Below are 144,179 nucleotides of genomic sequence, written 5' to 3'. Positions count from 1 at the left end.
TTTGATAATGCCTGGGTTTAACAACCAGCTTGTTAAATTTCTGAATATTTAGCAATCAGCTCTTTTGAACCAGTATAAAGAAGCTCTAATATGCCACTAAATTAGGTTTGCCACAGCTTTAAATGCAGGTCTTAAGGTTATTATTTAATTTATAATTTCTATATTATAAATATTGATTTAGAATATGTATACTACAATGCAAATAATTCTCATCCCAATCTATGGAAATGAGAATTTTCTATGTCAATGCATTGGGATTTTCATTAAAAATTCTGATCACATCACAGGATTTTTTTTTTTTTGTCTGTAACTCTATGGGTGCATACCCAATCAATTTCTGTAATACAAACTAAGTCTCTAAAACTTAAACAAAAAGTTTGTGTACTAGGATAAGCCATATTATTACCTAATTCTTCCAGTCTTTACTAAAAAACGTCTGAGCTCCCACTAGAGTTTTTGCTACCTCCCTTTACTGCTTTATTTGCATTTCTTTAGTTCTCTTAATACATTTGTGTCTTCTCATGTCTGTATAGATCCATTAGTGCTGTTTGACAGAGTCCTTCATATCATTATTATATAATCTGATCTTCATCCCCCTCATTTGAATGTACACAATTCTGCAATATTTGTGTTTCTTTTATTGTTTTTACTGGTTTTCTTTGTTACCACATTTTCCCTATTTGATAGGGCCAAAATTATGTAGTTATTAAAATGACATCAGACTAAATTATTTTTACTTCACATGGCTTTGTCTGTTTCTGTTGGCATATTGTCATGCTAATAACAAATGTAACCAAGCAAGCAGGCAGCATCATTATAGGAAAAATGTACTATAATAAAGGAAGTGTGACTCTCCATAGAATATATACTACTAGCAGCTCATCCAAACTTAGATGGGGAAGTACAATTAGTTTAGTGAAGCTTAAGAGTAGGCATCTAGTGGACAGTAAACAAACAAGAATAAGATTCAAAAGATAAATCAGGGCTGTATGAAATAGAATCCAGTTGGCTGGGAAATTATAGGACTCTTCCTGGAAGATTGAGCTACCCAAATGAGGTAGGATATCATGAATTTATAGCAGGCCAGGTAAATGCAAATATCTCCAGCAGTGCTTACCTTCCATCAGAGTTCTATGGGCATTATTGCCACCTGGAGTAGCTCTGGTTAAGCATTTTGCTATCTGAAGACAATGACAGCACATACAGACAAAAGGCATGATAATACTGCCATGTGGTGGCACATGCAATTAAGCTGATTAGGAAAGAAAATGAAGATAGGGTGTAACTACTGGGAAAACTAGAGTGGTAAAGAGACTCATGGTCTCCAAGGGATCAAAGGAAATGTATGATAGAAGTAACAGGGAGGTAGCCAGGAAAATAGGAGGTTGCAGCCAGAAAGAATCTCTAAACTTACTATTATGGAAACAGACTTCTGTGATGACAAGTTTTAAAGTATAGCTTTGGCAGAAGTGGAAAACTAAAATACGTAGGTATAAAGGTTCCTGGAGTTAGCAAATTCAGAAATCTGATGAGCTAGATTGTTCAACAGAGTACTGACACTAGATTACAGTCATCCACTACGATCTAGAAGTTCCTTGTAAATGAGAGTGACTGGGAGTTTGAGTAGATAAAAGCAACTCTTGTGAACAGAGAGTTCAGTCCAATTTCATAAGCCTCCACAGAACAAGGAGTTTTACATGAGGATAAAGAAGTAATAGTTGAGGAGCAGCAGTGGGAGAAAGCAAGGATAAATCCTCCCTTGTTACTTTGAAATAGATCCACTGGAAAGTAATGTCTTTAGTGGAAACTCAAGTTTCCCAAAAGTGGAAACAGCATTCAGGAAATGGATTATGATAAAAGCGAGCTTGCTTACTCTGAAACAGGGATTCCAGAGAACAAAGTAGGAAGATTTGGAAAGAAAGGAGCTGTTGGAGAATGAGTTTGGGTTGAAAAACATACAAAGCAGCATGGGGATTACTACATAGGAAAGAGGGTATGACAAGATATATCTACATCTGGGTCAATAACGAAGAAAAACAGGTATTCTAGAGTTACTTGGCTGCAAGCTTTCCAAATAATTGATCCTGGGAGTCCATTGTTAGGTATGTGATTGGTGGCTAGATCTTTGAAAGCTTAGGGGAGTTCGCTAGATGCTTAGACAGTCAGCGGCAGAGGAACTAGCGTTAGAGCCTTGCCTCTAGAATCTGGAAGGGCTAGTAAAAATTGTTGTGATCTATTTATTCATGTATTATTTTTACGTTTTGGTCATCCATTGTTATTTAAATATTTTTTGAAATTTTAGTGTATTTACAACTGGTTGTTTCAACTATTTATGAAGGACTAGGAAGGATTATACATATGTTACATTATGTGGACATACATTTTAATTAATCATCTCTTTACTTTTCATAATGAAGTTACTTCCTACTTTTTGCAATTATGAAATACACAAGTATTATTACACATAAATATTTATGTATATCTCGCATCATTGATTATGTTCTTAAGATAAATTCTTTTAATTAAGAATACTTGGTAAAATAATATAATTGAATTGTTTGTAACACACAGGCCATGCTTGAGATGAACAATACCCCATTTACCCTGATATGATTATTATGCATTGTATGCTTGTATCAAAATATCTTATGTACCCCATAAATATATACATCTGCTATGTACCTACAAATCTTTTTTAAGTATATGAACATTATTAAGACTCCAAATTAATTTTCTGAGTTTTTCTCATTTTTGAGTAATAGTTTCTTTTGAGGAGATCTTCCTCAAATACTGGATTTTATAACTTTAAATAATCTTTGATAATTTGAAACCTTAAAAAATATATTTTATTTACTTTATATTTATTTATTAATGACATTTATCATATTCTCATATTTATCTGACATATGAGATTTGCTTGTTTGGGTTCTGTGTCCCATTGTTTTTAGATGCTCATATTTTGTGTGTATATGTGAATTAATAAGAGATCATTACATATTTTGTTAAACTACTGTCAAGTATCTGGCATATAATTTTTCAGTTGATTGGCTTTTACATCATGTTATGTTATTTTAATTTATAGTTTTGATTATACGTGTATGCACATGCCATGCACATAGACATTTATCACATGCATATATACATGTATATATTTTTTAATTTGGCATGAGCTATTTTCAAGTCTTATTTCCTGAACTATTATACAAATCACATGTACTACATTTTACTTAGACTAAATTTTATGTTATAATTATTTTAAATAAAATGTTAAAATGTTTAAAAGTTTTATTATTTCTAGTAAGTGGTGGTCTTAGTTATAGCTGTCAATTAATCATTTTCTTTTGAAAGAAATGACTAAAATCCCTAATTAGTTATTCACAAATTTTGCGATGCCCTTTGCATGATTTCATTCTGGAAAAAAAATCAGGCTACTAATTTTTTTCTTTAAATAAAAATGGTATGTATATATTATACATTTATATATTCTTATTTGAAAATGAAATTTTGTGGGAAACAAGAATACATGAGAATGGGATTTACAGATTTTTTTATACCCAGTTTATCTCACAAGTCAGCTATTACAATAGAGAAAAGTAATCATGATGGTCTTATTTTCTGAACTATTAGGAGAATTACAAGCCTAATCTTGCAGTGACACTTATTTGACTTTTTTTTTCAATATTATACTACTATCTAGAACTAAAAGTGAAAAATCAAACCTGGATATCTTTTTCTGGTTCAAAGATAGAAAATTCGAGGGTGCTAAAATTGCCCTGAATGTTGTTTTTATTTAAGCACTCAATGAATAGGAGAAGTAATAAAGTTATTGGTAGTTTATATAAATTGTGGATTATTTTTAGTATTACCTTTTTAAATAAAATTCAAGAATATAAATAGGTTATATAGTCTCTATAAAGTGTTTAACAAAAATCTATTGTCTAATTGTAAATATCAACCAAGATTTTTAAAATAAATACTATCAAATAGTCAATAAGCTTACAGGTACAAGTGATATGAAAGAAATTATCATTTTCTGTTGGCATTTCAGTTACCTTAGTTCACAAGAAAAACAACCTACATAAATTGTTAATATTTTAAAATGTAAAGCATCAAGCAGATAGGTTACAACATTTAGGAGCAAGAGCAAATGTGTTCACTGGCATTTTAGCTATAAATAGTTTGCTTCAGTATATTTTTTCCTTATTTTACAGAATCTGAAATGCTTGAATCTTATTAAAGACTAAAAGTCTGAGTCTTACTAAAACAATCATGAAATATTAATAATTTTATTTAGTTAATTAAATTATTAATACCCTGATGATCATAAGGATAATTAGGTTAATATAAAAACAATTAGGTAAGTTCTTTTGAAGGGCACACTTTAGGAATATCTATTTGAGACCAGAATGGACATTTTAAATGATGAATATCATTCACTGGTTGGCCTATAACTGAAGCCATCATTGAACCTACAGGTATTGGATTTTATACTGATTTATACTAATTTTACTCTACACTATTTCTTTACTGTATTATCTCCCCCCAAAGATTATTTTTTCATCAGAATGAAGGAGAACTGTAAGTAATATGATCTATTTTGTTAAAAAAAATTTCTCTATTTTTCTCTTAAGAACTATGTATCTCAAATGTTACTTTTCTATGACATCTTCTAGGCAGGTTAAGCCCTTTTGCCATCCTTCATATCTCTTCATGTTATCTTATCTACACAAATATGTATTTTCATAAAAATTTACAAGACCTTTCTTAACCTTTAATGCTAGGACTGTATTTTATTTATTCTCATAGCACTAACGATGTGATTGAAAAATAACACTCACCCAAGTAAATGCATAGGCATCCTTGCATTCCTTCCTCTCTTTCTTCCTCTTCCATTATTCTTTTCTAAAACTATACAACTTATTTCTACAGCATAAATAATTTGATCTCTTTGTGAAAAAATATTCTTTTTAAAATTATCTTTGTGATTATATGTTGGCTTGTATATATTCCATTCCAAGTCCTCATACATTATCCTCAAATCTCTGTCACCATTTCCCCCATCCTCACAGTTCACTCATAAATCTTTTTATTTCACTAATGCAGGGGAACAAAAGAAGCAACAGAAGAAATTTTCTGGTAGCTTTGAGCAAAATAACTAAAGAATTCTTCCTTTACTGCAAAGAATCTGTTTATTCTACTCTCCTGATTAAGATCAACATCTACACATGTGCCAGAGATCCCATTCATCCTGGCCTACTGAAAAATAGATATTATTCAAGCAGCTCATTCCTCTCAAGAAATATCAGATGATCTGTCTTTTGGGGAGAATTATTCTGATTGGCATACAGATATTTTTAAAATGTCTTATATATTAAACTATACTTTTTTGATCCCATTTTCCTTTGAGTTATTGCCCTATTGTTCTGCTGTCTTATCGGCAAAACAACTCACTCAAAAAGCAATCTATACTACCCATCTTCAGTTGTACTATGGTAGGCATAATTCTAAGAAAACCCCTAGAAGTTCCCTGTCCTCTTGATGTACAAAACCTCTATAATCCCTGGGACCACAAATAGGATGAATTTATTTCTGTGATTAGGTTTTGTTATGTGGCACCATTAATCTTAAAATAGATCATCCAGGTAAATGCATTTATTTCCAGCTCTTCACAGAAGAGGAAGTCATAAATTCAAGTATAAGAGATTTTACATTAGGGAGGTTTTCCATTGCTGGCTTTGAAAAATGGACAAAACCACATGCTAGGGAAAATGGGTTGCCTGCAGAAGGTGAGAGTATTTCCCAACTGACAGCCAGCAAGGAAACAGGGACCGCCCATAACCACTAGGAAGTGAATCTTGCCACAGCCATGTGAGCTTAAAAGAAGACCACAAGCTCCACATGAGAACACAGACTTGCTGACAGACTTGCTGTGCCAGACTTCTGACCTAGACTCTGAGCTAATAAATAGGTGTTGTTTTTTAACCACTAAGTTTATGGTAGTTTATTTCACAGAAATAGAAAATTAATACACTTCCCATTCTCCACTGACCCATTCCAAATAGTATTTAGCAACACTATTCCAACAAAGCAGGTCATCAGTGATCTCCATATTGATAAATTTGATGGACAATATTTGATCCTATTTATCCAGACCATCAGCAGTATCTCACCATGTTGCCCACTTCCTTCTTCTCCAGTAAGTCTCTGTGGTATGCCATTCTTTCAGATTCCTCTTATCTCAACTGGCCTTTTTCTTGCTCCACCACACTCTCTTAACTTGGTTTCTGAGACACTACTTCCTTCCTCTAGCCTTTTCTCCTACTTTTCTTTTAACCTGCCAGAATCCCTGGTGGACTGAACAAAGGGTGGCGAAAGCAGGAATAAAAGACAAAGACAAGAGAGTATATTTGAAAGAAGGGGCAAGGGAGCACCTTGCCTCTAGTGGACAAGGGCCCTGAGCTTTACACAGACCTCTATATTTATTACACAAAAGAGATAGCGAGAAAGGGGGGTGACTGCCAGGTAATTGTCAATCGCTGTTTGGTTCACATCAGGCTTGCAAGACTGCAGTAGGCGCTGGATTTCTCAGTAAATAACTTCAAGGAGCCGGGAGCCGGGGAGTGAGGCCCTCAGCAAACCTTGTGGTGGCAAGCACAGTGTGATTTGCTCACATGCTGCATTCATGATCAACAGTTTGCTGTTTGATCATATAGCCTCCAGTAGAATGCTGAGTTGCTCACGATCTCACGGACCTTTGGCTCCCTGAATTTTCTGATGCTCCTTTTAATCTCCTTTGCTGGTTTTCCCCTCATCTTTTCTGTCTCTCAAATCGAATGCCTCAGGCTTGTCTTTCTGCTCCCACCCCTGGCTCATCTTATCGAGTCTCATGGCTTTAAGTACCAACTACATGTTAATAACTCCAAAGTTTATATTTAGTCTGCTCTTTTGAAATCCAGACTCACAATATCGAATTACCTACTTGATGTCTCCTCTGGTATGCTTAAAAAGCAAATCAAGTGTACCACATTCATAGCTGAAATCCCGATTCTTCCCTGCCAAAACCCAATTATTCACAGTCTTCCTCATCCAATGAAAGCCAGGTTCATCCTTCTAGGAACCTAAATTCCAAATATTAGAAGTTTGGCTTAATTTCACTCATACAACCTCCCACATATTTGATCATTTGGTAAGTTCCCTAAGAGCTTACATTCAAAATATAACCAGAATCTGTTTTTCAGTACCTCCACCACTAACCACCTGGTCCAATCCATGAGAGCCTCTTTCATGGAAGATCTTACTGCTTCAGGTCTTTCCACCACCACCACCACCACCACCATCCACCACCACCACCAGGTAATTAGGAATAAATGCTTTTTTAAAGTACTAAACAAAAAACAGGTTTCATAACTTATGACAAAACCCTCCAATGGCTTCCCATTTCACTCAGATTTGAAGTATTTAAAATGGCCTCCAAAGTTCTTGATGATCTGGCCCACAGTTGCCTCTCTGATTCTGTCTTACTGTTTTTTCCTTGGTTCACTCCATGTTGGAAGGAGAACAACTATAACTGCTTCCAAAAGTGGTGTGTTTCAAATTAGATTATATATATATAGGCCTTAAATTCCATAATAATCATAATTATTATTATTCCATAATAATCCAAATCTTAATTTATTGAACAATGATTTTTTAATAAGGTGTTATGCTTGACAATGAATGAGAAGAGGGCAAAACAATAACAACTGCAAAACAAATGCAATGATCTACATATTGCTATCCAAAATAATACTCAATACCTAATAGAGGAATTTTCTAATTTGTTCTGTAATTTTCTTATAAACTAAAAATAAGACCTAAAGACTTGACTGGACTCATAAGCATTTTTGGCAAGAATACTCTAACTAGGTGGTGTTGTATACTTATTTTGTACCATAATAAGAAGTATATAATGCCTGGAAATGTTATCATCAGCAAAACTAAGATTTATTACTCAGAAAATATGTTGTCTGCCAGATCTCTTGCTTGTTCCATGCCAAATGAACAACGGTCAGAAAAAAGTGAAAAGGTTTTTATTCTTTGAAAAAGTTTTTAGTCATAACTGATTAAGCAATTATCACAACTTGTTCTTGATCCACTGCTGAACCACAAGAGAAAAATAAAAATTTATTACTCTCTCAGGTATAATCGTTATTCAAATGACCATTTATATTAGTTTAAAAGATTTGGGCAACAAAATGGTTGCTTAAATGTAATCAAAACAGGAAATTATGTGACTGAATCACATCATTCAATTTTTTTTTTTTTTTTTTTTAACTGAGTCTCGCTCTGTCACCCAGTCTGAAGTGCAGTGGCGTGATATTGGCTCACTGCAAACTGCTTCCTGGGTTCACACCATTCTTCTGCCTTAGCCTCCCAAGTAGCTGGGACTACAGGTGCCTGCCATCACACCTGGCTTATTTTTTGTATTTTTTTTTAGTAGAGATGGGGTTTCACTATATTGGCCAGGATGGTCTCCATCTCCTGACTTCATGACCCACCGCCTTGGCCTCCCAAAGTGCTGGGATTACAGGCATGAGCCACTGTGGCCGACTCAAATTTTTTAAATGATATTTCCAGAGGCAATATATTTATAGAGTGTTTTTTTTGTTTTGCTTTGTTTTTTTGCATATAATTTAATGCATGTTGTTTTGTCTCTGGCTGAGGTATAGAGCTTCCTGTTAATCATAGTCATGCAGACATTTTCCCTTGTTTTTAATACATACCTAAAAATTCAAAGAAACATATATGATTAATTTTGTTTATTTATCTTGCTTACAAACATACAAATATAACAACTCTGGAAAATATATATAAAAATGAAAAAAAAATCTGATAGAATAATAACTTGAATAATGGAAAATTTTAAAATATTAGGCCCTATATGACTAGTAATTAATGAAAACAGAATGTCTCAAATAAAGCAAAATGTAATATAATTGTATCACCTAATATATACCTATACCTGAGTGTTTTTTTCCAATTTCAATATTAATAAAGCATTAATAAATAAATCAGAATTCGGAGAATGAGTAAATTGTACTTTGATTTACTAGTGATTAAATGAGTATTCTGTTTGAATACCTTCATCATTGACTACTAATTAATTTTACAGAACTTGACACAGGGATCAACTATTTTTGCCAATAAACCTACAAAATAATATTAACTAAACTTGCTATTTTCTGTATTTAATCATTGGATTGAATAGATAATATTCAAATTGGAATTAGTCTTATGATAAGGTTGTGGTAAAGAAATCATGTATCTGTTTTTAATTTCAAACTGTTGTATTGTCTTTCCCCCACATCTTCACCCCATCTCCACATTCAAAGTATAAAAATGGTAAACATAAGGAAACTTGTTTAACTGTCTTAGAAATAAAATAATCACAAGTTAATCAAAATTTTGATTTTTTTTTTCTCTTTTTTTGAGACAGAGTCTTGCTCTGTCACCCAGGCTGAAGTGCAGGAGTGCAGTGGCGTGATCTCAGCTCACCGCAACCTTCATCTCCCGGGTTCAAGTGATTCTTCTGGCTCAGCCTCCAGCGTAGCTGGGATTACAGGGATGCGCCACCACACACAGCTAATTTCTATATTTTTAGTAGAGACGGGGTTTCACCATTTTGGCTAGACAGGTCTTGAACTCCTGACCTCAAGTGATCCACCCGCCTCAGGCTCCCAAAGTGCTGGGATTACAGGCATGAGCCACTGTGCCCGGCAACAAATTAATCAAAATTTGAAGTACCATTTAAACCTAGTATGTTAACAACCTTAAAATTCTTGTGAAATTGTACTAAAACCATAAATTCTCAGGCTGCTACGGGTATTATAAATTATGCACAGGTATATAACCAAATATTTTAAAAGATACATAGTTCTTACATCTTGATTCAGTTATTTCCGACTTCATATTAAGGACAATTTTTAAAACAGCAAAAGTTTGAATATGGGAGATACTGATTGCGAGTCATCGAAATAGCATAAATATGGAAACTAAATTTCCAATATTAGATATATGATCAATAAAGTTATTTGTTGTCCCAGAACGATATTGAAATTGAACTTTTTTTCATATGCTTGTAGGCAACATGTATGTCTTCTTTTGCGAAGTGTTTGTTGAAGTATTTTGCCAACTTTATTTTTTGTTTTGTTTTTTGTTTTTTCGAGACAGAGTCTAGCTCCCTCGCCCAGGCTGGAGTGCAGTTGCAGTGGCACGATCTCGGCTCACTGCAAGCTCCGCCTCCCAGGTTCATGCCATTCTCCTGCCTCAGCCTCCTTACTCGCTGGGACTACAGGTGCCCGCCACCACTCCCGGCTAATTTTTTGTATTTTTAGTAGAGACGGAGTTTCACCATGTTAGCCAGGATGGTCTTGATCTTCTGACCTCATGATCCACTCACCTTGGCCTCCCAAAGTGCTATGATTACAGGTGTGAGGCACCGCGCCCGGCCTCATGTATTTTGCCCACTTTTTAATGCATTGTTTTTTTCTTGTAAATTTAAGTTTCTTATGGATGCTAGAAATTAGACCTTTGTCAGATGCATAGTTTGCAAAACTTCTCTCCCATTCTGTAGGATGCCTGTTTACTCAGTTGCTAGTTTCTTTTGCTGTGCAGAAGCTCTTAAAATTAGTTAGAACTCATTTGCCAATTTGTGCTTTTGTTGTGATTTGTCATGAAAACTTTGCCTGTATACCTGTATATGAGAAATAGTACAGTGTTTTTATTTGTTAGTTTTGTTTTGAAGACATGTCAGTAGATAACTCTCTAAGTCAGTTGTTTCATAATGTTCTATTTATTTTGGCTAGAATTATTGCCCATATTGATTTTGTTTATTGTCCATAGGAAAACAGACACAAATTTTGTTTCTTAGGTTTTCTAGTTAATTGGGTAATACAAATACTTATTATTCATTACATACTAGATGGTACTGTTGCTCCTCCTTTGGTTATTCATTAAAGATAGTCATTTTATTTAAATGAGTCTTTTATTTAAGAGTATTGCATCTTTTTGCTAAACTATCTCACCATACAATATGAGGAAAAGCTTTATTCATATGCCATGATTTAATAAATTCATCTGGATAACTTTATTCAGTTTTAGAACTTACGGTAACCAACTGAGGCATGGGCTAATTACAAAAGACCAAGATTATCTGACTATAGATTGAAATTGGTAAGACTGAGCATCAGGGAAATAAAGTGTTCTCATGTCAAAGACATAAATGATTAGCTCCCAACAACCCAGGAGCCAGTGTAAATTGATATGACCGAACAAGCCCCGTGCATTTTAATAGCTTTATGGAGTGCCCTGGTGGTGGAGTCTCCCAATTGTTCCTTATGGTTTTATAAAGAAATCAGAAAACTACTCTCATTAAAAAAAAAAAAAAAAATGATGGAATGAAAAGATTTGAAAAGACTGGGCAAATGGACATTTCAAGAAAAAGAAAAGTATATTCTTAGCTCTTAAGCAAATTTTTCTAGTGTTTCTTCTCTATCTGGAAGTTTAGAATGAGTGAGATATTATGGTCAAAACTTATGATGAAGAAGACTAAGCAATGTGAATAGTATGGAAGGGGAGGAGATAGAACTTTAAGTTATCACCTCATGGGCTTCTGTACCAGAAGGAGGAGGCATGTTGTCCTGGGAGGTAGGGTTCCTGGAAAGACTTACTTTAGCTTAACTACCATAAATAATAACATTTAGAATACTACTACTAACTTGATAAATTAGAAATTTGAGGTTTCAGGAAAAGAGAGCTGTCTGCCAATGTTATATCATAACAGTCAATTAATGCTAACAAACACATTTTTCATGATCATTAAAAGTCCTACTAGGTCAATAATAAACGTACTTACAAAATACAGTGTAATATGGAAACAGATTAGTGACTGTTTATGTCCTTAGATTTAATAAACACATGAAATAAAATGAGAATTTTTTTTTTTTTTTTTTTTTTTTTGAGACAGAATCTCGCTTTGTCTCCCAGTCTGGAGTGCAATGGCATGTTCCCAGTTCACTGCAACCTCTGCCTCCTGGGTTCAAGCAATTCTTCTGCCTTGGCCTCCCAAGTAGCTGGGATTACACACGCATGTCACCATACCCTGCGAATTTTTGTATTTTTAGTAGAGACAGGGTTTCACCATGTTGATCAGGTTGGTCTCAAACCCCCAACCTGAGGTGATCCACCACCTCCCAAAGTGCTGGGATTACAGGTTTGAGCCACCATGCCCAGCCAAAATGAGAATTTTTACAAAAATATTAATTTTTATCCTTTTAGCAGCAATAATAGGCACAAAAATGAATATCTATATACCACTACCTTTACTTAGAAACTTCACAAAATGATACACTAAATGACACAGTTTCACTAAAGAATTCCTCTACAGAAATTTTTGTTTTTCCATTGGCCAATGTCAGAAATGGGTTCCTAGTTGAGAACTAGTTCAAGACTTTAACCTTTGTTCAATAGGGATAAAATTTCATTTATACACAATAATTAGTCCTAGAAATCTGCTGTACAACATTGTCCCTATATACGATATGGTATTGTACATATAAACTTTGTTGAGCTGGTAGATCTCATGTTAAGTGATCTTACCACCACCACCATAGCAACAATGATAACAAAAAGACCTTATCCATACCTCAGCTCGAGGGATTCCTAATTTTATGTCTACTAAATATACCTTTCTTTGCATTTCCACAGCTACTGTTTTTACTTCAACGACACATCATACTTCACCCAAAAAATTTCAACCACCAACTACCTATTCTTCTACTTCAAGTTATATTTCAGTTCTGTCAAAACTGCTAATCATGGCAATACTAATCACTCAAAAGCAGAATTCTTACAATTTCTTTCATAAATCATAAACATTCAATGATTCTCTATTTCATAACAAATTAAGTAAAATTTGTTTTTTTGTGGTACTACAGAATTTGTTACAATAATATCCAAACCTTTCTTCTAACCTTATCTGACACGTGGCCCCAACATAGCTTATTCTGTAATACATTCAATATCTTCCAATATCTCTTTCCTTTCTCCATGTTTCACTTCCCCATCTTTACTTATAGATCACTTGCACATCCCAACATATCTTAAAATCACTGTGACTTCCTTCAAGATGCCTTTTGCCCAAAGGCAAGTGATAGCTTCAGAATTTGAATATGTGTTTCACTTTTTTCTAACTACTTGCAATTTTCTTAGATTTCTAACTAGTTGTGCTTTTATCTTACCTTCCGCTCTAGAGTACATTCTTAAAGCAAGGTCGGTGTCTTATCCTAAGCCCATGCAGAACATACTGCCTTGCATAATTTTAAGAAATTTTTAAAATTAAATGACTAAGTCTTCATTTGACTCAGAAAATGATTAGAATATGGACACAGGATACCCACAGGTTGATAAAAATGTGACTTACTATATTCATATCTTAGTAAGTATATTAATTATTTACTACTATTAGTAAAATACTCCCATAATTTTTAGAACTATTAAATGTTGTGATTAAACACAGGTTTAAAATCTAACATTCTGTGGTAGAAGATACCAAATGACTATTAAAAGCCTGTAATTTGGACTTACACTTTCTGAGTTTAAAACTTAACTACAAAACCAGAAAAATCAAAACATTGAAGATATAACACTAAACAAAACAGAGAACCACCCTTTGCTCATGGAGATTACATTCCACTGAAGAATACAGACAATTTAAGTTAATAAAAAAACAAGATAATTTCAGATATAATAAGTGATATAAAGTAGAAATTAGAAAAATACATATCATAAAATGAACTGAAAGGCAAAAATATATGTTTGCTTTGTTGTAGTCTATTTTAATTAATGCTTTTTCAGAATAATTAGTATATGTTAATTATATTTAACCTAATGCCTGTATAATACAAACCTCAATAAGATAGTTGTGCTTACATGTTGATGAAAATTTGATAGCCAAATTGGAATAGCAGGTAGTACAATTTTAGTATGCCATTCGGTTGAGTGATTGCAAAGTTAAAAATTATCTCCTTGCAATTATGGAATATGAGTCTGGAGAGTACAGTGAAACAACATACTGAAGGTCATTCATGTAATATTCTGGCGGCCCATACAACTCATTACTTTTCATGCATCGTTAGTGAAAACTTGGCAATATGCTGTATGCTTTCTAATATAGAAGAATAAAAACTGTGGAGAGGGAAATGATTCAAGAGATCATTAGTGAACACCTCCAAGCTGAGTCAAGTTTCAATTCCACTTCTTTGGGGAAAAAATATTATTACAAGTCAATATGTGGTTGGAAATAATGTAATATAAGTTAATAAACCATAATCTGTGCTTTTAAAACCAACTGTAAAGCTTGCTTGTGGTTTAAGTTTTCTTCAGAAGAAAACTTCAAAATAAATATTCACTGAAAAACTGTAATGATTACAAACGGTGGCTTTTGCTTCTAGTAAATTTATTGATATTATTGTATAAAGCAACATGATGGTAATTTACCCCCAAACATTTTAACCAATTTACATTTATAAATGAGGGATGAAATGTCACTCAATAAAACCAATGAAGATGTCAGCAACTCACAATCCAGGTCTGATTTCCAACACAGTGACCATTTCATTGCAAGGGTATTGTATTCTCAAGGGAAACAGATTAGTTTTTAATTATCTATAAAACACATAAAATGATTTTAATTTGAGCTTCTATGTCAAAGAAAAATGCAAAAAGAAATTTAACTTTAAATCATGGCCACTATATTCCTGTATTGTTTCCACAAAACATACTATTTCCATGAACAAACACTGAAAACACAGCACACTGAGGGCTGAAAACACAGCACACTGAGGGAAACACAAACCAGATTTTACACAGTTCTGTATATAGTTTTAATTATCATTTGGCAGTAGTCTAAAATTTAATATAAATTATATATAATATATACATATGTATATACATGTACACACACAGACACACATATATAAACTTCAATGCCATCTCATCTCTTATCCAACATTGCCTTCTAAAAAGAGTTGACAGCAATAACTTTCTTGAATTGCTCCTAATCAATTTGAAACTTTTATCTCTCGTTCTTACTTTTCAGAGACAGTGATATATTTTTTAATGAAACTTTATAGCTTTCTGTTTCTCATTTCTGTGTTTTTCTGACCTTCATATTTCTTAAACTGACCCTTTTTTATAAGATGTATAGACACTGAGTTGTTGATCAAGATGTTTAAAAGCACATTTAAGAAATTCTCAGTGCTAAACTTTACATGTAGCAAATACCTTTTAGGCACCCAAAGCTGTATCATTGTATCAAGATATTAGGATGCGTCTTCTAGGATTATCCTGTTGGTTTCACTGTTGCCCCTTAAGTTATGGATACAACTCATTCTAACAGATTACACAATGATAACAGAGCTTTATGAAGATTAATTGATGTAATTTTTCAATATCTGTATATAATAAATTTAATTATCCATTTATTCATATATTTATTCATTCATTCCAATTTTAACCAATCATCTATTATCTTTCATATAGATATTTGCATATTACCTACCTATGTACTTGATAATGAAGAAGGCACTACATATTTCCGTCCTCCAAGTGTTTGCTCTATCTTAGAAATCTAGTTCTATGAAACTGTCTTCTAAGTCATGCCTACTATACATCTCCTGTCTTTGCTCATGTATTTTCCCAAGCCTCTTCCAATTGATTTCTTCATTCTTTAAACTATGAAGTATTGTTTTCTTATTGCTGGCCTCATCCTGCATAAAGTGTTCCTTATTTGATAAGGAAGGCTTCTTTTGTCTTTCCAGTTATATTACAAACCCATGGAGGACCTATCTCTTTCTTTTTTATATCTCAAACAGTACTACAGAACAGTAGTGGTATGATAGGCTGAATAATGGCTCCCTAAGATGTCCACACTTTAAACTCCAGAATCTGTGACTGTTACCCTATGTGACAATAATAATATTGCAGATGTGATTAAGTTAAAGATTTTGAGATGAGGAGATTATTCTGGATTATTTGCATGGGCCATAAGTATAATCACAAAGAGCAAATATTGTAAGAGGTAGGTAGATTTCACAACAGTAGAGAAACCAACATGACCTCAGAAACGGAGAATGGAGTGATGTAGCCAGGAGTCAAGGAAGTATAGAATCCCCTAAAAGTTGAAGAGTCAAGGAGCAGATTCTCCCTTGGAGTCTCAGAAAACACAGCCTTGTTCTAAGTGCCATACATTCTATTTTAAATTTCTAGGCTCCAGAACTGAAAGAGAATAAATTTGTGCTATTGTAAGTCTTACATTTTATGGTAATTTGTTATGGTGGCAACAGTAAACAAACGCAACTGGGTGTATCATAGCCATTTAATGGTTACTAATTTAGTCTTTGGACTTTTATCCTTAAGAGGGACTTTTGGTAACTACTATTCCATGACTCTGGAAATAATGATAAATTCTTCACTATCTACCTATTTATTTTGAAATAAAAGGAATATGGCCTACTTAGTTAAAAGGTTTAATAATATACTTTGTATTAAAAAGGATATTTTTCTTAAATTATTTCCCAATTGTCCTAATTGATTGTATTTATTTTGTCAATAACCTGTTTATTACTAAAAGTCAGTGTTTAATATCATGTATATAAAAAGGAGAATAATAGTCTATATTTTACTATTCTTGCAGTCCATTCCTCATTTTTTTTCTTTTTCTTTTCTTTTTTTTTTTTTTTTTTTTTTTTTTGAGACAGAGTCTCACTCTGTCTCGCAGGCTGGAGTGCGGTGGCACAATGTCTGCTCACTGCAAGCTCTGCCTCCTGGGTTCACGCCATTCTCCTGCCTCAACCTCCTGAGTAGCTGGGACTACAGGTGCCCGCCACCATGCCCAGCTAATTTTTTGTATTTTTTAGTAGAGATAGGGTTTCACCGTGTTAGCCAGGATGGTCTCCATCTCCTGACCTCGTAATCCGCCTGCCTCAGCCTCCCAAAGTGCTGGGATTACAGGCGTGAGCCACCGCACCCAGCCCATTCCTCATTCTTTAATGTTTACTTTTCTTTCCTATTTTACATGGAGGCACAGATTAACACAGGACTTTTCTATCTATAAAACTCATTTTCGTATAGTGATGACTTTAGTTCGTATTTTAGAAAATATATATTTTATCTTTTCTGAAAACTAGAACAATTTGCATGTGAGTGATTTTTTAGTAAGAACATAAGAGAAGAATGACTAAACCTAAATAAAATATTTTGGGGAAACTGTACATCCCAGATATCACTTTATTATCTTGGTAGTCAGCTATAGGTATACACAGAAAGAAAATTAATCACACATGACAGGTCTTCTCACTAGTTTGATAATTGTGGGCCTCACTGCACTATGTTTATAAAAAACAGAGGTTCTTATGATGTTTTATTCAGAATCTATTATGGACTGAATTGTATCCCCCAAAATTCATATGTTAAAGCTCTAATATCCAGTACCTCAGAATGTGACTGTATTTGGAGATAGGGTCTAAAAGGTAATTAAGAAGAGAAATGATTAAATTAAAATTAGGCCATGAGGATGCACCCTAATCCAATATGACTCCTTTTCTTATAAGCAAAGGGACAGAGGCAGCAGGAGAGTGGCTATCTTCATGTCAGGGAGGGAGGCTTCGAGGTAAATCAACCCTGTTGGCACCTTGATCCTGGACTTTCAGCCTCTAGAACTGTGAGGAAATAAATTTTCATTGTTTAAGCTACCTAGTCTGTAGTTCTTTGTTATGGCAGCCTGAGCAGACTAATACTTGATCTTAAAATATTTTATGTGAAAACCCAGCAGTGATAGATTTCATCAATATATATGTAGTCATTTTCTTGATTCTCTAAATATTCACAGTTTATGTAGCCAAGATATCAGAAAATTTTAATTATTATTATTATCCTTTTTTTTTTTTTTTTTTTTTTTGAGACGGAGTCTTGCTCTGTCGCCCGGGCTGGAGTGCAGTGACCGGATCTCAGCTCACTGCAAGCTCCGCCTCCCGGGTTTACGCCATTCTCCTGCCTCAACCTCCCGAGTAGCTGGGACTACAGGCGCCCGCCACCTCTCCCGGCTGGTTTTTTCTATTTTTTAGTAGAGACGGAGTTTCACCATGTTAGCCAAGATGGTCTCGATTTCCTGACCTCGTGATCCACCCATCTCAGCTTCCCAAAGTGCTGGGATTACAGGCTTGAGCCACCTCGCCTGGCCCAAATTTTAATTATTAAGATTTGTTAAAAGTGTTTCAGATGCTTATGTGCACATATCTTAAAAAGTCACAAATGTACACTGAAATGGTAGAAAAGTCATTCACCTTTAGTCAGTATGAAAATGCTAACTCTGCAAAAGTTGGCAGAATATGGCTACGTGATATCATATGAAAAGATATACAAGAATATTTTTAGTTACTCATGGGGAGAAAAAAGTATGCTTTGAAATTTAGAGGTAACTTTTTCCAGTTGGGGACTGTGGTAATTAGAATTCTAAATTTTCCCCAACGCCCTAACACTTCTGTGTGAAAGCTTTGCATAATCCTCAAGACAGTGAACATGGTGGATTTCACTCCCATGATTAAGTTATATGGCACTGGTTGCAGAAATGTAAAAGAGATTTGAAAAAGGAAACAAATTTGATATGCCATGTCTGGTTTGAAGTTGAAGAAAGCCAGGTGAAAAAAACCTGAGAGTGGCCTTTAGGAACACTCTAGAAGCAAAACTCTAGGTATCCCATTATAACTGCAAGGAATGGGATCCTGCTAACTACCCGAATGAGCTTAGAAGCAGATTCTTTCCCAGCTCCTTCAGAGGAGAGCTCAGGCCTGATTGACAACTTGAGTTCAGTCTTATAATATCCTGAGCAGCATGAACCTAGACACATCTTGGTGTACTTTTGGCATAAAAAGCCATTCATTAATACATGAGCATTGTTTTTAGCTGATACATTTGTGGGACATGGAATTCAGCAATAGAAAACAAGCATATGGATTATAACGGAGTCCTTTATTCAGGCTTCTATAGATTTAAAATTAATTCCAAAGTTATAAAAGCAGCTAACATTTTTATGTCTTATATATTTTAATATTTGTAGTTAATGTTTTTTTTAAAATTATTTGAAGTATCACATTATTCTATAATAACAAACTTTTAAGACTTATTAAATGATCAGATTATATGTTTGAAGGTATAAAAAAACTGGATAATGTACAACTCACCAAGGAACAACTCTCTAAATTACCCATAACCATTCATAATTCACTTTGTTAGTAATAAGCCAATTATTACTACTATTTAATAAGTGGGATCATGTGCATAGAAAATATGTGACCATAAAATAGAATTTATAGAGTAAAAGAGTGTTAACATACATGCAATGCTAATGAATATGTAATATAAACAGAACAAAAGCACTGTTCAACCAAATGGGCTGAATACAAAGGGAAGATAGTTTCATCGAAATTAGAGTACTTTAGAAAAAGGTGGAGCAAGATGACAAAACGGTACTCCCCAGCAATCATCCCCTGACAGGAACATCAATTTGAACAATTATTCATGCACAAATCTATCTTCACAAGGGCTGAGGAGACCAGCTGAGAGATGAAAGTACCTGAATATAGCATAATAATTTTTTAAAATGCATTGAAGAGAGTAGAAAGAACAGTTTTACATTACCCACATTACCCTTTACACCACTTTCAAGCAGCACAGTGTGGAAAGAAATAAAGGAAAGAGAAAAGTTAGCATAGGATTTTCCCTTGGAATCTAACATTGGGTCTGCCACAGTAAAACCCAGCATCAGGTGGATCCCCATGGCCTCTGACTCCAGGTTGATACCAGTGGACTGAGCCAGATGTGCCCCAATGCCATACAGGAACCCACAGTTCCTACAAAATGGGCTCCATCTATAGTTTTCATCACCACAGCCAACTATGAGAGACTTGGGTACCTGTAAAACCACAGCAGTATGCAGTACTCAGCAGTGGTAGGCTTCAAGAGCACCTTAGTATTAAATCAGTCTCAGTGGTCATAAGATTCCAGCCCTGGCCCATGCAAGCCATGGTGGTCCTCAGCTTAGGGCATTCCATAGCATTGAAAAGGCCACAGTGGTCCTTGGTATAGGGATCACACCAGATGATCTGCTCAGAATCTCTGAACAGGTTTACTGTTGAAGGGCATTCTCAGACAAAGACAGATGCAAGACTTTAATAAATACCTACTTCTTCAAATCAGTAGACATCAAAGAATGTTTATAAGGATCAAAAACAATTGAGGAGACATGATATAAACAGGGAGATAAAATAAAGTGCTAGGGGTTGACTCCAAAGGGATGCAGATGTATGAATGGTCTGACAAAGAAGCCAAAATAACTGTTTAAAGGACATTCAATGTATTTCAAGTAAATACAGATAAATAATTCGAAGCAATGTGAAACAATAAAAGTTAATGTCCAGAATTAGAAATTTAACAGAGAGACTGAAATAGTAATAGTAATATTTTTAAAAAAGTTAAACGAATTCTGGAATTGAAATAATATCTGTCAACCTTTCAAATCTGCAGAAAATGTAAATGTCCAGATCAAGGAATGTCAAAGGTCTTCAATCAGGTTAAATTCAAATAATACTAGCCTAAGCCATATTATAATCAAATTATCAAAAATAAAAGACAGAAAAAGAAATTCTGAAGGGAGCCCAAGAAAAGAAGCAAATAGCATATAAGAGAGTTTTAATACACCTAGCATCAGACTCTCAGAAGAAACATTACAGGCCAGAAAACAGTGGGATAAAATATTAAAAGTGCTCAAAGAATGAGAACATGTCCTTTGCAGGGACATGGATGAAGCTGAAGCAGCTATCCTTAGCAAATGAACACAGGAACAGAAAATCAAATACCGTATATTCTCACTAATAAGTGGAAGCTAAGTGATGAGAATACATGGACACATAGAGGGGAACAACACACACTGGGGCCTTTCGGAGGGTGGAGGATGGGAGGAGGTAGAAGATCAGGAAAAATAACTAATGGGCACTAGGCTTAATACCTGGGTGATGAAATAATCTGTACAACAAATCCCCATGGCATGAGTTTATCTGTGTAACAAACCTGCACTTGTACCTCTGAACTTAAAAGTTAAAAAAAAAGAAGAGAACTACCAAGCAAGCATACCGTACCTAGCAAATCTGCACTTGAGAAATGAAGAGGCAGGGCATGGTGGCTCATGCCTTTAATCCCAGCAATTTGAGAGGCTGAGATAGACAGATAGCTTGAGTCCAGGAGTTTGAGACCAGACTGGATGACATGGAGAAACCTCATCTCTATAAAAAACAAAGTAAAATAAAAGATTAGTCAGGCATGGTGGTACACATCTGTAGTCCCAGCTATTTGGGAGACTGAGATGGGAGGATTGCTTAAGCCCAGAAGGCAGAGGCTGCAATGAGCCATGATCTCATCACAGCACTCCAGTCTGAGCAACAGAGCCAAACTCACTCTGTCAAAAAAAAAAAAAAAAAAAAAAAGAATGGAAAAAAAAGAAATGAGGAAGAGATAAAGAAGATAAACAAAAGCTGAGGGATTTTATCACCACCAGACTTGTCCTATAATAAATGCCAAACAAAGTTCTTCAAGCTGAAGAAATAGCTTACTCACTAATGAGTAAGACAAAAATATCTGAAAGTATAAAACTAGTTGGAAAAAGTAAGTACATAGAACAATTTAGAATACTCTAATACTGTAAATGGTAGTGTGTAAATCACTTGTAACTTTAACATAAATGATATTAAAAGACAAAACTAAAAATAATAACTACAGTAATTTGTTAAGAGATATACAATATAGAAAGATTACAGTGATAACATTAAAAATTTTAAATGTTAGGTGGACAGTTGAGCAAATGCATAGAGATTTTCTTTTTTTTTTTTTTGAGGCAGAGTCTCACTCTGTCGCCCAGGCTGTAGTGCAGTGGTGCGATCTCGGCTCACTGCAAACTCCACCTCCCAGGTTCACGCCATTCTCCTGCCTCAGCCTCCTGAGTAGCCGGGACTACAGGCGCCCACCACCACGCCCGGCTAATTTTTTATATTTTTAGTAGAGACGGGGTTTCACCATGTTAGCCAGGATGGTCTCGATCTCCTGACCTTGTGATCCACCCACCTCGGCCTCCCAAAGTGCTGGGATTACAGGCTTGAGCCACCGCGCCCAGCAGAGCATAGAGATTTTCATTGTGGCAATCAAAGTTAAGCTATTTTCAGCTTAAAATAATCCATTTTAACTATAAGATGTTTATTGTAAGCATCATAGTAACCACAAAGCAAAACCTATGGTAGATTTAAAAAATAAATAAAACACAAGAAATTAAAACATACCATGAAAGAAAAATCACTTAACCACAAATAGAGACAATCAGAAAGAAAAAAAGAAAAGAACAATGGATCTACACAGCAAATAGAAAACAATTAACAAAATTACAGTCATAAGTCCTAACCTATCAGTCATAACCATGAATTTAAATGATGTAAATTCTCTTATCAAAAGATATATAATGGCTAAATGGATAGACAATCAAAACCAACTATCTGCTGCCTACAAGAGACTCACTTCACCTGCATGAACACACAAAGACTGAAAGTAAAGAGATATTTTTAAAAAAGAACTACTCCAGGGAAATAAAAAGCAAAAGAAAACAAAAATAGTTTTACATACGTTAGATAAAATAGTCTTTAAGAAAAAACTCTGAAAAGAGACATAGAAACTCATTATATAATGACAAATGGGCCTATTCAGCAATTCTAAACATATACACACCCAACAGAGTATACCCGAAATATCTGAAGCAAATATTATTAGCTTTAAAGGGAGAAATAGGCTCCAATACAACAGTAGTTGAGGATTTCGATGCCCCGCTCTCCAGCTTTAGACAAATCAGCTAGATGGAAAATTAACAAAGAAACATGGGATTTAAACTGCACATTAGAACAAATACATGTAACAGACATTTACAGAACACTGCATTCAACAGCTCCAGAATACACATTATTGTAAATAATACATGGAATCTCTGGGATAGATAATATTTTAGGCCATAAAACAAGTCTTAACAAATTTTAAAATTGTGAAGGCATATTAAATTATCTTTTCTCACCACAATGTTACAAAACTAGAAATAAACAGGAAGAACATTGGAACATCTACAAACAAATGAAAATTAAGCAATGTACTTCTGAACAAATGGACCAATATAGAAATTAAAAGAGAAATTTAAAAATTTATTGAGATAAGTAATAATGGAAACAAAATATACCAAAACCTGTGGAATACAGCAAAAAGTGTTTTAAAAGGAAAGTTTGTAGCAATAAATGCTACATCAAAAAAGAAGAAAAATCTCAAATGAATAATATAATGTTGCACCTAAAGTAACTAAACAGAAACAAACTAAGCCTAAAATTAGTAGAAAGAAGGAAGTAAAAAAGATCAGAGAGAAAATAAATGAAACAGTGACTAGAAAAACAGAATAGATCAAGAAAATAGAGTTGTTTTATTAATGAGATGAAATGAACAAACCTTTACCTAGACTAAGAAATGCAGAGAGAAGACTCAAATAAGATTTCAGATATAAAGGAGTCATTATACCTGATATCACAGAAATACAAAGAATCATAAGATATTATTGTGAACAATCATATGCCAAAAATTGTGTAACTTAGAAGAAATGGATAAATTCCTTGATATATACAAACTACCAAAATTGAATCATGAAGAAAGAGAATATCTGAACAGTCCAATAATTAGTAAGGAGATGGGATCAGTAATAAAATGTCTCCCATCTAAGAAAATCGCAGAACCTGATGACTTAACTCTTCCAAAAAACTGAAGAGGAAGCAAACTTAAAAACAAAAGGCCATAATTACCATAATATCAAAACCAGACAAAGATATAGCAAAAACAAAATGATAATTCACTATCCTTGTTGAATATAAATGCAAAAATCCTCAACAAAATGCTAGAAAACTGAATTCAACAGCACATTAAAAAGATTATTCACCCAGTTCAAGTGAGATTCATCCCAGGGATCCAAGGAAGGCTCAACATACCCAAATAAAAATCATGACATATCATATTAAGAGAATGAAGGACAAAACCATATGATCAGTTCAACAGATACAGAGAAGCATTTGACAAAATTCAACATCCTTTCATGATAAAAACTAAACAAATTATGTTTAGAAGTAATATATCTCAACATAATAAAGACCATGTATGGCAAAACCACAACTAACATTCACAGTCAACTGGAAAAAAAATGGAAAGCTCTCATATAAAATCTGGAATAAGACAAGGATGCTCACTCTTGCCATTTCTATTCAACATAGTTTTGGAAGTCTTAGCTAGAGCATTCAGGCAAGAGAAAGAAATAAAAGGCATCCAAACAGGAAAGGGAGAAGTTAAATTATTCCTGTTGGCAAATGACATTGTGTTACATTTATACAACTCTAAATATAAAATGCCACTGAAAAACAAAATTGTTCGAACTAATAAACAAATTCAATAAAGATGTAAAATACAAAATTAACATGCAAAAATCTGCAGTGTTTCTGTATATTAACAGAAAACTATCAGTAGCTACAAAAAAGCAAACAAAAAAAAACTTAGTAATAAAGTTAAACAAGCGGGTGAAAAATCTTTACACTGAAAACTATATAGCATTTATGTAAGAAATTGAAAAGGACACAAATAAATAAAATAGTCATCCATGTTAATGGAGTAGAACTAATATTGTTAAAATATCTATATTGCCCAAAGCAATCTGCAGATTCAGTGCAATTTCCATCAAAATAGCAGACGCATTTTTCACAAAAATAGTAAAAAAAATCCTAAAACTTATATGGAACCACAAAAGACTCTGAATTGCCAAAGCAATCTTGAGCAGCATCACATTACTTGACTTTAAAACATACTATAAAGTTATAGTACAGTCAACAACACATTAAATTCAATAGAACATGAAAAATATTATTCACTATGATCTAGTAAGATTCATCCCAGGGCTGCAAGGATGGCTCAAAACAGCATGGTAGTGACATAAAAAGACACATAGACCAATGAAACTGAATAGAAATCCCATAAATTCATGTTTACATAGCCGATTATTTTCTCAAAAAGGTGCCAAGAACACACAATGAGGAAAGAATAGTCTCTTCAATAAATGGCTCTGGAAAATTGGATCTCCGTAGGCAGAAGAATGAAGTTAGACCCTTATCTGATACCATAAACAAAATCAACTCAAAATGAATTTAAAATTTAAATATAAGACCTGAATCTACGAAACTACTAGAAGAAATCATAGGTGCAATGCTCCATGACATTGGTACGGGTAATATTTTTTTGGATCTGACCTTAAAAGCAGAGAAAACAAAAGCAAAAATAGAAAAATGAAATTATATCAAACAAAAATGTTTAGCACAGGAAGGAAGACAATCAATAGAGTAGATATAATATCTACAGAATGGGAGAAAATATCTGCAAACTATATATCATATAAGGGGAACATCCTAAATATATTATAAACTCGACGACTGAATACCAGGAAAACAAATAATAAAAATGGGCAAAAGACCTGAATGGACATTTCTAAAACAAAGCTACACAAATGGCCAACAGATATATGAGAAATGTTCAACATGCCTAAACATCAAGGAAATGCAAATCAAAACCAAATGATGTGATGAAGTATCACCTCATTATTGTTAGAATGGTTATTATTAAAAACTTATAAAATGAGTATTAGGAAAGGATATGGAGAAAAGAGACACTTGCACACTGTTGGTGGAAATGTAAATTAGTACAGCCACAATGGAAAACAGTATAGAAGTTCCTCAAAAAATTAAAACTAGAACTACCATATGATCTAGCAATACCTCTATAGGGTATAAATCCAAAGGATCTAAAATCAGTAGGTAAAGAGACATCTACTCTCCAGTGTTTATTTCAGCACTATTTAAAATAGCCAAGATTTGGAATCAATTTATGTGTCTATCAACAGATGAGTGAATAAAGAAAATGTGGTAACACATGGAATACAATTCAGCCATAAAAAGAAGGCAATTCGGTCATTTGTAACAATATGGATGAACCTGAATGACAAGTGAAATAAGCCAGGCACAGAAACACAAATCTCACATGATCTCACTTATGTGTAGAATCTAAAAATGTTGATCTCATACAAACAGATAGTAGAATGGTGTTTACCGGAGGCTGCAGAAGTTATACTGGACAGGGTCCAGGGAGAGAAGTTGGTCAAAGGGTACTAAATTGCAGTAAGATAGGAGAAAGAAATTCAAGAGATCTGTTATAAAGCATAATGACTATAGTATATGAAGATACACTGAAGAATGCAAATGTTAACTGTTCTCACAAGAAAAATAATAATTATGTGAGGTGATATATATGTTAATTCGCTAGATTTAATCATTCTACAATGTATATGTCCCATAAGACATCTTTTTTTACATGTGAAATACATAGAATTTTATCTATATTAAATAAATATATTTCAAAACCAAACACTTGTGGAACAAATTAAGAAAAAGAAATTGTTGGAGAAATAAATTTTGAACAATGTTGTAAATGTGCATGAAAGATTTTTCCCCTTAAGATCTTATTTCTGGCCAGGCGCGGTGGCTCAAGCCTGTAATCCCAGCACTTTGGGAGGCCGAGACGAGCGGATCACGAGGTCAGGAGATCCAGACCATCCTGGCTAACACGGTGAAACCCCGTCTCTACTAAAAATACAAAAAAACTAGCCGGGCGAGGGGCGGGCGCCTGTAGTCCCAGCTACTTGGGAGGCTGAGGCAGGAGAATGGCGTAAACCCGGGAGGCGGAGCTTGCAGTGAGCTGAGATCTGGCCACTGCACTCCAGTCCGGGCGACAGAGCGAGACTCCACCACAAAAAAAAAAAAAAAAAAAGATCTTATTTCTGGCTATTTCCAATACTCACGAACTTATTCAATACTAATTAGGAAAAGAAATTAGAATGGCAATTGATAGACAGACCCTAAATTCTGGGTTATTTTAACAAATATTCTATTTTTTAAGGAGAAATTTCAAAGATAAATCACGTCCAATATGTAGAAAGCATGTTCTTTGTATCAACAAAGGAGAGCTAAGCTTACAGCACAGGTTAGTGATGAGTGAAAATTAAGAAAATTGATCAAAATAAGCTAAGGGTTCACCTGATAAGGAAGGTGAAAAATGATTATTAAACCACTTAAAACTATTGACAGTCTCTAAATTGCCATTTTAGTAGATTTTTCATGGCTGATTTCATAGTCTAGGCTTTATCTCAGTTCAACTTTAAGAGCCTTATCCACAATAGGTAACTAGCTATATGGCCTTAGCCAAATTGCTGTACCTATATGTGCTTCAGTTGATTCATCTGTAAAATATTACTCAGTTTACCGCGACAAAAACTGGCTCCCAAGGTGCGGTGAGGGTTTGGTAAGCTAATAGTTGTAAAGCACTTAGAACAGCATCTGGCACAACAAAAGCATTACATAAGCATGTGCTGTCATAATCTTTAAAATACTGGGCAAAAAGAATCCTTTGATTCATGCATGAATGCCTTAACAAATGCATCAACCAGTATTTTGATTATTGATTAGGTGTTAGGCACCATATAAGATTCTGAGGATGAAGCAGGACCAGATATAGTCCATGTAGTCAGAGTTTACAGTCTAACGTGGATTAGAGACACAACTAACAACGAAATGTCAATGTCATGTGAGAGCACAGTGCAATATATAAAATGGATATAGTGATAATACCTACTTCTGAAACTGGCATGAAGTTTCAATATAATTCCTGAAAATACTTTAGTACAGTAATTAGCATAGAGTAAGGACATAGTAAAAGTTAGCTCTTACTCTTGTGTTGTAGTCTTTTCTATTTGTTTCTTTTCATGCTTGTTTTTTTGACTAGCTCATGAGATTCCCTCCAGAAAAAAAATCTTATCCTCAATGAACATTTAACATTTTTTGAACAATATATGCTTGATATTCTTAATACTAAATATATGAAGATTAATAATACGAGGTTCTTGCTCTCAAGAGACAAACTTGAGTACCTTAAGTTACAACATAATATGATAAACAGTTACAGTGCTATAAGCAATAAACTCTAGAAATGTAGAGAATGGGGTAACTTTCCCCGAGGAAACAAGAGGTTTCAAAGGACTTATTACCTCATCTGGATCTTAAAATGAAGGCAGTGTTTTTACAGCTAATGAGTGTATTGAATGAACCATGTAATGAAAGAATATGATTAATCTAGAGGTTTCACAAAAGGTAATAGAAAGGAAAAATAATAAACAGGAGGGCAGACTTGTGGGTTGACCCCACATGGGGAACCAAGCTCTGGAGTAAGTTGGGAAACCAAGCCCTGGAGTAAGTTGTACTTCAAGGTAAAAATTTTAGTTGTGTACAGAGAGCAATGTGAAGCACTGGAGTAATGTCCTTGACCTTACTTGCTTTTTGCATCCCCTTTTTGCTTAAGTATCTGTGGATTATAATCTTCATATATTAAGCTTTGTTTTAAAGAAGAGAACTCTGAAGGATCATGGTTGGTTCAAGCGTCATATACCCTGATGCCTGGAACTGATTTTAATCCCCAGTATTGTGCTTTAGAAACACTACGAGCTCTATAAACATTTGTGGAGCTAAATTGAAAGCATGCGCTTAATCTGAAACAGTTTCTCACTGAACTCACATAAAAATTTTCTTTGGTAGAACAGTCTGGACTTGAATATATTTAAACCTGTGTTCTCACAATAGACTTCTCTTATCTCACAACTTGCTAAGAAGGTCAAACCTTTTACTGTCACAAGAAAGATTGATTTGTGATCTGGAAAAACTGGGAGCTAATTTTCTCCATGGCAAATGAGCACCTCCCATCAGAAATTGTGCTTATTGCAGTAAAGTATTAGTGATTAAAAAAATTTTGGTCTCTTTCTATTAATTTTATTATCATAGAAAAAAGAAATTGAGTATCCAGTTGTTGAAGCTGCAAGAGTTAGGATATGTTATCATCAGTTTCTATTTATATTCTGGGAGCCAAAATTACAATTGGTTGCTCATCAATCATCAAACCAGAAAAATAGGAGACTGGAAAATTAAGATTCTAAATTTAAAAAGTGGAGTTTTCCTCTCCATTACAACTATCCTAAGAATTTTTCCGAATATGTTTTCTCAATCATCTATAAGTGAGTTTATTATTCAGTCTTGCATGATCACACTGTATTTGTAATCTATTATTTGGCCTATATGGGTCTGAATTTTGTAATGGGTGTGCCTTAGCATACAGTAATTAAATTATGATTAAGTCTATTTAGATGAGTATCTCCCAGTGTTTATGTCCAATTTTGAAAGCATTAACAGTATTAGTCATAGTTCATGTTAAGCACACCAAATTGCCTAATGAAGTATCTCTATTAATATAGAAAAATTGAAAACTGTAATTTAGTAAAATTAATCCTGGCAAAATACATAAATCAAGTAATAATGTCTCCAAATGGAGACTACTACTTTTGGCACTATAAATGTTTTTTTTCCCTAGAGTTATATGTTTCAGGTACCATTGCACATTTCTATTTTCCATTATCTAAATTACCATAGACTAAATTCAAATCCCTAATGCACTGAGTTCATTCATCCACATGTTTGGGATGGGCAGGAGAGAAGCAAAGGTCCAGTTCCTGAAACTTTCTATTTAATTGGAGAGTATCTCATTGTCTATTTTCTAAATTAATGGGTTCTCTCTTTTTTTTTTTTTTTTGCCATTATCTATAAAGTATGGAGGCAAAACATACTTTTTCTTTGCACATAATTCATATTTAACTGGGAGATTTTATAATTGTCACAAGAGGTGTCCTTTTATACCCAATAAGCCATGACAATTTAAAAACATTTTTTAAAAGATATAGGTAGTGTATATTTATGTATAAACAGAGTTTATTATTTTTAAATGTGTTAGCATTTAGCAATAGAATCCCCTAATAAAAAATGTGCTTTTCATTAATATTATCCTCTTCCTTTCCAATGCAATTGTGCCTGATCATGTCCATTTAGAGCTACAGCCTTTATTACATTTAATTTTCACCAGTCCCCAGTGAAATGAAATAGAGGCATTCATTGTCTCTTTTTTCTCTGATTGGCGAGGAAAAACACTATTTTATACTGTTATTTATAATTCATGTTGTCAAGTGGCCAGATACTCAAGCTAAACAATATTTTTAAAATATATACTTTATACTTACAAGAGAATAAACTGTGAAGGAGATCAGGGAAAATGAAGATCATTTTTCAACTCTAAAGGAAATAAAACTGGAGCTTATGTCACATTCTCCAAATGATAATAGACTGATGTCCAGTCATTTGTCTCCTCAGGGCTACTTTCAAGACTTTTGTAGAAAAAAAATGTTTCTCTAGACTTAAGCACTTTTTAAAATTTATGTTCACCTATTTCCTTGATAACCAAATTTAATTGTACTGTATTAACAGAGTTTTTCACAGCTTTTTCAGGCATTGGTATTTTGTTACATACAAGTAAGAAATGGAAGAGTTTCATTTAAAAAATATATACATAATGGCAGCTTGAATTTTAGTAGAAGCTTTTCAGAATAATACAACCAACAGTACATATAAACTGTGAAAGAAAAATTATTAATTTACTTACAATGAATACCACATAAAGAATGTCTTTATTCTAATTAAAATGATGACATAAGATGAACAGTTCCTAAAGAACTGAAATTATCCTAACAGAACCTTATTCCCTATCTGGAAAAGTGTATACTAATATTTACATAAAATACTTCAATTAAAATCCTGCATTTGTCAGCTCTGATTTTAAACCTCTCAAACGTGGAGTACTGGCTTTTCAAGAATCCAACAAGAAAAAAAGATGCTGTATATTTTATTACAGAGTATTTTGTTTGTTTGTTTAGCTCAAAATTAGTTACTATCATCTAGCAGGCACAGTTGCCATGAAATAAGCTCTGCTTTCATCATCCTCAAAAGCAATCTCATAGAAGTAGGTCATATTTAAGGACATGTCGATGGCTCAGAAACTGCAGGCAAAATAGCTTTGCCCTGAGTTTTGATGAGGATCTCACCCTAGTGGAAATTATAGGCTGTTACATTACCAGAGAAACAGGTGCCCCAGATACTTCAATTCCCTTCCAGTTCCCACTGTGGAAAGAGGAGAGGAAGTAGAAGGTTAAACGGGCACACAAAAGCAGAACTGATCGGTAATAACGGCTCACTTTTTTCTCATGAGAGAATTACTCATTCCACTGCTGTTTCTTAGTATATTTGGAGTTTGATAACAGGTTTTTACCATCTTTTATGCTGCAGTGAGCTTATATCTTTATCTCTTAAAATATATACTTTTTAAAATTTGTAGTAGTTTTAGGAAATAATGCATAGTTATGTTTCTATAATATGCTAACACTCCCCTGTTAATGTTTCTCACATGCCTCTTTCATTTTCCTAAATCCTGGGCAAAATCCCCAGAAGGAAATGTCAATTGCTTATACTGTTTCCTCTTTAGTAATTTTCCAATACTGAGAATCTCAATAAACTGATGAAAAAAAAATATTTTCTCAAAAGTATAGCATAACATTTGGAATAGTCAGTAAAAATGCCATGTTTTCTAGAAATTTAAGTTTCTATTTTTCATTGTCTTTCAAAAGTAATTATCACTAGATTTATAATTAAGTTTTGTGAAAAAATGCCCAAAGTGTCCCAAAATGAAAAATAGAAAAAATCTACTCCTCCAAGGAGAAGGAAAATAAAGAGGTAAAGGAGGGGTATTTTACTATTTTACATATTAGGAACAGCTGAAATATTTTTAAACCACTATTCTTATTCTTCACAGATTTTATGCACAGCACACACCAGTTTAAAGGAGAAGAATTGGAAGTTTCAGAGAGAAAAGGAGTAGTACAAGGTAACTGTCTCTAAGAATTCCCTTAAGGTCACAATAAAAGAAACATGCATATCTTTTAGGTCTTTTAGAATTATTTTAGGCCAACAACCATGGAAACTTTAGATGAGAAATAGAAAGACAAAACAGAAGTGTCCTTGTCCTGAAATAACGGCTCCCAAGGAAAGAAGATGGTGGAACATATTGATCACATACACACCCTATTTCTTCTAATTTTCATTGTCTCAGGGAGGAAATGACTTGAGTGGATTCAAGGGTAGACATCAGAGAGTATCACAGACCTAAAACAACTAGAGGATGTGCAACTGTATAGCTATTCTTTGTCCTAAGGTGGACAAGGTTCTTTGCTGCATCAGTGGGAGTGAACAGATCATTCTGAAAAAGCTTGTATAGAGTAACATTATCTTGAAGTTTTTTGCAGGGGGTTTCAGACTCAGGGGCCCTCTACAGTCTCTCTTACTTTACTCTTACTCTTCAAGTAGTACTTGGGAGTACCTTATCTGAAGATGCTCTTTAAAGGTTAGGAGGTGCCAAGGTTAGGAGTTAGCTCTTTGGGTCTGACTTTTGTGTGAACTTTTAATGTAAGAGGATAAAAAAAAATGTGGGGTTAATTGATTGAGGAGTTAGTGCTACGTATTCTTTTAAAACGACTGTAAGTCATATCTATAGCTATACTTATACACACACAGACATACACATATATTTGATGTCTCTTTAGTAACCTATGATATAGGTACATTATTATTATTCTTATTTCACAGGTGAAGAAAAAGAAGTGTAGAGACATTAAATAAGTTTTTCAAGGGGTTACAACTGTAGGTAGCTGAGCCAAGATGCAAATCCAGACTGGATCCCACTGTAGCATTCTTGGACACTATGCTACAGGAAGGATAATACCCCTATGTTAAAGACAATTAATAAATTATTGCTATACAATCAAGCAATTTTCCAGGAATTTGGGATTTCCTTGTTGCCCATCCCATATCAATGAGGTAAGAAACTTGAGTTAAATTTGGTATAAGTGCATAAACAAGGAAAAGAGTTTATGCATATTACATAGTTTCTATCTTTGCTGTATTTCTTAAAACCTAAAACTCAAAGAAGCAATTTATATAAATTTAAATTTTCTTGTTTTTAGTTAAATTCTGATTGTATTAATATTTTCCAGTGAGTCCTAACACCAAAATATGACCTATGCAAAAAACAGGGTTTGCTTTTGTCAAGCAAATTTTGGGAACTGGTAAGAACTCCATTCACCTCTTGGAGCTCCTCTGGGCATCTCAAATCTTAAAGGCTCTATGAAATCCTGCAGTGGGGTTTAGTGTTGTTCACTTCATCATTTCCCAGACTTCTTTGAGCAAGTGTTTTTGGTTGTCTGTGTAGTTGTTGTTTCTTAGATACACCTATTCAATTTTTGTATAGCTACTTGTTCAGTGGAACACTCCACAGTAAATTCTGGATTGCTAAAATTAATGTGGGAAATGAGGACAGCCATTTTACTCCTCTCGCATTCTACAGAGAGTTGGAATCTCACAGGTTTTCTCACTGGATGAAAGCACATGCAGTCTCTGGAATTGAGCAGAGTTTCCATGGTAAATTATTTCTTTCAAGCCTCTTTAAAGAAGGTATTTGGCATCTCCTTTGTTGACATTAAACAATATCACTTTCCAATTTCTATGCAACAGCAGTTTACTGTTGTCAGTTTAGAGTTATTTTGCATTATAAATGTTTCTCTGGTTCCTGTTCACTTTTAATAGAGAATTTTAGTCTTTATTAAACATACTTGTGTAATGTGTTTTAATTATAACATTCAATTTAATTTTGTTGGCTTCAAATTATACTGAAAAGGCAAGAAAAGAACTTTGCATTTTTATGTTTCCTTTTAGTTGGTTGGCTGATTGGTTCAGTATCAGTTGATACTTTAGCCAGATAGAATTAATACTAATAAGTTCTTTCTGTTGTCAAACAGTTGTTACAATGATGGCTTAACTACTAATGGCAGATTTTCTAACATCAAATACAGACTCATTATACTTTGTACCATTAACAAATGCTTGTCGATATCAAATTATCTTAGATTTCTGTGAAGATGTAGTGCTTAATCATTATTCTGATATTTCAGACAAGCAGATTATTTTTAAAATTGGCAGTGGTATCAAATAGCAAGTTCATTATCTTAGAAAAAATAATTGTATCAGCCCTATAGAAGGTCATTTGTTAACTTTCTGTCTACAGACATAAACATTTGTAAGATCCCAAACCAGGGAATCAAGATTTTTAGTTTTAATATGTGGCCTATAAATCCCACTAAGTAACTCCATCGCATCCTTTTTTCTTTCTTATTCTTAACTTCATTGGAGGTTCTGAACTCTTCAGGTTCTTGTAATAATTAGTTTGGTTCTTCTATTAAGAGTTAGTGGTCTTATCTCACAGTACAGGAACTAAATCTCATGTCTTGTATTATCAAGAGAGTTTGGGAAGGGGATGAAAAGTGTGAACAATGTAAATGGACAACCATTATTTCAAAGTGATATTTTTTCTTCACTATTAAAAAAATGAAGGTTAGAAGTAAAGCAGTTGAACATATCAATTTTTATATGCTTTTCTAAGATATTCATTCCAATAGCATTTCCTTTCTTGTATAGTATTGTGGTTAAAAGTGTGGCTACACAGATGGCTATGAAGATGCCAGAAGTGAATGAGACTTCCACTTGAGAATACTTGTGTTTGAGGGATTAACACAAGGCAAAGGAATAATGGAAGAGTTAATGTTTTGTCCTCTTAGGAAAGCAAATAGATGACCAATTATTATAAATACTTCAAGGCAAGGGATGTATGGCCAGTGTAGATTCCTTAAGAAGTCTATTACAGTTCCTCAATGAATTTTGGATAATAGATTAATAAAGTTTAGGACTTAGAACTAGGATAACTTAAAAAAAATATTTGTAGGGTAGCTATCTATGGGATGGAAAAAAAAGAGTGAGTTTTGTTCTGGATCATTTTTGTTCCAATCTAAAGTGCTAACATAACCAGTTTTTCTGCCAATGTAAAACATATATTTTATTCTCCTTCTGCTCCTTTAGTTGTAATTACTTCCTTCTCCCATCAAGTTTAATAATGAAAACAGTATTACTTTTGGAGACAGACAGACCAAATATTTTCTTAGACTTCAGTATTGGGCTCTAAGCAGAGCATTAAGACAGACAAAATTGAGGTTTGTAAGCTTCTGTTTGACTCTCATTTCCCATCCTAATGCACTTCTCTGCTTCCTTTTCCCCAGTCACCTCTTATGTAGACTTTCCCTCATCATACCAGAATTAAGAAACTCAATCTCTGTTTCAAGAGCCTCCCTAACCTAAAGCAAGGGAAAATGGTGTGTTTTTAGTACACTTGAGACCATGGGCTCAGCTCATTACTGCCACGACAACCTCTCCTGCAAATACGTTTCCCACCACCAGCAGACAAAATCATAAGTATTTCTAACTGGGTGAATTAAATTCATCTTTTAAAAGTAAATTATCACAGAGTTCTATATCATAAGAGACTAGCAGAACAGTTCTTGATCCAGTTGCTCTCTGCTCTGTGTTTCCAGAATAAAAAAAAAAAAAAAATTGCCTGTTTCAGCTTTCTTACTGAGTATATTCACTCATCCAATCCCTTCCATTCTTTCCAGGTGGAGATTCTTTCTATGTGGACTCTTCTCTTGTGGGCATATCTGGACATCAAGTGTCCCCAATATTTTCATAAAATTCATTTATTTCTTCTTTTTCCATCCTATTGAAAATATCACGGGAGATTGTAAGAATAAAATACTTTGGCAGTTTTGGTCTTGTGAGAAAGCACCTCAGGTTTACAGGTTATAGGTTCTGGCATTTATAAAAACCATATTCCAAGTTAACAAGAGATAATAAGTAAAGTTCCCATTACAGAACTCTCACCATTGAGTCTGCCACCTAGATTTGCCCATGCTGGGATCTCAGTAGAGACCATGATGACCAAACCATACATTTTATTTTCAAATCTTACTTTATTAAATTTTGTTTATCTTTTTTTTTTTTTTTTTTTTCTTTTTTTGAGCGGAGTCTCGCTCTGTGTCGCCCAGGCTGGAGTGCAGTGGCGCGATCTCGGCTCACTGCAAGCTCCGCCTCCTGGGTTCACGCCATTCTCCTGCCTCAGCCTCCCGAGTGGCTGGGACTACAGGCATCTGCCAATATGCCTGGCTGTTTTGTATTTTTAGTAGAGACAGGGTTTCACCGTGTTAGCCAGGAGGGTCTCGATCTACTGACCTCATGATCCGCCCACCTCGGCCTCCCAAAGTGCTGAGATTACAGGTGTGAACCAAATTTTGCTTATCTTTATATCCACACCCAATTTAATACAGTGAAAGGTTTTTTTCTATTGTTTTTAACACTTCCTTTATCTCTAACACCCCTAAATATTCTTCTGGAGCCTGCTCAAATATCACCCTCTCAATGTGGCATTATACTACCAATCTCAGCATTCTTTGTCTATTTATTCCTCCTCTGTTTTCCAGAAGACTCTATTCATACTTCCAGTGTTGAATTTGCAATGAATAGGATTCATCAGCTTACATGACTGCCTTTCACATAGTAGTCCCTAAATGAATATGCTTTATGTGATTACAGGAATAGATGAATAAATGGTTAGCTGGTGATATGGTTTGGCTCTGTGTCCCCTCACAAATCTCATCTTGAATTGTACTCCCATAATTTCCACATGTTGTGGGAGAGAACTGATGGGAAATAATTGAATCGTGGGGTTGGTTTCCCCCATACTGTTCTCATGGTAATGAATACGTCTCACGAGATCTGATGGTTTTATCAGGGGTTTCTGCTTTTGCATCTTTCTCATTCTCTCTTTGGCTGCTACCATCCATGTATGACAGGACTTGCTCCTCCTTGCCTTCTGCCATGATTGTAAGGCTTCTCAGCCACGTGGAACTGTAAGTCCAGTTAAACCTCTTTCTTTCGTAAATTGCCCAGTCTTGGGTACGTCTTTATCAGCAGTGTGAAAACAGACTAATACAGTAAATTGTTATCAGTAGAGTGGAGCATTGCTGAAAATATACCCAAAAATGTGGAAGCAACTTTGGAACTGGGTAAGAGGCAGAGGTTGGAACAGCTTAGAGGGCTCAGAAGAAGACAGAAAAATGTGGGAAAGCTTGGAACTTCCTAGAGACTTGTTGAATGGCTTTGCCCAAAATACTGGTAGTGATATGGACAATAAGGTCCAGACTGAGATGTTCTCAGAGAGAGATGAGGAACTTTTTGAAACTGGAGCAAAGATGACTCTTGTTATGTTTTAGCAAAGAGATTGGTGGCATTTTGCCCCTGCCCTAGAAATTTGTGAAACTTTGACCTTGAGAGAGATGATTTAGGGTATCTGGCAGAATTAATTTCTAAGCAACAAAACATTCAAGAGGTGACTCGGGTGCTGTTAAAAGCATTCAGTTTTAAAAGGAAAACAGAGCATAAAAGTGTGAAAAATTTGCAGCCTGACAATGCATTAGAAAAGAAAATCCCATTTTCTGAGGAGAAATTCAAGCTGGCTGCAGAAATTTGCGTAAGTGACGAGGAGCGAAGTTAATCCCTAAGTCAATTAGGAAACTGTCTCCAGGGCATGTCAGCAGTCTTCATGGCAGCCCCTCCCATCACAGGTCCAGAGGCCTAGGAAAAAAAAAAAGTGGTTTTGAAGGCTGGGCCCAGGGTCCCTGAGCTATGTGGAGCCTAGGGACTTGATGCCATGTGCCCCAGAGGTTCCAGCCATGGCTGTAAGGGACCAACGCAGAGCTTGGGTCTTGGCTTCAGGTGGTGCAAGCCCCAAGTCTTGGCAGCTTCCACATGGTGTTGGGCCTGTGGGTACACAAAAGTCAAGAATTGAGGTTTGGGAACCCCCATCTAGATTTCAGAAGATGTATGGAAATGCCTGGATGCCCAGGCAAAAGTTTGCTACAAGAGCAGGGCTCTCATGCTATGGCAGTGTGGAAAGGAAATGTGGGGTCAGAGCCCCCACACAGAGTCCCTACTGGCACACTGCCTGGTGGAGCTATGAGAAAAGGGCCACCATTCACCAGACTCCAGAATGGCAGATCCACTGACAGCTTGCACCATGCACCTAGAAAAGCCACAGACATTTAATGTCAGCCTGTGAAAGCAGCCAGGAGGGAGGCTCTACCCTGCAAAGACACAGGGGTGGAGCCACCCAAGATCATGGGAACCCACCTCTTGCATCAGCATGACCTGGATATGAGACATGGAGTCAAAGGAGGTCATTTTGGAGCTTTAAGATTTGACTGCCCCACTGGATTTTGGACTTGCATGAACCTTGTTGTCCCTTTGTTTTGGCCAATGTCTCCCATTTGGAACAGTTGTATTTACCCAATGCCTGTATCCCCATTGTATCTAGGAAATAACTAGCTTGCTTTGGTTTTACAGGCTCATATGTGAAAGGGACTTGCCTTGTCTCAGATGAGACTTTGGACTGTGGACTTTTGAGTTAATGCTAAAATTAGTTAAGACTTTGGAGGACTGTGGGGAAGGCATGATTTGTTTTGAAATGTGAGAACATGAGATTTGGCAGGTACTAGGGGTGGAATGATAGGGTTTGGCTCTGTGTCTCCACTCAAGTCTCATCTTGAAATGTACTCCCATAATTCCCACATGTTATGGGAGGGATCTGGTAGGAGATAATTGAATCATGGGGGAGGTTTACCCCATACTGTTCACATGGTAGTAAGTCTCACGAGATCTGATGGTTTTTCCACCGGTTTCCACTTTTGCATCTTCCTCACTCTCTCTTTGCCTGCTGCCATCCATGTAAGATGGGACTTGCTCCTTCTTGCCTTCCACCATGATTGTGAGGCTTCTCCAGCCACATGGAGCTGTATGTCCAATTAAACCTCTTTCTTTTGTAAATTGCTCAGTCATAGATATGCCTTTATCAACAGTGTGAAAACAAACTAATACAACTTGGCAAGGATCTTCTTTTTCAACTGGATGTAAACTCATTCTGGATTTAGAATCAGTCCTTCACTGAGGAAATGAAGGTAACTCTAACCAGTAGGCATTTTCTAGATTAAAGTAGGTTTGCTCAGTACTGAGTCTTTTGACCAGAAAGTTCAATTTCAGTCCAATTTCATTCATTATCTCCTTCTATTATGTTTTTAATATCTCTTGGCCACATGATATATGCAGTAATTATATGCAAATGACTGGGAACAAAGATCAAAGTGTGTGTCTCTAGCAAAGACTATTCATTTATTGAGAACATGGTGCCAGGTTGCTTATAACTGTGCTGATTACCTGCTTATGCTTTTAACAAAAGTTCCACAAAACATTCTCATGTGTCTTCCTAAAGTCTGTCATTTGGCTTTGTAATTTTTTAGAATTTATTTTTTCAAGAATAGAATGTATACACTCTGGACACCCATGACACTGTTATCTGTGCACTGGTAAGAGATATGTGTTTCAGGGAAGCAAAACTTTTCAGATTGTATTTCTGAGGATTGTTTCAAATTTTTTATTCAAGAGCAATAGAAAAAAATTTCTGATATTTGATAGTGCTTAAATATTCACGTCTTCTCACTCTTAGATGAGTTGATCAACTCAGAAAATTTTATTAGATATTTTGTTTATTTTTCATGTTTCCAAAGGAATATATAATGGGGAAAATATTTTCCCTCCCACTCAAGCAGTTCTTTGGGATAAGAGGCAGACAACTTTCTAATAAATATCCCCATCTAGTGGTACAGTTAGAAATATATTGAAGACATAGTTCTATAAGAAAACATTGCTACAAATTCATTTTTCATGTTATGTATTAAAAGTAATGGCAATAACCGTTACCAATTTGCACCAACCTAATGTTTACACATCTGTGTGTGTGTATTCACTAAAGTATCTAGTTAGGAAGTCAAATTCGACCTCCCATATGATAACAATATTTTTGCTAAATTTTGTAAAAATGGTTATACCAAAAACTTAAACATTATTTACTAAATTTGAGACATTTTATTCACTAACTTAACTGATATTTAGCTTATTCATGACCAGCCCCTTGTATATAGCATACATATCAATACCAAAAATAAAGAAGCAAAATCGATGAACTTTTCACATTTTCAATTTGGGTCAGTTGAGAAAATATTTGACATCACATTTTCTTTTTAAGTTGTGTAATTTGAGAAAATATTTGACAATGGCTTTTCACTGTCTAGAGTAGGTGCAGAAAAATATGTTAAAGGTTTAAGACATTGTTTCTTCCTTGCCTTTCTGTTCCTGTAAACCAGAATTCAGGTTCATAACACAGAACTTCAGATAGTCATATTGATGGAACCATGAAATATAAGAAAAATAAACACCTGCCACTTCTCAATGTTTGCCTCTATGAAGCTAAAGTGATATCAGACGTTGGCATATAAACAGATATAAGATTTTTTTAGCTGATTTTTGCTCATGTGGGTGTGTAAAAAGATGTTGTAAGATATATTACGACAAATACACCACCTCATGTCAGGTCTGTTGCTAAGTAACTGACTATCCCAAAACTTAGTAGCTTAAAACAATAGTCATATAATTATAACTCATGATTTTATGAGTGAGAATTTGGACAGAGCTCAGCTGGGATTTCTTTTGTTCCATGTGGCAGTGATTGCAAAAACTCAGTGAGATTCAGCTGATCTGGAGGGTATATTTGTGAAGATGGCTGGAAGGTGAGCTCAGTTGGGAGTGTTGACTGGGATATTTACATGTGGCTTCACCAGCATGGGTGTCTCAGTATACCTGGACTTCTTACGTAGTGGATTAGAGATGTAGCAGCAAATGTTCCAATGAACAAGAAGAAAGCTACATTAATTTAAATGACCTAACTTTGGAATTCACATAGTATCGTTACAGTCACATTCTCACGCACAAGTCCACCTAGAGTTACTCAAGTAAAGACCTGTTTACTTAAAAATAAAGTATCAGAAAATTTGCAACCTTATTTTTTAAGCCACCAGGCATCTAAAGGGAATAGTTACTAAGAATATCCCATATGCAGAAGAGACAAAGAAGTTCTGATAACTGTTTTCAGTTATCTGAAGGGTTATCAATGAAATTAAGATGTGTGTAGTCCATATACAATAGTCAACTCTTACCTACAGTTTTTCTTTCTGAAGTTTCAGTTACCCATGGTCAACCATGGTCTGAAAATATGAAATGGAAAATTCCAGAAATAAACAATTCATTTCCTTTAAAGTATGTGCCATTCTGAGTGTAGTCATTGAATCTCACATAGTCCCGTTTCATCTTTCCAGCTATGTCAGTCGTCTCTTTGTACAGTATGTCGTTAGTCACTGAATAACTGACTAAGTTATCAGATCAAAAATACCTAGCCTAAATAGGATTCAGTACTATCTGTGGTTTCAGGTATCCACTGAGAGTCTTGGAATGTATTTCCTCAAGAAAATTGATACAAGGACTAATAAGTAAAATGATAGAGAAAAACGTTTTGGTTTAACATAAGAAAGAATAATTTTCTGATAGTTAAATCTCCATTAAAGTAATAGGCTGCCTTGTGAGGCAGTGAACAATCAGTGTATAAGCAGGAGTCTTAACTGTTATAGATGTGATACCTACATCAAATGAAAGGTTAGACTAAGCAGACCTTAAGGTACCAATACTGCAGCTGTATTTAAAGAGATTAACCTATTCCTTCATGACTATTTGGGTTTAGAGGACAGATGAGATATTTAAAGTAAAAGTTATGTAATTTATAACATGACAAAACACTCAGCTGCTTTCCATATTGCCTTCATGTTGTTACACAATAGCTAGTGCACTTTTAGAGTGCATTAGTAACATGATTCAGTTTAGGAAATATGGAAATGTCTAAAGCAGTGTGTTTTAAATCCTCACTGTGGGGAATTTTAAAACAGACAGTGATTCTCTATCTCCATCCGCAGAGATTTTGATATACTTAACCTGGAGGGGGTCTGAGCATGCGTACTTTTTAAAGAACGCCAGGTGATTTAAATGTATACTTGGGCTTGAGGACTCATAGCTACAGCATAAGTCTCTGGACTCATAGATAAACCTGTGCAGCAAGGTCCCCTAGAAGGGCAGGGAAAGTAAGTAGCTGTAACCTGAAACAACATGGTGTTCCAAGAACCAGAAGAAAATTTTAGTAGTTTTTTATTATTATTATTGCTATGCCAATATTTAGATCTGTCTAAAACTTCCTAAAGAGGCTGAATAACTTTTACCTTGCCTTTTCAGAGGAATTAAGGAAAGAGTAAACATTTGTAGCTCACACATGAGCTACATGTGTTCCACATAGAGCGGAAGTTCTTGTTTAATATCAGTTTCAAGTGGCAGATTTGTCTTTCTTATTAAATCCAGTTAGACTGTGACCAAATTGAGGACAGGGACCATATCTCAATTATTTTGGAGACTCCAGTGCCTAACACCCTGGCCTACATTGTAAGACTTCAAAAATTAATTGTTTGTCAAGGAGAACAACTATACACAATAGCAATTTAATAATATATTTTAAGAACATGTAATAAGAGGTCACATTATAGAGGCTCCTTGGAATGAAACAGATATTTATGAACAGCAATGTTTCCAGAAACATGTATATACTTAGGCCATTTACATTTGAACTTCAGCAACTTTTTTAAAATATTAATCTCCATGTGATCTCTTAGATAGTCCTTGAACTAATGGTTTTCGCTGAAATTTAAAAATAAAACAAATAATCTAAAAATTTTCAGGGAGCCCAAAGCTATGATTTTTAGTATATTTTCAATTCAGTTGTTCATGTGTTATTCAATATGAAATCATTTCAGATTTAACTGAAGGGTAAAATTAAATTTACCATTTAAAACTAGTCAGCTGGAAAATTTCAGATCTCTCAGGAACCATGTCACATCTCAATTTCTGGACTGACTTGAGTGAAGATTCAGAGCTTACTGTGAATGCTGATGTGAAAACTAGTATTATTTTTCAGTTTTGTTTCGAGGCCTTAAACTGCTATCTATGCCACTGAAGTGAATCATTAGTTCCAAGCATCAGAGCAAAGTTCAACCAAAATATCTTAGGGTTTAGTCATGGTAAGTCATCACAGTATGATATGCTAACACTTAAAAACTGGGATTTCCAAAAAAAAAAAAAAAAAAAAAAAAAAAAAAAAAAAGTTTGACAGTCCTTGAAATTTCCTCATAACTTTTAAGTAGGAATTATTCTGCACTGTAGTCTATAAGAAATTGGTAGACTGCTGTGCCAAATTCATCTTGTAGATCACTATACATAGCTAGCAAATTACTTGACAATTTTACTTTCTAGTTCTGAAAACAAACAAAAAAGTTTATATAAAATGGCTGAATTTATTTTGTATTTCTGTAAGTAGCTTATTTTACCTTTGAAATGTGTTTTATTGACTACAAGGATTTTATGCTTAGTTCTCACATGAATAATATCATAATCCAAAATCAAAACCAGAAAAGCAGGAGAAAATATGTGCATGTGGATAAACTACAACAAATATCTATCATTTTTTGTTTCTAAACAAAATGTACTTAACATTGAGTGTTACCTACATAAGGATGGGTATAGTAACATTACTCATCATTGGATTCCCAGCATTTAGCGCAGGGCATACATAAAGTAGGAATGTAAGACTTTTTTTTTAAAGCTAAAATGAATTAATGAATCAATGAAAGTTCTCTTTCTAGTAAATTGCACGATTTTTTGGTAGGATTAATTGTTATTGTTAGAGCAAAATTAATTCTTGATATACATAATGCTTTTCTGAATAAAAATAATATTTTTAATAATTTAATAATTATTTTAAATTAACTAATTAGTTAACATTTAATTATTGATATATATTTGAATACCAATATGCTTATTTGTATATCATATTTTTTCTATTTCTATAAAATATCTTCTTTTTACTGTAAATGTCAATTTAGAATTGTGAAATTGAAGCAGATAACTAGATACTGCAAGATGTGATATCAACTAAAATGACAGCGATATTAATCTAACAAAAAAAGAATGTCTCAAATATCTTTATTCCTCTTAAGCTCATTTTTTAAAAAAGTAATGCACATTAGATTCACATAATAAATGATGAGAACAACCTTCCATTTTTCTTCTTCATATAATCAACAACAGTTCTAGTCATTTTTTATTAGGGTAAATAGAAGAACAATAATCTTAATTCTGAGAAGGGAATTTGGTTTTAATTTATCATCCCTTACCCAGTTTAACACTCTCCCTTTATTCTCTCCCAGGAAAACTTACTTTTTCTCTGTCTTATGTTTCCTATCATCATTTCCTCTTTGAGCTTTTCTCTCTATTTCTGTTCCTGGGCTATTTTATAACAGAACAGAATGAGTTAAAAATATTAGCTTCCACTTATTAAGTTTCATTTGAGCTTTATGACAGCCTCATGAAGTAAAGATAATACTTTAGCGTGATTAAGTAACAAAGTGAACATTAGTCAGTAATTTGCATAGTTGAGATTTGTAAACAGTTGTGTCAGACCCCAAACCTCTGTACCATGCCACCTATCTGACAGATATGCTTGGGTTTAATAGCAGTTTCCTTCCATTCTGTAATTAAAGAATTATTAATTTGGGTAACCTACTAGCATTAGAAAAGCAATATACTACCACTTATTTTAAAACAAGTAGTGTATTCGAATCTTAGGAAATATACATATTTTTCAAAGACAACTGTTTTGACCTAAATAACTTCATTACTTTGGACTAAAAGCTGTGGAAGGGGGTCAATCTGTGATTCCAAGTGGGAGGCTAATTTTGGACTTCAGATCCACGATGACAATGAGAAAACCTAAAGTTGGATTGCTCCATGGTGATCTTCATTCGAAGGCCTGTTGTCCTCCCCTCCGTGCAGCATTACAACGTGGTTGATAGGGGTAAGGAGAACTATCTCGAACTCAGAAAGTTAAATTTTCCTCTTTGAAAAGCCTAGTAGTTCTATGATAATTCTATTATGAATGTCAGCTGCATGAACCCAACTCTACTTTGCAAATAAAAATGAATGATTTTTTAATATATTAATACAAATTGACATTTCCAGGAATGAAACTATTGTATAATAAGGAAATTTAGCTTTTATTTTTTTTCTGGAGCTTTAAGACATGCTCACCATTTAAAAAAATCATGGCATTGATCAAAAACACTTATGATATTATATTTTAGTTGGCCAAAAAAAAAAAAAATCCTGTATTAGTTTACAATTTTTAACTGTTACATTATTGGCAATTCTATATTTAGGTATAGACATCTAATTACTTTGTTATGTTTTCTAGTGTATTTGTTCCCAAGTATTTACATGTGTTGAAATATAGAACTTTTTTATCATCTAGTACATTTCTTTTTGTCTTTTATATTACCAATGGGACATTATCTGGATTTATAAATTATATTTGTAGATGAGTTATATTACTTATGAATTTCAGCTTAGGATATTTGTTATGAAAAGGAATTGGATCTGAGAGGAATGAAAATTTCTGCAGCCCACACTCTCTTTAATGTGGAAACTTTTCTTCTAAAAAAGTTTGAGCTGAAGAGACAGATATTTAGAAGATGGCCGACAATTTAACTTGCCACTACACAGGAACTCAGGAGTATCTACAATGTCCTAGATACCTATTTCTTCTACGACGTTTCTAGGAGTGTAGGAGGGCATAATGTTCCTACAAATCAACATTTTTGTACAAAAGCATTTGCCATATGACCCAAAATATATCCTCTTTCCATAACAATTTATATAATTTATCTGTTTTTTAAAATGTATTTCTACCTTCATCTGAAGAATAAAGATGACTGTGAAAGCAGCCATTGATCAGAAAACAGCTGGAGGACATATTCCCTAGGTATGAAGCTTCTTCATTGACTAGTCAATGTAGACTAAAGAAAAATATCTCACTAGAAGATTTACACAAATCAGTAGCATCTGCTGATTTATGGCTTAATTGCATTTCTAATTAATCTACAAAACACATTTGCAAATCATCTCGTATAAACACTCTTAATGTCGTGGAGTTCACTACTGTGTCAGAGAAGTAAGAAGAGTGTTAATTGATGTGTCCAGTCATCATCAAGGCTATCTTTCTACTCTCATGTACCAAGAAGTGAGAACAGAAAATGAAAACAGCAGAGGTCAATGGGATCTTCCTGTTCTCTCTCTCCTTCTGTTTTTTCTTTTTTTCTCTCTCTGTCTCTTTCCCCTTCTTTCTTTCTTTCGTATTTCTCTAATTCTAAGCAGATGGCTAGGATACATCAATAACAGAACAAATACTATAAGCTGGGTGCGGTGGCTAACATCTGTAATCTCAGCATTTTGGGAGACCTGGGCAGGCAGGGAGCTCTAGACCAGCCTTGGTAACATAGTGAAAACCTGTCTCTACTAAAAATATAAAAATTAGCCTGGCATGGTAGTGCATGCCTGTAGTCCCAGCCATTTGGGAGGTGGAGGTTGCAGTGAGCCAAGATCACACCACTACACTCCAGCCTGGGCAACAGAGTGATACACCATCTCAAAATAATAATAATAATAATAATAATAATAATAATAATAATAAATAAGATAAGTGCTACAAATATCCTAAAGCCTAACAGTCTAAAGCGATCAATAAAGACCTCGGTATAAATCTATAAAAATATTTAGATTAAAAATATAGCAACAAACTTGGTTGAATTTAGCATTTTAAGTAAGGCTTGAAATGAAAACTAGAGCCAGGAGCAGTGGCTCACGCCTGTAATCCCAGAACTTTGGGAGGCCGAGGCGAGCGGATCACGAGTTCAGGAGATCGAGACCATCCTGGCTAACACGGTGAAACCCCGTCTCTACTAAAAAGACAAAAAAGAATTAGGCGGGCGTGGTGATGCGCACCTGTAGTCTCAGCTACTGGGAGGCTGAGGCAGGAGAATGGCGTGAACCCGGGAGGTGGAGCTTGCAGTGAGCCGAGATGCACCACTGCACTCCAGTCTGGGCGACAAAGCAAGACTCTGTCTCAAAAAAAAAAAAAAAAAAAAAAAAAAAAAAAAGAAAGAAAACTAGAGGTATGTCAGCAGACACTGGTAAAGTGAAGAATATGAAGAAAGATATCAAATATATGTTGTTGTTTATAGTTCTTAAAAATCTTTAAATTGAGGCTTAATTTAAATGTAGTGCTCATTAATTATTATGCATAGATTAGTTTTTATGTAAAATCTAAATTAGCTTTAGATTTTACATAAATCTATATTTATGTAAGTAAATAAATCTAGATTTTACACTCAATCATTCTTGTAAGTAGTCCAGCCTTCAAGGTGAGGGCCATAGAGAATGTACAGTTACTGATTGTTACTGGCACAAAGTTTGCAGGACAGAAGAAATACTGATACTTATTTTGCATTCAGTAAAAAATAGAACCATTTCTTGGATTAATAAACTACTGAGACTTTTTTTTCTGGCTTTTAAAAATATTCTCTTTGGGCAGGGCGCAGTGGCTCATGCTTGTAATCCCAGCACTTTGGGAGGCCAAGGTGGGTGGTTCACAGGGACAGGAGTTCAAGACCAGCCTGACCAACATGGTGGTGTAATACAAAACTGGGTGTGGTGGCACGAGCCTGTAGTCCCAGTTACTCAGGAGGCTGAGGCAGGAGAATTGCTTGAACCCAGGAGGCAAGGTTGCAGTGACCGAGATCATGCCACTGTACTCTGGCCTGGGCAACAGAGAAAGACTCTCTCAAGAAAAAAAAAAAAAAAAAAAAGTCTCTTTCATTTGCCTCAAATTTAAAATATAAAAAAAAAAAAATAATGGGAAGTGTTCCCTTACACCAAACCAGTCAAACAATTCTAACATTTCTCATATTTTTGTCAAACCCATTTCAAACAATTAAAGTTCAGAGTTTTGTTCTGAACTTTCTCCAATTTCGTTGATGTCTGGCCTCCAAAAATTGTATAAATATTAGAATTCTGGATATACCAAGTGTCAGTCCTCTTTTATCTTGACTCCCATAAATGATTTTCTAAAATCTTACTTACCATATTAGTAAATTGAGTAAAAATTTTTCATTTCCATAAATTGTTATTAGTAGGCCGTCGTCAACTTAGAGAACATGTTCAGGGAAGTGAGACTGGGTCTGATATTTTAGACAGTTATTTTTTCTGATATGAATTATTGAGTACAAAACATTCTTATTAAAGTTACAGCCAGTATCAACTGACCTGGTTTTAAGGGTGATAGAAATTCAGAATGCCATTGGAAAATATAGAAGTGATCAGAAATAAAGAAAGGGAAATAAGTTAACCTTATTGCACTATTTGTGATATTTAGGTGCCCACACTTCACAGTACTAATCTAATTTGTTATTTAGTACACTCTGCAACCAGTTTTTTTTTTTAATGTGATGACATAAATCTACATTTCAACCCAACCAATGTTTCACTCTGACAAAAAGAAATAAGAAAAAAAAATTCAGCAAGCTGATTTTTCCAAATATATTTGATAATTCTTAATGTTTTAAAATGAAAATAAAAATAATATATTGTAGAGTGTGATTAAGAAAATTGATTTATTTTTATTCTCTGATGATACGACTTGTTATTTATTACATAAACCCATGAAGCCGCTTTAGAGTATGCCTGTACATTCAAAAAGACTGAAATAAAGTGGAAACATTTCCAATTTAAAAAACTGAAAGAAAAATCAGTTTCATTTCAATACCTTTAAGATTGACAATTGGTATTCAGACATGTCATCAGCATGAAACTGAGTCAAGACATTTATTCAACAACTTGAAAATTTAGCATGATCAATATAATTTATACATTTTTATTGTATATGTTTGATCTTTATTGTCAAAGTTTAAATGAGCTTATTACAAATTATTACATGAAAAAAATTAGGTGGATTGAAGAGGAAGCCCATACTTGATTAATATATCAAATTATTTTCTTAATTTATTTTTCCACAGGCTGAAGGTCACTAATACCCATTAATTCAGTTTTGCTTTCTGAATCCTCTTTTTTTTTTTTTTTAATCATTCCTTATCATTCTGAGGTATTAAAATCTCAATGTTCCAGTCCTGCAACCACTCCAACTCTGATATCACTTCCCTACAAATTTACAAATAAAAGAGTTCTTTCTCAGTTAAGTTATGTGCAGAAAATTAGAGTTTTCTTGCTAAGACTCTTAAAGTATAAAAGCAAAGTGACCCAGCATATGTGCATTTACTAAAAACTACATAAAGAGTGTTAATTGAAAAATATGAATGCCTTCCCCTGAGAGACTCTACTGTACTAGTCAAGACACTCTGTTCTGATACCCTACTGAATGCCTTATTAATATGCTTTACAAACATTGTATAATTGAAACCTCATCAGTACCTTGTAAGACTGAATATTATCATCACAATTATACAGATGAGAAAAATTAAGCTTACAGAGTTTAAATAATTTGCTCAAGATATACAAGTAGACTGTTCTAGAGAATGTTTACAGCACTATCCAGAGGAAGAAATGAGTGAAACCCAAGACAGGGCTTCTGCCTTTCAGGATGTACCATTACCTAAATAATGCCATAGATAGCATTGCTTTAGGTTAAATAATCTCATTATTTTCCCCTCTTTCTAGATATGAAATGTTTCATCATTCTCATAATTTGACTATAGTCCAATTATAAATGAGTAAAGTTGGACATTTGTCTCAATATTTTCTTTTTTTTCTTTTTTTTTTTTAATTCCTTTTTCTTTTTTGAGATGGAGTCTCGCACTGTCACCTGGGCTGGAGTGCGATGACTTGATCTCGACTCACTGCAACCTCTGCCTCCTGGGTTCAAGCAATTCTCCTGCCTCAGCCTCCAGAGTAGCTGGGATTACAGGTGCCCACCACCATGCTCAGTTAATTTTTTGTATTTTTAGTAGAGATGGGGTTTCATTGCATTGGCCAGGCTGGTCTCAAACTCCTGACTTTGTGATCCACCTGCCTCGCCCTCCCAAAGTGTTGGGATTACAGGCGTGAGCCACCATGCTTGGCCAATATCTTTTTATATTACACTTCTGTTTACACATTATTATATATTTTCATCACTTAAATAAACATACAGCTTAAGACCCTCTCTACCCTTTTATTCTTTGAATTCTACCTGTGCATGGTTATTAGCCATGTTGTTTTGGCTTCCATTTCCTTACTCTGTAAGTTCCGGTACTTGTTAACTGTCATTTCACTAATTCAGGTAAGGGTGATTAAAATTAAAATTCTTATTTATTTAAGGTGGGTGACTACTGACATCAGATGCCAGTTCTTCTCAGAAAGATTAAAGTTACCAGTGAATAGGCAACTTTTGAATAGAAAATGAAGGGAAGAGAGCCAAGACTTGTCAGAGTCCCCAAGGGAAGAAGCTGGAGGAGGAAAGAAAAGGAAAGTAGCAAAAGTCTGTCAGAAATTGACCCTGAAGAACTTGGTGCCTCATGGGAAGGGTAGGTGGAAAGGCTTCTCTCCTCCTCCTCACCCCTCTGACAATTTACTGACCACCAAACTGTTGCAGAGTGCCTCTGCCCCCCAACTCAGGGCAATACAATTGGTGGTGGTTTGGGAACTTCCCAGGGACAGAGAACCAGGTGACCATGCAGAAAAGCCTACACTCCCAGCAGACATGAACCAAGATGCTGGGTTCCATATAGGTTGTGCTCCTGTGGTGAGACACTGCCCTACCTGGGGATTCCTTCCTCGTACACCACCAGACACTCCCCCAGACTCACTCTGGTTTTGGCAAGTACTGAGAGTATACACTGGCCAAAAGTGTTTTTTTGTGCTTTTTGTGAAGGTTCCACCCCTGCTGAAAGTGAGCCTGTGCTGCTCAGGCTTTCATGCAGAGCAGGGCCTAACTGTTCTCCCTACACAGACTGGCAGTGCCCCAGCAATAGAGGACAGACAAGTCTTTAGCCTGACTGCTCTGGTCTCCAGGAACAGGCTTTGCCCCAAACCCACTTTAGTGGCAGTCATCAGGGAGCCTGCCATGGCCCACAGCCACACTATGGCCCGGAATCAAAAGAGAAAGTCTTTATGAACTTAGAGTCCTGTGCCTTGCAACAAGGACCTGGTAGGGGAACAGATCACATCCCTGCCAGTTCAAGAAGAGGAGTTGTTGCACTTCCCACCCCTATCCTGGGGACCTCAATGCACTCCAACACAATCTGTTCCTGCCACCTCCCTGTCAGGGTGGTGCTTCTACTTGACATCAGCCTACCTGAGGGAGAGCCCACTCGTACTGTCAAGTATCATCTGCGGGACTGCAGCCTGAACTTCACCATCACATAAAAAAACCTGCTAATAGAAGGACTTAGTGCTAGTCCTTGAGATAATCTTCCTGAGACCTTTGCACCCTCAACTCTGTAGGTAACCCTCAGCGCTTACCTCCATTGCATCACTACAACCAGAAGAATATGAGAAAGCCACCTCTCAGAACTTATCCACTGCCTAGGAACCCATCTAGAACTGTGGCTCCCTGAAAGCACCCAGAAATGAAGCCAAAGGATGATACATAACAAAAATCACAGTCATACCCTCAAGGGGAAAAAAAAAACTAATTAAAAAAAGTAAAAGTCTCATCCAAACAATAGCAATTTCAAAAATAAGAAGTGACAATTCCCTCAGATGAGAAAGAATGAGTATAAGAACTCTGACAGTACAAAAAGCCAGCATGCTTTGCCTCCTCCAAAGGACCACACTAGCTCTCTACCAATGGATCCTAACCAGATTGAAATGGCTAAAAGGACAAACAAAAAATTGAAATATGAATTTTAAGGAAATTCAATGAGATGCAAGGAAAAGTTGAAATCAAATACAAAGAAATCAGAAAAAAAAATAGGATATAAAAGATGAGATAGTTATACTAAGAAAAAAATCGATCTGCTGAAATTGAAAATTCTGCTAAAAAAATTTCAAAATACAGCTGGAAGCTTTCAGAGTGAACTACACCAAACAAAAGAAAAAATTTCAGAGCTTGAAGACCAGCCTTTTGAATTAACCCAGCCAGATAAAAATGAAGAAAAAAGAATTTAAAGAAAATAAACACAGCCCTCATGAAATATGGGATTATGTAAAGTGATCAAACCTACAGCTTATTTGCATTCCTGAGAGAAAAGAAGAAAAAGTAAGCAAGTTGGAAAACATATCTGTGGGAATAATTCAGGAAATTTTTCATAATCTTGTAGGAGAGGTTCACCTCCAGCTTAAAGAAATTCAGGGAACACTTGTGAAATACTATACAAGATGACCATCCCCAAGGCGTAGAGTCATCAGATTATGCAAGGTCAACATGAACGAAAAAAAGTTAAAGGGAACTACACAGGTCATTGAGGTAGAAAACTAACACAGAAACTTGGTACTGAAATTGGACTCGACCAAATGGACCCAATAGACATCTAGAGAACACTCCATCCAATAACCACAGAATATACATTCTTCTTATCTGAGCACAGACATTCTCTAAAGTTAACCACATGGTCATAAAACAAGTCTCAATCAATTTAAAACAAATTGAAATCATATCAAGCATCTTCTCAGCCCACAATGAAATGAAACTAGAAAACAAAACTATGTAAGAACATGCAAACTAAACAACTTGCTCCTGAATGACTTTGGGGTAAACAGCAAAATAAAGGCAGATTTAAAAAATAAAATAAAATAAAAATAAAGACACAACATACCAAAACCTCTGGGATGCAGCAAAAGCAGTGTTAAAAGGAAACTTGATAGTACTAAATGCCTATATCAAAATGATAGGAAGATCTCAAGTTAACAACAACATTCTCCCTAAGAACTAGGAGAAGACAAGGACATCCACTCAGCCACGCCTACTCAACATACTATTAGAAGTCTTATGCAGAGCAACTAGGCAAAAGAAAGAAAGAAAAGGCACCCAAATAGGAAAACAGAAAGGCAAATTATCTCTGGTGGCTGATGACATGATCCTGGAAACCCTAAGATAACTAGAAAACCCTGAAGAGTCCTCTAAAAGCCTCCTAGAGGTGAAAACCAACTGCAATGTTTCAAGATACAAATCAATGTACAAAAATCAATAGCCTTTCTATACACAAGTAACCTTCAAACTGAGAATCAAATCAAGAACTCAATCCCATTTACAGTAGCCACACACACACAAATAAAATATCTAAGAGTATATTTAACCAAGGAGGTGCAAGATATCTACAAGGACGACTACAAAACACTGATGAAAGAAATTAGAAATGAAACAAACAAATGGAAAAACAGCCCATGCTATAGATTGGAAGAATAAACATTAAAATGATGATATTGTCCAAAGTAATCTACAGATTCAATGCAATTTCTATCAAATTAACAATGTCACTTTTCACAGAATTAGAAGAAAAAATTCTAAAATTCACATGGAATCAAAAAGGAACCCAAATAGCTTTAAAAACAAACTAATTAACAAACAAAAACATCATAAGCAAAAATAACAAAACTAGTGGCAGTGGTATCACATTACCTGACTATACTGTTAGGTATACCTGCTGACTATATGTTACCTATAGTTATACTACAAGGCTACAGTAACCCAAACAGCAGGGTACTGGTACAAAAATAGACACATACATCAATGGTACAGAAAAACCAGAAATAAAGTCACACATCTGCAACCAACTGATTTTCAATAAAGCTGACACAAATAAGCAATGGCGAAAAGACATACTATTCAGTAAATGATGTTGTGAAAACCGGCGAGCAATTTGCAGGAAAATGAAACTGAACCCCTTCCTCTCACCATATATAAAAATTATAAACAAACTCAAAATGGATTAAAGACTTAAATGTAAAACCTCAAACAATAAAAATCCCAGAAGGAAACCTAGGAAAAACTCTTTTTGACATTGGCCAAGATAAATAATTTATGACTAAGACCTCAAAAGCCATTACAACAAACACACAAAAAATTGACAAACAGGACCAAAGTGTTTCCGCACAGCGAAAGAAACATCAACAGAGTAAACAGACAATCTACAGAATGGGAGAAACCATTTGCAATCTATGTATCTGATGAAGGACTAATATCCAGAATCCACATGTAACTTAGAAAGAAAAAAAAAACCCATTAAAAAGCGAGCAAAAAACATGAATAGGCACTTCTCAAAATAAGACATACAAGCAGCCAACAAACAGATGGAAAGGTGCTCATCATCACTAATCATCAGAGAAATGTAAATTAAAACCACAAAGAGATATCATCTCATACCCTTCACAGTGGTGCTGAGGATGGAGCAAAAGGGAACATTTGGTAGAAATGTAAACTAGTTCAGCGTGTACAGCAAGTAGTACAGTATTTCTCAAAGAACTAAACAAACAAACCAACCTACTATTTGACCCAGCAATTCTACTACTAGGTATCTACCTGGAGGAAAAATGAATCATTTCACCAAAAAGACACCAGCACTCTCATGATATTGCAGCACGATTTGCAATAACAAAGTCATGGAATCAACCTAAGTGCCCATCAAAAGTGGACTGAATAAAGAAAATGTGGTCCATACATATTCTGGAATACAGCATAACTATAAAAAAAGAACACAATCATGTTATTTTTGCAGCAACATGGATGCAGGGGAGGCCATTATCCAAAGTTAATTTTTGCAGAAACAGAATATCAAATACTGAGCGTCCTCACTTGTAAATGGGAACTAAACAACGGGTACCCATGGATATAAAGACGGAAAACATCAGCATTCCCTCCAAAAGCGGGGAGGAAGACAGGAGGGCAAGGTTTGAAAAACTACCAGTTGGGTATGATGTTTCCTATTTGTGTGATGAGGTCAGTAGAAGCCCAGACCCCAGTATTATGTAATATATCCGTTTAACAAACCTGAACACGCGTCCCTGAATCTAAAGTATTACAAAAATAAAATACAGTATTTTTTTAAAAAAATAAAACTATCTTATTCTAAACCCCTGATCATTTCTTCTGAAAATATATCTGTTTTTTAATTAAAGTCATAAGATGTAATAGCGAATATGAAATAGAACCAAAATTATTATGAAAACTTATAGTTTGTACTGTGGAGAGAGTCAAGGAAGGTGACCAAGGAAAATGTGCGGCACAGCGGCTGTGCTGTTTAAGAGTTGGAAGAGAAGAGAGGCCACTGGTGAAAACAGAGTTGTCTCAGTGAGAGCTATAGCAAGACCCAAGCTCTGTCTCTGGGAAAGAGGTACTTGGCTCCTTCTGGGCTCTTGAATCTACGACAACAAATAGTGGGGGCATCCAATAAAGGCATTTACCTGCTTACTACTATTTGCCTACATTGTAAGGTAACCCCGAATGTATCACAATATAATAAAGTCAGATTCAACAGTAAAGTACATATCTTAATTTCTGAAACAGTGTAAAACTTTGCAGTACTTCTAACCAACCAAGTAAATCATGAAACATAAATTATGGATCTTTCAGCTTTTGCTTCACTGTAAAACTCCTGCATTGATGGAAACTGGAAGCAAAGCTAACCTAAGAGTGCCATCTAGTGGAATGATCTAGCATGACCACAACAGGTTGTTCGCTCTCCCTAGATTTTTCTTAAAATGATGAAAATAAATTGGAAGGAGTCAGCCATCCAGAAATGGGATACTGTAGCTATACTCGGCAATTGAAGAAAGAAGTTTAAGCCTAGAAGTAAAGGTGGGAGGGAATGCTAATCATTGTCTCCTTTCTCCCCCACAGAAAAACTCACTATCCAGCCCAGAGGCAGAGAAGGGTGTGGAGGAGACCAAGTGTGTGTCTCAGAAGAGTTGTATATACTGCGCTGACACAGGGTGAGAAGGACCATCCCACTGTGCTCATATTCCAGGGTAGGAGGGTTCTCTCATGGTGATGACTCCTGTGAAGGAGAAGATGTGACAAAGAAAGAACTAGGAGTTGAGGGGGGCTGGGAGGAGTGCAGCTTTCCCTCAAAGAATTTGATAGTGGTATAGATATGACTGCAATAATGAAAACTTTGAAATGGCAGCTCTGGAATGTACAAGAGACAAGAGGGCCTGATTGGAGCTTAAACATCTAATAATTGCCCTGGGGCAAGGGTTGGAGGGAAGACCCTGAAACAATAATGTTCAGAATCCCATGTGTACACCAAGCACTCCTGAATGGGGCAGGATTTTGGTAACCCCCAGGTATGTATACCACCAAATATGTAGGTAACTGCAACTTGGGATCTTATTTAAATAAGTGCCTGTATTAGTTAAATAAGTTAAATGCATCAAAAAATGAGTGTGAGGCTTTTGTCAAACTCTCTCGTTACCTAAACTTGATCCAGATAGCTAAAAACAGAAGTTCTCTCTTGCTACTTTATAGACTTCATAAAGAAATACAGTCCAAACTTTAATGAATACAGGGATCCCTATAAAATACTTATTAGAAATGTGGTTTTGCAAGTTCCATTTGTGAGATTTGAGGGTTGATCTGAGGTAGAACTCAGGGATTTGAATTTTAAAAAGCATTCTTACTCTGCTTCAGGTTGTATGTAAACACAATTGCAGAAATGCTTTCTGCTAAGCCAAAGGTAAATTGTCACTGCCAATTGCTACTTCACAGAAAGTAAAAATTATGCTGAGAGGAAAGCAAGGAAGTATGGGATTTTGTGCTGCTGTTGTTACCTGGCTACTCCAGAGAACCATAAGATGATAACCAACTCATCTTGGTTTGCCTGGGATTGTCCTGGTTTATCAATGAAATTCCTGTATCCTGGAACACCCTTGAGCCCCAAGCAAACTAGAACAGTTGGTCACCTACTGAAGAAACCTCCTTCAAAAAAGGTTTGCACAGTTGTAGCTACCAGAAGAAAGTTCAGCAAAGATCCAGAAGTCCTTCTAAAATGATCTAGATTGAGAATACCAGCTGCTGGGGAATCATTATTAGGCATTACATCAAGAGCAGGCATCAAAAATCCAACAGGAGAAGCTACCTTTGCTAACAATAGGGAAGACACAGAATTCAGAATTCTCATTGATTGGAGTCATCACAAGAATAGATTAGATTAGATTAGATTAGATTAGATTAGATGGTTTTTCCTGCTAGCAATCACTTTTTTTTTTTTTAACTTTAGCAGTCTTTTATATCCAAAATGAGTACATCAGTGGACAAAAAAGATATAGAAACAAAATGAATTTGGCATAACTCATTACCAGAAAAGCAATGTTCATGTTGAATAATGGGAAACTGAATTTGTGTGAATTTGTGTGACATCATCCAAAGCCTCCAATTTCACCAGTGCCACTCATTTACATCTGAGTTACACAGTTGGAAGTTTTTCACTTTAACTCTTCCAAAATAAAAGTAAATAAAAATATTCTATTAAGAAACCTTGTAAGTTTTGAAACCCAAAAGCTCAAGCCAGTTCTACAGACCTTGAACTTTCAACCTAGCACTAAAATTGTCAGTAATGGTTTGGATAGAATATAGGCTTACACAGAAACAAATATGGTTGAATTTTTCCAGACACAGAAAATAAAGTTACCAATGTTATAAAATATCTAAGTTATATCTACTTGGAGATACTGTGCTTGATATCAGTGGTGTCAATTTCATTAGGAGAAATCTGATTATCTTTCTGGAACTGAAAATTGGGAATGGCCCAGCTGGATTTCCTTTTGAAGACACAAGGTTTCTTGAAATGAGCTATCTAAAAGTAAGATATTCCTTTCTTGCACCAGTGAAGACTGAATGAGCTTGAACAGGTGTAGCATAAATAACCACTTGATCACCCAAATGCATGAGCCTCTCTTCTTTCTGGATACACAGCCAAGCCAAATCATGTTTTCTTGCCTCCTTTTTACTTATGTGTGGCCATGTACTAAATTCTAGACAAAAGAAAGGAAGCAGAAATGATATGTACTACTACCAAGATTGGATTATGACAACCTACTACACATTCTCCTCAACGTATGTTTCACTTCAAGTCTGCCAAGATGGTGGCTTACAGGGTATTGAAATCTGCTGAAGACAAAAGAACCTGCATTCACCTGGGAGCCCGAATGACTGTTCAGAAGGTAGTTGGTCCAGTTGATCACCTGATTGGTTTATGTGGGGAAAAATATATTGAGCAAGAGCTTATATGGTTTCAGGAGTATTGCTAAAGAAGTTAGCCTACTTTCATCAATTTAAACAAAAGCCGAAGACAGGCTGCCTTATGAAGGTGTTGTTTCTAGGGCTTGCTGTGAAAGAAAATATCCAGGTAATGAGCATTCGTGAGGGCAGGTGATGCCTTTTACTGTGTGCTCGGGCCATGTCAATGCACAAGACAGACATACTTTCCCTAAGGCAGCCTATTTCCCAGCAGAGAGTTTCTTAAGTGTCAAAAAATATTGCAGTAGACAAGCAAGATTTATTTTTAATTTATTGCTGCTAAAAGTAATAAACATTAAGGTCTCATTTTAAAAATATAAATAAATGGAATTACAGGTGAAAGGAATGCATCATGCTGCTACTTAACATTTCTTTTATTTCCCCAAATGGAAATTATGGTTAAGCCTAAGTTTTAAGTTATAAGTCATTTGAGACGCTTCTGAATGCTGTCTCCATATTTGTCTCCATATTCAAAGAACTATGTATTTCTCCAAGGACTCATAAAGCGGAGAGTGCTCAAATGTGCCAACAGTCTAAGAAAAGGAAACCCCTTAAGTGAAGGAAATGTTGCTAATAAGTGGAAAGGTTACATTTTATTGAGTATACATATTTATGGTCATAGTGTTAAGTTACGCTTCAAGCAGCATTACCAAGATTAAAGTTATAATTAAATCCCCATTTTACAAAGATGTCAGTTAGTTTTTTCAGTGATTTTATGATTTAATTAATGACTAGGACAACTTATTTCAAGCATGAGTAGTTCTAATAGTAAAATACAGTTTAGATTACTAACTTGATGTTCCAGAGGGACTGCTTCCTTGTGAAAGGGTAATTCCCTGTAAGACTTCCTTATGTTCAAACCTGTTCTCTCTTCATGCAGTGTATTTTATGACTCAGTTTTGTGGTTTCCACATACAGCTATCCTAATAGCAGCTGCTTCCCAACCTCCCCCCACCCCAAACACACACACACACATACACACACACACACACACACACACACAGACACGTTTTTGTCTTACAGATTTAGTTCTTTACTTATGGTGAAACTGTTAGAATAGAGGCAGAATGCTACATGAATCTACAAAGATATACCTCTTCCAATGAACATAGTAATTACTTTTTCATAATTTCACAAAATGACCAAGGCTAAACAAGCAAGACATATGCAATGAACAGAGGAAAAAAGAGGCAAGTCCTAAAACACACGTAAAAAGCTTTGTTTACCTTGAGCTCTGGCCTTTTCTCACCACTTAAGGAAATTTGTTTCAGTGGAGGAGTTGTGAGAGTACTTGTCACATGCAGATATCAGCCTTTTCCTACCATCAAGGAAAGAAAAAGAAAGGAAACTGATGAACCTGATGAATAATAATTTAGGGTGGCAGAAGTAGAAGGGAGTCAGAGATTCATCCAATGCATTTTTATAATCTAATATTGGACAAAACTAAATACATGTAGAGTATCACAAGATGCCTTAACGGAGTCTATATCGGGCATACAAAGACTGGTTGATTAAAGCTCTTAAAAACAGACATCTGGTGACTCTATGATTGGTGGTAGTGCGTGTGTGTGTGTGTGTGTGTGTGTAGAGAGAGAGAGAGAGAGAGAGAATGAGAGAGAGACAAGGAGAGAGAAAGAGAAAGAACAGAGGGAGAGTGCACACACATACAACAGCTCTGTGGCTTGGATGGTCTTGGCACTTGGAGGATATACAAAGTATGAACCTATAAGAACCCTCTACCAAATTGGGAAACAAGACTCATGCAATGAAACAATAAAATAACACAAGAAAATAAGATGTGATTCAATGCCAAAACAACATGTTATTGGGGAGAAAAATAAAAAAAACGAGAGAGAGCACTGTCCTGTGATATAAAATTTGAAGTTGTTAGTCAGCTCTGCAGTAGCTAGTTCTTTGACACTGATAAATTTCCTTAAATTTTCTAAGGTATTGAACTACATGATCTCCAAAATTCCTAATTTCCTTAGATTATCTAATGTATTTTTTTTTTTTTTTTTTTGAGACGGAGTCTCGCTCTGTTGCCCGGGCTGGAGTGCAGTGGCTGGTTCTCAGCTCACTGCAAGCTCCGCCTCCCGGGTTTATGCCATTCTCCTGCCTCAGCCTCCGAGTAGCTGGGACTACAGGCGCCCACCACCTCGCCCGGCTAGTTTTTTGTATTTTTTAGTAGAGACGGGGTTTCACCGTGTTAGCCAGGATGGTCTCGATCTCCTGACCTCGTGATCCGCCCGTCTCGGCCTCCCAAAGTGCTGGGATTACAGGCTTGAGCCACCGCGCCCGGCCTTATCTAAGGTATTGAACTACATGATCTCTGAAATTCCTTACACCTGTAAATTCTAAGACTTTAATTTTAAAGATAATCAGACTAGGAAGTGAATAAATGTGTCCTCAGAGGGAATAGGACATGAAATGAGCCTCAAAGCAAAAACAGGTTTCAAAAAGTGTTCAAGAAGGACAAAGTAGGCATCCAAATATGAAATGAAAAAAAAAAAAACACAAAATATGTATCTGATATGGTGAATGATGTGGCACGTCTACTTTTCCAGGACAAGGTATTGGAGTAGAACACATAATCCATGTCAGAGGCAGTCGCCACATATCAGGAGATCCTGGCAGGTTTTGAAAACCAGGGTGAGAACTTGACCATCACATTTGAAAGGAAACAGGAAGAACATAATTGGAAAATACAGAGAAAGAACCAAGTGTTGAGGAAGAAGTTGAGGTAATGAAATGAAGCAGAATTAATAGAGAACCAAAATGATACCACAATGGGCTGGGGATATTGTTGAAAAGAATAGCCAATCAAATAGTAGACTTTGACTCAAAATATAAATATGTCAAATGAGACAGAGACATACTGGTTCAAAGCTATTCCCAAGTCAAAAGAAAATGGAAATTTAAAGCCATGCCATGCTTGCTTACTTCATAAACAAAGAGAAGGCTATTGTAATCAGCAGCACGTTTGCTTTCTCCATCCCGTGTCCACATGGAAGCAGCCATTGACACAACCACTGTTATTGCCAATAGAAGGGAGAAACATAAAACAAAATAAAATAATAATTACATGTAGTTTCTAAATGTTTGCAATTTATGTATTCAAAACTAGATATATTTTTATAATAAAAATTAATTTTAAAAGGTGAGTGTTTAACATAGGCACTGATTAAAACAATGATGTATATGAGGCAATGCTAGCCATATCATTATGGGTGAGATGTTTTGTGCTATAGTCAATAATCTGATTTTTTAAAACTTTAAATTTCCCATAGCTTCAGGCAGAAAAGGAGAACTTTGTGTGTATCAGTGGAAGAAAGACAGGGAGGTTCTTGCCATTACACTGCAGAAATTGACAAAATTTGGCCTACTCAGAGGCAGTTAAGTAAAGAACATCATGATTACTTGTAGTTTGTGGAAACAAAAATAAAACTCACCATGCTATAAAAGAAACAAAATTAATCTGACATAGAGGAGCAAGGAGAATTTAACACTCCCTGTATGTGAAAAACTGCTAAGCCAAAATTGATTAGCAGCCATTGTTTTCTGTAGACAGGAAGTAAGAATTAACTTAAATTGTAGCTTGCTTTTAAGTTAAATATAAGGAAGTGTTTATTTACTACATAAATTATTTCCAAATACAGGAAAGAAATACAAAACGTGAGAAAATTATGGAATGAGTTTTCATAGTCATACTGAGAAATGGAAAAGTAGGAAGTGAGTTCTCTCTCTGAGATGTGAATCTGTCAAATGTAAAACATTGGAAGAAAAGCACTTAGAGATTTGGATGAGAAATATTAAATCAGAAGCCTCCATAAGGAAGAGTGACAAAGTAGAAAGAATTATAAAGGAATATTAAATACATCATTATATTAAAAATACTTCCCCCTAAGAAATTAAATGTTTCATGTTTATTTTATATATTCATTATAAAAATTTTAAACAATGCAGCAAAGAATAACAGTTTTTAAATTAAATGTAACAAAATTTTAGTTAAGTCACAAACAAATGACACAAACTACCACAATCCAGAAATGACTATTTTTATCATTAGGTAAATATCATTACAAAAAAAAATATATATATATATATATTATTGACATAATAGATACAATCTTTTTTTACTCTTAGTGAGGTATAATCAACATAAAACAAACTGCATATATTTAAAATGTACAATGTGGTGAATTTGAGACATGTATAAACCCACGAAACCATCACCACAGTCAATATATTGATACATGAGAAAAGTTTTGGGGGTAATAGACATCATTATTTTGATTGTGTATTTAACAGACATTAAATCTATTTTTAATAAACATTAATTAATCATTCTAAAAATCCTACAAGTGTGGTGTTATTTTATCCACACTTAAGAAAACTAAGGTCTAGTTGGGTTAAGTAAACTGATTAATGTCACACAACTAGTATCAATCTGAACTTGAACCTGGCACTCTGGAATATAAATAAGCAAATATAATGTCTGTAGGTATATACTTATAGAAATGGTACAGAGATTACAAAATAAATTCTTATAAACAATAACAAAATAAAAGGAAATTGTGTTTCTAATTTGGTTTATTTAGCAACCCTTAAGGGCTTAAAGGCTAAGATATTACTTAACTCTAATGTAAGTAATTAAGGCATGTAAGATATTGGCTGGGCATACTGCCATCTTCTGGGAAGCTCTCTGTGAAGGTGAGTTTAACTGTGAGATGGGGACAGTACATCTTAGGTGAGTAACTGTGAGGTGGGGATCTAATTCATAGGGAGAAATTTAAGTGTAAGTCAATGATTTAAATCACTTAAAATTTTGTCTACCCACCCTCGCCAACCCAGGGAAAATTTAGCAAGGTCTGGAGATATGTTGGTTGTGACAACTTGGGGACATTTCTGGCACCAAGTGCCAGAAGTAGGGATCTTACTAAACATCCTACAATGCACAGGACAGACCCCTACAAAAAAAGAATTATTAGGCCCCAAATGCCAATGGTAGCACCGTTGAGCAGGTCCTGAATGAGGAGAAGCCATGAGTCAGCCAAAGCCATGGACACAACAAAAGAGAGTAGGGACACTTAGCCTGTAGCGCACTAACAGTAAAAGCCAAAACACACAGTAGTTTAGCTGACTGTCCACAGTGGCAGAGGTCTTGTACGTAACAATGGAAGCCCACTTTTGAGAAGAAAACAGGGGTCATCCAAAGAGAATCAAGTCTCTAGAACTATCCTGAACCTTGACTCATATTGAAGTTCTCCCCAAAACCTGCTGAGACAGGTTCCTTTCCCTTACTGATGAACCTGAAAACTCCTCTTACCTGTTATACAATAAGTATGCCTCTTTGTATATTTTTGTATGCTGAAATATCCTAAAAGAACCTCCAAGTTTAATTATTTATGTATTATAGTCTTATGCTCTTTAGTATTTAATATACATTTAAATACTAATAAAATATTTTACCCAAATCATTTATTCATTTCTCAGAGTATATTCAAGTTGGTTCCCATATATATTGTTGTTTTCCTGTACATGGTAAAATTAAACTTCTAGTACTGGCATTGATCCTTAAACAGGATATTCAAGAGCTATTGAGTTAAAATCATTAAGATTATTTAATATGAAGACAGAGACAGGTTACTCTCAACTACCTGCATTTAAATATTACCAATGACTGAAATTACAAGTCATTTAATAAAACTCTTTATAATCAAAAAATATTAATATTGTCTTAATTAGAAAATATACATAGTATATAGATAATTTTAATGTAATTTTTAAGAAAGGTTCATACTTTCAATATAGTCTCAATTTTTTGTCTTCAATGAAATTTTATGATTTTGATAGATTAAATGATTAAATAATCCCAATTCTCTCTTTGAGATAGCATGTCAAATTCTTCTGTATCTGTTTATAATCATTTATTATAGTGTAATTGTTTCAAATATACCTGAAATTATAATTTAGCATAATATCATTTGAAGTTACAATTTATTAGTAAATATAACAAAGCCTGATATAGAATGAATTCTCACTTATAATCTAACACTTATTAAATGTATGAGCATGAGCAAATTATATAATCTCCATTAATCTAAAGATGTATTTTCTATAAAATATGGATAATAGAGCCTATGTTATAGCAGTTGTTAAAAAATTAAGATAATGCACATAAAGCATGTTATAAGATTATGGACAAATGTCATCAATTATTATTGTTGTTGATACTTCTAATATCATGACATCAGAAAAATACGTTTTTTAAGTGAAAAGTTCATTCAGTTAAATGACAACAGCTGCAAAGAATACAAGTAATTTATTATGTTTTTGTAATTCTATAGATTATCTTAAATTTGAATCATCACATAAATTAGGTAAGAAAATTCTAAAGTTGAAAGTAAGTGACCTAGTTTTAAATATGATCCCTTTTACTTACTGGAAGCTTACAAAATAAAAGACCAGCAAGAACTAATTCTGACAATGCTTCTTTTTAGACTGAGAGCAGGAAAGAACTTGAGCCACAAAAGTACAATTTTTAATGATAGTAGAAGTCAAATTCAATTTCCATATGACAGATAAAGATTAAAAGGTGGTTGTCTCTAAAAGTTAAAATGTGCAAAATATAGTGTTTATTAAGGCAATTGCTCCAAACACTGTGACAAATGTATAAAGCACTGACACTGATTACTACACTCAAGTCAGAGAATAAATCCCAGTTGCTACAAAGAGAAGACAATGAAAAACACGAATTGTCATAGCAATGACGGCCCATGGGCTGAGCTGGACTTGCCATTTTTGAAAAATAAGTGAAAATCTGAGTGATATTAAGGTGCCAGCAGGGACCCAGGGACCATAGATGGAGCTCTAAAACTATCCAATAGAAATGTTAGGGGCAGGGGTTTAGGGAGAGATCTATGTGAGTTTAAAATTGAGAGTTAAAGAATAGAAAGAAATAAGGCCGGGCACGGTGGCTCCCGCCTGTAATCCCAGCACTTTGGGAGGCCGAGGCGGGCAGATCACGAGGTCAGGAGACGGAGACCATCCTGGCTAACACGGTGAAACCCCGTTTCTACTAAAAATACAAAAAAATTAGCCGGGCATGGTGGCGGGCCCCTGTAATCCCAGCTACTCCGGAGGCTGAGGAAGGAGAATGGCGTGAACCTGGGAGGCGGGGCTTGCAGTGAGCAGAGATCGCGCCACTGAACTCCATCCTGGCAGGCAGCCTGGGTGACTCCGTCTCGGAAAAACAAAAAACAAAACAAACAAACAAAAAAGAAGTAAAGAGGACTTGTCATTTATGTATGACTCCATTGCTTTTGTAGGATTCCTCTTTTTGTGACCTATAGAAACACACACACAAATTAAAAAGAATTTTGTATGATTTTAGTCACAGAAAAACTGTGGCAAAGTGAGTCATTAAATTACTTTCATTTGGTGAGACAGAAAGAAATTCCAGCTATTAAGTTTTTGTACTGTTATTCCAGTGTGCTACAGCTAAGTGACTTTTTTTTTTTTTTTTTTTTTTTTTTTTGCAAGAGCTCAGTTTCTTCTTAGTGGGAGAAAATTGTTCAGTGTATTCAAAGTAATTGTCAGGCAATTATGTTATTTAAAATCTTTCAGAAGGTGCTTTCCTGAACAATTTAACAATTTAGGAACAAAAATCTAATTTCAAACTCCAGATTAAATTGTTAAAGTTCTAAAATATTCCAATCAGATCTGGAAGGATAGTCTTATTCTTTTTATTTTCAATAGAGATATTTTAAGGAAGGTATATTCTGCACAGTGATCTCCCTATATTCTAAAATAAATTGACGCGACACTTGTCAAGTTAGGGTCAAGCTGAAACCCCAGAGCCTCTTCGTATTTCTGTATTTAAAGATGCAACAATGTAAGAACATGTGTTATAAATGTAACTGACTACCCAGAGGGAAAGTACCTTGAATATTTTCAATGAGAAAAAAACTATTTTTCTTTTTCTTTTTATCTAGTACTTGTTTTTAACTTGTACTTCATAGAATAATCATTTCAACCATTCAAGTATTTTTTAGCTACTCAAGATTCATGACCTTTAATATTTTATATTCTAGTCAAGGATGGAAAAAACACAAACAGAATGGAAAATAAAAACACTTTTTAAACAATATGCTGAAATACACTTAACTACCAAGTGTAATACCAACTGTGAAGATGGAGCAATTAAGTCTTCCTAGTGGAAGAAATGGTGTCTTAGAAAAGATTCATTTGATCTTGATCTGGTTTTTTTTTTTTTTTTTTTTTTTTTTATACTTTAAGTTCTAGGGTACATGTGCATAACGTGCAGGTTTGTTACATATGTATACTTATGCCATGTTGGTGTGCTGCACCCATCAACTCGTCAGCACCCATCAATTCATCATTTATATCATGTATAACTCCCCAATGCAATCCCTCCCTCCTCCCCCCTCCCCCCTCCCCATGATAGGCCCCAGTGCGTGATGTTACCCTTCCCGAGTCCAAGTGATCTCATTGTTCAGTTCCCACCTATGAGTGAGAACATGCGGTGTTTGGTTTTCTGTTCTTGTGATAGTTTGCTAAGAATGATGGTTTCCAGCTGCATCCATGTCCCTACAAAGGACGCAAACTCATCCTTTTTTATGGCTGCATAGTATTCCATGGTGTATATGTGCCACATTTTCTTAATCCAGTCTGTCACAGATGGACATTTGGGTTGATTCCAAGTCTTTGCTATTGTGAATAGTGCCACAATAAACATACGTGTGCATGTGTCTTTGTAGTAGAATAATTTATAATCCTTTGGGTATATACCCAGTAGTGGGATGGCTGGGTCATATGGTACATCTAGTTCTAGATCCTTGAGGAATTGCCATACTGTTTTCCATAATGGTTGAACTAGTTTACAATCCCACCAACAGTGTAAAAGTGTTCCCTATTTCTCCACATCCTCTCCAACACCTGTTGTTTCCTGACTTCTTAATGATTGCCATTCTAACTGGTGTGAGATGGTATCTCATTGTGGTTTTGATTTGCATTTCTCTGATGGCGAGTGACGATGAGCATTTTTTCATGTGTCTGTTGGCTGTATGAATATCTTCTTTTGAGAAATGTCTGTTCATATCCTTTCCCCACTTTTTGATGGGGTTGTTTGTTTTTTTCTCGTATATTTGTTTGAGTTCTTTGTAGATTCTGGATATTAGCCCTTTGTCAGATGAGTAGGTTGCAAAAATTTTCTCCCATTCTGTAGGTTGCCTGTTCACTCTGATGGTAGTTTCTTTTGCTGTGCAAAAGCTCTTTAGTTTAATTAGATCCCATTTGTCAATTTTTGCTTTTGCTGCCGTTGCTTTTGGTGTTTTAGACATGAAGTCCTTGCCCATGCCTATGTCCTGAATGGTACTACCTAGATTTTCTTCTAGGGTTTTTATGGTATTAGGTCTAACATTTAAGTCTCTAATCCATCTTGAATTAATCTTCGTATAAGGGGTAAGGAAAGGATCCAGTTTCAGCTTTCTACTTATGGCTAGCCAATTTTCCCAGCATCATTTATTAAATAGGGAATCCTTTCCCCATTTCTTGTTTCTCTCAGGTTTGTCAAAGATCAGATGGCTGTAGATGTGCGGTATTATTTCTGAGGACTCTGTTCTGTTCCATTGGTCTATAGCTCTGTTTTGGTACCAGTACCATGCTGTTTTGGTTACTGTAGCCTTGTAGTATAGTTTGAAGTCAGGTAGCGTGACGCCTCCAGCTTTGTCCTTTTGACTTAGGATTGTCTTGGCAATGCGGGCTCTTTTTTGGTTCCATATGAACTTTAAAGCAGTTTTTTCCAATTCTGTGAAGAAACTCATTGGTAGCTTGATGGGGATGGCATTGAATCTATAAATAACCTTGGGCAGTATGGCCATTTTCACGATATTGATTCTTCCTATCCATGAGCATGGTATGTTCTTCCATTTGTTTGTGTCCTCTTTGATTTCACTGAGCAGTGGTTTGTAGTTCTCCTTGAAGAGGTCCTTTACATCCCTTGTAAGCTGGATTCCTAGGTATTTTATTCTCTTTGAAGCAATTGTGAATGGAAGTTCATTCCTGATTTGGCTCTCTGCTTCTCTGTTACTGGTGTATAAGAATGCTTGTGATTTTTGCACATTAATTTTGTATCCTGAGACTTTGCTGAAGTTGCTTATCAGCTTAAGGAGATTTTGGGCTGAGACGATGGGGTTTTCTAAATATACAATCATGTCATCTGCAAACAGGGACAATTTGACTTCTTCTTTTCCTAACTGGATACCCTTGATTTCTTTCTCTTGCCTGATTGCCCTAGCCAGAACTTCCAACACTATGTTGAATAGGAGTGGTGAGAGAGGGCATTCCTGTCTTGTGCCAGTTTTCAAAGGGAATTTTTCCAGCTTTTGCCCATTCAGTATGATATTACCTGTGGGTTTGTCATAAATGGCTCTTATTATTTTGAGATACGTTCCATCAATACCGAATTTATTGAGCGTTTTTAGCATGAAGGGCTGTTGAATTTTGTCAAAAGCCTTTTCTGCATCTATTGAGACAATCATGTGGTTCTTGTCTTTGGTTCTGTTTATATGCTGGATTACGTTTATTGATTTGCGAATGTTGAACCAGCCTTGCATCCCAGGGATGAAGCCCACTTGATCATGGTGGATAAGCTTTTTGATGTGCTGCTGAATCCGGTTTGCCAGTATTTTATTGAGAATTTTTGCATCAATGTTCATCAGGGATATTGGTCTAAAATTCTCTTTTTTTCTTGTGTCTCTGCCAGGCTTTGGTATCAGGATGATGTTGGCCTCATAAAATGAGTTAGGGAGGATTCCCTCTTTTTCTATTGATTGGAATAGTTTCAGAAGGAATGGTACCAGCTCCTCCTTGTACCTCTGGTAGAATTCAGCTGTGAATCCATCTGGTCCTGGACTTTTTTTGGTTGGTAGGCTATTAATTGTTGCCTCAATTTCAGAGCCTGCTATTGGTCTATTGAGGGATTCAACTTCTTCCTGGTTTAGCCTTGGGAGAGTGTAAGTGTCCAGGAAATTATCCATTTCTTCTAGATTTTCTAGTTGATTTGCGTAGAGGCGTTTATAGTATTCTCTGATGGTAGTTTGTATTTCTGTGGGGTCGGTGGTGATATCCCCTTTATCATTTTTTATTGCATCTATTTGATTCCTCTCTCTTTTCTTCTTTATTAGCCTTGCTAGCGGTCTGTCAATTTTGTTGATCTTTTCAAAAAACCAACTCCTGGATTCATTGATTTTTTGGAGGGTTTTTTGTGTCTCTATCTCCTTCAGTTCGGCTCTGATCTTAGTTATTTCTTGCCTTCTGCTAGCTTTTGAATGTGTTTGCTCTTGCCACTCTAGTTCTTTTAACTGTGATGTTAGAGTGTCAATTTTAGATCTTTCCTGCTTTCTCTTGTGGGCATTTAGTGCTATAAATTTCCCTCTACACACTGCTTTAAATGTGTCCCAGAGATTCTGGTATGTTGTATCTTTGTTCTCATTGGTTTCAAAGAACATCTTTATTTCCGCTTTCATTTCGTTATGTACCCAGTAGTCATTCAGGAGCAGGTTGTTCAGTTTCCATGTAGTTGAGCGGTTTTGATTGAGTTTCTTAGTCCTGAGTTCTAGTTTGATTGCACTGTGTTCTGAGAGACAGTTTGTTATAATTTCTGTTCTTTTACATTTGCTGAGGAGTGCTTTACTTCCAATTATGTGGTCAATTTTGGAATAAGTGCGATGTGGTGCTGAGAAGAATGTATATTCTGTTGATTTGGGGTGGAGAGTTCTATAGATGTCTATTAGGTCCACTTGGTGCAGAGATGAGTTCAATTCCTGGATATCCTTGTTAACTTTCTGTCTCGTTGATCTGTCTAATGTTGACAGCGGAGTGTTGAAGTCTCCCATTATTATTGTATGGGAGTCTAAGTCTCTTTGTAAGTCCCTAAGGACTTGCTTTATGAATCTGGGTGCTCCTGTATTGGGTGCATATATATTTAGGAGAGTTAGCTCTTCCTGTTGAATTGATCCCTTTACCATTATGTAATGGCCTTCTTTGTCTCTTTTGATCTTTGATGGTTTAAAGTCTGTTTTATCAGAGACAAGGATTGCAACCCCTGCTTTTTTGTGTTCTCCATTTGCTTGGTAGATCTTCCTCCATCCCTTTATTTTGAGCCTATGTATGTCTCTGCATGTGAGATGGGTCTCCTGAATACAGCAGACTGATGGGTCTTGACTCTTTATCCAGTTTGCCAGTCTGTGTCTTTTAATTGGAGCATTTAGTCCATTAACATTTAAGGTTAATATTGTTATGTGTGAACTTGATCCTGCCATTAGATATTAACTGGTTATTTTGCTCGTTAGTTGATGCAGTTTCTTCCTAGCCTCGATGGTCTTTACATTTTGGCATGTTTTTGCAATGGCTGGTACCGGTTGTTCCTTTCCATGTTTAGGGCTTCCTTCAGGGTCTCTTGTAAGGCAGGCCTGGTGGTGACAAAATCTCTAAGCATTTGCTTATCTGTAAAGGATTTTATTTCTCCTTCACTTATGAAACTTAGTTTGGCTGGATATGAAATTCTGGGTTGAAAATTCTTTTCTTTAAGAATGTTGAATATTGGCCCCCACTCTCTTCTGGCTTGTAGAGTTTCTGCCGAGAGATCTGCTGTTAGTCTGATGGGCTTCCCTTTGTGGGTAACCCGACCTTTCTCTCTGGCTGCCCTTAAGATTTTTTCCTTCATTTCAACTTTGGTGAATCTGGCAATTATGTGTCTTGGAGTTGCTCTTCTGGAGGAGTATCTTTGTGGCATTCTCTGTATTTCCTGAATTTGAATGTTGGCCTGCCCTACTAGGTTGGGGAAGTTCTCCTGGATGATTTCCTGAAGAGTGTTTTCCAACTTGGTTCCATTTTCCCCCTCACTTTCAGGCACCCCAATCAGGCGTAGATTTGGTCTTTTTACGTAATCCCATACTTCTTGCAGGCTTTGCTCATTTCTTTTTCTTCTTTTTTCTTTTGGTTTCTCTTCTCACTTCATTTCATTCATTTGATCTTCAATCGCTGATACTCTTTCTTCCAGTTGATCGAGTCGGTTACTGAAGCTTGTGCATTTGTCACGTATTTCTCGTGTCATGGTTTTCATCTCTGTCATTTCGTTTATGATCTTCTCTGCGTTAATTAGTCTAGCTGTCAATTCTTCCACTCTTTTTTCAAGATTTTTAGTTTCTTTGCGCTGGGTACGTAATTCCTCCTTTAGCTCTGATAAGTTTGATGGACTGAAGCCTTCTTCTCTCCTCTCGTCCAAGTCATTCTCTGACCAGCTTTGATCCGTTGCTGGCGATGGGCTGCGCTCCTTTGCAGGGGGAGATGCGCTCTTATTTTTTGAATTTCCAGCTTTTCTGCCCTGCTTCTTCCCCATCTTTGTGGTTTTTTCTGTCTCTGGTCTTTGATGGTGGTGACGTACTGATGCGGTTTTGGTATAGGTGTCCTTCCTGTTTGATAATTTTCCTTCTGACAGTCAGAAGGACTGTCTGTTGGTCTGTTGGAGATTGCTTGAGGTCCACTCCAGACCCTGTTTGCCTGGGTATCAGCAGCAGAGGTTGCCGAAGATAGAATATTGCTGAACAGCGAGTGTACCTGTCTGATTCTTCCTTTGGAAGTTTCCTCTCAGGGGTGTACTCCACCCTGTGAGGTGTGGGGTGTCAGACTGCCCCTAGTGGGGGATTTCTCCCAGCTAGGCTACTCAGGGGTCAGGGACACACCTGAGCAGGCAGTCTGTCCGTTCTCAGATCTCAACCTCCGCGTTGGGAGATCCACGGCTCTCCCCAAAGCTGTCAGACAGAGTCGTTCGCGTCTGCACCGGCTCCTGCTACTTCCCCTGTTGGTCTTCAGCTGTGCGCTGTCCCCAGAGGTGGAGACTACAGAGATAGGCAGGCTTCCTTGAGCTGCTGTGAGCTCCACCCAGTTCGAGCTTCCCAGCGGCTTTGTTTACCTACTTAAGCCTCAGCAATGGCGGGCGCCCCTCCCCCAGCCTCGCTGCTGCCTTGCGGATAGATCGCGGCAGACTGCTGTGTTAGCAGTGAGGGAGGCTTCGTGGGCGTGGGACCCTCCCGGCCAGGTGTGGGATATATTCTGGTGTGCCTGTATGCTTACAGCGCAGTATTGGGGTGGGAGTTACCCGATTTCCCAGGTGTTGTGTGTCTCAGTTCCCCTGGCTAGGAAAACGGATCCCCTTCCCCCTTGCGCTTCCAGGTGAGGCGATGCCTCGCCCTGCTTCAGCTCTCGCTGGTCAGGCTGCAGCAGCTGACCAGCACCGATTGTCCGGCACTCCCTAGTGAGATGACCCCAGTACCTCAGTTGAAAATGCAGAAATCACCGGTCTTCTGTGTCGCTCGCGCCGGGAGTTGGAGACTGGAGCTGTTCCTATTCGGCCATCTTGCTCTGCCCCTCGATCTGGTTTTAAAAACTTGTCATTCCCACTTACAAGTAGAAGGTGAACAATGAGAACACATGGACACAGGGAGGGGAACAACACACACTGGTGCCTGTTGGCAGGGAAGGAGGGGCCGGGGAGAGCATCAGGAAAAACAGCTAATGCGTTCTGAACATAATACCCAGGTGATGGGTTAACAGGTGCAGCAAACCACCATGGCACACATTTACCTATGTAACAAACCTGTTCATCCTGCACATGTGCCCCACAATTTACAATTTTTTTAAAAGGCGGGAGAAACATATTTAATGCAGTGAAGCTAGTTTAATTCATGGGTTCATGCCAAAACACTTTTTGATTTCTTTCCTTCAGTCAAGCATTGTTCTTGTCATGGAGATAAAACTATGAACAAAATAAAGTCCCAGTTTTAAATAAGTTATATTCTGTTGGTGAAAAACAAGGACCTAAGAAATAAATAGGGAATGTGTTAGGTAGTGAAAAGTGCCACAAAATGACATGAAGTAAAATCAAACAGGTAACAGGATAAAGCATATCATGGGGAGGACTGCTATTTAGGCAGAGAGGTCAAGGAAAGCCTTTCAAACTGGCATTTGAGAAGATGCCTAAAGTAAGCGAGATCAACTCATGTGAAGATAGTATATGCGGGAAGTGCATTCAAGAAAGAGAAGGGCAAGGGTAAAGACCCTAAGGTAGGATCCTGTTTGGACATGTTTGAGGAACAGGTAGTACAAAATAACAAAAACAATATCTAAGTTTACTTTTGGCTGCACAGTGGTTAGGGTAGGCTGGAGGTAAGGATAGTAAAGTACATTTCAGATAGGTTGCATATCATCTCCTAATTTTACTGACAAAAGGAGTATGATCTTTGTTTAGAAAGAAAACTAGTGGCAATATAATCAATCTCACTGGTTATAGAATATTCAGTGGAGTACCTCAGTGAGCATACTCTAGAGACAGAATGCCTACATTAAACTTCAAAAGGCACCATGCGATCTTGGACAAATTTACCTCACTTGTATGCCAACATTTTCTCTCTATAACATCACTGTAATGAGGTATCTGCAGGATTGTTGTGCATGTAAAGGCTTGATATGAAACCTGACATCTGTTAGATAAGCAAAACAGAAGAAGAAATTCTCCATTATCTTACCACAAAATGCTGAAATGGGAGAGTTCCCTTATCCCCTTCTCAGGGCATGTGACATGGGTGTGGCGCTCTTCTTCAGTGCCCCACTGCTCAAACCCATAAGGGAAGCATGCAGACGGGCAGGTCCTGGGGAGCATTTTGGGCTCCCACCCCACGGCAGCATCTAGGATTGAGTATTTATAGCTCTCGAAGCCCTAGTGGGCGTGTGTTACAATGTACTGTTTCAGTTTTGCCATCTTCAGGTGACTTGTGTTAATCGGCTCAGATAGACCCTCTGCCTTATCACAAGGACACAGGGCTGTCTGTATCGTGGGTTCTTGCCCTAGTGTACCAGAAACATTGGATCAGACGTGGGTTTGGAGGATGAGCGCAAGGTTTCATGGCATGGTGGAGGTAGCTCTTAGCCAGATGGATGGGGAGCCAGAAGGGGGATGGAATGGGAAGGCGGTCTTCCCTGGAGTCGGGGCCACCCAGCACCCAGACTCCCCTCCAACGGCATCTGGCCAAAGTTTCCTTGGCATCCACGTCATTGCACCATCTCTGGCCTGCCACTGTCTGCTGGTGTCTGTCAGTGTCTTCTTCTGCTCCTACTGATATCCAGCCAGCTGGGTCTGTGCCCTGGGTTTTTATGAGCATAGGGTGGGGGTGGGTGGGGTGTGTTGGGCCCAAAGGCAACTTTTGGGGCACGAAAACAGAAATGCCTGTCCTCATTTAAATCCATGGACATAGGCCCGAGGGTGGAGCTCTCACCAGGTACCCCACCCTTCTCTACCCAGCACTTCCCTGCCTTCCTTCCGCATCAGTGCCAAATGCCGGATGAATTTCAAGAACATGAGAAAGTAGAGGGTATCAAATGCCACAAAATGAGAAGATGCCTAAAGTATCTTCTTTAAAGAATAATTAAAGTTGGTCTTTAGGACTGACAGAGTTAATAAACACAAGAGTAACAGAAAACAGGTTGCAGGTGTTGAAACCACATATTTGAGAAACACAGAAGTATTTAAGAGGTAAGAATGGCAGAAAGTTGGTGGTGTGATTTTCATTTAATCTTTTCCCTGGATACGTGAGGTAAGAGGGGAAGGCACTTGAGAGACAAAGAGGTAAATTGGGAAGGTGGAAGGCATAAAAAGTTGCAAGAGGCAGACCAGAAAGGAGTCAGGTTTATAAATGAGTAATGGAAAATTGTGTAAGCACAAGAAAATGCTGACATTCTCCTACATTAAGACCTATCTCAGCCCACCATCTCATCTAGAAGTTCTAGACATCCATTTCTAAGATGTCTTAAAAATAATGCAATCTTTTACTGATTATTTCTTGCAGAAGACACAAAATGAAATTAAATCACATGCTACATGTCAAAAACTACTTTTTAAGTTACTGCTTCCTTTCCAAAAGTTTTATGCTCTTCATGTACTCTCAAATCTACCCTATCTCAGCACACATTCTTAGGTCACACTGAATCTACATTTTACCTCTCCTCTCACTGGAATTTTCCCCTCTTTATGATTCACATGTTGACGTAGAGCTATCAAGTCATTCTCCAGGGTTCTTTTATTTCTGTCCACCACTCAATATAGCAAAGGAAGAAATTCTTCCATCAGACCCACCCTCCACAGACAGCAGAGGAGGTAAATAATATAAGTGTTTATAATTTAAAACTATTGCCTCTCTCAGAAAGAAAAGTCATATCAGAAGATTGCATAGAGGCAATATCTTTGGAGGAAACAGAATACAAATGCACTATAATTAAAATACTGTTTTTAGGTTTATCTTATACCATTCATGAGTACTTCAGATTATGAGATTATGTTTCTTTGGCCTGTTTAGTATTAAACATACAATTAATACCTTAACCTCCCTTTTAAAATTGATTCTTAGAAACTAAGCAAACACAAATGATAACTTACAGTGATAGCATTTTGATTTTAGATTTTTGGTGACATTTACTTTGCAGGCCATTGAAGACATTTATCTGAGTTTCACCTTAATCTATTAGACTGGAATGCCACAAAGGGGTCAGAAAAATAAAAGAGAATCACTTTATAAAGCTATTATGAGTTTTAAAATAGCATGAAAATCATTTGTGAAATGAAAAAGAGGTAATTGTTTTCTCTTCTTTCCATAAATGAGTTGCAATCAAACCCCTTTGCCTGAAATTACTCAATATACTTGCATTGTCACAGTATTCAAGGCAGTAATTGTGGCACTAGGATTGTTAAAAATTTATTCAATTTTTTTTCTAAAAGTTTCCTCCATGTTGAAGTTTCTGCCAGTTTCTTATATTATATGCTATTCATTTGCTAATCTTTAAAAAAACTTTTGACTTCTCTAGGAAAAGAAGCAGTAAGTAGGCTACCAGTAAGTAGCACTGCACTATTAGCAGCAATACTGTTTAATTTCACACGTTCCATATTTGAATTAAGATAGAAGGTGACATCTGATAATTGTACAATTGCTGCCAAGAAAAGACTGAAATGCATTTCTCTCTAAATGTATTATAGAAATATACATAATTATGAATTCTCATGAAATGCCAGAAAATAACAGCCTTCTGTTGGAAGAGGAAGTGTAATAACCAATATGTCTCTATTTATTTTTGCTCCAACATGAGGGTAAGGGCTTTCTTTCACAGACAGTGATTTTCAAGCAGGTTTAAGAGATAGAACTCTTGGTGATAGGTAGAAGGGTGAAGATAGACATCAACAACTTTCTTATTTTTTGAATCTCTGCTCTATCAATTTTAATCTGACTAGATATTTGGATACTGATAAATTTTTACATTGGAATTTAGCCAGCCTAGTCCCATAAATCACAGTGCCTTACAGAGTCCACAAAATGTCCCCACCCAAATTAAAGTGCTCTTAATTTATTACAGCAAAACATTGTATCCATTCTTTATTACATGTGTTGAGTGTTTTCCTTGTTTATATCTACCTTTCCTTTACTTATATCATTCCTCAGTGCTTTCACTGTTAAAGCCAAGTGGAATATAAAACAAGTTTACTGAATTTAATTAATGCAAAGGAAATGGCTATACTAGCAAGAGAAACGAAGTAAAAGTTTTCAGAATTCCCTTCACTAGTGAATGAGACTTTCATGGACGTAGATAGAAACTAGGAAGCATGAAGAAAGAGAGAAATATATTCATAGATAAATTGCTTGGAAATAATTTTTAAAGTATTAAATTATTTAAATAAATTTGTTTTAAACCTATTTATAATTCTAATGGTAGAAATTTCTCATTTCTGAAATCCCAATTTGAAAAATACAGCAAAAGCTAAAATGTCTGGAATGAGTAGAGATTTAGATATATTAAATAATAGAATATATATAAATTATAATATTCAAATAATCAGAATATTGCATCATATTTACTACTAAAACTTAACCTGAATGTGTATATTATTGTTAGATTAAAGGATTTTATGGTCTTTCCATTTTTTAGATTATATATACACATAACATCAGATCATATTTTTCTGTACTTGAGATGAAAAATATGTAAAATCCACAAAAGCCTAAAATCTTAGAATTAGTGGGAGCCTGAACTTCCACTAGTCCAAACCTTTTATTTTATAGACGAAAAGTGCTCTAAGAATTGTTAGTCAGATTCAAAAATCAGTTAAAGTCAGAACATAAAGTCAAAGTTGTGATTGGGAGATTAAAAAAATTGAATTAGTAATCACAAATCAGTCTGAAGATTGTAATTAGGTGTACCATGAAAGCAATACAACATTGTGACAAGGACAAAGAACTTCCAGTCCAGCCTGGATGTATATCTCAGCCCTATCAGATTTTAACTTTGTGAGTTTGGGTAACATTTTGAATGTTGGTCTTCATTACCAGTATATTTTCTATAGCTTGTTATATTTCAAAAATATGGGGCAAATTAAGAAAAAAATATGATATGTAGTAGATGAGACCATTTTTACCCTAATTTCTTTTGTTTGAAAATTTTTAGACCTATAAGAAATTTGAAAGAACTCCCACATGGCTTTAATTTAGATTCATCAGTTGTTAATCACTTGCTTCATTGATAAATATAGTTGCATATGAGATATAAGTATAACTATAGATATTGAGTTATTCACATAGATATAGTCATAGAAATAGAGGTAGGCATAACATAAATGTAGATACAGATTTGCCTTCTTTTCCGGAAAAATATTGAGAGTAAATTGCAGATACAATGATACTATATCCCTAATTATTTAAGCATCATAATACTTTCTATATTGTCTCATAATGACACAACATTCTCCTACATAATCACAATAACATTATCACACTCAAGAAATATAATATTAATGCAATAATAATCATCTTATATAGTAAATCTTCCCAAGTATCTCAACAAGTTAGATTATAGTTGTTGTTTTTTCCCTCTAAATGATCAAAAAATTAAATATTATATCTAACTGTCTTGTTTCTTTAGTTCCTTTAATCTAAAACAGCTCTTACTTTATATTTTATGACATTCACACTTTAGACTCTAGGCCAGTTGCATTATAGAATACCTTGTAGATTTGTTTGTGTTTTCATGATTAGATTCAGATTAAATATTTATGTCAACAATACTATATTTTAGATAACATTGTATCCTTCCCATGGTATCATATCAGGAGAAATATAATTTAAGCTTATGCCATTACTGATTATGCTAATCTTAAACACTTGGTAAAGATGATGCTCACTAGATTTCTTCACTGTGGAGGTACATACCTCTTCCTGTTAAAATTCATATGTAATCTATAGTGATACTTGTGATCAGTTGAGCATTAAGTTCTCAGACAACTTTTTACTCAATGTTTTTAGCATGTACTGATAATCTTTGTCTGAATCAGTTAGTACAATTTTGGTTACAAAATGATGATGCTTAGTAATTTATACATTTATTTGTTTGATTGATTATTTGTTTTAATTTCTAAAAGATATATAGCTCATTATCAAAGTTATACTAGATATATGTAAGGAACTAAATACATTTGTGTTTGACTTGTTTAGAACATAGCAATAAAAGTAAAGCAAAAAAATATGAACTTGGTATTCAAATACAATATTTTAAAGGTATATTTTTATGATCATTTACAAAATCAAAGCAAACTTTCTTACACAGCCATTCTCTTATCTTTTGGTAAAATGCTGTGGAACTCCTAAAGCAAATTCAGTGAACCCAATTTAAAAAACAATAGTCTAAACTAGTAATTTGGCTTCTTCATAGAGTAGAACAGTGGTTACTAGAGACTGAGGAGGTGAAGGAGTTAGGGAAGATGGGGACAGGTTGGCCAATGGGTACAAAGATACAATTAGAAAAGAGGAATAAATTCTGGCATTCTACTGTATCAGACCTGTACCAACCTTTGTGGCACCAGAGACAGATTTCATCGAAGACAATTTTTCCATGAACCGGTGGTGTGAGTCATGGTGGTTTTGGGATGACACTGTTCCAAATTATATCATCAGGCATTAGTTAGATTCTAATAAAAATAATAAGGGGTGCAGAACCTAGATCCTTTGCATATGTAGTTCACAAGAGGGTTCTCTCTCCTATGAGAACCTAAGGCCGCTGCTGATCTGACAGGAGGCGTAGCTCAGGCAGTAATGCTCACTGGTTGCTTACCTCCCCTCCTACTGTTCCAGTTCCTAACAGGCCACAGACCCATAGGGGTCCACGACCCAGGGGTTAGAGACCGCTGTTCTATTGCACAGTAGGATTAGGATAGTTAAGAGTAAGGTATTATATATGACAAAATAGCTAGAAAACAGGCTTTTGAATGTTCTCACCACGGAGAAATGATAAATGCATGAAATGAGGGTTATGCTGAATATCTTGATGTTATCATTATACAACATATATGTGTGTTGAAACATCAAACTATACCTCATAAAGATGTGCAATTATAATGTGTACATTTTTTTAAAATGATAAACCGTTTTCTTGAAGAAAATGGTACCTCTTAAATAAATTATAAACAAAACAAAAATAATAATCTGGATTATAAATAGCTACTGCATACTTATTTTTTATTGCTATAATTTCCAGTTTTATTATTCCTTAAATATTAATAGGTTGTAAGCTCAACTAGGGAAGTAAGTTTCCTCAGGACAGCGATATTGATTTATATAATTTATTTGGTTTCCCACTGGACCTGATGTCATTATGCATATACAGATAATGTATTTCAAAATTTTTGAGAAATGAATGAGTAAATTAATGAATTCCAGCTGCCCACCTTCATGCACCTCTATTCCCTGGTAACCACCTTTCTACTCTGTGTTTCTAAGACTTTTCTTAGATTCTGCATATAAGTGAAAACGTAAGTTTTTAGTATTTTCAGCAAAGAAAATAATAATAAGTTGGCAATGTGATGGATGTATTAATTAACTTGATATAGTCTTTCTGCAAAGTATACAAAGATTAAAACATTACATTGTGTTCTATAAATATACACAATTATTATTCATCAATTTAAAAAAAGAAGCAGAATAGACAAACAATACTAAACAAAAAAAATAAAGCTGAAGGCATGAGATTACCTGATTTCAAATTATACTACAAAACTACAGTAATCAAAACAGCATGGTACTATCATAAAAACAGACATATGCACCAATGGAATGGAACAGAAAACCCAGAAATACATTCAAGAATTTACAGTCAATTGATTTTTTTTTTTTTTTTTTACAAAGGTGCCAAGAACATACATTGAGGAAAGGATAATTTCTTCAATAAATGGTGCTTGGAAAAGTAGATGGACATATGCAAGAGAATGAAACTAGACTCCTATTTCTCACCACATACAAAAATCAAATCAACATGGTCAGATTTCAGGTCTTCCGTAGAAGATCTGAAACAATGAAAATAGTAGAAGATAACATTGGGGAAGTGCTTCAGGGCATTGGTGTGGGCAAAAATTCCTTGAGTGCAACCTCAAAAGCACAGGCAACCAAAGCAAAAAATGAACAAATGAGATCACATCAAGCTAAAAATCTTTAGAACAGCAAAGGAAATAACAAAGTGAAGAGACAACCTATAGAATAGGAGAAATTATAAGCCAACTATTCAACTGACAAGGGGTTAATAAACAGACTATAGAGTCAAGTGAGGTGGCTCACACCTGTAGTTCCAGCTACTCTGGTGGCTGAGGTGGGATGATTGAGCCCAGGAGTCCAAGGCAGCAGTGAGCTATGATCATGCCACTGCATTCCGGCCTGGGAGACAATGACTTTATCTCTAAAAAAATAAATAAATATTTTTTTAAAAAACAGAATATATAAAGAACACAAACAACTTGATAACAGCAAAATAAATAATTATATTTTTTAAATGGGCAAAAAATCTGAAAAGGCATTTCACAAAACAAGGTCTACAAATGACCAGCAGGTATATGAGAAAATACTCAACATCACTAATCATCAGAGAAATGCAAAGGAAAACCACAGTGAGATATCATCTCACCTCAGTCAAAATGGCTTTCATCAAAAACACAAAAAACAAAAAACAAAAACACGTTAATGAGGATGCAGAGAAAGGGAAATGCTAATACACTATTGATGGAAATGTAAATTAGTACTGCCACTATGAGAAACAGTATGCAGGTTTCTTTGAAAGCTAAAACTAGAGCTACCATAAGATCCAGAAATCTCATGTCCAAGCAAATGTTCTAAAGAAAGGAAATTGGTATTTTGAAGAGGTGTCTGCACTCCCACGTTTATCACAGCACTATTCACAATAGCCAAGATATATAGAGAAAATGTAGTACGTATACACTATGGAATATTCAGCCATTTAAAAAAAGAATGAAATCCTCTTATTTCCAGCATGGATAGAACTGTAGGACATTATGTTAAGCAAAATAAGCCAGGCACAAAGAGACATGTATTTCACGTGCCCATTCATATGTGGTAGCTAAGAAACATTCATCTCATGGAGGTAGAGAGTGAATGAGGGTTACCAGAGACTGGGAAGGGGAGTGGGGAGGAGTGAGGAATTTGGAAATAGTTAATGGTTAGAAAAATACAATTAGATAGAATAAGATGTAGTGTTCAGTAGCACAATAGGGCAACTATAGTTAACAAGAATGTATTATACATTTCAAAATAACTAAAGAAGCAGATGTAGATATTTTCAACGTAAATAAATGACAAATGCTAAAGTGATGGATATCCCAGTTGCTGACCTGATCATTACAGTATATGCTTACATCAATATATCACATGTGCTTCATGCCTATGTACAAATATTACATATTCAGAAATATTAAAATAAAAATGTAAAAGTAAATATATTTATTTTTTAAAAAATAATTAAATTTCTCTAGGATACAGGGAAATGTATTATACCACCCTTTTTTACAGATTTTTTAGATACCTGTATATTATTACCACAAGATGGTGCTATTTTCCTAGCAGCGAGACCAAAAATAGTCGTGTGGTTTATATGTACAGCTATAAAATTCAGTACATACGACTGAGGGAAAATATTTTCCTATTTGAACTGGAATCACAGTTTTTTTTCTATTACTATTCTAAATGTCTGTCTTCTCCCATAAACTTTTTTTAGAATGTAAATCTATTTCCTAATACTTCAGTTTTCATGACCAACTAAGGGTTCAATGTCTCCACATAAATGCCTAATATTTTTCTCAAATTCAACACATCCAAGATTAAGTTTCTGATCTTCTTCATGACTCTCACCCAAATCTATTTCATCGACAGGTTTATTGTCTCATTGGATTAAAAACTGCATCTTTCACACTACTTGGGCTCAAAAGTGCTGGAGTCATCATTCACTTCTCTGTTTTTTCAACTCGTTCCTTTTTTGTTGTTCTCACATTTCTCTTGCTATCGCTGTCTCCCTCTCTCTCCACATCCAATATGTCGGAAAGTCATGTTGACTCTGTTTTCAAAGTATTCCCAGAATGTAACCACTTCTTTTCACCCCTACTGCTGTTATCTTCTTCTTAGCCACCATCACCTCTCTACTGGCCTCTTCATTTCAGCCCCTGTTTTCCTGCAGTTTATTCTTAACCTAGTAGTTAGTGGGTCTTTTTAAATCACCACTCAGATCATGTCCCCGACCTGCTCAAATTATGAAAATGTTCCCATTTCACTCTGAGTGAATGTCTAAGTTCTGATTCCCTACTACCCTTCTGGCCTCAACTCCTACCATTCCCTGCTTCTCTTATTCACCCCAAGCCACATTGGCCTTGTGTCTTTTCTGCAGACAAAGCAGATACACAACTCTGCTCTAGTTCTTCACTTTGTTTTACTTGAAATGCTGTTCCCCAGAGTATTACTTGGCTACTGCCACACCATCTACAAGTCTTTCCTCAAATGGCACCTTCTCAATGAGTCCTACCTAGCCTGCCCCACCTACATCTTCATCACCTCCATGCTACTTATTTCCTAGCACTCTGTACAGATTACTTACTTATAATTGTTAATATCTGCCTTCCCCACTCCATGAGAAAAGAGGTTCTGTTTGTTTTTTTGATTTCAACCTAAGTTCTGAAATAATAACACTAGTAGGTGCTCAATAAATACTTATTGAATGGATAAGTTATACTCTAAGCATTAATAGTGTTCAGTCAAAAGAGATGAGAAGTTTTTCCTTATAGAAATATTTAAAAAACTGAAGATATCAATTATATTACATACTTGGTATGAATTTTAATTCAAAAGATATTTATTTACAACCCATAATATAAAAAATATTTTCAGTAAATGGCTACCAATAAGCAAAATAGATATCTCTAAAGTTTGCCAAAGCTCACTTGGCATTATATGCTATAACTTGATATCACCCCTCCTTCTGGAAAAGATAGTGGGAGTTAAATTAGGACCATGCAGTGAGCCAAACTGGGTTTCTTAGAGTGTGTATTTCCATAACACAAGTGCATTTGTTGCATAAAGGCATAGACATTTTTACATTTCACTTTAGCTTTTGGTTTGATGTGATTATGTTTTAATATGGCTTTTATGTCTAGTCTGTGGTGGAATCAGATGTCACTAAGTGTCCGTTTCTCTGATTCAGTAGGACGTCCCTGTGAGAAGTCAATCCAGGGTAGGTAGTTTTTAACAATCACATTGAATTGGGGTCAGGGATTTCCAAACCAAAACAACTTTTGGTCACATTCAATTGTGTCATAGTCTTTTGGATATAATTTGAGGCTAAAACTATATATTCTACCAATTTGATGATTTTTCTTAGTTTTACTCACTACTTTAGCTAAACACACTCGTTTTTAGCCAGTTATTTGACTAAATTGAAAAATAAGTATTTAGTAAGCTCTAAAATTAGTTAAACTGTCAAAGCTGGTTATGTAGACTCAGTGAAATTTATAAAAACCCATGTTCCCGTTTCTAAGAATAGTCACTTAGGCTCCCATAGAGAGGAACTTTAATTGCAACCCTGTCCCTCCATTGCCATAATCATCGTCACAGCTTTATTATTATCATGCTTTATTTCAAATAGTTTTTCAAAAGCAGAATGGTTGAATACTTTTGTCAAGTATTTTTAGTTCATATTTTATGCATTTGTCACAAGATTTTAACTGTAAAAGTTATATAAAGAAGTACAAAATCCTTTTAAAAATATTGCTTAATTTATGTTTTCTAATGACTTATGTTGACAGTTTATGTTTCAGATTTCAAATTCATTGGGGGAGGTGGGGAGAAGGAAGGAAGGAGAGAGGGAGGGAGGGAGTCTAGATTTTATATAATTTAGATATATTACCATCAGATGGTGCTCAGAACTCACATAATAAAGTTAATTCAAGGCATTTTGCCTTTTAGATAATATTCTCTGATCAAGACCTTTTGCTTTTTCAGAATAAACTTTCTACTTATTTAGTATCACATTTATAATTTCTCACGCAAAATCCTGAGATAAATGCTGAGCATGGTGGCACACTCCTGTAATCTCAGCACTTTGGGGAGCCAAGGCAGGCAGATCACCAGAGGTCAGGAGTTCGAGACCAGCCTGGCCAACTTAGTGAAACTGCATCTCTACTAAATATGCAAAAATTAGCCGGACATGGTAGCATGGGCCTGTAATCCCAGCTACTAGGGAGGCTGAGCCAAGAGTATCGCTTGAAACTGAGAGGCAGAAGTTGCAATGAGCCAAGATCGTGCCACTGTACTCCAGTCTAGACAACAGAGTGAGACTTTGTCTCAAAAAAAATTAATAATAATTTAAAAAATAATAAATCCTGAAATAAATGTTACCTAGTATAAAAATTTTACTTAGTGATAAATTGTTTTAGGTCTCACTGCCTCTGCTTTGTTTCTCTTTCCTTTGTATAATAGAATGTTTCAAGACCCCTGCATTATGCAGGGTCATATGACAAGTATTGGCCAAATGCCTGTGCACAGAGTGGCACTTGTCATGTCCAATCTACAGCATTCAAGAATGAGTATAACTTCTCTGGCCTTGTCTCTTCGCCTCTTGCAGCTGCCCTGGAAGCCATGCTTTGAGGTGGTGTGTCCCAGTATTGAGGAACATCATCAGCTGGGGTCCCTAAGTAACCTCCCAGAACAGTGTTTCCACTGAGCTCACAAGACAACTGCTAACATTTGGAAGGTAAATGTTTAATGCAGCATAGTCTAACATATCCTGACTAATTAAACCATAAAGTAAATAATTGCAAAGTTGTGCTCCATTTTTTAAAAACTCAAGGTAAAATTTGCTACTTGATCACTATTTCTCCTGTGGCTACTAATATATTTGGCATATTCTAAATATTTTAGTACAATAATCCCATTTGAAGCAGGCACCCTGATGTTAACTGTGTAAGGAACAATTTCACAGCAGCTTCTATTTGCCAAGTAACATGATAGGATTGGGAGAACAAACAGGCATCGGGTCCTACTCCAACCAGGTTTAGAATCTGTCGGGGGAGAGAGCTAATAAAGAAAAAGCATATCAATCCAATCATGACAAACTCCCTGGAAGAAGAGAGTGGAAGGCAGTGATGGGTGTGACCTTGTCTGGGAACACAGGGAGGGCTGGAAAGAGGGAGCTGGATAAAAGCTGATACTTAATGTTTGAAGCTGGGATCAAGAGTCATGATAGAACACTTAACCTTTGCAGCTTTAATCACCATCTTCATAAAGAAATATATCTACAATCACATCACTATCTGGATCATAACCAAATAGATACATTTGTAGCCAACATTACAGTTACCAACAACTTGATCCAGGGAATGAGTATTTCAATTTAACATTTTAGGCAGGGGGAAGAAAGCTTTACTTTTTTTTTTTTTTTTTTTTTTGCTTATAAATTGAAGTCTAAAGTTGGAAACAAGCATAAACACAGAAAATTAATTCTCTCCCATTGACATAAAAAAAATCCAAGAAACTGCACATTTGGCAGGAAAATTCTAAACAGCCTTCAGGTGCCAATATCAGAACAATCTTTACACTATGTAGAAAATTGTTAGTTAATCCTTCTCCAAAAAATTTATTTTGTAAAATGAAAGCAAGTTCTATGTTTTAGCTATAGTAAAAGAGTATGTAGTTCTCTCAAATTGCTGGATGATGTGAATTTCAAACAAATTATTTCAAACAGATTTAAACTACAATGTTCCTAATACATGATTTAATCTTTTGCATATATAGAGTAATTTAGGCTTTTGAAAGCATTTTCATATACATTATGTCATTTGATCCTAATTGGTGAAATGTACACAATCATATTTAAAAATATAATATAACAGCTCTACCACCCTCAAAATTAAATGTGAATTGAAAATAAACTTAGTCTCTCTGAAGCCAGAGTAAGTAAAATAAAATCAGATTTAATATAGTATTAAATGGCAAAAGACAATGTACAACCCAAAAGAAATGGAAAGAACCATTACAGATGAGCTAGTTCAAATTTCCCAATTGTAATAATGATCATAATAAATTCATACAGTTTATAAGGCATATTTTAAAATATGCTTAGGACTTTTAGATCACAGATCATAAGTGGTACATTGACAGGAGACAATCTTCTATCACGGCTTGTCTTTCAGCAGCAAATGGTACTTTATAATAAGGCTTTCTCCCTTTTGTCCCTAAACTGTTATCTAAATGCATTGAAACCTCTAAGTCTTTTAAAAAAAAAAAAAACAGGACGATACAACAGTATTTTACATTTAGGACCAGATATTATTTCTACCAACAAGTCTTGCTAAGATTTCACTGAAATAATTCTCTTAAAACTGATCACTCTGTTTCTACTCTTGATCCCTTCATTCTATTTTCAACGTAGCAGTTGTACGGATTCTGTTAAAGCTTTATTCAGGGAATTCAAGGTCAAATAAGATATGACGCCTCACTCCATCTCTGACATCTGCTACTCTCTTTCCATCTCACTTCCCTCTAATCATGGGGACTTCATTGCCATTCCCCTGATGTGCCTGAAGGCCAAGAATGAATATATTATTCCTGGGGCCCAGTACAAAAAGCAAAATGCAAGTTTTACTGTTCAAAAATTTTTAAGAATTTCAAGATGACAAGGGTCTTGTGCACAAGATCTTGTGCAACAGCACAGGGTGCACACTTAGGAAACCAACATGCTTAAAGTATTGAAAAGTTTTGTGCTTTCTGCCTAACACTCTTTCCCTAGGTACCTCCTAGATACCTGTGTGCCAAACTAGTCATTACTCTTTTTTTTTCTTCCATTCTACTTCCGAAACTTCAGTTCTTTCATTAAATACCACGTCTCAGGCCTTTCTACCCAACTCATTTAAATTTATAATCTCTATTCATGCACACCTAACCACCTATCCTCTACAATTTTGTTCATAGCATATATTGCTATTTATTACTTTTTTTTTTTTTTTTTGAAATGGAGTCTCGCTCTGTCGCCCAGATTGGAGCGCAGTGGCACAATCTCTGCCCACTGCAAGCTCCACCTCTCGGGTTCACACCATTCTCCTGCCTCAGCCTCCTGAGTAGCTGGGACTACAGGCACTCGCCACCACACCCAGCTAATTGTTTGTATTTTTAGTAGAGACGGGGTTTCAACGTGTTAGCCAGGATGGTCTCGATCTCCAGACCTAGTGATCCGCCCGTCTCGGCCTCCGAAAGTGCTGGGATTACAGGCGTGAACCACTGCGCCCGGCCTATTACATTTATATTTTGCGTACTCAATCTAATTTTTGCCTTCTCCCATCAGAATACGAGTTTCAAGAGAGAATGTGGTTATATTTAATTTTTATTGCACTTAAAATATTCCCTGCATTTAAAGTAGTAATACTCAATAAAGGTGTTGAATGAATAAATGAACGAAAATATGATTGGCTTTCAGCAATAAAATACTAAAGACCTGTGCATCAATAACCCATGGGCTGAATGCTGGTCCGTCTCATGCAGGAAGATTCCCAGGGTTTACTTTGGAGCAAACTGAGGTCTCAGAATATGTACCGTAATGTATATGATTGCCTGAAACCTATTGGTAGAATCATGGCCCTCAAGAGCTGAATCAGAAAATCTCAGGTAAATCATGGTTTCTGGGACACCAACCTCAACCTCCTCACCTATCTACTAGCAAATTATGCTCCACCCTTCCTGGAATAAAGAGATCCGGAATCCTTAACATTCCGCTACCTAGGGATGTTCACTTTCTATCCCTTCAGGTAAGTTTGACTGGAAGGTCGCATTAATTAAATTAACTGTTTTTCTTGTATTAACTTTTGGTAAGTCTGTTTTTGTTGTTGTTGCTGTTGTTGCTTTGTTTGTTTATGTTTTTGAGACGGAGTCTCGCTTTGTCACCGAGGCTGCCAGGCTGGAGTACAGTGGCGCGATCTCTGCTCACTGCAAGCTCTGCCTCCTGGGTTCACACCATTCCGCGCCATTCTGCTGCCTCAGCCTCTCGAGTAGCTGGGACTACAGGGGCCGCCACCACACCTGGCTACTTTTGTTTTTGTAGTTTTAGTAGAGACGGGTTCCACCGTGTTAGCTAGGATGGTCTTTATCTCCTGACCTCGTAATCTGCACGCCTCGGTCTCCCAAAATGCTGAGATTACAGGCGTAAGCCACTGTACCTGGCCTGTTAAGTCTATTTTATCTCTACATATGCCCACGTGTTTAGAAGATTTATTAAAAACTCTTCTTATGTCACATTGAGAATTTAACAACACTATTGCAAGTCTCATACACAGCTTCAAACCCAACAGTGACTCAAATCTGGTTATTTTTTATCTATAAGAACATGTAAACATAGTTGCCCAGCTTTACCCTCCCAGTATTTCACTAAGTAGCTCAAAATCATCTGGGAATAACTTTGTGTTGTGAAAGTCTTCCTCTAACTTTTCTCTCTTAACCCTAGATCAGCCCTCTGGACTATCCATTAGGTGGCACTGCAAATCTCTGGATAGTTGTCTTGTCCTCCTAGAGTCAGATTAATCTTGTTTTATTTTCCAGTTAAATATAAGTTAATATCATCACCTAGAAATTAGAAGATTGTTGGAGGTTTGTACAGAGGAAAAAATGTGTGTCATAATGCTCTGAGAGAACGAGTAGGAAAGCAAATATTCTGAGAAAATATAATGGAATGGTTTGTCAGTTTTAGTACACATTTGAGATTTACAATAAAGCAAAGGCAAAATGTCAGCCCTGTTGTGCCTGAGTGCATGTGTCTCATGAATGTGTGTTTGTGTGAATGTGGGTGTGTGTTTCAGTCCCATTCATCTGCACAGGTATAGCTGTAAAATATGCAGCTTGTTGGATAGTCACTTAGTCACTTTCTTATGATGGGCCATGATACTAAACATTTTGTAAATATTATTTGAACATTTGTGGTTTTTAGCCATGAATTTAAAATGAAAGCCCTTGTATTATGGTTGCTTTTTCTCTGATCCCACAATGGTGACATGAAATTTTCTTAGTTTATTCAGATTGCTGTAACAAATGCCTTACCCTGTGTAATTTATAACCACAGAAATGTATTGCTCACAGTTTTAGAAGATGGGAAATCCAAGATCAAGGTGCCAGCAGATTTGGTGTCTGGTGAGGGCCTGTTTCTTATAGACAGTGCCTCCTATGTTTCCTTGCATGGCGGAACAGGCAAAAAAAAAAAGCTCCCTAGGGTCTCTTTTATAACGGCACTCATCCCATTTATGAGGGCAGAGTTCTTATATCCTAATCACCTTCCAAAGTCACCACGTTTTAATACTATTGCATTGCAGATTAAGTTCCAACTTATGGATTTTGGGGAGACAGACATTAAGACTATAGCAGCAATTTAATCAGCCAGTAGTTTTAGAGAATTATCCTAATTATTGATCATAGAATATAAATTGTGCCCACAGGTGATAAAGGCATGATGGGTTGATACATGTTGAAAAAGTAATGGGATAAGTGGATTGTAAACCTCAAATGAACTTATACAATTTTTGGAAGGGGGTGCTAAAATATATTTTGTAAAAGAGTAGGACATAGGTCAGAGAAAAAGTTACTTGAAATTAATATATGAAGAAGGATGGCAATTATTGGTGGTAACTTGTTCAAGAGTATTACCTAAGACTTCCCTTAAGGTTTTCATAAATTAAGCTATCTGGACCCTGTGTGCAACAGATTCATCCAGTTGCAACATCTATTCATCTATACAGCTTTCTTATGTGCAAGTGTACAAGAAGAAATGTTATCACATGATAAAATCAATATATTCTTATAAGAATTCTGAAATACCATGAACATCAGAAAAAGAAAAATTATCTTAGTTTGACATACTTTTGATGTGAAATGATTCTCCATGTTTCTTGCATTTCTGCACCTCCTAGGAGAGAGGCATTCACTGCCTCTTGTTTCTGGCAATCTTATCGAGAATGTTTGTATAGCAAACAGTCTTAAAAGATAACAGTTATATTCTCTCTTCAGAGCAAAGGGCAAGTTTGTTTACTGCCCTGAGTAAAAGATTCCAGTTCTCTAAGGTAGTAATTTCTCTCTTGTATGTAAGCCATTGTATTTTCAGGTATCATTTGGGTTTGTTAAATCACCTCAGGAGTATTGAGGCAAAAGAAATTTATGCAAATATGTTGATGTTCAAATTGCTTGCTCTGCCATGAGAAATATTTTTCTTGATCTCTAACCCAGGAGTCTCATATTTTCTACCAACATCTATGAAGTTGTGGCAGGCTAACTTGCTAGCTTGCAAGTAGGGCAATATTTCAGATCCATTGCAACTCTAGACAAACTTTATTCCAAGTGATTTTATAATATTTTCTAGTGATCAATGATTATAAATGATTATAATTTTAGAAATTTATCAGTTGATGTCAGGGTGTTGGGGCCAAGATAATTAACTAGAAGTAGCTACTGTGCATTGCTTCATGAAGAAAAGAAAGAGTAGTGAGTAAATACTAGCGTCTCAAGTAGGTCATCCAGCTGGGCATATTGGGATTCATCAAGAAAGCAAGGTGGCCCATGGAGAACAGAGAAGAGCAAGACAGGAGAGCCACTCACCCAGGATTGGTGTGGAGTCAGGGTAGGCTCCCCACCATAGTGAAATGATGAGTGAGTGAGAGCTTCCAGGAACCACTTGTGCTGTGGACCTTTGCAATCCTGGGCTCAGGAGATCCCCCATGACTCTCACCAGGGCCTCCAGACTGACTCCAGACTGAAAAGACAAGGATACTCAGTCTCACCACTCACCACTCCTATGCAAAGTAGTACTGAAAAGTCCTAGTCAGAGCAATCAGGCAAGAGAAAGAAATAAATGGGATCCAAATAGCAAGAGGAAATCAAACTATCTCTATTTGCACATGATATGATTTTATACCTAGAAAACTTTTAGTCTCCAACTAAAAGCTCCTAGATCTGATAAACAACTTCTGCAAAGTTTCTGAATCCAACACTAATGTACAAAAATCAGAAGCATTTCTACACACCAGTAAAGTCCAAACTGAGTGCCAAATCAAGAAAAGCTCCATTTACAATAGCTACAAAAAAGATAAAATACCTAGGAATACAGCTAATCAGGCAGATGAAAGTTTCTACAATGAGAATTAGAAAGCACTGCTCAAATAAATCAGAGATGACACAAACAAATGGAAAAACATTCCATGCTCATGAATAGGAAGAATCAACTTTGTTAAAATGGCATACTACCCAAAGCAATTTAAAGACTAAATGCTAATCCTATTAAACTCAATGACATTCTTCACAGAATTAGAAAAAAAAAATTCTAAAATTCATATGGAACAACAACAACAAAAGAGCCCAAATAGCAAAAGCCATCCTAAGCAAAAAGAACAAAGTTGGGGCATCACATTATGCAAATTCAAACTATACTACAATGCTACAGTAACCAAAACAGCATGGTACTGGTATAAAAATAGACACATAGACCAATGGAACAGAATAGAGAGTACAAAAATAAAGCTGCACACCTACAATAATCTGATCTCTGATAAAGTAAACAAAAACAAGCAATAGGAAAATGATTCCTTACTCAGCAAATGGTCCTGAGATACCTGAGTGTCCATACATAGAAGACATACATAGAAACTAGACCCCATTCCCTAAGCCATATACAAAAATCAACCCACTATAAATTAAAGACTTAAATGTAAAACCTAAACTGAAGAACCCTTGAAGAAAACCTAGGAAATACCTTTCTAGACATAGGCCCTGACAAACATTTTATGATGAAGACACGTAAAGCAATTGTAACAAAAACAAATTGACAAGTGGGACCTAAGTACACTAAAGAGCTTCTACACAGCAAAGAAACTATCAACAGAGTAAATAGGCAATATAGAGAATGGAAGAAAATATTTGCCAACTGTGCATCCGACAAAGGTCTAATATCCAGAATCTATAAGAAATTTAAACAAATTTACAAGCAAAATCCAAACAACCCCATTAAAAAGTGGGCGAAGGATTTGAACAGACACTTTTCAAAAGAGGATATATATGTGGACAATAAACATATGGAAAAAAGCTCAACATCACTAATTATTTGAGAAATCCAAATCAAAACCACAATGAGATACTGACACCATTTTATACCAGTCAGAATTGTCTATTATTAAAAAGCCAAAAAGTAATAGATGCTAGTGAGGCTGCAGAGAAAAGGGAACACTTATATATTGCTGGTGGGAATATAAATTAGTTCAGCCACTGTGGAAGACAGTTTGGCAATTTCTCAAAGAACTTAAAACAGAACTACCATTCAACTTACCAGTCCCATTATTGAGTATATACCCAAAGGAATGTTAATCATTCTACTATAAAGACACTTACACATGCATGTTCATCGCAACACTATTCAAAATATTAAAGGCATGGAATCCACCTAAATGCCCATCAACGCTAGACTTAATAAAGAATATGTTGTATGTATATCCCATAGAATATTATGCAGCCATAAAAAAGAACAAGGTTATGTCCTATCCAGCAATATGGATGGAGTTGGAGGTCATTATCCTAAGCAAACTAAAATAGGAACAGAAAACCAGATGTCACATGTTCTTCCTTATAATGGGAGCTAAACTTTTAGTACACATGGACACAAAGAAGAGAAAAATAGATACCAAGGCCTACTTGAGGGTTAAGGGTGGAAAGATAAAAAAAAAAAAAAAAAAAAAAAAAAACCTATTAGGTACTTTGCTTATCACATGGGTGACAAAATAATACGGATACCAAACCCCAACAACATACAATTTATTTGTAGAATCAACATACACATGTATCCCTAAAACTAAAATTAAACTCTCTCTCTCTCTCTCTCTATATATATATATATATGTGTGTGTGTGTGTGTGTATATATATATATAAAACATCTCCATCACTGCAAGAAGTGTCCTCACGCCTCTTCCAGTTAGTTCCCCTGCCGAGAGGCAACCACCATTTTCATTTCTATTCACATAGATTAGTGCTGCCTGTTTTTGAAATTCACAGAAATGGAATAATATTTTATGTACTCTTAATGTGTCTTTTCACTTTACACAATACTTATGAGACTGTATAAGTTGTTGTGGGCATCATTAGTTTGTTCCTTCATTGCCTAGTAGTTTTTCATTGTACGAACGCACCACGATTTATCTACTCTCCTGTGGATGGATATTTGGAGAATGTCTAGTGTTTGGCTGCTACAAATAAAGCTTTTGTGAAGAAAAAAATATGGCAATTGGGATAATCAGAAGAGAACTAGAATACTTCACCATTATCAAATTTTTGCATTCAATAAACATGGAGTCCCCCCACCAAAAGAAAAAGAATTGATGTCAGATATGTAACACTAAATGTCATTGCCATAAATTCTTCTCCCTTTTGTTAATTTGGACATTTTTCTGTCCCTAGCTGTCTTTCAACATAGCTCTAACTTTGCATGATGTCTCATTAATAATTTCCAAATACCTGAATCACATTTCAAAATATGACACATCTGTTCTAGACTTGAATTTTTGTAATGGTGCCCTCTAGTGCTTTTCCAACAAATTCTTCATCAGTTATATTTAAAAAATTTAAATTTACATTTTCCCTACTTTTTACTATTTCAAGGAGACAGGAGTAATGCTCAATGGGATAGGTAAGAAAAATATGAACTAATCATTCTAATTCTTCATTATTCATTAAGTACATATTTTAAGTGTGTATCCACTTTATTCTATCTCCTAGATAAGCCCTTTGAAAATCCAAATGAATTAAAATCTAATTGTATATAAATATTTGCTTAAATGTATCTATTTTTCTTCTGATTTAAATCATCTGATTCAATTCAGTGATTATTTAATGCTTATCGTATACAATGGAATACTTGGTGTGGGGAACACAGAAGGATCAAATCAGGTTAAACTATAATGAGGACAAAGAAGTAGATAATCAACTCTAATATATAACAGAGAGAAATAAGTGTATAACGTAATACTAATTTGAGAACAAAAATACAATAATTGCATTTTTTAGAGCTTCTCATCTCTTTTCAAGTGTCTTCTCTTTTAGAGCCTCAATCCCTGTTCAAATTTATCTGAACATTCTGGAAATCCTATTTTCTAAAAATAGATATTTATTTCCATTAGGAATTCTTTGATTAATGTCAGCTTATATGATATTGTAATTTTCCCTGAAGATTCTGCCAAATTCTACTTCACCAATCAGTTCTTTCTTATTCAAAATTAAGCTCAGAGTCAGATTGACATAAGGAAAGTATATGAGTTTGAAAGCTCAGTAAATTTTTATTTCCATCACAGAACTGTCTCTAGATAGCACTCATCTTTTTTTGCTTATCTAATAAATTCACTCACTCATTCCAGAAATATTCATTGAATATCTTACCACGTGACAGTCACTATTCTTTATCCTAGGAATAGAGCTGTAAACAAGATAGCAAAATGGTATAGGGACTATTATAATTTGCTTATAATTTATTCAGTTTTAAAATTTGCTTTTAAGTAATTTCTTAATGTATATTCCACCTTAAACTGTCTTTGAGGATAATTTGTATTTCTTCTTATAACAGGAAAAAAATAGATAAAGAAAATAGAAAAACATAGTGAGAAAATAGAAAAAACAGTGAATTGTTATTAGGAAAACAGCTAGAATGGAGTAGTTGGTGTAGACAAACAGTAAAAAGTAAACAAATGAATATATAAAATTTCAGATAGTTGTTAACTGCTGAGAAGAGAATAAAACAGAGTTGGTGATAGAGAATGAGCTTAGTGGGAGAATATTGGCAAGATTTTGGAGATGTTAAGATGAAACATACTAATGTGGTAATAAAGGTAGGGATTGTGCAGAGTGCTTGGTGAGCTTTGTTTAAAGAAATGTTTTGATGAATCAGCAATTTTCTATGTAAAATATATCTCTTTGATCAATTTATTGATTTTAATTTATTTTTTCTGTGAGACAGTTTTGCGCTGTCACCCAGGGTGGAGTGCAGTGGCGCGATCTCAGCTCACTAGAACCTCTACCTCCTGGGTTCAAACGATTCTCCTGGCTCAGCCTCCCAAGTAGCTGGGATTAGAGGCGCATGCCACCATACCCAGCTAATTTTTGTATTTTTTGTAGAGTAGGGGTTTCCCCATGTTGGCCAGGTTGATCTCAAACTCCTGACGTCAGGTAACCCACCTGCCTTGGCCTCCCAAAGTGCTGGGATTACAGGCGCGAGCCACCGTGCATGGCCTGATCCCTATTTATAATAAATTTTGCTTGTAAGGAAGCAACATAATCATTCTGATGATTTTCTTCTGGATAAACTGTATTGTGTTGTTTAATTTTAGATGTCAACTTGACCGGATTAAGGCATACCTAGGTAACTGATAAAACATCATTTCCAGGCCTATGAGGGTGTTTCCAGTAGAGATTAGCATTTGAATCAGTGGACTAAGTAAAGAAGATCTAACCTCACCCCATGTGGATAATGTGGACAGGAACTATCCAATCGAATTAGGGCCCAGATAGAACAAAAGGCAAAGGAAAGGAGAATTTCTCTCAGTCTCTCTCTCTCGTTCTCACTTTCTCTTCTTTCCCTTCTGGAGCTGGGAGACCTATTCTCCTACTTTGGACATCAGAACTCCAGGTTCTCTGACCTCTGGACTCTAGGATTTGCACCAGTGGCCCTCCATGTTCTCAGGCCTTCAGTCTTTGTCTAAGAGTAATACTATCGGTTTCCCTGGTTGTCAGGCTCTCAGACATGAGTTAGCTATGCCACTGTCTTCCCTGGTTCTCCAGCTTGCAGACAGCTTATTGTGGGACTTATCGTGCTCCATAATCATATGAGCCAATTTTCCTAATAATCCCACTTCATCTATCTATCTATCTATCTATCTATCTATCTATCTATCTATCTATCTATCTATCTACCTGTCCGTCTGTCTGTCTGTCTGTCTGTCTATCCATCCATCCCTTATGGATTCTGTCTCTCTGAAGAACCTTGACTAATACACATATTATTTGAGGTAAAGAAAGTTATGAGATTGGAGGACTGAGGGCAAACTACTAAAAAGTCATGTTGTCACTGATAACACACCTTTTCCCCCAAATGTTTGGAAAACTATTACATATGTATATGGCATTTTTGTATTTTGCCTGTCATTAAAAGGAAGGTTCATGCAAAGTGGAGACTATAGAGACCATATAAACGACATTCAAATAAACTCAAAACCTCAGAGTTAGAATACAAATTGAGACATGTCTTACAGATCAAATAAGTTCAGAAAAAATTGTCACAGTTTAACAGTTGAGCAGAAATGTGAAAAACTTTAAATAAAAAACAACTTAAAAGCCCCAAACACTTACATAAGCCCTAAATTACAAAGCATAATGTTTATTGATCTAAAAGTTTTCATCAAGTACTACAGCATTTTGCCTTACCAAAAGAGGATTGTTAAGGTTGAAAGTGCATCCAGAGCAGGCAGAATAGAAAAGACGGTACCTGGTCTGGCAACCATAGGTTAAGGGTTTTTGATCCACACAGCAAGCATTTTCAAATAGGTAGAGACAGAAAGTTGAAAGTTATAACCCAAACCAATAAAACACATTCTTTCACAACTAAATACATAGATTGCTTCACAAAACAAACTATTTACTTGTTGACATGATATCAATTGAAATATGTCTTAGTGATACTTAGCTAAAACAATACAAAAATTAAAGATTAATTGCCAGAAAATATTTTAGAATACTTTCCATATCCCTACACTTCTTTCTATAAAAAGACTATTTTTCATAATATAACTTTTCTTTTAATATTTTATGTATTAAGACTATAAATTGACAGTCATATCACCACCATTGTCAATTAGCATTGACTACATTTCTATCTAGGTAAGTGCTGATTTATAATATGATAGAAGGTGAAATATCTTATTCTTTGAGAAAAAGGCAGAATAATATCTTCATGAACTTGAAATTGACAAAATTTTGTTAAATGGACACAGAACGAGTTATAAGAAAAAAATGGATAATAAATCATGCTGCTATAAAGACACATGCACACATATGTTTATTGCAGCACTATTCACAATAGCAAAGACTTGGAATCAACCCAAATGCCCATCTGTGACAGACTAGATTAAGAAAATGTGGCACATATACACCATGGAATACTATGCAGTCATAAAAAAGGATGAGTTTGCGTCCTTTGTAGGGACATGGATGCAGCTGGAAACCATCATTCTTAGCAAACTATCACAAGAACAGAAAACCAAACACCGCATGTTCTCACTCATAGGTGGGAACTGAACAATGAGATCACTTGGACTCGAGAAGGGGAACATCACACACCGGGGCCTATCATGGGGAGGGGGAAGCGGGGAGAGATTGCATTGGGAGTTATACCTGATATAAATGATGAATTGATGGGTGCTGACGAGTTGATGGGTGCAGCACACCAACATTGCACAAGTATACATATGTAACAAACCTGCACATTATGCACATGTACCCTAGAACTTAATGTATAATTTAAAAAAAAAAATTTAAAAAGAAAACATGCTAGAATTAAAAATTTCTGTTCCCCAAAACAGAGCATTAAAAATAAGGGAAAAGGCAAGGCACAAAGTATAATAAAATGCTTGTAGATGAGGATAGACATTTTAGAATAGCACTATGCAAGAGAACTTCCTGCAAAGTCTGTAACTGAGCTAGCTGTCCAACATGATAGCCACTAATTGTCCATAAATATTGATTACTTGACATGGGACTAGTATGACTGAGGAGTCAAATTTAAAATTTTATTTAATTTTAAATGAAAATTTATTTAACTTCTTAAAAATATTGCCAGTGGCTACTATATTAGTGCATTTCAAGTGGGTTTTAGAGACTTATGTACAGTTGTCTATTAGAACCCAAGCCTCCTAACTCCAGATGTACTCCTCTACGATATCATAACAAGTATACATTTCTAGCAAGTTTTGACCTTCACAACGAAGACATATACATTATTAGAAATAAGTTTGTGTTCTATTCATTTTATTCTTTAAGCTATATTCCGACTAGTTAAGTTTACTCATCTAATTGTCATATGTTATAGCTATTGAAATAGCTAAGATAATCATTTTCATCATTTTTTAAATCAAATTTTATCAAATTTATAAATTTTACTTCCCTGGAGAAGCATCATGAAATAGTGAAGACAAACAAATTAAACTCAAAGTCAAATTTTGCGGGAGTTTTTTAATTAACTAAAAGTCGTCTTTTTAATTACATTTTAAAACTTTGTCCAAATTATTGGAAGCTGCTTTGCAAATAAGCTTGGTTTAAAAAGAAAAAAAAAAAAGAAAAAACCCTTATTTTGTATGATTTGAGAGGTGCTAGAAGATAATTTAGTGATAAAATCTCTTTCCCCTAGGCTAGGATCATTATCATTGGTCTTTGGTCTTTACCTTAAACATCTATTTGCATCATCAGTGCCATTAATAAATAGCAACCAGATTAATCAATTTTAGCATTAGAACACTATGATTTTAAAATCAAATTATGATTAGCATAAAGAGTTCTGTCTTTACTATCGACAGCAATAATAGCTTCTATAAGTCAATGCTTACTATATACTAGTCATTATACTGGACACATTACATGTTTAATCCAAATGCTAGCTTCAGATATCTGTTTCCTATATGAATCATCTACCTGGAAGTTGTTTCTCTGTCATATTTGAGTTCTGCATTAGGCTCTTACTGCTCACTACCTAGAAATTGGCATCTATTGAATGCCATTCTACCCAATCCCTTAATTTCACATGGACTACTACTAAGACTTTTATATATATGACAGAATTGATTGAAAAGTTGAGGCATTACTGAAGAGAATCAAGTTACAACATAGAAAAAAACAACAAAATAATCCTTAACACACTATGCATCTCATAGTGCTAAATAAAATAACTACAGGCTGGGCATGGTGACTCACACCTGTAATCCCAGCATTTTGGGAGGCCGAGGTGGGCGGATCATCTGAAGTCAGGAGTTCGAGACCAGCCTGGCCAACATGGTGAAACCCCATCTCTGCTAAAAATACAAAAAAATTAGCTTTATATTTTTATATAAAATACTTTATGTCGCGGGTGTGGTGGCAGGCGTCTGTTATCTCAGCTACTTGGGAGACTGAGGCAGGAGAATCGCTTGAACCCGGGAGGCAGAGGTTGCAGTGAGCTAAAATTGCTCCACTGTACACCAGCCTGAGCAACAGGGAGAGACTCTGTCTAAAAAAATAATAATAATAAAATAAATAGAAAACTACAAAAGGCAAATCCTTTATAAGACCCTTTCCTAGCTTGCTCTTGAAAGCTGCCTCTTTCTTAATTCACAGTTCTAATCTCACATTCACGTTTAGAAACACTCAGTTTCCTAAGCCTGAGTCTCTTTCTTTCCTCCTTCCTTCCTTCCTTTCTTTCTTTCTTTTTCTTTTTTTTTTTTTTTTTTTTTTTTTTTTTTTTGATGGAGTCCTTCTCTGTCACCCAAGCTGGAGTATAGTGGCACGATCTTGGTCACTGCTACCTCCGCCTCCCAGGTTCGAGCAATTATCCTGCCTCAGCCTCCCTAGCAGATGGGATTACAGGCGCCTGCCACCACGACCGGCTAATTTTTATTTTTACTTTTTATTTTTAGTAAAGATGGTGGTTTTACCATGTTGGCCAGGCTGGTCACGAATTCGTGACCTCAGGTGATAGGCTCACCTCAGCCTCCAAAGTGTTGGGATTATAGGCATGAGCCACTGCACCCAGCCCATCTTTCTTTCTTAACACTATAAGTTTATTGGACAAAATGCCACAATTGTGCATTTCTCTGACTCAGAGCTGTGCAATGCTATAGAAGTCAGGAGCTTCAAAAGACTATGTTGAAATGGACATCAGCATTCCAAGGTCAAAGCTTCCTCACTCATCAAACTTGTTGATGGATAATTACTGTTTGAAATGCTTGTGCACGCACACACTCGAGACAACTTTAGGATGAACAAAATTTCTCATTGCCAGTGTCAAGTAAATCACATTAATGAAGATGTTAATTTTCCTAAAGGCAAAATAATCCACATAGTGTCTACTGCCTTGAAATGCAAATCCATATTCCTACTTCCAAGCTGAGACACAAAGAAAATAGGCATATTGTATTTTCCAGATATGGCTGAAGCAACATTTCTAGTCCCTAATGTTCTTTCACAATCTTGACATTCCTCATCCAGAAGTTACAGTTCTTTCCATTCTCCTTGAACCCGGTAAGGTTTTGACCATCCTGATGAATAGAATATGTCATAAGTGACATTGATCTCTGAGGCCAGGTTATGAAAGCAGATACAGCTGCTACCTGGCTTTCTCTTGGAACATTCACTATTAGAACCCAGCCACTAGGTAGGGCACGGTGGCCTATGCCTATAATCCCAGCACTTTGGGAGGCCGAGGTGAGCAGATCATCTGAGGTCAGGAGTTGGAGACCAGCCTGGCCAACATGATGAAACCACATGTCTACTAAAAATACAAAAAAATAGCTGGGCATGGTGGTGCACACGTGTAATCCCAGCTACTCCGGAGGCTGAGGTACGAGAATCGCTTGAACCCAGGAGGTGGAGGTTGCAGTGAGGTAAGACCATGCCACTGCACTCCAGTCTGGATAATAAAGTGAGACTCTGTCAAAAAAAAAAAAAAAAAAAAAAAAAAAATCAAGCCACTATGTTGTGAGAACGCCCACACCACTTGGAGAGGCCATATTGCAGGTGTTTAAGCCAACAGCCTCAATTAAAGTCTAAACCAGCATCATCCACCAATGTTCCTGAGGAATTAAGCCTTCCCAGATTTCTACGATACTGCTTTACTCAAAAGTTATCTCCCTATCTCGCGAAGATATTCAAGAACTCCTCAGTAAGATTTGTTGCTTACCGAAGATATTCAAAAACTCCTCAGTAAGATTTTTTGCTTACTTTTCAAGAAGAATCACTGACTTCCTTTTCCTTCACCAAATTTAACTCCTTCTCCACGAGCACAACAGCAAGCACCCTGCCTTCATTCCATCCCATTGCTCCTCCTGTCCTTTTCAATCTCTCACCATCTAAGTTCTACTCTTTCTTCAAGTTCCACAAATCACACCTCTTTAAATAAGACTCATCTTGGCTTTCCAGCCTTCACTCAACTCTCTCTTCCCCTTACTTCTGGAATTTTCCCTAGGATAGCAACTTGAAAGTGAACTTGAGCTACTATTTCTACTTAAGCTTTATGAATGTGACTACAGTCAGATCAAGTCAAGCATATAAAAATCCTCCAGGCTTTATACATATGCCGTTATGTGTTTTGAATCCTTTTCTGCAACTCATCACACACCCTTCAATTCTATGCTTAAATGTCACTTCCTCAGGAAAGTCTTACTTCATCTTTCAATCTAGCTTAGGTCTACAAAACAAAATCAATAAAGGCACAACAAAATATCAACAAAAACTATCATCATTGAAACAAGCAAAATGCCTTTTTCAAATCAATACTCCTCTGAAGATCATCTGGTGACTCAGAATTGCTTAGCTTTCTCTCTTTTTTGATAAGTTAGACATTCTGTTTGGTTAGAATGGGCAAATATCTGTTAAGAAAATAACATCTAAGATTCAACCTGAAATTGATCACTGAGTGGTGCTGCAGTGTTGACCCCATTATACATGTGAGTGATGTTTGTGGTGGGTGGGGGAGTGCCAAAGGAAAAGGCTATATAATCTGTCTTGGTCTACGAAAGGCAGACAGAAGGACAACAATGTAGGAGTTAAATTTGCAGAGAAATAGAGATTTTAGTAGAAATATGGAATTAGGAAAAGGGATGCCTCTCAGAAAATAAGTCTGGAGGAATCTGCATGGCTATGAGGAGCATATCTGTTTTCTGAGAGAACATGATAGAAGATTAATATTTATGTTTAATTCTATGTAGAGGGTGACTCCCAGCTGACATCTAGCTTTAGCTATGCTGTACTTTGTCATCATGGCACTTACAGATTATGATTTTTAAAATATTTGAATAATGTGTTTTTCCTTAAAGTTTGTTTCTCCCATACAACTGTAATCTTCCTAAGTGCAAGGTTCATGTTTCTTTCATTCATTGTTATACAGGTTGAGAGTCCCCAGTCTGAAAATCTGCAATCCAATATGTTCCCAAATCTGAAACTTTCTGAGCACTGACATGTCACCACAATTAGAAAACTCCTCACCTGATCTCGTGACAGGTTGCATATATTATAAAAAAAAAAATTATATAAAATTACTTTCAGGCAATGTGTATAAGATGTATAGAAACATAAATGAATTTTGTGTTTAGACTTGGGTCCCAATCTCATTATGTATATGGAGATATTCCCAAATCCAAAAAAAAAAAAAAAAAAAAAAAAAATTCAAAAGGACTTCTGATCCCAAGAGATATGTAAAAGAGTTATTTAGCCTGTAATACCATCAATATCATCATCAAAACCAATTTCTCTTATACACTAGGTGTTCAGTAAATATTTGTTTGTGAAGAAATAATTATCTCAAGAGGACGGTATATATTTTAGGGCATAGAGTGTGCCTTATGATATTTTCATCTCAATCTATCACAGTGCCACACAGAGTTAGGTTTTTAAAATGTTGGCTCTTGATGAAAATTGCTACCATTTATTGAGAAGTTACCATAGGCTACATGATTAAGTGTTTCATATGTTTGATCTAATCTGATAATCAAAACCACTGTTAGTTATAGGAACTATTCTTCCCATTTTCCAAATTAGGTAATGGAAATGCAGAGATGTTAAGTAAATTAACCTAAATCATGTAATCTGTAAATAATGGTATCAAGATTCTAACCCAAGCCTATTTAAAACCTGTGCTTTTGTTTTGTCAAGGAGTGAACTAGTTTTCTTTGGAACTGTTGTAATTCACTGGTGTTTGCTGAGCACGCCTTATTTTAAGCTGCATTTTTTTTAACCAGCATTATGAGAATGTTTGACAAATACATGCAGTATAATGAATTTCGCCAGAAGTTTTAAAAAGTAGGTAAAAATAAATATGTTTACAAATTATTATAGAAACAATACAAAAGAAGATTAAAATTCTCAGTGAGGAAGAAACAAAATGTGCCCAATCATATAAAGGCTCTTCCTTTGCAAGAAATGGGGATAAATCTGAAGACCCATTTTGGTTTTGCTGCTGAAAAATGTACTTAGAAAAAAATGTACTTAGAAATAATGTACTTAGAAAAAATTGTACTTAGGAAAACCAGTTGCGGTCAAACGTTGTAAGCCCACTACCTGTACCTGCCTATTTTTGATCTGAGAAAAGTTGATGACCACAGTGCAAGACAGAGCTGAAGATAGGACAACCAGGCGTTCTCCATCCAAAGTCCATCATCCTACATTAATCTTTAAGTAAGAGCAGAAGAAAAGCAAGCCCTTAGTGAGGTCTGAACTCTGTAGAGAGGTAACCAGATATCCTCCATTATAGTGCTCAAAATCGTTTATTTTTTGGCCAGCAGAACAACTCTGTAGATCAACTGCCTTTAGCAAATGTCAGCTGCCTCGCAGCCTTCACGAGCAGAGTCTGACACTGACCAACAGTCCTATCAGAAACTCAAGGTCTGTGTGATGTGGCAACTGTAGGCTATACCTGGAAAGCCCTTGAGAACATGAGAGGTAAAGGAAAGCACCAGGGTTTGCCCATTACTACATGTAATATGGAGATAAGGTCAGGGAAAGAGATGATTATGAAGCAAAACCAAATCACCTACTGCACAATTTGACTTATATCTGGCTCTGCTTGGTCATACAAGGTGGGTGGTGGGATATGGGGCACATAACTACATCCTGTGGAAGACCCTAATGTGTGCTCTATTTATACTAGTTGTGCACTTCTTTCTTTTAGCCAAGACTGACCTGAAATGGGATTTGTACATGCAGATATGCAGAAAGATACAGAAATTAAAGTTAGAAGAAAGAAGAAGGAAAACCAACTCAACGAGCTAAAAGTAAAGGCATGTATCTAATAGGAACCTTGACTACACCTCATTGGAATCTCAATCCTTACGTGAGATTTTCTATTTACAGTTGATAGCTCATGTAGCACACAAGAGCTAAACATTATTAAACTGAAATGAATGTCCTATATAGCTGTAAAGATTCCAGTTCCAGAAATAATCAGAGTAGTTTATAGGGGTTGTTAATAATAGTCCATAGCCAGGGAATACTATTAAGCGAAATAATATCTTTCTGGAATTTCGAAAGATATTTGGGATAAGAAATACCTTCTTTAAAAGCTGTGTAAAATTATGCAAAAAATTTAAAACCTGATTGTAGAGAAATTGTTGTGGTCAGTGGGTGATTGAATACATAGTGGTAAAAAATATTTTATTCCTGATAATTATTCCAAAAAAACGTAATTTTACCAGCATAGATAAAATCTTTCAATAGCTCAAAAGTTTCTACAGCTTTCTGTAATGCAAAATTATCTACCAGCAGGCAGAACCAGCACAGTCTGACTGACATGCGGCACTATAAACTGGTAATCTGATTAGAAGAATAGTAGTTCTGAATTAATTAACCCTTCAGTGGTTTTTTTTTTTAATTAGATTTTCAGTTTCCCGGTCTTTTAGTTGTCTTCATGATTATGGACTTTCAGCGCCACCCAGTGGAGAAATGCATACATTTTGGAATTCTTTAAAATAGTAATGTTCTTTAAAGTCTCATTATTTAATACATAACCTCATGAACATCTGGATGAAATCTCATAATGGGAAAATTACTTTTTTTTTTCACTTTTTCCTGCAGCCTAGGAAGCCAGTCGGACACTGTTTGGGCACCCTAGAGGAAAGTCCTCAGTGCATTTCTGCAGGCAGCCATATGGTTAGAATCAGCGGGTTCACCCAGTGCCAGCTTACAACAACGGGCGTGTATATGAATAGCATGCAAGCAATCAGACTAGCTATGGGTTTCATATACTCCCTCTGTATAGGGTGCTTTTTACACCTTATAGAAAAGGTAAGTTAGACAAGAGCTAATATTTTTCTCCCCAGTAAGGCAGCAGGACTGCCGTTAAAGTGATGTCAGAGTTTCCATTTCAGTTCCTTATTTTCAATGCTTTAGCCCTCTGCTGTAAACATTAACTCTATGAAAAAAATACATACTCACTTATATTGCATCTCAGGCCAGGAGAACATTCTTCTTATTAAATAAATGGTCTTGAAAAGAAATTAGATTGAGCATCATAAAATTCTATTTTTAGGGGAGGTGGAACCAACACAGGGGAGAATGAGGGATTTTTTTTTTTTTTTTTTTTTGTAAACTGTGATGTGTTTTCTTTCAGATGTTTGGGAAGAAAACAGCAAGAGGAGTCAGAATATAGAAAGTTTGCCCAACCTTGTCTAAAAGAGCATATCTAGTTATTCTGATTATTATAATGCTATGCAAGGAGTTTATTCTGTAAAAATCAGGTCAAAGCAGCATTCCCCAATCCTACCCTCCTAAATAACACAAACAGGTAATTTAGGAAATATTTTTGAGTAAACAGCAAATGCTCCCCTCACCCTGTCCGGTGGTACTCCAGCTCTCAGAGTCATGACTCAGGCAGATTGAGATTTCTGTGGTATGGCCTCTCCCCATGCAGTCAGTACCTGTTACCATGATAAAAAAGCATGCCCGTCTTCCTTGTGGTCTGAAAAGTTCCAGTTCTGAGTACTCAATTCATTTGGATAAAACAGATTTTTTTAAGATAAAAAAAAAAAAACTCAGCTGTCTGATCAAGGCCATATTTTTCTTTTGTATGATCTGCATTCCCTGTGTAAAAAGGAGTTGGTAGTAACCTCAGATCTCTGCCTTGAAGGTTAAAAGAAAAGGACAAAGAAAACAAGGAGGAGGAAGAGAATGATAGGAAGAGGAGGAAGATGAGAGAAAAGAGAAAGAAAGCAAGAAAAAGAGAAAAAAGAAAAGGAAAGAAAAGAAAGGAAGAAAGGAAGAAAAAGAAAGAAAGAAAGAAAGAAAGAAAGAAAGAAAGAAAGAAAGAAAGAAAGAAAGAAAGAAAGAAAGAAAGAAAGAAAGAAGAAAGAAGAAGGAAGGAAGGAAGGAAGGAAGGAAGGAAGGAAGGAAGGAAGGAAGGAAGGAAGGAAGGAAGGAAGGAAGGAAGGAAAGAGAGGAAGGAGGGAGGGAAGGAAGGAAGGGAAAGAAAGGAGGTAGGGAGGGAGGAAGAGAAGGAAGGAAGGAAGGAAGGAAGGAAGGAAGGAAGGAAGGAAGGAAGGAAGGAAGGAAGGAAGGAAGGAAGGAAGGAAGGAAGGAAGAAGGAAGGAAGGAAGGAAGGAAGGAAGGAAGGAAGGAAGGAAGGAAGGGAGGGAGAGAGGGAAAGAAAGAAAAGAAAAAAGAGAAAAGAAAAGGAAAAGAAAAGAAAGAAAGAAAAGAAAAAAATCTTAAGAATTTAATATTAGGTCAAAAAAATTGTGGTTTTGGCATAAAAACTGCCCTTTTAACTTCTGAAATCTTTTTTTTTTTTCTGGTTTGGAAAAGAAATAGAGCAGTTGTGTGATGCAAGGAGTCATAGAGAAGGTTTTCTTGGTATTCTGGTTGGATTTATTTCAACTACTATTTAGAAAGAGAGAATGTTTGTTATGTGCTTAAGTTGTTTTATAGTATTAGGATCATTCCATGAGAAGACTAAAGCGATTGTAATATTGTCTAACTTGCTGTTCATCCCTATCTCAATTTCACGAATACCAAAGTACCAGACGTAAATTTAAATTTCCTGAATTATGAAGAAGGATGTTAGCCATGGTGTCATCTGTATTTTTTCCTTATGTCTCTGTATTTCCTTGTAACCACCGTGAGGCTTATAGATGCTTTACATTTTTAAAGTATATTATGTCTTTTTATATTATTTACTTCTCTCATCTTTCTAAGACATTAAGAAACTACAAAATTTGGGTCATAAGAATGAGGGCTATACAGGAAGATTAATTCAAGGCTTCAGATTCAGGGCAGGCAGTTTAGGACACAACACTTATTATCATCTCCCTGAACCTCAGACGTTATCAGTCTGCAAGAGAAATTTAATCCTGAACATAAATTGCATTTCCTAAAAAAACATAATCTTGCCTTAAGACACCCACCTCCCTGATTACAGGGAATGTCTGTGTTTACACATTTGTACAGAGCATGCTGACTGTATTAGTGTCCTAGGAAACAAACTGTGTGCTGCTCCCAGACCTGCTGCAAGCACTAAGGAGAGAAAGAAAAAGAAATTTTGAAATCAGACCCCCTGATCTCCAACTCCTTTCAAATTCTTGAAGCACATTAGCTTTACTACTGCATGATGTACACGGTAGTATTTCTTCTAATGAAATCTGACTAAAAGTTTAAATGAGTTTAATGCATGAAATGTATAAATAAAATGTGGCCTTGATTAAATTTAGACTTGATACATAACTTAAATGGGTAGCCCAAGAATAGCATTGGTATCATGTGTCTAGACCTTTTCAGGCTTTGCAAAAGTAGTTTGGATTTTATCAGTTAGTGTAGAGCATTTTCTATCAGAGGCACAGTATATGTAAAAAGCTGAAATATGCAAAAGTACTGTAGAGAAAAGTGAGCGTAATTGAAAAGAAGTGACTGAGAAAATAAGATAAGATACTAAAAGGTGACGGTGGAGTGGAATTTTGGTGTTGATTTGCAAACAGCAATTTCCATAGGTAAAACATTCTATTTGCTGTTTCTTCTGGATTTATTTTCATGACTTTGGAAAAATATCTTAATTTCATGAAGCCTCAGTTTTCCCCAGTCGTGGATCCAGATGCCTCATTTGCCTGCTTTCTAGTTTGTTGGAAGGATTAGAATGAGAAGACAAATACAAAAGAATTTGGATTCTACACAGTTCTTACAAATCTAAGGCATTATCACTGTAATAATTTCAGCTCTATATCTAATACACTAGCTTTTCAGTGTATTGAAAATACACAGTTGGCTTTTTTCTTAAGGATTTATCCAAAAAATCTACAAGACCAAATCCATTACTCATATAAAACTCTTTGACCACATGACACAGAAAAGAGACCTTTTCAGAAATGAACTTTTCAGTTAGTATATTAGATATGTAACCATTATTTGTAATAGGTAGGGCTAAAACTATTGGGCATATTAAATGGATTTTAAAAACAGCTCTTGGGAAACTACATAAATTAGTAGTAAAATGTATGGTCTTTGAAGTCAGCCATCCTCAGCTTCAATCCTGCCTCTGCTACTTACTTGCTGTAAGTATCACAGCTGTATAATTGAGAATGTTACTATATCTTCATAAACTGCTTTTATATCATTTATTAAATGGAGATAAAAATACCTGCTTAATGGTTTTGCTGTGATGATTAAATAATATGATATGTGGTGAAGTTTTAACTCATCCCTTGTATTCAATAGTGGCTATTCAAAAAAAAATCTACTTTTTTAGTGTTGAATATACATATATACACACACACACACCCCACAAAAAATACTAAAATATGCATTTCAAGGCAATCACACCCATAAATAAAAAGGAACGTATTCTACTTCAAAAGGTCAAAGAGTTATTCCTTACTGACAGTTTAAAAATGGAAGACCAGTACTGAAGTCTCCCAAACTGAAGATGGAGAGGGGGTTAAATGAAACATTGCAACATAAAGGCAGTGCAGGATGGAGTGGCAAAAGTTTCTCTTAAACCTCCTCAGGAGAAATGCTTGATGATTTTAGGCTAACCCACAGCCAAACTCTGTTTTTGTTTTGTTTTTATTTTTTCTGTTTTAAAGATTGCACAGTGCCACTCAGTTTCAGGCATCTAACAGAATGAAACCAGGTGAGTTTGAGCCAATTTTGCCTTTCATTTTTCAACTTTGTTTATTACTTTACTTAAACCACAACATTCTGAGATCTCACATGAAAATCTGTTTCTGTGACATTTTCAGCCTGATTTCCAAACCAGAGAAAGAGGTTCAGATAAACTTGGGCTTGTTTCAAAAAAGCATCTGAGATTCTGGATGTTTATTTGAAGCAATCTGGACTCCTGACCTTTAGAGATTCCCCCACCACCGATAAAGAGAGCCTACAATGAATTTACTGTGCAAGGGTCTAGTGCTTTAGTTTCTGAATGGATAAAAATCCCATTGGTTTCAGGGAAAGTTGTTTTCAAACACATTCAGTGGAATCGAGCCTTAAGTAGATATATCGATGCCCTCCATTTAGGAAAATATATCAACCAGTCAGTGCCCTAGTTCAGAAAACCTGTAATAGATTATGTATTCAATATGCTTTATGAGTTTGAGAAGTATTCCTAGTTTGACACCAATAAGAAGAGGCTCTTGTTGAAGTAGGTGGAGGGTTTAATATTTCCTGGAGCACTATAGAAAAATTCAGACCGAACTGCTCTCTCCTATACAGAGCTTCCTTTAACATCAATGTGGAACTTTAGAAAGTATGCCAATCCTCCCCACGTTCTTGAACTTTTTCAAAAGCTGAATTCTGCCACTTTTGAAACGATGAACACTGAGAAATTGGATTTGAAACCACAGCATTAAATGCTTAAAATCCGATCCTTCTGTCAGGACCTGGGATAAATTAAACTGATGTACATTATTTTTAAAGAAAGGAAAAAAATATGGGAAGTGGGTTTTGAACCCTGAAGGCATAGAACAAAACAAGTTATGCAGGTGATACAAACCATCTTAGTTCATTCCTATAATGGCTTTCCACTTCCATATGGTGGCCCATATTGGAAGTAATTCTTAGGAAAACATGTTTGTATGTGATAAATAAAACATTATTTTAGAGGTTTCTGTTTTTATTTTCAGAGATCGCTATTTTTGTATTTGGAGCTGAGACTGCTGTTAATTTTTTTTTTTTTTTTTTTTTTTTTTTTTTTACTTTAGTATTTGAGTTTATTTTTTCAAAGAGAGAGTGCTAGAGAATGTGTATAGATGATAAGGGCATAAGGTGAACAATTATCAAGTGTTTGCATCAGATGAATTCAGTGCAGCTGGATGATGTGTACTAGAATTTAATCAAAGCTTTAGGAATGTAAACATAAAATGGGTTGAGTTTCACTTTAGCATATTCCAAACTTGTTAATAAGTTATTTTACTAATACTGCATAGATTTTATTAACATCTAACTCTCAAATAATAGCATTAGTCTAAAGATAAATACACAGTTAACAGTAAAAGCCTCTAGTTTATTAATTTTGGTTGTTGTCAGCGGAATAATTTAATTTCATAATAGGTGCAAAACTGATTGAAAGTTTCCCAATTTGGAGAACTCTTGAAAAAATGAATGTATTGATAATGATTCAAGCAGTAATAAGAAAAGCTCAAATATCAGAAGAGACCCACCATAGATAACCATCATTCAAGTATTTTAAAAATCTAACAATTTAAGTTCACTACACATATTTCTGCCAAAGAGTATGGCTTTTCTCTCTGTTATAGATCATTCTGGTATAAAGTGTAAACCTGTTTTCAGATCCTGGATATTTGCAAAGCAGGAATGAGAAGAAAGAGGATGTCTATCAAATTTTCACTTTTGAAAAAGTTGCATGTGTACATATATACCTACATTATTACTATAGACAGCATCATTTGTCAATCACATTATAATTACTTAAATGGACTTTGAGATTTACTGTGGATTTTTTAATGTCTTCAGAAATTTCACTTAAAAAATTTGCTATTTTGTTTAATCAAATAATTAAAATGAATTATCTGTACCTAATAGACTTTGAAAAGTAACAAGACATTGCAGAATATAGACATAAGTGTCCCTGTAGGCTACAGAATATTTAGAACTAGATCCATTCAAATTGAAGTGGAGACATTAAAGAGTAACGGAAAAAAATGGGTAAAATAGAATTGATGGAATATATAAATATTTGAGACAATGAAATACACAAAAGTTAAAAGAGCACTTTATCCATTTCACACAGAACTTTTATATTTTCTCAAAAATACTCTTGGAACAAGGCCCAAATATCAGAGGTGGAACAAATGAATGCTTACCGGCAAACAACAAGCTAGTGTAGGCTGCGAAGCTGCCACACCCATGTAACCCCTTGTTTCAGTTTGCATTCCAGACTGTTCCATTTCATTTTATAGCATCAAAAGTGAGCAGAAAACATATTCCTGAATCAATTAGCACAACATGCAACTTTTTTTTTTTTTAACCTCTGATCTTAAACAGTGCCTATGAACTAAAGAAAAAGTCATGCAGCTTTCTGGTGAATTTGATCTCTGCAGTCACCAATTAGTTCTAATCATTCAAGATCTCATATCCTTAGTTTTATGATTTAGATCATAAAGTGCCTAAGTGTTTTATTTCACATTACTTCATTGATTTGGACCTGAGATTCAAGGGAAAGCTAAGGAATACTACAAATCTCAAGTTTGTAAATACTCGTGTAAAAACCAGGTCGTTCCTAAAAGAGGATGTTTTCTGGAATTTTTTTTTTAAGTCAACTGGACTCTCCATTCTCGTATATATTAAGCAGCTCAAAGGGCATGCTCTTTTGAGAAACACTTTATGATTTGTACTTCCTTCTTTTATCCCACAAATAACTGAGAGGAGTTTTAATCAATTTTTGTTAACATATTTTTTACCAAATTATTTTTAAGTTTTCAATTTTGCAATGTATTGCATACATTGAATTTTTTTAAAAGTGTGCTAAACTACAAGCAAATGGATTCTCAAAATTTTTTCTCACATATGTGACATCAAAGTGGAGTTTATATATTGTGAGATTCCTTGATAGGATATGACTAATATCCATCTGTCATTATTCATTGTATGCCAGAGTTTTCTGATAATTTATTATATTTAGAGAGTATATGTTTCAAACTATAGTACCTCTAAAATCATGTGATAACAGATTTTTATTAAAGAGTTTACAATAAGATAATTAATGTATCAATAACATTGTTACAATTTTTCTCACAAGAAATTTTTCTAAAAAATTACTTTTGTGAAAGCATTTAAAGAATTCAGTCTTCATCTCAAATTATTTTTTCTCTATTAAATTTTATTAAGGAAAAAGGCAGGTAAATCATCACAACTGGTACTTCAGCCTTGAATAGATGGAAATTCATCCCATGTATTCACAAAGGGCCACTTTGTACTACAGTAACACCTTACTAAGTGGGTGTCATTGGCTGTCAGCTGAAAAGAAGAAGTGTTTTTGTCCTGTTGTAATTTTCGTTCAAAAGGGACTCAAAATACTTTCCAAATTCATCACTACCTTCAACTTGAAATTGAACCACCCTGGAGAAATTTCAAGGGCCGTCAATCATTTCATGGCAACTACACAGCTGATGGGGAAACAACGTATTTTTGGCAACCATGGAGAAACCTTTCTCATACCAAAAACACAGTGGTGTCTTTGATCTCACAGAGGGAGGGCAAGACTTGTTGGCTTTTTTCTTAAGGATTTATCCAAAAATCTACAAGACCAAATCCATTACTCATACAAAATTCTTTGACCACATGACACAGAAAAGAGACCTTTTCAGAAACATTCAATAGGGAATTTTCCCTCTAGTCCTAAAGTTTGCAAAATCTCTGATAAATTTCTTACTGAAATTCAATCTTAACCAACATTTATTTTCATTGGGTAACTCGCATGCTACCTTCCAATGGAAGCTTTGCTTTAAATTGTTCTGTTAATGGTGCCCATTTAATTGATACACATACACACACACACACACACACACACACACAGACACACAAACCATTCACCAGTTCTTTTCTGCAATTGGTAAAAAAAAATAAATAAAAACAAGTTTCTAAGAAATCAAGAATGCCTAAAAAATTAAGACTGTACTTCTAAAAATCAGGTCTTAATTTATCCATTATTTATTGACAATAGAATAGGAGGATTAAAATATGTCTAAATTACTGATTTTTGAAATATGATTTTCATTCTTTTAACTATCAATTATTATAATAAAAGTTGCAAACAAAACGGACACTGGAAAATTGTTATATGTAGCTGCAATTCTTCATGAACTTGGTCTTTGTTTAGCTTAACTCTGAATCCCATAGAATGAAAATGAAATAAAATTTCTAGAGCATGTATTATGTGCCTAAAATCCTGCTGGGAGCTTTACTTTTTCATCTAATTTAATCATATGATAATCCTGTGGATGTTGTGGTAGACTATTGCATTTTTCCAGTCATCCTCTGCTTTTTCCTATGAGGTGATGGTAACTTCCTCCATGTGAGGCTTGGGTGTGTGACTTCCTCCTGCTTATTTAAAGGTCAGTGAGAGTGATACATGACCCATTTAAACAAACCCTTTCAGAGCTACTGTATAATTGGTTCCTGCATCTCTCATCTCCCTCTGCCATAAGACCAACACATCCCAGAAGGGGTGGCTTCTTCTGCCAGGAAGAAGAAAACAGGGAGTGGAGCAAGACTTTAGCTGAACTGAAAAGGATCTGCAATCCAAGCAAGAAATGGACCTTTGTTGTTGTAAGCCTCTCAGATTTTGGCAACATTTTTGACCACAAACACTTTAACAGAACACAGGTAAGTAACATTAATACTCACTTTACAGAGGATAGCATTAAGGATCAGAGGAACAAAGTAAGTTGCCCAAAGTAGCACAGTTAGTAAACTAGACAGCAAGGAAATGAATGCAGGTGTCTGGCTCTATCTCCCATGTTCTATCTTACAGTATTTCAGGAAGTCAAAATGCATGGCAACTCATTATCTGAAAGATTCCTCATTTGTATAATTCAACTAAATACCAAACAGAATTATCCATTATTCCACTGATTCACAGTTTTTCCTTGATAGGCCTGTAAAAATGATAGACCACTAGTTTGAAAAACTTCTTTGTTCTTTTATCTATTCTATTCTTCTATTCTATTCTATTCTATTCTATTCTATTCTATTCTATTCTATTCTATTCTATTCTATTCTCTGTTATTTACTCATCATCTGTTTATATTTCTTCCAGGGTTAATATACATACTTTCATTATTTTTAATATTCAAATCTTAACTCCATACTTGGGTACAAATCCATACTCTCCCACTTATTTGCTATATTACCATGAACAAGTCGCAACCTCTGTAAGCCTCAGTTCTTGGCATATATAATATGTGATAATAATATCTATTCACATGCTTTCTTTGATAATCAATAATACATGAAAAACTGTTCTCATAGCAGGCATCTAACAAATATTAACTTTCTTTTCCTAGTATCCTATCCCTTCTGTTAAGTGAGGTAACATCTCTAAAAGAAATTGCAGAGTCATGGATAACCAGTTCCACAAAATAGTCAAACAACACTCTTGAAATCAACACAGAGAAAAAAAATATGCTTCACCTTTCACCTTGATTTTCCTCAGTATATTGTTTTGTTCCTTTTTGTTTTGGGGACAGGGTGTCACTCTGTCACGGAATGCAGTGGCGTCATCTCAACTCACTTCTCCTCGACCTCCTGGGCTTAAGTGATCTTCCCACCTCAACCTGCTGAGTAGTTGGGACTACAGGTGCACACCACCACACCCAGCTAATTTTTGTATTTTTTGTAGCGACTGGGTTTCACCATGGTGCTCAGGCTGGTCTCAAATCCTGAGGCTCAAGTGATCTGCCTGCCTGGGCCCCCCAAAGTGCTGAGATTACAAGTGTGAGCCACTGAGCCTGGCCTCAGTTTATACAGTTTCCCTTTAGTTTCCTCAAAAGAGGCAAGCTTGTTTTATTTTGTTTTGTTTTTCTAAAGGACTTTGTATATTGTTTTATAAAATCAGTAACTTTGGAGATATATATTATGTGTGTGTGTGTGTGTGTGTGTATTTTTGTTTGTTTTTTGAGATGGAGTCTCGTTCTGTGACCCAGGCTGGAGTGTAGTGGTACAATCTCGGCTCACTGCAACCTCCGCCTTTCGAATTCAAGTGATTCTCCTGCCTCAGTCTCCTGAGTAGGTGGGACTACAGGCCCGTGCCACCACACTTGGCTAATTTTTTTTTGTATTTATTTTATTTTATTTTTTAGTACAGACAGGGTTTCACCATATTGACCAGACCTGTCTCGAACTCCTGACCTCAAGTGATCTGCCTGCCTCAACCTCCCAAAGTGCTGGGCTTACAGGCATGAGCCACCACACCTGGCCCTTTGGGAATATTTACTTTTCTTGTATCTGTTCAATCAAAAGTATCAGGACTTCTATACTGGATTTCTCTTGTATTATTATGTTTCTATTCTAACACACCCTGTAACATTAACTATAAAATATTACAAAGTTTTAGCTACAACCATGTTTTAATCTAATTATCAACCAGAATTGAGAGGTAATATCTGCGTGCACTTTTAGCATGTTAAAGTATAACATCAGGGTGGCAGATCCAGTCTTTATTTAACATGAAGTTATTTGTCTTTACATTAAATTTTGGCATCACTCATTATGTCTTGAGTCACTTCAACAAACTTCTAATTTTATGAAAACCACAGAAAGAAAGGTAGTAGACTTGAAGTTCAAAGACTGGATCAAGGTTGGATTTCATTAATTTTTCTTTCTAGAAATAGATAAAACAATCTATCTTCATAATATGCAATGTACTTTTGAGGTTCAAATGAGAAAACAAGAGAAAAACATTACTCTAAACTAGAAGATTAATATTACAGTATTATGAATGTTTTCATTGTACCTGAAATAAAAAGTACACAGCATTTTATTCCTATATTCTTTGTCATTTCAGCAGTTCAGTAAACTTCAATGTAATATTTTAAACACATTTTATATGAAAACCAATATTAAAATATATTTACTTATCCTTTTATATATGCATGAGGTATATACTTTTTAATTTGCAAGAAAATAAAGTATTTTCCGCATTTGTTTAAATCATTTTATTAATAGATTAGCACAGGTATTGCTTAATGATTCTTACTTACATGGAGAGATAAAGTTTTTTTATAAAATTAGGGTGTTTTAAAATATAATAAGGCAATAGCATATTATGACTTGTAGTTGTAAATCTCACCAAAAAAACAGCTCCACTGACACTTTACCTTGTAGTTCAGTTTTACCTTTTCATTTTAAGATGTTCATATTATGTTCAATTTCCTCTTCCATCCTCTTTCGAGTGTAGTGTCCAGGTTATTTTCATTTCTGTAACTCATCACTATTCATTAGGAATTATTAGGGGTAGTATTTTCTGCTTAAACAAATGTGTAACAAATTTAAAACCAAAGAAGCTGATCATGAAGTAATCCTAGAAGAAAACATGGTTTTCAGATTTTCCACAGCCTGCACAATAAATTACGTTGAAGACAGAAAGACTTTTACAGGGAAACTCAACAACACATGTAGAAAACATAGATTTTTGCCTGGGTGCTCATGTTTCTAGATTGTATTTCCTCTAATGCTAATATACTTGATTCAACCTGAGTACTTTTGGCAAATGGTAAATAACTAGGTACCAAATGCCTACCTATTGCCTATTTATAAATTACTAGACATTGTTTGCTCATCCCTGCATTGTCTTATAAATTTTCACGCATTCTCATACCTAAAATAACGTATAATCACATCTCCTTAGTTGTTGTTTTTCTTAACGATTTAATCTAGTGGCTTCAAATATAAACTCACCAGCAAGAAAAAAAGAAAAAGTACTCTTGCTAGCATTTTAGCATTTGTTAGAATCTACCATGTTGGAAATTACCCTTTAATTATTACAGAACCTTGACTATGTTGTTGTTTGAAATGAATGCAACGGAGTTCATAGTCTTGATTAACCATGCTATCTGTCCATGGTCTTTGAAAGACGGCATATTTTCAAATATCCCAGACTGGCTCACAATGCTGTCATATGTCACATTGGATTACCTTTGCCAGCTTGTGTTATGTTACATCAAGGATGTGACTAACATTAACCACATGCAATACAGCAGAGCAGTGCTATCCGTCAGGGAAATTTCAAAATGGCAGTTTTAGAAACCAGAATTTTAGACATTTTTGGTCATTAAGAGAAAAAAAGCCATATTTAAATTGTTTTAGAAGAGATTTCTATTTTTTTCATTCTCACTTTCAAAGGAGCTGGCAGTTATAGGCAAAGCACAACTTGCCATACTCAGTATTGCAAATAAAAGGAGCTATAATATCAAAGCAATGTAGATTAGAAATATTCAAGTGAAACTTAAATATAAGTACTTTAGAAAACAACATTCAATTGAAATTTTGCAAATTAAGTAAATAATTTTAATAAAAGAGAAAGCTAATGACGTGTAATTTAACTTTACCTTAGGTTCCACAGGTTTCATTTTGTAAAATGATTATATGTTTATGTATCTTTCAGGAAATAAATTATTTTCTTATCAACAAAATAAAGAAATTATTTGCTGAACAACAAAATAATCAGACCAACAGTGCAAATCATATTTCTAATATATGTAATCTAAATTTATATAAATGAATAAAAATTATGTATTTAAAATACTGTTAACAGTAGCATGTAACTAATAATGTTTATAGTAGCATGTAACTAGTAATGTTGCCTTATAGGGTTCAACAAAGTCCTAATATTCTATCAGTCTTCAAAGATACTAGGAATTCCCATGAAGTCACTAGGGTTCATTGGCAGTAACAGGAGCAAAAACTCCAGTGAAAAAGATTCTGGCCTGATTAATGTCTGCATGTATAGTAGAGATACAGACCACTCTGCTTTTTCTGAAAATGTAATCAGCAAGAACATGGTCTATCAGTTAAGCTTATTCATGGATATGCAGGATTAACCACCTGTATAAGTAGATACATCCCTTCCAAATTAGAATTTACAAATATTTCAAACCGTTTAAAATTCTTTTGTTTCCAGTAAACTTAATCTTAAACCACTTGGAAATCTCTAACTCTTTTGGCTTTACTTCTCCGTCTACCCTGGATCCTATTTTAACTGAAAGTCTCAAAATAGTACTGCAAAATAATGTTGTGTTCCTGTTCTTGTTACCCACTTTTATATCCATGACAATTATTCCAATTAAATAATTAAAGAAAATTATTTGAGCCATTAATATTGAAGCCAAATTAAATTTAAGGTTTCTTGTCGCAGTAGGATTATATGGTTTTCTTGTTACTCTGCATTCTCTTCCTACTTACTATCGTTTAACAAGTGTTTTTCAAAAAGGTGTGGTTTTGCACCTCTATGGAATATCTGGTAAAGTCTGCAGACATTTTTGGTTCTCATGACTTGTGTTGCTACTGACATCTGTGAGCAGAGGCTAGGGATACTTTAAACATTCTACAATACACAATGTCGCCCTGTACAATAAAGAATTATTCGGCCAAAATGTCAGTGCTCCAACGTTGAGAAACTTTCTCTTGAGCTTCAATTATACCACCTATATGACCATTGCATCAAAATTTTTACTGCAAATAGCTGCTTTGAATCTTTGGTCCTTGCATTCAGTTCTCTATATAATATCTCCACTTGCATGTCCCAAATTTGTTCAAACTCAACTTGTCACAAACTAATCTTAAATTTTGTTCTATGAGTCTTTAACCCCAGTATTATTGAACAGCATCACTACCCACTACCTAGTACTACATTCAGACACTGTGCCACCTTTCCCATCTTTCTTCCCCATCCACTTGCCCAATTTATTACAGAGCTCTATCATTCCCAAAGCCTAAATATTCTCTAATGTGTCCACTTCTTTCCACTATAATGTCAAACACCGTACACAAACCACCTGGACTCCCCAGATCCCAGATCCATTCTTAAATTTCCTGAGTCCATTCACCAGATGCCTCCGGAGTCTTTTGTTTGTTTGTTTGTTTTTGAAAGCTTGACTCTCATCATGCCACCCTACTTTCTACCATATGCAGACTTAGAAATTTCAATATTCTGTTATTGTCCCTGCTTGCCACTCCAGTGTTCATTTTATCTTTCTTCAAGTTTCTCCTTTATTTAGATAATTTCATGCTTCACATGTAATTTCATTAATTTCACAACACACATATTACCTTTCAATAATTATTCTTACGTTATTTTTTACTGATATTTATAATAATTTTTTAACTTAGAAAGTTAGAAGTCATCACCATCCCTTTTAGCCAACATCTTCTTCATTCTTGAGTTCAACTTTTTAGAATGTATCTTTTTGTTTTTCTAAATGAAGCATAATTACTATATTTTCCATGTATCTATACATGTAAATATGTATTCTTATTGTCTTATATATTAGTCCAGTGATCACATTATTGGCCATAACGTTTTTTTAATCTTCATTTTTTTTTCTGATACTTTGTACTACAGAGAGGTCAGAAACTAGACTTATTTTTTTGGTAGGTATTTTTTTCCTGTTTATAGAGATTATTTTAAAAATTATTAAATGTAATTACATGTAATTAAAATAGTTTTCCAATATATGTCTAATTGAATGTCTTCTCTAATATTAAAAATGATAATAATGAGAGTATTATTGATTAAATCCTTAGTATGAGTCAAACGCTGTTTTATATATAGTATTTAATCTCCACAATTACCATGTGAGCTCATTACTTTATCTCCATTTTACCAGTAGGAAAACTGGAAGTTATAAAGGTTAAGCAATTTCTCCAAGGATGTGCAAATAGGGCTTAGATGAAGCTGTAAAACTAATTCTTGCTAATTGAACGTTGGTAAAAGTGATTTGTCATTTTGTGGAGAAGACAAAGCAGACTGTGTCTTCCCCACAGTCTCTCTCATCAGCTTACCAGTTGTTTTTTGACATCCAGGGTGACACTGAAAGCCATTGTCATAGATGAAAGTCCCTCTATCAAATGTTTCCATGAATGACTGCATGGAGCAGAAGTCCTTCTCAACTCCAACCAGAAATACCTACATGGAATTTCTACGTGATTGAAACGTAAATTTGTACTATGTTAAGCTTTTGGGCCGGGCGCAGTGGCTGATGCCTGTAATCTCAACACTCTGGGAGGCCGAGATGGGCAGATCACCTGAGGCCAGGAGTTCGAGACCAGCCTGGCCAACATGATGAAACCCCGTCACTACTAAAATAAATAAATAAATAAATAAATAAATAAATAAATAAATAAAATTAACCAGGTGTGGTGGCAGGCGCCTGTAATCCCAGCTACTCAGGAGGCTGAGGCAGGAGAATTACTTGAACCCGGGAGGCAGAGGTTGCAGTGAGTCGAGATCATACCATTACACTCTAGCCTAGGGGACAAGAGTGAGACTTCATCTCAAAACAAAAAAAAAGCTTCTGAAATTTTGCAGTTTAGTATTGTTTCTCTCTAAATACTTATTAACACAGTCAAAAACATAAAATAAAGCTACACGTCTAGTCTTTACTGGGTAAAATAGGGTATGACATAAATGTTATTTCAGCATGTGTTAAAGGAAAATACAGTTTGCTTTAGATAGAAAATTAGCTATGTTGGACTGGCATTGGTAAGGTATCTGTTCTGAATGGTTTTCCTGGTGATAGTATTAATATAGGCTATCTATTCCTCTGTGGAAAGAGTACAAATGTCAAACATTTGCAGTGGTAACAAGCATATTCATAGCTAAGTATATAAAAGTCAGAATGTGCTGAGGATCTTCAGGTTGATTATAACAATTTTGTATCCAGTAGGCCCTTTGCGATATTTAAAAGTATACTATTTTTATTAAAAAGTTAAAATACTTAAACCCTTTAACCTAAATTTCAATTATGGTAATCCATCCAAAGCAAATTATGCTAAAACACATAAAAACATAAAGATGTGACCACAATATATTTCAGTTATGAGATTAGTTCCTATAAAAATTGGAAACAAATTACATGTCAGGGAAAGGGGCATGTACTAGGGAAATCATAGCACTAATGTTTTTGTTTAATTATCCATCCATTTTGTTGTTCAGAAGTATATAGCTCCATACATACAGAGACAGTAAAATATAAAGACAGTGAAATTGATGTGTACTAAATTGGAACTTTGGTGTAATCTTGCCATATCTGCATCTCAGTTTGTTCTGTACATACACCTATATGGGTGTATATGTTTGTACTTATATCTCTATTCCAAGATTTTATCTTGCAGCTTTTTTTATCTTTGTCCTATTACATTTACTAAAATATTTATCTGTTTATTGCTTAAAAGGTTACACAAAATAATTATATAAAAACTATCACCATGTTTATTTTAAGGAGTGGATTGAGTTTTTTTTTTATTACATCATAATGTGTCCCTTTTACTAGGAGTCATGAAAAAAAATCCCTCCAATTCCAAGCATAATTGAACTGCTCATGTGCAAGAATTTAATTTTCAAATTGGACTAGGAATCGAGTAGTTGATAGTCACCCCTTTGACTTCTAGGAAGCTGAGAGCTAAAATTAGGGCTTGTTTCTAACATGTGTGCAGCATTTTATGGCACATGTTTTATCTTCTGAATTCCATCTAGCATCATTCTCATTTTTAATCCTTATTTTACTTTTATTACATTTTCATTATTTTCAATTAATTATACATAATTCTAGTGTTGCATCTTAGCAGTACCTACTTTAGGGAACAGGAAAATCTACCTTTAAAGCCTGTTGATAACAACATTGAGCAATAGGTGGGAAGAAAGTTACATTCCTGCATAGTTAAGACAAAATATGCTCCAAGATGAAAAAGCACATATTTATTACCAAATTAACATCACTTTTATTTATTTGTGTTTATTCATTGTGCACTGAGATTTCGTTTATTTTCTCCAATCAGTTATTTTAATCGAGGTTATGCCTTTACTTACAAACTGTAGACCTTAGAATCCATAATATGTAAAAACTAGGAAGCAGGCATGAAGGATCTTGTCAGCAGATGTGTTAAATTTAATTGTCTAAAATGAGATACTAGTTACATTTATTTATTTAAATCTTCATTTTTAATGGAGATGGCAAGGCAAAGTCTCTGGGCTTATACTGCTTGGATTCAAAATTCACTTCCACTACTTAGTAGTTGTGATGCTTAAAACAAACTATCATGTAGTCTCAATTTTTTTCATCTGTCAATTGAGAATAATACTGTCTATCTCAAATGTACTCTGTGAAGTCTAAATAAGCTAATATGTTTAAAAGTGCTTAGGATGTAGTTTGGCACTTCATCGGCATTGTATGTGTTAGTTATTATTTGTCTCCTTGCAATTAAAACATAGTTTCAAGATGCTTGATACTAACTTTTAAGTAAGAAATCATTGAATGAGGTATGCTCAACTTAAGTATACCTATTAACTGACTGAATCTGGAGAATTAGTTCTTATCCTGTGCCTATTATAAATTGTAGCTGATGTTACTGCTTTACACAAAACACTAACTAGTGTTCACAGCAGGGAAGAATAGTTAGCAAAGCCTCCAATTAGAGTTTTGTTTATACTTCCACTGGGAAAGATGATTTGTTAGTTTAAAAGATACCTATTGTGTTGATTACAGGTGTCAGCACACCCAAATTTTGGCTGTGCTCGAATACCTAGTGTGAGATGTGAGACACAAGAAAATCAAGCCTAATTGTTTTAATTCAAACATATTTTCACTTACAACAGTACTGATTGCTTTGACCCTGGTCAAATAACTTACTTAAAACTAATGTTTTTAAGTACAAAAGAAATTTGACCTAAATTGATTAATTTCTTATTGCTGTCTTTGCTACTGAAAAATAGCTTATCTTTAACACGTAAGCATCCAGTACATTTATTACATTTATTTTTTATGGAAATAACTTAGGAGTTCATTCACCTTTAGAAGGGGCTATCATGTATATGTGGTTGTGGGCATGACTGGCACATTTTTAAGTTCAAAGAATTCAGGAATTAACATTCAAAATTACTCAGGTAGAACACATAAAAGAAACTACCAAAAATAAATTAAGATTTTTTTAAAATGCCATGATAGATCCCCCAAGATGTAATCTTTATTCCTGGGTATGAGTGTGGGATGGATTTGAGGGGGCAATGACTGACCACCTTCATGGCAAAAGAAGCTAGATTGTGACACTTCTAGATGTCTTGATTTCTATGAGACCCCCAAAAAGTTATTACATGGAAATGCATAACCTTAAAGTGAACCTACAGACATGGACACATTATATTCCCTTTATAATCCCACAATATGCTTAAGGCATTTAATATTTTATTTATTTTATAACCAACTCTTCAGAATTTAGTTCCAAAAAACAAAATCATGCAAATATTTTAAACTTCTTCACACTGATACAAGCTATTTATTACTGCTGCTATTTTATTGAAAGAACAGAAATGGAAAATATTAGATAAATGAAAAAAGTTAACAAGTGTACTAAACTAATATTTCTCTTTTTTTCCTTATCTTTCAACAAAATGCCTATCTCTTTCATTAACTTTAACTTTCGGGACTCTTAACTTGGCTCATAATAAAATAAACAACATAAGGTTGTCTTCCCTGTCTAAGTTAATTTGAATCAGAAGAGAATATTTACCTTTTCTTGGAATTTGTGTGATTCAAGGTTAGTCTATTTTGGAAAGACTGAGTGAGGCAAACCTAATCCTTTTCTGAAGCTCATTAATTGGAAGCAGGACCACACTGCAATAGCCTCTTCTAAACTGAGGGGGAAAATTAAGAATTTAAATGAGGTGAAAACTCCAAAACAAGATTCTCCCAGTGGCCTCTTCTGTTTATACAGTAACACTCTAAATAAAAAGCTGACACCATCCGTGTTAAATTTCCCTAGTTAACTGATAAGCTGGAGCAGAGAGTACATTGACACTCTGGGTAGTCCTGTCAGTCACTCAGGCGGAGTCCATACATAATGCTTGAGGATTTCCACTTTATTAGCAATGCTATTTTTTTAAGTCAATGAATGAATAGATAAACTGATAGACAAGTAGAGAAATAAAGGGGCTAGACATTCAGTTTAAACTCCCCTCAGTATTACTATCAGATATGAAGATTTAAAATATTATTTAAGCTTCTCCAAGTGAATGAAAATACACCGGCATTTTGTACTGTGTCTATGAAGATCTGGAATGCATAACATTCCTTGTAATTTTGCAATTGACCACAATGTCACAATCTTGCACTATTTCAGCTGTCTCCACAATGAAAACCAAATTGTAGGTTAAAATTACTTGCATAATGGAATGAAATTCTTGCACTAGTACTTTAAGCCTTGTCTAGATTTTAAGCACTCACTTAACCACCAATTTTTTTTTTCATCAGTTATAACTAACCAGTAAATTTCTCAAATCTACAAGTTAGTTACTAAATGACTTTTTGGCATGTTTGGGCAATAAAAAAGAATAATTCCAGTGCAAAGCATGGTTTATCATCTTTATTCAACTATGTTTCGATAGAGAAAAACACCAATATCTTTTATGCTGAAACATCTGAACACAGCTCAGAAGGAAAGAAGGACAGCTACTTTTTCCAAGGAGGCATCAGGGTATGTCAAAGGAGCATGGACCTTGAGTTATGATACCTGGAATCTATTCCCTGGTCTGCCACTAACCAGTTGAGGAAACATGGGCAAGCCTCTGGGACACATCTATGTCATGTGAAAAATGAGGATGTTAGATTATCTCTTCTGTTCCTTCTATCCCAACTCAATGAGACCATAATATTTAAACTATTTATGCACAAACACTGACATCCAAGCTTGTAGATCTGGAAGACTCACTGGCCTTCCCTTTACATTTACATGCAAACTGTCCAAAAGAGGAGTCTGCACAAAAAATCTTCAAGTTCACCCGTCTGCATTTTTGGTCCTTTTCAGCTAGAGCATAATGTAGAGTCTGTAAATTACATGTAATACGGTGCAAGACTGTGGTACATGATCGCATGTATTTGTGGGGAGTTATATTAGATTTTCAAAGGAATCTATGACCTTAACTGTAATGTCTATCTCTAATCCATCTATAAGATCTAGCCACAATATAATCCCATCTCCTACCACGGTTTCAAATATTCCTTTTTAAATAAGATTTTATTTTTAAAAATTTTTTTCTTATGAGTGCAGGGATACAAGTGGAGGTTTGTTACATAGGTAAACCAGGATTTGTCATGCGGATTTGTTTTACAGATATTTCATCACCCAGGTATTAAGCCTAGTACCCATTAGTTATTTTTCCTGATCCTCTCCCTCCTCCCACTTTCCACCCTCTGAAAGGCCCCAGCATATGTTGCACCCTTCTATGTGTCAATGTGTTCTCATCACTTAGCTCCCACCTGTGCCTTAAATAATTTTTCTAAGTTTTTATATTTTTAAGTTATAGAGCAGAAACTCTAATCCAATTCTTTTTTATTTCAAAACCTTAGTTATTTTATGGGGATACAAATTCCAATATTGACTTGAAAATCTTCTTTAGCTCCTAAAGCTTTAGCTCCTACAAATTAAGCCACAGAGTACTCATTTCCAAGATGGAGACTACTCCTTGAAATATTGACTATTCATTCAAATATTTTGGAGCACCCACTATGATCTAGTAATGGTGTGAAGAGGCTTGTTATTTGATTAAGATAGTTAAGCAAAGCCACTTTGATTAGGTACCTTTAAAGCAGAGACCTGCAGCTAGAAAAGGGACAAGTCTTGGAAATGTAAGAGGGAAGAACATTCCAGGCAGAAGAAAGACCAAGTAATAGGACCATAATGGTGAAGCCTTCTCAGAGTTCCGGAAATAGCAAGAAGTACATCCTGGTAATAAAAGGGGTACAGAAGTTAAGAGGATAGCAGAGGAGTAACCAGGCTTTTTGCTAAGGACTTCGACTTTTTTATTCTGAGGGTTGTTAGCAGAGGAGTGGTATGATCTATCATATGTTTTAAATAAACAATTCTGCCTGTTGTGTGGATCATAAATTAAAAGAGGGCAAGAGTGAAACAGAGAGATCATTTAGGAAAAAATTGTATTAATCTAGATGGTACAGGATGCTGGTTTATATCAGGATATAGTAGTGAATATGGTAAGTGAATTTTGAATATATCTTGAAGGTAGAGCTACTAGATTTACTTATCGATTGAATGTAAAGCATGAGTAAGGAAAATAAGTATAGAGCAACTTTTTTTGTTTGTTTGTTTTTGCCACCTCAGTAACTGGAAAAATGGAGTTACCATTTTCTAAGATCCGGAAAGACTGCAAAAAGATAAGGTGAAATAAAAACTTTGTATTTGATCGTCTTAAGTTTAAGATATCTGTTAGATAGATATGCTAAGTTCCAGGAGAGTCTAGACAAGCACATTTATGTAGGTGTCTTTAACAACATAACGATTGTGCTTCAAGTCATAGGACAGAATGTGAAATTACTTAGGGAATGAACATAGTTAGAAAAAGAGAAAAAGAAAAGAGGATCAATCACTGCACCTTGAAGCATTCTTACATTTATTAGTCAGAGATATAAGGTAAAATTAGGAAAGGGATTGAAAAGTGACTCATTAACAGATGGTGACATGAACTAATGGGTATATAAAATTGTAAAGTTTTAAAAAGAAATGCCTTGCATATTGTGAATCCTCAATAAATAAAAGTTCCTTCTTGAAAAGCTTATGAGTAAGCCTTATTCATAATAACTTTTCTAGGCTAAGTTTAAAATTTTAACATCAATTGACGATGGGCCATTGCTATCTAATTGTTCCACTAACACCTCAAACTCAATGTATAAAATTGAGCTTACTCACCTTCCCTGTAAACCAGATGCTTCAATTGTGTGCACTGTCTTGGTTTTGAGCATCAGTGCTCTCCGGACAGGGTAAGGTAAATGTAATTTCCGAAAAGAATTTTTAATGTTTACACAGTAGTTTTGGTTAAATGCAAGTTCACACTTTCTGAAGCATGAGTCCAAACTTCCGGATTTCTTAACTGTGCTTTCAAGGTCCTCGGCGATTTGCACCAAACCTTTTCCAACCTCACTTCACATTCCTACTTGCTTTTAAAAATAGCCTGCTCCAGCCAACATTAGTAATTCCCTCTTGTCAAGGCTACTGTGTACACTGCTTCCAAGTTATCTCTGTTTAGATTATCTTTCTTTCCATCTCTGTTTGGTTCAATAATATTTAAGACTTTGTGTTGTCACAATATCACAATTCCATCTTCTTGGGATTTTCCCATTCTTTTATGGCTGACTCCAGTGAAGTGTTATTCATGAGCTTTCTGCAGTCTCCATTCATACTGTCTTCTCAGAGCATTTGGTTCCTTCCTGGCTTACAACATACCCAGTTTGAACCCGTATCTTCTTTCAAATTACTTAGGCATGGTCTCATACACCTTCTAGATTTTAAACTGCTCCAGAGGCCATGAATACTATCTACCAACTCTAATACTTTTCCTAAGTATTTTTATCAAAATTGTGTCTCAATTTTTACAAACTTTACTTGTTGAATTGTATTCACTGTATATGAACTGCCTTATTTTACAAAATGAAGCGCCGATGCCTAGCAAGCTTAAACTACCTGCTCAGGGACCACATGCTGACCTTGGTAGAATTATGCTCAGTTCACTTTTTGTTCCCATTCTACCACAGTAAATACAGATAATAAATAATCATATATTGGATTAACCGAGAAGAATATACATATTTTAAATGGTATAGAATAGTGTCTGACTTTAGAGTATCCCAAATCAATCAATATCTTGAAAAAGATATGTATTATCAAATTACGTTGATAAATGTATATACGTACCCAGTTGTGCCCTGAGAAAACCGGTAGCATCTATTTTGTAAAATTACTTGCAAACTACAGTTTTATCATTCACTTTCTAACTTTTTCTTTTTTACAAAAGCTTTATCAAAGTGTAAATGATGAATTTTGCTTATCTATTTATCCATTAATGAACATTGAAGTTAATTTGCTTAATAGTCCTTATCTTATAGGGTTCTTATGAAGATCTAACTAATTAATATTTGGACAGTACATAAAATACTGCTTGTTTCTATGTTTCTTAAAATGGATATGGTTCTATACTTGTAACTGTGTATGTTATTCATATTTGTATATTTATGGAAATCACTGGTCCGAAATATACCAAATAGATAACAATTACTTTCCTAACTGTTGATATTATGAATGGCTTTTAAATTTTCCGAAGGTTTTATATTTTTTGAAATTTTAAATAAATGTATCCTTTTTACATAAGATACATAAAAATTAAAATTACTTTGTAAGATAAAAAAACAAAAAAAACAAAGTGTAAATGATGTAGAAAAATGCACATATTTATACAATTTGGTAGGTTTTGATATATATTTATACCCATAAAAGCCTCACCACAATCAAGATCGTGAATATATCCATCACCCTCAGTAGTTTTCTCATGCCTCTTTTTAATCCTTCCATCCTCAGCCTTCTAGTATTTGCCTCACCCCCACCCCAGCAACCACTATTCTGCTTTCTGTCACCATAGAAGAGTTTGCATTGTTTTGATGTTTTATAAAATTGGTCTATATAGCCTATACTTGTGTTTTCTGACTTCTTTCACTCAGCGTAATTATTTTGAAATTCATTCATTTCATTGCATTTATCAAAAGTTCATTCTTTTGTATTGCTGTAAATAGTATTACGTTGTATGGGTATACTAAGTTTGTCTTTCCATGCACCTGTTGATGGAAATTTGAGTTGTTTTCAGTTTTTGGTTATTAAAATAGAACATCTAAGAACATTCATATACAAGTTTTCATATGCACATATGCTTACTTTCATGTGGGTAGCCACCCAGTAGTGTAATAGGCAGATCATATATCTGTATGTGTAACTATTTTTAAAAATTGCCCCAAGTATTTTCCAAAGTGGTTTTACTATTTTCCCAGTATTTCCAGCAGTGTATGGGAGTTTGCGATCTTCCACAGCCTTGACTCAACTTACTCGATTTAGTTAGTCTTTTGAAGTTTAGCCATTATAAGATGTATATACTAATTCACCTTTTAATTTTTAAAACACCTACTATGTGCCAGGCATTGGCAGTGGGAATATAATGCTTAATATGTCCCTTCTTTCACAGATATGTTAGTCAATGAGAAAATAATAATCAAACTCATAACTTCAGTACAACGTGGTAAACCCTTCAATATAGGTACAGAGAAATTCTTTTAGAAACATAGGTAAGTGAAGTCAAAGAAAGATTATGGAAAACTTTTAAAGATGTGGAATTAGAAAGATACCTTGACTCAGCTAGATATGAAAAAGCAAAGATGCAAATACATAAAAGATGATGGTATTTTTAGAGAAGGGGAAAGACGTGTGTGGATAGTCCATGAGTAGTGAGGATATAGTTGGTCAGAAGGGTAGAGAGTAGATTTCAAAATAATTTACCTATCCTCCTATGGAGGTTGAGTATTTTGAAGCTGAGGACAGACATTTCCAGATCTATGCTTTTAAAAAACAAAACAAAAACAGAGAAAGCTCTGAAGAATGGCTAAATGGAAAAAAGAATGTGAGCAGAAAGACACTTAGCAGGCTAAGGCAATGGTCTAATCAAAACAAAATGATGAGGATTTAATATATGCTTTAGTTTCCAAATAGAGAAAAACTCTACATGATGTGTTTTTTTGAGCCATATATAATTTTAAATTCCCCCCTCCCATAATAAAGGCACTGATTTCCCAAAAGACCAAAACTCTTTATTATACACTTATGATGGAATCCCCTGAGTAGGAAAGTTTTTGAATTTTTAGCATCCATTTATTCTCTTAGAGATTTCAACAGCTATTTAGTCTCTTAATAAGAAAAAAACCCACAAAACTGAAAAACTTCTAGCACAAGTCTTTAGAGAGTTTACAGAGGGTATTCATTAGGTTACATACATCTTACCATCCAGCATCACATTCTCTTCTGTAACTTCATTAAGTAGAAATAATTATTCTTGCAGTATAGTTGAGATTTCCATGGAGCAAAAGCCACAGCATATGGTTTGACTCTGATCAGTCTCCTTAATAAAAAAAAAAAAAAAAAAAGTTTAAGTTAAAGTGGCGTATGGTATAAATTTATAAGCAATATTACTGCCTGGGGCATATAAAAATTCTATCATTTGTGGCTAAAAACTGTAAAAAGGCCCTTTTCACAAGTTTTATTGTTCCATAAGAATGAGAAGTAATTTTACAGTATAATAAGATGGCTACATGTATGTATTACCAAATCCATCTTAATATGTCCCATATACAAAAAGGAGCTGAAACATATTTGTATCCTTCATTTACATGCATTCTGAAGTATGGCATAAACATAATCCTAAAAATGCTTCTCATACATAAAATAGGATATGTTGCCCTACAGCAATGATTATTAACATGTTTTGGTATAGAAAATAGTATCTACCCGTGTTCTTTTACTTACAAATACTGAGCAAGTCTGCAGTGAACAATTGTACTTTGCCTGTTTGCATTCATTCAATGAATATTTACTGAGTTTCTATAATGTGCAGTACACAAAGATTAGCCAGGTAGAATCTGTCTCTGACTTCACAATGCTTACATTTTTAGTATACCATTTTTAATGCACTTTGTACCATTACGGTTCTTTAATACTTCTCTACTTCAGGGTTTTCCAAACATGGCACTATTGATGTTTGAGACAGGATAATTATTTCTGTAGTGGATTGTCCTGTGCAATGAAGTATATTTAGCAGCATCCCTGGCCTCTACCAACTAGATCCTGCTAGTTTCCCTCCCCCAGTTGTGTCAAACAAAAATGTGTTCAGGTATTAAAAAATATCTCCTAGAGGACAAAATCAACCCCCATTGAAAATCATTTCTCTCCTCAAATAAGAAGACACAGTTTTGCTTTCCACTCTAAATAATGTTGCTTTAAACACTTAACTAAATTTTAATCCAAAACTATTTCTAAATGATGCCCAAAATCTAAGTAAAAAATAAAATAAATTCATTACATTGCTATTGCCTAACATGTCAATGTTCCTTAATATCTTGGTATTTGATGTTATGTAGCCAAACAATCAGGTGACTAACTGAATGTGCCTTTGTTCATATGGAAATGAAGGTAGGTTTTTCTTTTGTAATTCATTTCTTTATTGCTTTAAAGGATACAGCATTTATTTCATTTCCCTTCTAAAATCTCAGAGTAGCTGAACAATTATAAAACAAAATGTATGTTCAATAAACATAAACAGTTACGTGATGCAAAATGCCTACACTGCAATGTTAAAATTATTATATTAAACTTAACTGAATCAGGACAGATTATGAGTAATCATATATAACAAAGACATGTCAATTTTAATTGAATGACCAACTCATTTTTCCAAGTATTGAACTTAGCTTTATATTGGTGAAAAAGCATAGCTTTTGAATTTTGCATAACATATCTCAAAATATTCATAAGGTTTTCCATATATCCGGTAAGCGTCTCTGAAAACTGACTGAGTTATTTAACTGAATCTAAGTTAAATAACTTTCTGGTAGTAAAACTGGGAAGTTAATAAAAGAAGAATGTTAAGAGAATGTTGATCACATTCTGCAATTTGAAATAAGGTGGAATTTTTCTTCCATTCTTTTTTATTCTTTTAGAAGTTAACAATAGCATAGATCTGCTTTTGTTATGTAGGCAAAGTAATATTTTAATTTTACTTTTAGCTATACAAAGCTATACTTTGTATAGTGGCTATATTTTTCAAATTTTCTGTTAAAATATGAGATCTATTTTGAAATCAAGCATCATTTAAACTCATTCTTCCATCATCATTATGTGCTAATACAAAATCAAGGTTAACCCCTTCATAGTCAATTTAATTTTATGAATGGACTGACTGATAAACTTCCTTCTAGCCTTTCCTAAGAAAATCAGCGTCAACTTACTGATTCAGAGATATTCTTTATTTACTTCAATGGGCTAAGATTACAATCAGAATTCAATCAGCCAACAAGAAAATAAGGTACCATAATCTCCCTTGGCCTAAGCTTCCTGCTACAGTGTAACAAGGGAAACCCAGAGTAGTTTTTCAAGAATTCTTACCTAGGAAATGTGTCCAAATACGTCTTCATAGATAATTTATGTGTTACATTTTTGTCTTATGCTCCTTTTATCTAATGTTGCCATGGAGAGGTGTGGTGATAAAAGGGAGAAATTTGAAAATAGGGCCAGTTTGTCACCTGATCCATTCTGCTTTGCTGAATTGTATAACTCTGTGGCTATCATTTACTCTAAACTAAGGAGATATCAATGGTCAAGGCAGCTTTATGACACCATGCTATATTCTGAAACTAGATGTAAAGCCACAACCTGTAGATTTTTATTGTTTTGAAAGGTGCTAACATAGCTACATGTTATTAAGCATGTAGTATCCAATGTACATATGAATGGGAAAACAACTACATGTTATCAATCATCATTCTATATTTTCTTCTTTCCTAGTCCCTTAAGACAAAGTTCAGCTATTTCCTAGCTATATTCTATTGTTCATTTTCTAAGAATGAAGATATTGGAACTGGTTAAAAGCAGTAACTTCTACCTATTTGATATTCCTTTTTACATCCATAATTATATACAAGAACATTCTTCTTTGTGACGCTTTGTGTCTGTTAAGGTCCCTGATAATTGACAAAAAGGAATACGTTCTCAACTAAAAGGATAGGTTGTCATGGTGAAATAAATGAGAGCTTTATTCATGAGAAAACTCATGCTTCAAATCCTGGTTCTGCCACTAAACAGCTGACCAATTTATTGCCTTTTTTTGAGTCTTTATTATTTGTAAGTGATAAACTTTGGCTTCAGTTATTAAAATAAAGTATATTATCCCCATTTTTTTTTCTTTTTGAGACAGGTTCTCGCTTTGTCACCCAGGCTGGAATGCAGTGGTGTGATCTTGGCTCACTGCAGCCTCGACCTCCCAGGCTTAATCGATCCTCCCATCTCAGCCTCCAGAATAGCTGGCACCACAGGTATGCACCACCACACCCAGCTAATTTTTGTATTTTTTGTGTAGGCAGGATTTCAGCATGTTGCTCAGACTCCAAAATATTATTATAGATAATGTATTATTATAAATTGTAATTTATTGTTGAAGATAAATTTATGGAAATTAAAATTTATCTTAAGGAAGATTTCATGAAGGAGGTAGGGTTTATTTATATTGGGGACTGGCAAATAGATGGAAAATGAACATTTCTGGGATCATAGGCAAGGCAATGTTTATAGGACACGTGAAAAATAAACATAAAAAATATAAGGAATTTATCAGAGTTGTATTACGTACACAAACCCCCCTCCCATCCAATGTTGTGTCACATAATCCAGCCCACAGCAATAACAAAGTGACTACAAACCTGCCTCATTTCCCCAGTTAGCTGTATTTCTAGGTATTTTATTCTTTTTGTGATAATTGTGAACGGGATTGTGTTTTTAATATGACTCTTGGCTTGTATGTTGCCAGTGTATAGGAATGCTATTGATTTTTTGTGAAATATGTTGATTTTGTATGCTGAGAATTTGCTGAAGTTGTTTATCAGCTCAAGGAGCTTTTGGGCAGAGACTGTGGGGTTTTCTAGATAGAGAATAATTTTGTCTGTAAATAGGGATAGCTTGATTTCCTTTCTTCCTATTTGGATATATAAATTATTCATTCTACGATGAAGACACATGCACACGTATGTGCATTGCCATACTCTTCACAATAGCAAAGACATGGAATCAACCTAAATGCCCATCAACAAAAGATTGAATAAAGAAAATGTCGGTGCATATACACCCTGAAATACTACATAGCCATATAGAAGAACAAGACCATGTTCTTTGCAAGAATATGGGTGTAGCTAAAGGCCATCATCCTTAGCAAACTAACTCAGGAACACAAAATCAAATAACACATATCCTCACTTATAAGTTGGAGCTACATAATCAGAACCAATGGATGCAGAGAGGAGAATAACAGACATTAAGGCCTACTTGAGGGAGGATGGTGGGAGGAGAGAAAGGATCAGGAAAAATAACTATTGAGTACTATGCTTAGTACCTGGGTGATAAAAAGGTCTGTACACCAAACCCCAATGAGACAAGTTTGCCTGTTTTAACCAACTTGCACATGCACTCCTGAATCTAAAATAAAAGTTAAAATAAAGAAACTTGTTTCAACTACTGCTTGTCTATAATCTATTCTATATGTAATGGACAGAAGGATGTTTTTAAAAACATAATTCGTAATACTCTCCTTCTTAATATCTTTTAATGGCTTTCCATCACAACCAGAGGAAATTCTAACTCATTGCCCTAGCCTGTGCAGTAGTTTGTGATCTGGCCTCACATTCCTCTGATCTCCTCTCACCCCTCTTTTACCCACTTCGCTTGCGCTGGGCTCCAGTGATGCATACCTTTATTTCAGTTCCTCCAACACACCCAGCTTATTCCTTCAGGGCCCTTGCATCCTTTGTCTTGAATTTCTATACAGATATTCACATAACTTATGCCATCTTATCATTCAGATCTCAGCTAACAAGTCATCTCCACAAGGAGGCCTTAACATTTGCTATTTTTCTTATTTTTGTTAATTTGCTTGGTTATGATGCTATTCGCATCGCAAGGCTGTATGTGCTATGAGAAAGAGACCAGGCCTACCTTCTCTTTTTGCTACATCCTCAGGGCCTAGCATTAAGATTTATCATGGGTGGTGCCCAATAAATATTTGTTATAGGAAAGAGTGAACGAATGAAAGCTGTGAGTACATGGGGATAAAAAACAAACAAACAACAACAACAACAACAACAACAAAAAAACGAAAAACACAATTCCTTCACAAGGAAGAGATTCCTATGCTGCTGATTCACTTTGTGTGTCTAGCAGGATTTTAAAACCTCATCAAAGTATTTTATATTTCTACTCATTTGCTTTTAGTTTGCTTGACCCACAAAATGTAAAGGAGAAATACTAACAACAATCTTTTTGAGCTAGTTATTTGTATTTTCCATTTCTTGGAACTTAACCAACACTTTTAGAAATCCACATTCAGAACGTTTGGATCTATTTACAAAGTACAGTATTTTGAAAGTGATTGAGCAAATACTGAATATATGGAAACAAAGGTAAATCAAATAATTAAACAACCAGCAAAAGTTCCATACACTGAGGATGACGTTTTCATTGGTAGAAAGCAACACCATACTCTTATTACTTAAAGAAAAAGGTATCTTATTACAAAGCCTATAATTAACTTCCTTTGTGACATTCACTGCAAAGAGCTTATTTCAGCACACGTGTACAAACACCCCCTAATTCACAAATCCTGTTCAGTTAGATTGAAAAGAAGGTTTTAAACTGCAAAGTTACGAATGAGTTCTCTTTCTCAGATATCTCTTGTTTGGTTACAATAAATTGGGGTTACTCTAACAACTGAACACATGACATGATAGGATCTTTGTTCTTACAGCCCAAGACTGTTAATTTAACTGCATAGCTTTGACACATCGTTTTACTGCTTTGAAGCAAAAAAGTCAAGTGGACTTTAAAAAAAAAAATTAAAAGCAGTTAACTTTCAGTAATAAAGTGAGGAAGAAATTTTTTGGATTATATCTTCCTTTTGGCGTGTCTATCCTCACATCATCACATTTTCAGAAAGAAAGATTGGCTGGAAGCTGGCTCCAACTAAATCCTCTCTAGGGCTGTTTCACTGAAGGATTAGAAAGTGACAATTTCCATCAGGCAGCTGTTTTTTTCTTTCCTTGCCAGACTCCAGGGCAATCATATGAAACTGAGAGAAACCACAACTCAACTGTTGGCCTTCCACTTAATTTTTCATGCAAATGTAAGGTCAGCCTGTGGCCTAGTAACCAGTGAGGAACTTGTAACATGGAAAAAGTCACGCAATTATGTGTCTATTTTGAATATGATCACTGTATTACCTGACAATTAAAAGCATGCTTTTAGGTTGGTAGCAGAAATGGAATTCAGTGCAATGGTATATTTTGAAGACTGTACTAATTCTTATAAGACATTAGTTTTTATTTCCTATGGATTGTAAAGTTTTGTCAGTAAGCAGAGTTAATATGTTTAAATTATTTTTTTTTGTAAAAGCATGCATTCCCTTTAGAAATGCCAGTAATTTCAAATAATCTATTATAGATAAAACATTTATTTATACATATTTATCTTCTTATATAAAGGGAGAACTATGGGTGTTCTTGAATCTGAAATTTCTATTTAAAAACAAAGTATCATGTTATTTTTCTTTTTTAATTTGCTGTAGCACTTTATGATTTTTAAGTAATTGAATAAAAATGGCTCTAATATAACTTTTTGTTTTCAGGAAACATCTAGGACTTGCTTACATTTTTAACAGAACCTTGAATACTTTGGTTTTGTAAAGGTTGATAACTCTTTTTCCAATTATTCATCTGGAGAGAAATGCAAATATTAAACTACATTTGCTAAGCAGCTCTTACATCTTTTGGTTAACATCTTCTATGAATTGACTTTGTGATGCCTGACAGAGTCCTGAACTCTATGTTTTTCTGATGACTAGATTTGCCCTTCAGTAACATTTGCTCATCATCAATATCCCATGAATGAGATGACGTTTCATTGGAAGAAACAGATTGAAAACTTGTGTCTTTTATTTTGTGACATCTGGGTGAAGCTCCCAATGTGATTGTTTTTACTTTCTTTTAATCTTACAAAGAAATGTTAAAATTGAAGGACTGACCTTGTGTTCAAAGTTATTGTCAGAAACAGTGAAGTCATAGGCTTCTGTTTTTAATAATGCCTCACAAAACACAGAGAATCATTAATCATAAATGACTGCAGATTTCCTAGATCCTAGCACTGCTATGGGGCTTGAGCATTTTTAAGAGTCTTATAAATTAGAGCAGACAACAGCCTCATGACATTGCATAAAAATTTAGCTGTGATGGAAAGATGAAACAAAAGTTGAAAGCATTAAAATACTTAGAAACCAAAGATAGTTTTATTGCATTTCAATAAAATATGAGTCTAATTTTCAACTACTTTCAGTTTTTATGTTTCACTAACATATCTATCAATCAGCACCTATTTATTGAATGACTACAATGTGTTCAGCACCATTTACCACCATTGACAATACAGAGACATGAAAAATTTATTCAAGAAACTTTATATTGAGCATTTGAGTGTGACGCTCTGTGCTGAGTACTTTAGAAGTACTCTGTACCTTTTAAAGAAGAGAAAGATATTTTCTTCAAGAATCTTATAGTCAGCTATGGAGATGTTATAGATTTAATGTTTTGTCCCTCCCCAAATTCATATGCTGAAATCCTAATCCCCAGTGTGATGGTATCAGGAGGTGGGACATATGGGGAGCAATTAGGTCATGAGAATGGAGCCCTCAGGAATGAAATTAGTGTCCTCATATCCCAGGGAGTTCTCTAGCCATGGTAGGATACAACAAGAAGACTGCAATATGCAACCTACAGAAGGGTCCTCATCAGAACCTGACCATGCTGGCACCCTGATTTTGGAATTCTAGAGCTATGATAAATGAGTTTCTGTGATTTATAAGCCAGCCAGTCTGTGGTGCTTTGTTATAGCAGCCTGAATTAAGACAGAAGGCGATTTTTTAAAAATATAACATTTAAGAAAAGTACTAGATAAGTGAAGCACACTGAAGAATCTATCCTTTGCTCTCAATTTCAGGGAATATTACCTGCTTGAGAAGGGAAACAGCATGGGTCTTAAAGAGTAGATAGGATTCAGATACAAAGATAAATAGATGAAGTTATTTCTTAGAGAATAAATCTAAGAAAGGACATTCATGTAAAAGATGTGTTTTAGGAGAAAGTGAGTCGCACTAAAGGGAGATTATGTGGAAGAAATAATGCTAACAAAAAATATTTCAGCAATTTTATTATTCAGTTCAATTCAATAAAGCACATTAAACACTGTGAGTAAGACACAACTAGATTCCATAAAGAGTGAAAATGGAAGAGATAAATCATGTGTTCTCAAGGAAGTTTTAATCAAGAAGGAACTTTTTCTTCAACTATCTCTGCCAAAACTACTGTACTCTGCCACTGCAGTGCAAAGGCAGTCATAGGCAATACCTAAAAAGTATATAAAGATCTCTGATGTGTTGCAAAGAAATATAAAAAGAGCACTATTGGTATTTAGTGCAGAAATAAGTCATATGTAACCTGAGAGGTAATGGTACTCTTGATGAAGGCGCCATATGAACTAAGTCTTGAAAAGTATATAAAGTAATAATAACAGAATTAGTTTGTGAAGTCATTCCATGTGGAAGAAACAACCCAGGCACAGGGAGTTGGGTAAATGAAAGGTGCGCTCATGGAAGAGCACATACTCACTTTCATTTGAATGCCTGTAAATGAAGGAAAGAAGCTGAAAATAAAGCTATATCCCATGGTCTGCTGATACAAACTTAACACCAGCTCTCAGAAAATGTATATGTATGCACAGATTCATGTACATTAATTTATAATAAATGTTATCGGTGTAAAGGATGTGTAACTCACAATTTTACAAATGATGATAAAATACAGTACTTTTTATTATAATTTCCACATAGTCAAATAATTCTCACAGAGTACTTTCATTGATTTTTGGTGCACTCTTGTATCCAAAGCCAAACTATAGTTGCAATTAACAACTCATTATAGTTCCAACATGAATACTGGTTGATAGTTTTGCTTACATTAATGAGTAAGATGAGAGTAAAACAATAAAGATGAATGTTGGACATTTTATTCATTTTTTTCAATGACATGCACAACTTTTTAATCAAATCATATACAAAATAGTTTTTGAAAACTGAAAGAATATTTCCTCAATTTGTTAAAATAGTCATAATGTGAGGGCTATGCACAACACATTTTTAAGTTTGATCTGCATTATTAACATTTTTTTCTATTACTTTTGTAAGTCAAGACCACGGGTTAGCAAATTATACAGTCTATGGGCCATGTATGGCCCACCATCTGTTTTTGCAAATAACGTTTTATTAAAACACAGGAACTACCATTTGTTTCCCTGTTAGTTTTGGCTGCTTTCCCCATGCAATCATCAGCAAACTGTTTCTTAAAGGGCCAGAGAATAAATATTTCAGGGTTGGGAGCCAACTATCTCTGCCAAAACTACTCTAGTCTGCCACTGCAGTGTAAAAACAGTTGTAGGCAATGCCTGAAAAATGAACATGGCTGAATTTTAATACAAAAACCAGCAGCTGGTCCACTGGCTATCATTTGCCAACTTTGTACACAACCAAGAAAACAATTCATTTTAATTCCCAATATGCAGTATTTTCCCATTTCTGTGGTGTAAATTTTCCCGTAATAGTGATTTCAATTTACTAACAACACATTACTGTATGCAGTTAGGAAAAGATGCATAGTAACACATGATAAAGAGTATTTCCACCATACAGATGCAACATATGTTAATAACCTCAAGATCATAATGGTAAAATGGCAAAATAATTTTAAAGTAATGAATTTTGAAGTTTTATTACCTTTGTTTTTAATAAAAATGTTTAATTCTGTTTATATAATTTAATATTTCCTAATGCTTGTATTTAACAATTGGGTCACAAAATTTCTCAAAATTTAACATTCGGTCTTGGAAAGTGATATGAGCTTTCTCCGGCACACTAATGTCAAACTCAAGAGGTAGTGATGTAATTCACTAGGCCAAATAGAATATTAGAATCGTTTTGAAAATGCAAGTTATATGATTATGACTGTGCTTTAATGAAGATTTATCTAAAAGCAATGTGAAGGATAAACTAACCTGCAGGGAAATTGAACAGAACACAGGTTATGAAGTTCTTACAGTGTCTTAAGCAGATATGACAAGAAATGAAACTACAGTAGTGACAGTAAGAATAGAAAGGAAGAGACTAAGATGTATGAGACCACAGGGAAATATAACCAATATGTCTTGGCTATTGATTGGATCTGGAGAATGTGCAATTGGTAGAGTTAAAGATGATTTTAATTCTAAGGATTTTTTTAAATTCATATGTGATGGTAAGTATGTTGATTTCACTGACAAAAATAGGATTTAAAATGTTTTCAAACACTTTATTAAGATCACTATCATTATATTTTTAAAAGTAAAAATAATTTGATATACAGGAAAGAAAATACACTATTTTCTGGAATATTTGATGATCAAAAAGTTTTGATTATTGATGCCCCATCACAAAGTGTGGTATTTATATGGATCAGTGTGCACAGTGGAGACCCAAAGATTAAATATTCAAGGAAACTGCCTGTTAATCATAAATAATAGTGAAATGTTTCACTTTTTTTTTTTTTTTTTTTTTTTTTTGAGACAGAGTCTCGCTGTGTCGCCCAGGCTGGAGTGCAGTGGCCGGAACTCAGCTCACTGCAAGCTCCGCCTCCCGCGTTTATGCCATTCTCCTGCCTCAGCCTCCCAAAGTAGCTGGGACTACAGGCGCCCGCCACCTCGCCCAGCTAGTTTTTTGTATTTTTTAGTAGAGACGGGGTTTCACCGTGTTAGCCAGGATGGTCTCGATCTCCTGACCTCGTGATCCGCCCGTCTCGGCCTCCCAAAGTGCTGAGATTACAGGCTTGAGCCACCGCACCCGGCCAAATGTTTCACTTTTTAGTTAAAATTATTTTATATGAAAACATTCTAACGTATGAATGAAAATTAAAACACATATTTTTCTTGCTTGAACTATGATGATGAGTAAGGGACAAAAATATAGGTATATGTCCATATTAATTACAATATTAGTGAAAATTAAAATTGAGTTGCATTTTACATGAGGTTCATTCCATTGGAATAGAAGAGTGACTAAGAGTGAAGAATCTGAGTCATGAATCTATCACTTATTAGCTGTGATCATTTGAACAAGTTACTTAACTTTTCTGGGCCATAATTTTCTTAACTTACAATTAAAGATTATGGTAGTATCCCCCTAATATGCCCAACAGGCTGTGAATTTTAAGTGAGGCAGTTCAAATAATGCACTTACAACACTGCTTGGCACAAAGTAAGTGGTGAATAAGTGGTAGAAATTAATATTATTTTATCAGTAGTAATGCAAATAGACTATTCAAACTATACCTTCTTTCAAATATTTGTAACTTATAATTTATCTCTACTCTGCCCATGTAAGCATGTGCTATTTTAAACTCGAACTATCAAGAAATAGTTTATATTACATTATTTTGAATTTGACAAAAATCTTTAGGATAAAGGGAAAAACAGTACTTAAAAAGAAGGTAAGTAATTTTGATTAAATATAGACCCAGGAATTGGGGATTTGGGATCTTTCCAAATGAGTTGCTTTCTACTGAAGGAAGGTTATATGTTTTCCACACAAAACAATATTTGCTTTTTGGAAAAGTGAATTCACTCTCAGGGACTGAACTTCCATCTCTGTGTTGATCCATACAGGACCATACCTTCCATCCAGACTTCTCTTCTGATCACTGTCAGAAAAAGTCAGTCAAGTGCCTTCTCCCTTTTAATATTTTACAAGCAACTTTAACTCCACATCTCTGAAAATAATTTCATCATATTTCCACCTCACTCCCATGCCCCCCAATCTTCTCTTTCATTATTTACTGGTGATCCAAGCCAGAAATCTGGGAGTCATTATTTACTCCATTCTTTCCCTCACTTCACACATTTAATTACTGGTTAATTCTGCACATTTTGTTTTCTGATAGTCCCTTATATGAATGGTGACAATAGATACTTGCTAGCCCTGGGAAGTTCTAAACTTTACCTGTTGTTCTAGTTTAAATATGGGTTACACTCTTTCATGCTCAAAGAAGTTGCAGCTTGATGACAAAATATGTCCTACTCATTTTCCTTTTTATCCTTTCAACAGCCAATGACACTACTAAAGCTAAAATCCTAGTCACCTCTTCATAGATTTGTATGATAATATCCTAAATGATCTCCAGTCCTCCAATCCTTTTTCACTTCAATTAAAAATGTACATTGAAAATTGAATGGTCTTTCCATAAGGTAAATTTGACATTTACTCCCACGCTTAAACCTACAAAGGATTTAACATTTATCTGAGACCAGGGAGATAAAACCCAAAGTTCTTAGGTCAGTCATATGGATGTTTCTAATGTCAAACCACTCTTACCTTTCTGCAATAAACTTTTTTTTATTTTCATAAATAATTTTATTTACTGTTGAATTGAGCTTTTATTTACGATTGTTAAATCAGTATTCATGATTAAACTAGGCTCGTACTAAAAAATTTTCCCTTTATGTATGTGTGCTGTCAATATCTGTTTTGACATCAAAATGACACTAGCATCACAAAATGAAAGCATTTTTTGAATGTTCCTATTATTTGGAAAAGATGGTATAAGAAAGGAATTTCCTGTTTCATGGAATTTGATACAATATACCTATGAAACCATTTGTTCCTGGGGTCTTCTTTCATGGCTAATGGCTCGTTATAGCAAAATTATATTTTTCAGAATGTTGTTTACTTTATGTTTTTTAAGTTTCTAGCACATGTTTTTCAAAACTATCATTTTTAAACTTGTCATTCATCACTTGTAAATATCTGTTGTCTGTAGTTATTTGTTCTTTTTATTACTTAATTGCTTATACCTGTTTCATAAGTATTGAAAACTGATTATTTTATTAATCTTTTGAAGGAAACAGTTTGTGGTTTTGATACTCTTATTTTTGTATCATTGTTCTCTATAGTATTCATTCCTTCCTCTGTCTTTATAATTTACTTTTCTCTTATTTCTTTAGTTTATGACTTTTATTTCAGCTTTTGCAATTAAACTCAATTTATTTATCTTAAAATATTTCTTGCTCTTGTTTTTTGAATTTGTATGTTTAACTATTGCTTTTCTTAGCAGTGTTTCACAAATTTTGTTTTCTTATTTATTTATTTTTACCATGGTTCAGTTCTAAGTTCTAAAATTACACTGTTGCTCTTGTTCTTTGTTTTTTAATGCAATGCTTTTGAGTTTCCAGATATATGAGATTTTTAAAGCTATCCATTTCACAGCATTATTATCAGACAACATTGTCTGTATGATAAATTTTGGTATTTAATATTAATTTGTGACATAGAATTTGATCAATTTTTATAAATGTTTCATTTGTTATTTAAAAGAATTGGAGGCTTGATCTCCAATACTCCAATTGAGACTATTAAAAACTAAGAATTTGGGGGCTGGATAGAAAGTTAATAGAGATGCAAAAGTCGCTGAGAGAATAGTTTGAAAGGGAAGTCAAAGTGGAAGAAGAGTCTGTTAACGGGGTTAATAAAGTTTTTAACAAAACCTAACAGTGATGCAAAAGGTAAAGGAAAGTTACTTCAAAAACCACACCCACACACACCCACACACAAACACACACACACAACACACACACAACAACTACAACAGAGAAGCAGAAGAAAGATATATAATAACATGTCACATGGAAATCTTAATATTGACAGTAACGTCAGGCTTAGTCAAGCTATTTGCATTGTTATCTCATCCTTCATCTCTCACCTTAAAGTGGTGTCCCCAGAAAACAAGTCCTTGACTATCCAATCGAAAATAGGTCTTCCTATCACTTTCTACCTCAG

At 35.1% G+C, this 144,179-nt stretch overlaps 1 long non-coding RNA gene across 1 annotated transcript; it reads right to left on the bottom strand.

Moving 5' to 3' along the window:
- Positions 1-31,151: 31,151 nt before the first annotated feature.
- On the bottom strand, positions 31,152-130,585 carry LOC115899894. The gene is made up of 3 exons (XR_004059479.1): positions 130,466-130,585; positions 106,258-106,344; positions 31,152-31,295 (listed from the first exon to the last, which is right to left on the bottom strand). It is a non-coding gene; the product is annotated as an uncharacterized LOC115899894 (long non-coding RNA).
- Positions 130,586-144,179: the final 13,594 nt, after the last annotated feature.

This window comes from Rhinopithecus roxellana, chromosome 10, assembly GCF_007565055.1.
Source record: "Rhinopithecus roxellana isolate Shanxi Qingling chromosome 10, ASM756505v1, whole genome shotgun sequence".
Lineage (NCBI taxonomy): Eukaryota > Metazoa > Chordata > Mammalia > Primates > Cercopithecidae > Rhinopithecus > Rhinopithecus roxellana.
Note: the sequence above shows the minus strand (reverse complement) of the source record. Positions and strands in the feature narration are given on the sequence as shown.